This window comes from Papio anubis, chromosome 17, assembly GCF_008728515.1.
Source record: "Papio anubis isolate 15944 chromosome 17, Panubis1.0, whole genome shotgun sequence".
In the NCBI taxonomy this organism is placed as follows: Eukaryota; Metazoa; Chordata; class Mammalia; order Primates; family Cercopithecidae; genus Papio; species Papio anubis.
In genome coordinates, this window is record NC_044992.1 from 51,632,724 (window position 1) to 51,735,797 (window position 103,074).

At 48.5% G+C, this 103,074-nt stretch overlaps 5 protein-coding genes across 12 annotated transcripts; 3 read left to right on the forward strand and 2 right to left on the reverse strand.

Moving 5' to 3' along the window:
• The first annotated feature begins 36,048 nt into the window (after positions 1-36,048).
• Positions 36,049-39,931, forward strand: HIGD1B (HIG1 hypoxia inducible domain family member 1B). 4 transcript variants are annotated; one of them, XM_009190823.4, is made up of 4 exons: positions 36,049-36,153; positions 37,503-37,695; positions 38,692-38,826; positions 39,787-39,931. In XM_009190823.4, the coding sequence occupies exons 2-4, from the start codon at positions 37,596-37,598 to the stop codon at positions 39,849-39,851; spliced, it is 300 nt and encodes a 99-aa protein (XP_009189087.1). In that variant the 5' UTR covers positions 36,049-36,153; positions 37,503-37,595; the 3' UTR covers positions 39,852-39,931. The 4 variants fall into 4 exon arrangements, with proteins under 4 accessions (XP_009189087.1, XP_009189089.1, XP_009189088.1 ...); XM_009190825.4 differs by having other exon boundaries at positions 36,051-36,153; positions 37,545-37,695; XM_009190824.4 differs by lacking the exon at positions 36,049-36,153 and adding an exon at positions 36,878-37,460 and having other exon boundaries at positions 37,545-37,695.
• A 436-nt stretch (positions 39,932-40,367) lies between these two features.
• EFTUD2 (elongation factor Tu GTP binding domain containing 2) lies at positions 40,368-83,961 on the reverse strand. Of its 2 annotated transcripts, none has more exons than XM_009190826.2 (28): positions 83,666-83,961; positions 79,033-79,141; positions 74,335-74,500; positions 72,692-72,770; positions 71,109-71,184; positions 70,570-70,635; positions 69,173-69,208; positions 68,036-68,126; positions 67,058-67,140; positions 63,448-63,614; positions 60,061-60,185; positions 57,559-57,622; positions 57,074-57,164; positions 53,547-53,682; positions 51,811-51,938; positions 50,869-51,062; positions 48,562-48,673; positions 48,035-48,175; positions 47,204-47,305; positions 45,249-45,331; positions 44,369-44,455; positions 44,006-44,132; positions 43,719-43,806; positions 42,980-43,098; positions 42,759-42,853; positions 41,867-42,020; positions 41,172-41,279; positions 40,368-40,831 (listed from the first exon to the last, which is right to left on the reverse strand). In XM_009190826.2, the coding sequence occupies exons 2-28, from the start codon at positions 79,135-79,137 to the stop codon at positions 40,736-40,738; spliced, it is 2,919 nt and encodes a 972-aa protein (XP_009189090.2). In that variant the 5' UTR covers positions 79,138-79,141; positions 83,666-83,961; the 3' UTR covers positions 40,368-40,735. The 2 variants fall into 2 exon arrangements, with proteins under 2 accessions (XP_009189090.2, XP_021784983.1); XM_021929291.1 differs by lacking the exon at positions 83,666-83,961 and adding an exon at positions 83,270-83,665.
• On the forward strand, positions 83,752-87,369 carry CCDC103 (coiled-coil domain containing 103). Of its 3 annotated transcripts, none has more exons than XM_021929292.2 (4): positions 83,752-83,827; positions 85,397-85,542; positions 85,915-86,047; positions 86,762-87,369. In XM_021929292.2, the coding sequence occupies exons 2-4, from the start codon at positions 85,400-85,402 to the stop codon at positions 87,212-87,214; spliced, it is 729 nt and encodes a 242-aa protein (XP_021784984.2). In that variant the 5' UTR covers positions 83,752-83,827; positions 85,397-85,399; the 3' UTR covers positions 87,215-87,369. The 3 variants fall into 3 exon arrangements, with proteins under 3 accessions (XP_021784984.2, XP_003913234.2, XP_009189091.2); XM_003913185.5 differs by lacking the exon at positions 83,752-83,827 and adding an exon at positions 84,018-84,141; XM_009190827.4 differs by lacking the exon at positions 83,752-83,827 and adding an exon at positions 84,019-84,157.
• A 705-nt stretch (positions 87,370-88,074) lies between these two features.
• FAM187A (family with sequence similarity 187 member A) lies at positions 88,075-89,786 on the forward strand. Its single transcript, XM_009190828.3, has one exon. The coding sequence runs from the start codon at positions 88,220-88,222 to the stop codon at positions 89,462-89,464; it is 1,245 nt and encodes a 414-aa protein (XP_009189092.3). The 5' UTR covers positions 88,075-88,219; the 3' UTR covers positions 89,465-89,786.
• A 569-nt stretch (positions 89,787-90,355) lies between these two features.
• On the reverse strand, positions 90,356-101,966 carry GFAP (glial fibrillary acidic protein). 2 transcript variants are annotated; one of them, XM_031657639.1, is made up of 10 exons: positions 100,506-101,966; positions 99,503-99,563; positions 99,203-99,298; positions 98,569-98,730; positions 96,678-96,803; positions 96,243-96,463; positions 95,625-95,668; positions 95,149-95,268; positions 92,795-92,880; positions 90,356-92,119 (listed from the first exon to the last, which is right to left on the reverse strand). In XM_031657639.1, exons 1-10 carry the CDS (start codon positions 101,174-101,176, stop codon positions 92,078-92,080), a joined length of 1,629 nt encoding a protein of 542 aa, XP_031513499.1. In that variant the 5' UTR covers positions 101,177-101,966; the 3' UTR covers positions 90,356-92,077. The 2 variants fall into 2 exon arrangements, with proteins under 2 accessions (XP_031513499.1, XP_003913233.4); XM_003913184.5 differs by lacking the exon at positions 95,149-95,268.
• Between the last annotated feature and the right edge of the window lie 1,108 nt (positions 101,967-103,074).

A 103,074-nucleotide genomic window follows, 5' to 3' on the forward strand; every position in this document is an offset into this window, starting at 1 on the left:
GAGTCTCGCTCTGTCGCCCAGGCTGGAGTGCAGTGGCCAGATCTCAGCTCACTGCAAGCTCCGCCTCCCGGGTTTACGCCATTCTCCTGCCTCAGCCTCCCGAGTAGCTGGGACTACAGGCGCCCGCCACCTCGCCCGGCTAGTTTTTTGTATTTTTAGTAGAGACAGGGTTTCACCATGTTAGCCAGGATGGTCTCGATCTCCTGACCTTGTGATCCGCCCGTCTCGGCCTCCCAAAGTGCTGGGATTACAGGCTTGAGCCACCGCGCCCGGCCTGCCCGGCTGATTTTTGTATTTTTAGCAGAGACGGGGTTTTCACCATGTTGGCCAGGCTGGTCTTGAACTCCTGACCTCAGGTAATCCGCCTGCCTCGGCCTCCCAAAGTGCTGGAATTACAGGCATGAGTCACCGAACCTGGCCTTTTTTTTTTTTTTTTTTTGGAGACAAGGTCTCTTTGTTATCCAGGCTGGAGTGCAGCGACACGATCTCAGCTCACTGCAGCCTCAACCTCCCCAGATTCAGGTGATCCTCTCACCTGAGCTTCCCAAATACCTGAGACCACAGTTGCATGCCACCATGCCTGGCTAATTTTTGTATTTTTTGTAGAGAAGAGGTTTTGCCATGTTACCCAGGCTGGTTCTCAACTCCTGGGCTCAAGTGATCTGCCTGCCTCGGCCTTCCAAAGTACTAGGATTACGAGCATGAGCCACTGTGCCCGGTCTCTTTCTCTTAATATAACTCTGTGGGGAAAAAAATAGGCCGGGCGCGCTGGCTCACGCCTGTAATCCCAGCACCTTGGGAGGCTGAGGTGGGTGGATCACCTGAGGTCGGGAGTTTGAGACTGGCCTGGCTAACATGGTGAAACCCTGTCTCTACTAAAAACACAAAATTAGTCGGGCATGGTGGCGCGTGCCCGTAATCCCAGCTACTCGGGAGAATGAGGCAGGAGAATGGCTTGTACCCGGGAGGCAAATGTTGCAGTGAGCCAAGATCGTGCCATTGCACTCCACCCTGGGAAAGAGCAAAACTCCATCTCAAAAAAAAAGAAAAAATAAAACCCCGGCTGGGTGCGGTGGCTCACGCCTGTAATCCCAGCACTTTGGGAGGCTGAGGCGGATGGATCACCAGGTCAGGATACCGAGACCAGTCTGGCCAACATGGTGAAACTGTGTCTCTACTAAAAACACAGAAAAATTAGCCGGGTGTGGTGGCACACACCTGTAGTCCCAGCTACTCAGGAGGCTGAGGCAGGAGAACGGCTTGAACTAGGGAGGCAGCGGTTGCAGTGAGTCGAGACTGCGCCACTGCACTCCAGCCTGGCAACAGAGCAAGACTCTGTCTCAAAAAACGAAACAAAACAAAACAAAACAAAACGCCCATAACATTAAAACCCATGTATGCCTATTGTTCCATTATTGGAACGCTAAGCATGTGGGAGTTATTTATATCCTACTTCTCAAGATCATTGCCAAGGTCTGATTTTTTCAAATTCAAAAAATTGCAATCTCAGACATAAATGGGTTAAAAGAAACAAACACACAAAAAACCCCATAATCACAGCTACTTACAAATGTTTTGGTTTTCCTTATGTCCTTCTAGTCTTTATCTAAATGAATACTCTTTCCAAAAAACATTAATTTACAAAGGGATCTAGTAGCAAAAATGAACTTTTTTTTTTTGAGACAGAGTCTGGCTCTGTAGCCCAGGCTGGAGTGCAGTGGCATAATCTCGGCTCACTGCAAGCTCCACCTCGCAGGTTCATGCCATTCTCTTGCCTCAGCCTCCCGAGTAGCTGGGACTACAGGCGCCCACCACCACGCCCGGCTAATTTTTTGTATTTTTAGTAGAGACGGGGTTTCACCGTGTTAGCCAGGTTGGTCTCGATCTCCTGACCTTGTGATCTGCCCGCCTTGGCCTTCCAAAGTGCTGGGATTACAGGCGTGAGTCACTATGCCCAGCTTTCTCTTTTTTTTTTTTAAATTGAGACAGAGTCTCACTGTCGCCCAGGCTGGAGTTCTGTGGCACAATTTCAGCTCACTGCACCCTCCACCTCCCAGGTTCACACCATTCTCCTGCCTCAGCCTCCCGAAGAGCTGGGACTATAGGCATGCGCAACCACGCCCGGCTAATTTTTGGTATTTTTAGTAGAGACAGAGTTTCACCATGTTAGCCAGGATGGTCTCCATCTCCTGACCTCATGTTCTGCCCACCTCAGCCTCCCAAAGTGCTGGGATTACAGGCGTGAGCCACCATGCTCAGCCAAACTTCTCTTACACTTGTTTACTATTTGTATTTATTTTTGTGTAAATATGTTTACCAACTTAACTCCAACATCTCACAAAATGGGTGATGAGCAACTAACCTTCCTTCCTTCCTTCTCCTTTCCTCCCTCTCTTTTTTTTTTTTTTTTTTTTGAGACAACAGTCTCTCTCTGTTGCCTAGGCTGGAGCGCAGTACCACGATCTCAGCTGACTGCAGCTCTGTCTCCCAGGTTCAAGCAATTCTCCTGTCTTAGCCTCCCGAGTAGCTGGGACTACAGGCGCACACCACCATGCCCAGCTAATTTTTGTATTTTTAGCAGAGACGGGGTTTCACCCCGTTGGCCAGTCTGGTCTTGAACTCCTGACCTCAGGAGATCCGCCCGCCTCTGCCTCCCAAAGTGCTGGGATTACAGGTGTGTCACTGCACCCAGCCACAACTGTCTTTCTAAAATAAAGAACCATGGGCTTCCTAAAATGAATGGCTGTATCACCACTGTTTTTACCCGTCGAGTCAGTAAGTTTTTCTTTGATACTCTTCCCTTTCCTCTCCTTCCAAGTTACTTTTTTTTTTTTTTTTTTTTGAGACAAGAGTCTCTGTTGCCCAGGCTGCAGCGCAGTACTGTGATCGCTGCAGCCTTCGTCTCCCAGAGTCAAGCAATTCTCCTGCCTTAGCCTCCCGAGTAGCTGGGACTAAAGGTGCACACCACCATGCCCAACCAATTTTTGTTATTTTTAGGAGAGATGAGGTTTCGCCATGTTGGCCAGCCTGGTCTCCAACTCCTGACCTCAGGTGATTCACCCATCTCGGCCTCCCAAAGTGCTGGGATTACAGGCGTGAGCCACCATGCCTGGCCACAAGTTATCCATTCTTACTCTCAGTGAAATGTCAAATAATTCCTGGGGGATGACTGTGGTCTGGGAAACATTTTGAAAACATTAGTCCTCATTTCTGTAATGGGTCACTCATTCTCTAGGCAAGCCCCCTCCCCAGCAGCTATGTATTAACAAAGCATTAAGGATTGGCTTACAATGTTACAGAGTACAATACTCCACCAGAGAAATTAAGATCATTTCAAGAAGTAGAAGGCAGGTTCTGGAATTAACATTTCTAAATAGAATATGTCACTACCAATTGTGGTCTCACTATGAAGAAAAGCCGGTTCTTGCTCCGCTGAAGTTTCCTTTCTCCTGAACCATTATTATTATTATTATTAGAGACAGAGTCTTGCTCTGTCTCCCAGGCTGGAGTGCAGTGGCATGAAATCAGTTCACTGCAAGCTCTGCCTCCCGGGTTCACGCCATTCTCCTGCCTCAGCCTCCCAAGACTATAGGCGCCCGCCACCACGCCCGGCTAATTTTTTTATTTTTAGTGGAGACGTGGCCTCACCATGTTAGCCAGGATGGTCTCAATCTCCTGACCTTGTGATCCACCCACCTCAGCCTCCCAAAGTGCTGGGATTACAGGCATGAGCCACCGCACCCAGCCCTGAACCATTATTTTATCTACTTTTTTCTTGAATGGCTTCTTAAATTATTTTTTTAAAGAATGCTGCAATTCATGGAAGCCCATAATTCAAAAGGATTCACTCACTCACACACAAAAAACCCTGGAGATCTGCAGAGGGGCCCCTCAGTCTTCAGAACTGATCAGTGCACAAGTGAGGAAATAGTCTACACAAGGGACCTGAACAGGTGCCTAAAATTCAGGACATAGGGCCGGGAGCAATGGCTCATGCCTGTAATCCTAGCACTTTGGGAGGCCAAGGCGGGTGGATCACCTAAGGTCAGGAGTTTGAGACCAACCCGGCCAACATGGCGAAACCCTATCTCTACTAAAAATACAAAAATTAGCCGGGTGTGGTGGCATTGTGCCTGTAATCCCAGCTACTTGGAGGCTGAGGCAGGATAATCACTTGAACCCGGGGAGCAGAGGTTGCAGTGAGCCGAGATGGCGCCACTTCACTCAAGCGTGGGTGAAAGAGCAACACTCAGTCTCAGAAAAAAAAAAAAAATTTTTTTTTCAGGACCTGTCTTCTCTGGCTTCCCTGCTTCTGAAAACAAACTCGGTTATAGTGTAAGGGCTGAGAGTCTGAGAGTCAGCTGTGAATGGCTCTTATGAATAAAAAATCATTTCTCCATACTCCATCTACAAATAGAAAATGACATGGAAGCACAAGTCAAGAGGTGGAGATGGGTAGAGGCCAAATATCTCAATGTCTTTTGCTAATTAGTAAAGCCCCAATTTTTCATTATTTTTTTTTGAGACTGGGTCTCGCCATCACCCAGGTTGGAGTGCAGTGGCGTGATCTCAGCTCACTGCAACCTCCACCTCTTGGGTTCAAATGATTCTCCTGCCTCAGCCTCCTAAGTAGCTGGGATCCAACTGATTTATATGTACTTTTATACTTAATATCTTCGTGAATACATCCTAAATGCCTTGTCAACTCAAGTTGAGTTTGTATCTATAAATTCTAGGAGGTGGTATTGTTAGGTCACAGGCAATGTAAATCTGCATGGTTTTTGCTTTGTACTGTCATTTGATTTTCAAAAAAGGCACTAGTAATTTACAGTGCCTGGCAATGAATGTATACTTAAAACAACTTCACCTCCACCTCTTCAGCACTGGCATTATGCTCCTTTACTAAATGCAAAATGGCATTTCAAAATCATGTCAATTGTATGTTTCTAAGGCAGTAGGATACGTTCCCCCTCATATATCCAACCTCTTTGTGGGTTATTTCCATCCTTTTACCTATTTGTCTACAGAAGGTACTCTTGATATAGTATAGGCATTGATTATTTGACATTTAATATAAACATCTCAGTTTATTTTACCGACTTCCTTCAAATTTTATTATTTTTATAGAATCGTATCAATTCTTTAAAAAATTAGAAGGTTTAAAAAGTTGTTTTTTTCTAAAGTGGCTTCTATTTTTTAAAAAGAATACTGCAATTCATGGTAGCCCATAATTCAAAAGGATTCACTCACACAAAGAAAACCTAAATACTGAAGAAAATCATGTTTGCTTATATAACATTTATTAGAAATCAAATGTGCTATTTTTAGTCTATTTTCCTAATAACTTTGACACAAATCTACCTTGTCTTACACTAGAAAACAGAATTTAAAAAATGGGCTGGCATCAACATGGTAATAAATTACGTAATTCTCTCTCAAATTCTTATCTCAAGAGTTTTCTATAGGTTATATCCAAACAGAATCAAATTAACACCGCGTTTTTTTTCCAGCCGGGCGAGGTGGCTCAAGCCTGTAATCCCAGCACTTTGGGAGGCCGAGACGGGCGGATCACGAGGTCGGGAGATCGAGACCATCCTGGCTAACACGGTGAAACCCCGTCTCTACTAAAAAATACAAAAAACTAGCTGGGCGAGGTGGCGGGCGCCTGTAGTCCCAGCTACTCGGGAGGCTGAGGCAGGAGAATGGCGTAAACCCGGGAGGCGGAGCTTGCAGTGAGCTGAGATCCGGCCACTGCACTCCAGCCTGGGCGACAGAGCGAGACTCCGTCTCAAAAAAACAAAAACAAAAACAAAAACACCGCGTTTTTCTGTAAAACAGATTTCATAGTTTTATTTTTTGTTTTCTGAGACAGAGTGTCACTCTGTCACCCAGGCTGGAGTGCAATGGCGAAGTCTCAGCTCACTGCAACCTCTGCCTCCTGGGTTCAAGCAATTCTCCTGCCTCAGCTTCCCAAGTAGCTGGGATTACAGCCTCTTGCCACCACGCCTGGCTAATTTTTCTATTTTTAGTAGACATAGGGTTTTACCATGTTATCCAGGCCGGTCTCGAACTCCTGACCTCAACTCATCCCTCTGCCTCAGCCTCAGCCTCCCAAAGTGCTAGGATTACAGACGAGAGCCACCACGCCCAGCCGAATTCATAGGATTTTTGAAGATCGAATGTAATGAACACTATTTGAATTATTTCAGCAGGTAGATTCTAATATTAAACTCATTTTAAAGATGAGGAAATTAGGTTTAAAATTTTATAATTTGCCGGCCAGGCACAGTGGCTCACGCCTGTAATCCCAGCACTTTGGGAGGCCGAGGCGTGCGGATCACCTGAAGTCAGGAGTTCGAGACCAGCCTGACCAAGACGGAGAAACCCGCCTCTACTAAAAATACAAAATTAGCCAGGCATGGTGGTGTATGCCTGTAATCCCAGCTACTTGAGAGGCTGTGGCAGGAGAATCACTTGAACCAGGAAGTCGGAGGTTGCAGTGAGCTGAGATCTCACCATAGCACTCCAGCCTGATGACAGAGCAAGACTCCATCTCAGAAAGAAAGGAAAAAAAAAACTTTGTAATTTGCCGACCAGGCGCAGTGGTTCACTCCTGCAATCCTAGCACTTTGGGAAGCCGAGGCGGGCGGATCACCTGAAGTCAGGAGTTCAAGACCAGCCTGACCAAGATGGAGAAATCCTATCTACTAAAAATACAAAATTAGGCCGGGCGCAGTGGCTCAAGCCTGTAATCCCAGCACTTTGGGAGGCCGAGACGGGCGGATCACGAGGTCAGGAGATCGAGACCATCCTGGCTAACATGGTGAAACCCCGTCTCTATTAAGAAATACAAAAAACTAGCCGGGCGAGGTGGCGGGCGTCTGTAGTCCCAGCTACTCGGGAGGCTGAGGCCGGAGAATGGCATGAACCCGGGAGGCGGAGCTTGCAGTGAGCTGAGATCCGGCCACCGCACTCCAGCACTCCAGCCCGGGCGACAGAGCGAGACTCCGTCTCAAAAAAAAAAAAAAAACAACAAAATTAGCCAGGTGTGATGGTGCAGGCCTGTAATCCTAGCTACTTGGGAGGCTGAGGCAGGAGAATCACTTGAACTCAGGAGGCAGAGGTTGCAGTGAGCCGAGATCGTGCCATTGCACCCCAGCCTGGGCAACAAGAGCGAAACTCCATCTCAAAAAAAACCAAAAACCAAAAAACTTTATTATTTGCCTAAAATCATCTACTTATTAAGTAATGAAGCCAGAATTAGAAGTCAGGCAGTTTTGCACTAGAGTTTGGGCTCTTTCTTGACCACTCACTAGTAAAGAATTACATTACAGGCCGGGCATGGTGGCTCAAGCCTGTAATCCCAGCACTTTGGGAGGCCGAAACGGGTGGATCACGAGGTCAGGAGATCGAGACCATCCTGGCTAACACGGTGAAACCCTGTCTCTACTAAAAAATACAAAAAACTAGCAGGGCGAGGTGGCGGGTGCCTGTAGTCCCAGCTACTCGGGAGGCTGAGGCAGGAGAATGGCATAAACCTAGGAGGCGGAGCTTGCAGTGAGCTGAGATCCGGCCACTGCACTCCAGCCCGGGCGACAGAGTGAGACTCCATCTCAAAAAAAAAAAAAAAAAAAAAAAAAAAAAAAGAATTACATTACAGATGGAATTATGTACAGGTTCTATGTGACCCTAATCCCAATCTTTAGAATCAGAGCTGTGAAAGAAAAGCACAAGGCTGGGCACAATGGCTCATGCCTGTAATCCCAGTACTTTGGGAGGCCGAGGTGGGTGGATCACCGGAAATCAGGAGTTTGAGACCAGCCTGGCCACCATAGTAAAACCCCCTCTCTACTAAAAATACAAAAATTAGCTGAGCGTGGTGGCAGGCACCTATAATCCCAGCTACTCAGGAGGCTGAGGCTAAGACTGGAGAATCGCTTGAACCCAGGAGGTGGTGGTTGTAGTGAGCCAAGATCACGCCATTGCACTCCAGCCTGTGCAACAAGAGTGAAACTCTGTCTCCAAAAAAAAAAAAAAAATGCACAAACACCAGAAAGAAAATAAATAAATTTCAGAGTTTAAGATCTTAAAATGTAAAATGGAATGAAGGCTTAAAAGCGAAATAAAACAAGCTTTCTTCATAGCTGGGGAGGAAGGAATAAATGGTATCTTTGACAAAAATGATTTAATTAAGAAGGATAATTTATTTGGGCATTGAGAATAGGAAGATCACAAAACCACTATTAATTAAAAAATTCACTTTTAAGTGTATCTTTGGAAAAGTCTCTAATAGTCTCATGTTTAAAAAAAAAAAAGGCCAGGCATGGTGGCTCACATCTGTAATCTCAGCACTTTGGGAGGCTGAGGCAGGCGGATCACGAGGTCAGGAGTTCAAGACCAGCCTGGCCAACATGGTGAAATCCAGTCTCTACTAAAAATACAAAAATTAGCCAGGCCTGGTGGCAGGCGCCTGTAATCCCAGCTACTCAGGAGGCTGAGGCAGGAGAATTGCTTCAACCCGGAAGGCGGAGGTTGCAGTGAGCCAAGATCATACCACTGCACTCCAGCCTGGGCAATACAGCAAAAGAGCAAAACTCCATCTGGGGGTGTGGGGCGGGAAGAAGCTGGCTGGGAGTGATGGCTTACGCCTGTAATACCAGCACTTTGGGAGGCTGAGATGGGCGGAACACTTCAGCTCAGGAGTTCAAGACCAGCCTGGACAAGATGGCGAGACCCCATCTCTATTTAAAAAAAGAAAACAAAAAACAAAACCTCTCAAGTTTTTCAAATCAAGCACTAAAAACCCCCCCCATTAACTTGCGTCCTGTTTTTACTATTTTACTGTGGTAGAATACACATAAAATGTACTATCTTATTAAGTGTACAGTTGAAGTATTAAATACATTCATAGCATTATCAACCATCACCACTACCTCCAGAATTTTTTTCATCTTGTAAAACTGAAACTCTAGACCCAGAAACAGTAACTCCCCATTTCCCCTTCTCCCAGCCCCTGGCAATCACCATTCTACTTTCTCTATGGTTTTGACTACCTAATTATCTCATATAAATGGAATTATGTATTTCTCTTTTTGTGTCTGGCTTATTTCACTCAGCATAATGTGTTCAAGGTTTATCTACGTCATAGCATGTGTCAGAATTTCCTTCCTTCGGCCGGGCGTGGTGGCTCATGCCTGTAATCCCAGCACTCTGGGAGGCTGAGGCAGGCAGATCACAAGGTCAGGAGATCGAGACCATCATGGCTAACACAGTGCAACCCCCTCTCTACTAAAAATACAAAAAATTAGCCGGGTGCGGTGGCGGGCGCCTGTAGTCCCAGCTACTCAGGAGGCAGAGCTTGCAGTGAGCCGAGATCGCGCCACTGCACTCCAACCTGGGTGACAGAGAGAGACTCCGTCTCAAAAAAAAAAATAAATAAAATAAAATAAAATAAAATAAAATAAAAAGAATTTCCTTCCTTTTTAAGGCTGAATAAATATTCCATAGTATGTACATACCACATTTTTTTATCCATTCATCTGTTGACAGACACCTGGGTTGTCTACAACTCTGGCCACTGTGAATAATGCTGTTATGAACATGGGTGAACAAATCATTCAATTCAATTTTTTTTTTTTTTGAGGCAGAATCTCTCCTCGTCACCTAGGCTGTAGTGCAGTGGCATGATCTCGGCTCAGTGTAACCTCTGCCTCCCAGGTTCAAGTGATTCTCCTGCCTCAGCTTCCCAAGTAGCCAGGATTACAGGCATGCACCACCACACCTGACTGATCATTCAGTTCTTTTGTTTTAACATCCAGAAGTGGAATTGCTCCATCATATGGTAATTTTTAATTGGTGGAGGAACATTACACTGTTTTCCACAGTGGCCAATTTTTTTGGTATTTTTAGTAGAAACAGGGTTTCACCATGTTGGCCAGGCTGGTCTCGAACTCCTGACCTCAGGTGATTCGTCTGCTTCAGCCTCCCAAAGTGCTGGGATTACAGGCGTGAGCCACGGTGCCTGGGCGAAAAGTGATTCTTAACCTTGAATTTTGTGAAACTAAGCAAGCAATGGACTAGAAGGCAAGAGATTCTAATCCCAGAATGCAATCCATGCACTTCAGAAATAAGTTCTTTCCATATCCTAATTTCTGTAATAAATGAAAAATATCAAGTTAGATGATTTCTAAAATCTCTTCCATTTACATCTGATGAAAACTATCTCACAGTAAAATTCACCAAACTGATAAATTATGTGGAACTTAAAACTCTAGGGATAGGAAAAAAGCAAAGTATTGGCAGTAAAATTAAACAATATAACAAGATGTTAAAATTTTAAAAAGGCACTTCCCAAACAATCATTTCAGAAAATTTGTGGTTGAACTAAACTAAAAAATTTCAATATTGACTCACTGTAATTCCAAAGTAGGTATTAATAATCTAGGCATCCCAGCTCATGAGCTGAGCAATCCACTAAGAATCGCGCTAGTGACTCATACCCCTGAACGCGACTGCTTTATGTGCAGAGACAAGGAATCAATTAAAGGGTTTACAATGAAGTGTTGTTTAACTGGAACGTTTTAAGTGGAAGTTAATTCCACATGAGTGATAATAGATGTTTAATAACTAGCTAGTGACAATTTCTAAGCAAAAGCATTATGGCAGCTAAACAGCAAATAGTAATCTATGTGCTACAAACATGAAAACAACTTGTTTTCAAAAGAGCTCTTGGCTATGAACAATATTTGAAAAACCTAAAATATAATTTGTGTTGAATCAAATCATAAAACCTCATGGAGAGAGTAGTTTGAGATCTTGGCTGTATCAACCAATGAGGAAACAAAAGGCACCATTGTGGGTTGAAGTGCCAATTTTCGCTGGCAAAAAGCCATTCTATTTGAATGTAAGAACCTTCAGGAACCAGCTGGAGAAGTATGAGGAACCTGGGATAGGGATAATATATTCATTCACAACATATCCTAAGTGGAACTGTCTTCATGCAAAGAGGACAATATTGGAACATATGTCCAAAACAGCCTAAGATTAGGTCAAACCAACTGTTCTGAACAACCCTCAGTCTAGAAAAACGAACATGTCTAAGACAAAAATAAATGTATGATTTTCCAATATGACTACGTTTAAGATACACAATTTCTTTTTAAAAACCCATACCATCGGCCGGGCGCGGTGGCTCATGCCTGTAATCCCAGCACTTTGGGAGGCCGAGGCAGGTGGATCACCTGAGGTCAGGAGTTCGGGACCAGCCCGACCAACATTGGCGAAATCCTGTCTCTACTAAAAATACAAAATTAGTGGGCGTGGTGGTGCGTGCCTGTAATCCCAGCCACTCGGGAAGCTGAGGCAGGAGAACCGTTTGCACCCGGGAGGTGGAGGTTGCAGTGAGCCAAGATCGCACTCCAGCCTGGGCAACAAGAGGGAAACTGTTTCAAAAAAAAAAAAAAAAAAACACCCATGCTATCATACACCAATGGCGTCATCTGGTACAACTTTTCTGGAAGGCATCTTTGCAATAGTTATCAAGAACTTTAAAGTGCTTATATCCTTTAATCAATAATTCCACATTTAGTAATTTACCCTAAACAAATGCAGGGCATTTATTATAAGAAACGTATATAATTCATGGTATAACCTCCATAATGGAATATTGTACAACCATTATGGGGGGAATAGGGAGTAACTGCTAATGGGTATCAGGTTTCTTATTGACAGAATAAAAATATTCTAAAATTAGGCTGTGGTGGCTCACGCCTATAAATAATCCCAGCACTTTGGGAGGCTAAGGCGGGTGAATCACCTGAGGTCAGGAGTTCGAGACCAACCTGACCAACATGGTGAAACTCCATCTCTACTAAAAATATAAAAAATTAGCTGGACGTCGTGGCAGGCACCTGTAATCTCAGCTACTCAGGAGGCTAAGGCAGGAGAATCACCTGAAACCAGGAGGCAGAGGTTGCACGGAACCAAGATCATGCCATTGCACTCCAGCCTGGGCAACAAGAGCGAAATTCCATCTCAAAAAAAAAAAAAAAAAAAAAAAAAAAACAGAGCCCGGCTTCAGTAAATTGTATGATAGAGCCACTTAATAAAAATAGAGTACACTGAAGAAAGTCTAGGTGTGGGGCCAAGATCAAGGGCTCACTTTGGACAACGCAATTCAAATTACCTCCTCTGAGTATCTCCGTGGAGATGTTGAACAGGCAGCCAGGATCAAAAAAGAGGTCTGGTTACAGATAAAAATGTGGCAGTATTCAAAATATATATGGTAACCGAAGCCACAGAATGGATAATTTCAGGAAGGAAAATTTTGAATCCAAATAAACACCTACTCTGGATGGGCAATTAAGAATTCCAAGTCCGGCCGGGCGTGGTGGCTCAAGCCTGTAATCCCAGCACTTTGGGAGGCCGAGACGGGTGGATCACGAGGTCAGGAGATCAAGACCATCCTGGCTAACACGGTGAAACCCCGTCTCTAAAATACAAAGCAGCAGGCCGAGGTGGCGGCGGGCGCCTGTGGTGCTCAAGGGAGGCTGAGTCAGGAGAATGGTGGACAAGCCAGGAGGAATGGAGCTTGCAGTGGCTGAGAGATCAGCCCTGCCTCAGCCTGGGTGACAGAGACTCCGTCTCAAAAAAAAAAAAAAAGAATTCCAAGTCCACGAATGACTCAAGGGGAATTCCTAAAAATAGGGTTCAGCTCTAATTTACTCTGAACATTCCCAAAAGGAATGTTATCACTCGATAGTTAAGTAATAACAATCAAGCCAAAACTGATAAATACTACACAGATGTGGATGAAAATAATCTCTGTAACTATTTGGGAGTTGAACATAGTTTAGAAGTTAGAGGGATAGAGACAGGGTGTTGAAGTTTGTCCATTTATACAGAGGAAAAACGTCAAGAAACTTACATTCTGAAACCCTATATACATTTCTTTCCTTTTTTTTTTTTTTTTTTTTTTGAGGCCAGGTGCTGGCTCTGCTGGGCCTGAAGGTGCAGTGGGATTAATCACTGCAAACTCCGCTCGGGTTCGCGCCATTCTCCTGCCTCACTTCCAGCCTCGAGTAGCTGGGGACTGCAGTATACGCACCTCGCCCGGCTAAGTTTTGTATTTTTGAGATGGGGTTTCACTGTGTTAGCCAGGATGGTCACCGATCTCTGACCTGCGTGATCCGCCCGTCGGCCTCCCAAAGATGCTGGGATTACGAGCAATCCCCAGCACTTCCCAAGATGGAGTCTTGCTCTGTCGCTAGGCAGTGCAGTGGTGTGATCTTGGCTCACTGCAACCTCAGGTTCAAGTGATTCTCCTGCCTCAGTCTATGCAAGGTAGCTGCAGCGACTACAGGGGTGGCCGGTGCCACCGCACCAGCGGCCGGGCGCGTTTGCGGCCGAACCGGCACGGGGACACCATGTTGGCAGGATGGGTCTCTATCTCTTGACCTCATGATTCCCGCTGGAGCCTCCAGAGTTCTGGGATCCGCAGGCGCCAGACTTCACCGTGCCCTGACCTCTTTCCTCTTTTTTTGAAATTTCCTTCTTATTTCTGTAGAACCGGGGGATATCATCATATTGCCAGGTTGGTCTTGAACTCTGGGCTCAATCAATATCCTGCCTTGACCTCGGGGGTGGCTGTGATTGCGGTGTGAGGCACCATGCCTGGCACCAGCACCTTTTTTTTTGAGATGGAGTCGCTTGTACTGTCACCTAGCCTGGGTCGCGAGTGCTTCGCGCGATCTCGGCTCACTGCAACCACCTCCACGCCTCTGGGTTCAAGCGTTCTTCTGCTTCAGCCTCCCAAGTAGCTTCAGGACTATAGGCATCTTCACCACCTGGCTAATTTTTTTTTGGCATTTTTGTGAGGGGTTTCACAGTGTTAGCCAGGATGTCTCGACCCTCTCACCATCTCATGACCTGCCTACCTTGGCCTCCCAAAGGTGATGGGATTTTCAGGTGAGCCACTGTGCGGGCTCTTTCTTCTTTTTCTTGAGACAAAGTCTTGCTCTGTCATGGGGTGGAGATGCAGTGTGGCGATCTCGGCTGCAGCCTCAGCCTCCTGGAGTTCAAGCAGGGAATTCCCCTGCCTCAGCCTCAGGCAGTTGGGATTACAGGCGTGATTCACTACTCCCAACGTATTTTAGTAGAGACAGGTTTCGCTATGTTGTCCAGATGATTCTTGAACTCCTGATCTCGTGATCCGCCTGCCTTGGCCTCCCAAAGTGCTGGGTTTACAGGTATGAGCCGCCATGCCTGGCCTCTTTTCTTTTCCTTTTTTTTTACAGACAGTCAGCTCTATTCGCAGGCTGTAGTGCGGTGGCAATCGGCTCACCCCGCGAAGCTCATACTCCGGGTTGACAACACCAGCCTCTTTCTTTTGCAAATAAGACTGTCCACTCTGTCAACCAGGTGGAGTGCGTAACATGTCATAACTCGCATGGCCTTCAGCTTCTGGGCTCAAAAACCCTCCGCACCAAATCCTCGGTAGCTGAAACCACAGGTGTATGCCACCACATCCAGCTAATTTTCAAATTACTTTTTGCAGAGACAGGGCCCTCACTATGTTGCCCAGGGTGGTCTCAAACTCCTGGGCTCAAGGTATCCTCTAGCCTCAGCCTCTGAAAGTGCTGGGATTACATGTGTGCCACTGAACTCCAGACTGGGTGACAGAGTGAGGCTCTGTCTCAAAAAAAAAAACCAGTCAAATTAGCCAGGCGTGGCAGCGTGTGCCTGTAGTCCCAACTACTTGGGAGGCTGAGGCAGGAGAACTGCTTGAACCCGGGAGGCGGAGGTTGCAGTGAGCTGAGATCGTACCACTGCAACTCCAGCCTGGATGACAGAACAAGACTCTGTCTTAAAAGAAAAAAAAAAAATTAGTCAAGTGCAATAGTGAGAAAGGGGAAAAGAAAGAGTCCAACTATTTTTTTTTTTTGTTTTAATCAAGTGCTTACATGTTTTGGGGGGGAAAAAAAAAGGAGCCAGGTACCTTGGTCTGTAATCCCCATATTTGAGAAGCCAAGAGGACTGCTTGAGCCCAGGAGTTCAAGACCAGCCTGGGCAACACAAGAAGACCCTGTCTCTACAAAAAAAATTTTTTTAATTAACTGGGCGTGATGGCAGTGTGGGCCTGTGGTCCCCGCTACTCGTGATGCTGTGGTGAAAGGATCTCTTGAGAGCACCACTACACTTTAGCTTGGGCAACAGGACAAGACTCTGTCTCAATTATTTAAAAAAAAAAAAAAAGGGGGGCTGGGCGCAGTGGTTCACGCCTATAATCCCAGCACTTCGGGAGACGGAGGCGGGTGGATCACCTGAGGTCAGGAGACCAGCCTGACCAACATGGAGAAACCCCGCCTCTACCAATACAAAATTAGCCGGGCATGGTGGGGCATGCCTGTAATCCCAGCTACTTGGGAGGCTGAGGCAAGAGAATCTTGAACTCAGGGGCCAGAGGTTGTGGTGAGCCGAGATTGCGCCACTGCACTTCAGCCTAGGCAACAAGAGCAAAACTCCGTCTCAAACAAATAAAAGGGCCAGGCACAGTGGTTCACGCCTGTAAACCCAGCATTTTGAGAGGCTGCAGTGACCTGAGGTCAGGAGCTCGAGACCAGCCTAGCCAACATGGTGAAACCCTTTATCTACTAAAAATACAAAAATTAGCCGGGCATGGTGGCACACACCTATAATCCCAGCTTCTCACGAGGCTGAAGCAGGAGAATTGCCTGAACCTAGGAGGCAGAGGTTGCAGTGAGCCAAGATCCTGCCACTGCACTCCAGCCTGGGTGACAGAGTGAGGCTCAGTCTCAAAAAAAAAAAGAAGTTGAATGACTTAATGGGCACCAGAATGCTTTTGTCCAAATTGTGCTGGTGTTACAAGCAATATAGCCTCAGGAACAAAGCTTCAACTGAGAGCTGGAGAAGAATTCATTTCCCAGAATACTTCATTTCTTTCTCTCTCTCTCTCTTTTTTTTTTTTTTTTTTTTGAGATAAGGTCTCCCTCATCACCAAGCTGGAATGCAATTTCCGGAAATCACGATCTTCGTAGCTAACACAACCTCCACCTCAGGTTCAAACCAAAATTTTCCTGCCTCAGCCTCCTGGTGGCTGAAAGGTTACAGATGCCTGCCACCACACCCAGCTAATTTTTTCTATTTTTAGTAGAGATGGGGTTTCACCATGTTGGCCAGGCTGGTCTTGAACTCCTGACCTCAGGTGATCCACCCGCCTCGGCCTCCCAAAGTGCTGGGATTACAAGCATGAGCCACCACTCCTGGCCCCATTTCATTTCTTTAGAAGTAAAATGCTACCTGCAAAGAGATAATCATATTCTTGTTTTAGGAAAACTCTTTGGGCAACATATTCCACAGGTCTGAAAGATAAACCTTTACTGCCAAGGAGTGCTCTCAGCCAACTACAGTACTTGTAAAATTCAAGAATGTATAACAGTATGCCAGCCAGTACTAACAGGTCATTCATTCTTTGGAGTTGTAGAAAATAGCAATGCTCAAACGCCCAGCTAGTTTTTTGTACTTAAAATTTTTTGCATTAAATCTTAAAAATATATATATATTTTTTTTGGAGCAGTCACCATCTCTGTCGCCAGGCTGGAGTACGGTGGCCAGCGATCTGCGGCTCACTGTGGCTCCACCTCCCAGTTCCGCCATTCTCCGCACTTTCCAGCCTCCCGGTAGCTGGGACTACGGGTGCCACGCCACCCGCGCCCGGCTAGTTTTGTATTTTTAGTAGAGACGGGGTTTCACCATGTTAGCCAGGATGGTCTCGATCTCCTGACCTCGTGATCCACCCGCCTCGGCCTCCCAAAGTGCTGGGATTACAGGCTTGAGCCACCGCGCCCGGCCAAATCTTAAAAAATATTTTTAAAAATACATTTTAATAGGTCCTTATTTCAACACAAGCTGAACTCATCAGCTATAGTAGTATGTTTGAAAAACAACTGTTGCCACTCAGCTGATATTAACAGCTCAGAACTGTTTTCTCTGTCTAAATTTCAGGTTAATGATACCAGCCAAAATCTATCTTCTCATACCTATTCTCAAAGGAATGGTCTTACAAAAATAATAATCTGGTCGAGTGTGGTGGCTCATGCCTGTAATCCCAGCACTTTGGGAGGCAGAGGCAGGTGGATCACCCAAGGTCAAGAGTTGGAGACCAGCCTGACCAACATGGTGAAACCCTGTTTCTACTAAAAAATACAAAATTAGCTGGGCGTGGTGGGGCATCCCTGTAAACCCAGCTACTTGGGAGGCTGAGGCACGAAAATCGCTTGAACCTGGGAGGTGGAGGTTGCAGTGAGCCAAGATAGTGCCACTGCACTCCACCCTGGGCAACAAGAGCTAAACTCCATCTCAAAAAAAAAAAAAAAAAAAATCCTACTTTTTCTTTGCCTAATTTTTTATCAAATATTTTGAACAGAAGCCACATGTATTTCTACACTACAATAAAAGCGTAAGTTCAGAAATAAGTAATCATACCCCCTAGTCAAGCTTAACTATAGGAAAGAAGGACAGGACAGGAAAGGAAGGGAAAAAAGAACTTAGCTGGGTATACTCAGGAGGCTGAGGCAGGAGGATGATTTGAGCCCAGGAATTTGAGGCTGCAATGTACTATGACAGCCTGGGCAACATAACAACGTCTTGTCTTAAAAAAAAAAAAAGAAAGAAAGAAAAAGGAAAAAGAAAAAAGGACACACCTCACCAATTTTGAAATGTGAACGAAATGCAAATAAAGCAATAGTTTTTTGGAACTCATCACTTTGCATTGAATTAGGCATGGAACAAACACTACTCATTTGTTAAGATAATGATGCTCTGGATTTAAATTATATATCCTGTATTCTAAGATCCTCGTTACTGAACTGATTGATAGGCAAGCCTGGACCTGGGGGGAAGTGGACTAATCAGAAACAGAACCTTGCATTCCTTCCCTTTGGCTGACTTATACAAATAAAAGAATAAAATTTAATTGACAAAGGATAATAGCTTATAAGTAAGACTGTTATGTTGGAGATGTGTTAACTTAAGTCCTTTGAATTAAAAGCTAAAACTCAGTTTTACCTTCATGAATTGATTAGAGAGAAAATTACCAGGTCCTTTGCTCTTTTTTAAGAGAACTGTGGTGGCTACCTGGTAGAAAACAATTCTTAAGTCACACAACCTCAAAAGTTAAAAGTGCTAACTTTTGAAAAGGATGTTTGAAATGCTTTGGAAAAATGCACAACAGTTGAAGCAGTAAATAATATTAAGCCATTACAAATCAGGACAGGACAAATATTAACAGACCTTGCATATAACTTCTATGTATCTCTTCAATACGCCCTTTGCCTACAGCACTCAGGACACAAAAATCTGGGGAAAACTTAAAACTAAGATCTGTTTATCGGAGCTTTTTACCTTCTACCCAGAAGAGTTCGTGTTTCTTTAATTCTGCCATTACACAGTACTTAAGACATCCAAAGCAACTGCAGTGATACAACTCTATGCTAAGTTTTTAAAAAGATCAGTAAACTTAACCCACAACTCACAGTATTTTAATCAGGAGTTCTGGAAGTAAGGGTATTTTTCTGTTTTTTTCCATACCCTCTGAGGTTGAAATTTTTTTACTCTTTTACTCTGAATAATACCTAAACCCTCCCTAGGGAGAGAAATATTTTACTCCTAAATGACATTATTAACGCATTTTTCTACAGATATTAATGTACTGGAGATATGCTGTTTCCTGCTTATCAGGAAATTAAAATCCCTTTCATTTATGTAGTTTGATTTTTTATAGCGTTTTCATATACTCACTTGAACGTGTACACGACACAAACATACAACAAATTTAGACTTATCAGGCATACCCTCAGCCAGAACTTATTCAAACTTACTCGATTTCACATCGTCTTGATGTTAACAAAATTAAGCATGAGCACAATGAAATCCGTATTACTACCAGTTCTCAATGAACAAAAAGAAAAACCAAATTCGCCCATTTCGCAAGGGAAAAGTACTCCCAATCAGACAATCGCAAAAAAAGAAAAAAAATCTCAACCATACATTCACGTAAATCTTTTCAACTCAGAGCTCCAAACGCAGTCGACAACCACACAACTGCCCACAATCACAGCGGTAGCGCCTACTCTTAATTTTGAAGTAGAGACCTAAGGATACACACACACACACACACACACACACACACACACACACACACACGTACGTTCTCTAAAGTTTGACAAAGTGGGGGAAAAGTCATTTTAAGTAAAGAAAACGAGTTAATCAGGAGGCGATGACCCCAGTCCTTCCGCCCCGCTTTCCCGCTTCCAGCCCTCGAACTAACTCTCCTCTAACCCCCGAGAGGCAGGAGTTCTAGCGGCAAGATGCGGAAAGCGGACGGAGACTCAGGGACCGAAGTCGGGGAGACAAAGAGCAGCCCGCGAAGCGCCCGGGTGGCGAGGGGCGGCCCGGCTCCGCCCTGCGCCCCTAACCGCCCGGGTAGTTGTCGGCACCGCCGGGGCGCCGCCGAGTGCGCGCCGCCTCTGCCCGGGCTCCCCGACAGTCCCCCGACAACTCCGCGGCCCAAGACACCCCCGAGCCGTTTCCCTCCGGATTTGGGAGCCGCGCGCTTGGGGACAAAGAGGGAGGGTGCGCCGGGGGCAGTGGCAGGACGCGGGCCGGCGACGCCCCTCCGGACTCGGCGGGAACCCCTCGGCGGCGCCCCCCTCCTCCGCCCGCTCCGGCCGCGCTCTTCCCAGGACCTCCGGAGGTGCTCCTCGGCCCATCTTCGGGCTCCCCACGAGTTCTCCCGCCTCCCCCTGGGACCCCGCCCCTGGCCCGCTTCTCCTCAGCCGGCCCTGCGGCCGCCCCTCACCCGGCGGCGGGTTCCCCCGGAGCCGCCTCCTCCGCCGGGCCTCGGCCCGTCCCGCCGGCCGCGGCCTCATGTGCCTAGCGTCGCCATCGCCTTCGCCTTCACCCTCGCCTCTCCTCCACCTCCTCCGCCGCTGCCGCCTTCGCCTCAGTCTCCAGCCGAGGCAGAAGCCGCTCCCGCCGCCGCCGCCTCCCGCTCCCGCTCCCGCCGCCGGGACCCGCGGGAAGGCGCCTGCGCACTGCACGCTGCGGTGGGGGCGGGGGCATCCCGCCGCGGCCCGGGAGCGGGGGGCGCGCGGCACGTGGCGCTCGAGTGGGAGGGGGCGCCCCGGAACGCGCGGGAAGCGACGGGAGCGCCAACTTTGCGCGGTCGAGTCCTCGCCGTGCTCTCGGATAGTCCGGGACGCGGGGGAGGCGCGGCGCGCGTGTGAGTCACCCGCGTGGAGTCTGGACCCCGGGTGGGCGCAGACTTTGCTCCGGGCAGTTCATTCCTCCAAGCTGATTTTCGGGCGAGAGTCCCCTGCTAGCCGCGCCTCAGTTTGAGCTGGCCGCTAACGGCGCCGTGGGTTCTCGCCTTACCTGGGTATCCTGGGTTGGTTCAGCGGGCCCAGAGTTGTCTTCTGCGCGCTCCGCCGAGGCCTTGGTCCATTGTAGCACGGGATGCTAATGTCTCCTCCTAGGTTCTGCTCTACAATTCCTCGAGGATCTGGCGGGCCCTGGGTAGATGTAGCTACCCTAGCGTCTTTGAGTCGGGGCTCTTAGAAGTGCTCTAGATACTTTTCAGGTCCTGAACTTCTCGGATTAGCAAGACCCTAATAGGCTATTTCCTCTTAACTCTTTGCATCCCAGCAGGGTCCCATTCAGAGGACTTGGGAAAATTTTTCATGCATAGGAATCCCCAGTTTTAAAATGCCCAGTAGGAAACCGAAAATTCTCCAAATGCATTAAGTAGAGTGAGACTTTGGCTAATAAAGGAAGGCTTAGTAAAGAGATGGGCGACCTCTGGAATTATCTCATCTGAGCATCAGAATGCCGATGGATAGGCTTTTATTATTTTGCCCTTTTGACCAGAGGAAATTAAGCGCTAACAAGTGAGGTTACTTGCTGCAAGTCAAACTCCCCAACCCAAAGCCAAGCCCTAAGGGCTAGCCGCAGAGTGGAAAACTTGAAGGCTAGGCATCTAATGCACTGACCAGTTTTTTGTGGCCAGTATGGTGTTTTCCAAAAATATGAATTAATTACCAAAATATTAAAATCCAGATTTCTGGCCTCCCTAAAAAGTCAAAACGTGCTTACTTTGAGCTGCTCTTTTCACATGGCAGCTCCTCTTGAGTCACCTTGTCCGGGTAGGCAATGTCCCCACTCAGCTACTTAAATCATTTCATGACCTGCTTGGTCTAGGAGCATTTAAGTACTTCTCCCTGTGATTGCTATAGTCTGTCCCCACGTCTTATCACATTGCCTCTCTACAGATGTATTTAAAATGACAAGTGTGGGATGGATGCGGTGGCTCACGCCTGTAATTCCAGCACTTTGGGAGGCCTAGGCAGATGGATTGCTTGAGCCCAGGGGTTCCAGACCAGCCTGGGCAATATGGCAAAACCCCCATCTCTACAAAAAATATAAAAATTAGCCGGGCGTGGTGACACGCACCTGTGATCCTAGCTACTCCAAGCATGAGGTGGGAGGATCGCTCAAGCCCGGCAAGGCTGCAGTAAGCTGAGATCGCACCACTGCACTCCAGCCTGAGCGACTGAGTGAGACCCTGTCTCAAAAAACTAAGTGAAAAAAATAAAATGACCAGGGTGGAAACCCTGAAAATACCTGGAAATAATAATAAATAACATGTAACTAAAATAACACAGTAAACAACATCATTGTACCTGTTGAATAAAATATTAAAATTCTCACAGCCTGCAACTGTAAACTAGTGTAAATCACTTTGTTGTTTTTGTGACAGAGTCTCACTCCGTCGCCCAGGTTGGAGTGCAGTGGGGTGATCTCGGCTCACTGTAATGTCCACTTCCCAGGTTCAAGAGATTCTACTACCTCAGCCTCCGGAGTAGCTGAGAATACAGGCACCCGCCACCATGCCTGGCTAATTTTTGTATTTTTAGTAGAAATGGGGTTTCACCATGTTGGCCAGGCTGGTCTCAAATCCTGACCTCAAGTGATCTCCCCGCCTTGGCCTCCCAAAGAGCTGGGATTACAGACATGAGCCACCGCACCCAGCGGACTATGCAAAACTGGCAATATCTACTGTTGAGGCTCAGAAAATGATATCCCAGGGTGTGGTGGCTGTAGTCCCAGCTACTCAGGAGACTGCAGTGAGCTATGATTATGCCACTACACTCCAGCCTAGAAGACAGAGCGAGACCCCATCTCTTTAAAAAAGAAGGAAAGAAAACAATGTCCCAAAGTATGGAGCTTTGGTGTGCTGAGTGCTTTGAACTAAAGGAGATTGGAAGGCCTCAGAAGCAAAGTCTCTTTCTGACCTTCTCCTGCCCTCGTGTCTCCCGCCCCTTTCTCCCTGAAGCGTGTCATAGAAATAAAATTTCCTCTTCCCCAAGGCAGGTCACAGAAACTAGAACCCCTCTCCCCCAAAGCAAGCCATGAAACCAGAAAGGTCACTTTCCCCCTCTCTCTTCCCCCTTGAAGACCCTCATTCCAGAGGAACCAGGAAGGAATACCCCGGAGGAAGGAATGTTACACTGGGAGGCCAAGAAGAATTTGAACTGACAAGCCTTGTTGGGTTCCCCGCTCAGTCTGTTACATTACATCATACCCCTTTTGTCTGATCACATTTCTACACGGCATGTCCATTCTGCATTGAACCTAAGCATAAAAGCCGACAATTGTCCTTGGGTCTTGAGATTTTTTTTTTTTTTTTTTGAGATGGAATCTCGCTCTGTCGCCCAGGCTGGAGTGCAGTGGCGCAATCTCCACTCACTGCAAGCTCTGCCTCCCAGGTTCACGCCATTCTCCCACCTCAGCCTCCCATGTAGCTGGGACTACAGGCGCCTGCCACCGCGCCCAGCTAATTTTTGTATTTTTAGTAGAGACGGGGTTTCGCCGTGTTAGCCAGGATGGTCTTGATCTCCTGACCTCAGGATCCACCCGTCTCGGCCTCCCAAAGTGCTGGGATTACAGGCGTGAGCCACCGCGCCCGGCCTTGTTTTGTTTTTTTTGGTGAAACAGGGTCTCTCTCCATCGCCCAGGCTGAAGTGCAGTGGCATGATCTCAGCTCACTGCAACTTCCGCCTCCCATATTTAACTGATTCTCATGCCTCACCCTCCCAAGCAGCTGGGACTACAGGAGCACATCACCACGCCTGGATAACTTTTTGTATTTTTTGTAGGGATGGGGTTTCACCATGTTGGCCAGGCTGGTCTCGAACTCCTGATCTGCCTGCCTCAGGTGAGCCGCCTGCCTCAGCCTCCCAAAGTGCTGGGATTACAGGTGTGAGCCACCGCACCCGGCCCTTTGAGGTCTTCTATTTTTATTCTTTTCTGAGACAGAGTCTCACTCTGTCGCCCAGGCTGGAGTGCAGTAGTGCAATCTCAGCTCACTGCAACCTCCGCCTCCCAGGTTCACGTGATTCTCCTGCCTCAGCCTCCCAAGTAGCTGGGACTACAGGTGTCCGCCACCATGTCCAGCTATTTTTTTTTTGTATTTTTAGTAGAGACTGGTTTTCACTATGTTGGCCAGGCTGGTCTTGAACTTCTGACCTCCTGATCCACCCGCCTCGGCCTCCCAAAGTGCTGGGATTACAGGCATGAGCCACCGCACCTGGCCCTTTGAGGTCTTCATTTCTGAAGGCTCTTGTGTTACATAAAACTTTGGTTAAATAACTTGGTTATGCCCTTCTCTTGTTAATCTGGCTTTTGTTATAGGAGTGTCAGCTATGACCCTTATGATGGATGAGGAAAGGTATCACACCTTTCCGCCACTACACTACTAAAGCTGAACCTATGAATATACTATGACTTTGGAATTCTATGGCAATTCCACAAAAATGTGTACAAATGTTCACCAAAATACTTGTCCTAGAGTATTCATAGCAGCACTATTTATAATAAGCCAAAAAACTAGAAACTACCCAAAATGCCTGTCAACCGTAGAATGGCTAGATAAATTGTGTTATGTTCACATAATAGTACATTATGCTGCAATGAATATGAACAATCTACATTTACACACAAGATGGATCTCACAAAAGTTTCCATTTACAAAAAGTTCAAAAACAGGCAAAACAGGCCAGGTGCAGTGACTCATGCCTGTTATCCCAGCACTTAGGGAGGCCAAGGTGGGCGGATCACTTGAGCTCAGTAGTTCAAGACCAGCCTTGGCAATGTGGCAAAACCTTACCTCTACAAAAAATACAAAAATTAGCCAGGCATGGTGGCACATGTCTGGAGTCTCAGCTACTCCAGAGGCTGAGGTGGGAGGATCACTTGAGCCTGGGGAAGTTGAGGCTGCAGTGAGCTGTGATCACGCCACTGCACCACTGCTTCCAGCCTGAGTGACCGAGCAAGACCGTGTTTAAAAACAAAAACAAAAACAAAAAAACAGGCAAAACTAATCCATGCAGTTAGAAGTAAGGACAGTTGGCCGGGTGCGGTGGCTCACACCTATAATCCCAGCACTTTGGGAGGCCAAGACAGGTGGATCATGAGGTCAGGAGATCGAGACCATCCTGGCTAACATAATGAAACCCCATCTGTACTAAAAATACAAAAAAATTTAGCCAGGCATGGTGGCGGGCGCCTGTAGTCCCAGCTACTCCAGAGGCTGAGGCAAGAGAATGGCATGAACTCGGCAGGCAGAGCTTGCAGTGAGCCGAGATTGTGCACTCTAGCCTCGGCAACAGAGTGAGACTCTGTCTCAAAATAAATAAATAAATAAACAAACAAACAAACAAAATAATTTTAAAAAGTCGGGCACGGTGGCTCACGCCTGTAATCCCAGCACTTTGGGAGGCTGAGGTGGGCGGATCACGAGGTCAGGAAATCGAGACCATCCTGGCTAATACGGCAAAACCCCGTCTCTATCAAAAATACAAAAAATTAGCCGGGCATGGTGAGCGGGTGCCTCATAGTCCCAGCTACTCGAAAGACTGAGGCAGGAGAATCACTTGAACCTGGGAGGCAGAGTTTGCAGTGAGTTGAGATTGTGCCACTGCACTCCAGCCTGGGCAACAGAGTGAGACTCCGTCTCAAAACAAAACAAAACAAACAAACAAACAAAAAAAGAAGTCAGGACAGTTGGCCGGACGCGGTGGCTCATGCCTGTAATCCCAGCACTCTGGGAGGCCAAGGTGAGCAGATCACCTGAGGTCAGGAGTTCGAGACCAGCCTGGCTAACATGGTGAAAACCCATTTCTACTTAAAATACAAAAAAATCGGCCGGGCGCGGTGGCTCAAGCCTGTAATCCCAGCACTTTGGGAGGCCGAGGCCAGGTAGTCCACGAGGTCAAGGAGGTCAGAGAGACCATCCTGGCTAACCTGTTGAAACCCGTCTCTAAAAATACAAAAACTAGCCGAGGCCGAGGTGGCGGGGCGCCTGCAGTCCCAGCTACTCGGGAGGCAGGGCAGGAGAATAAAGCGTAAACCGGGGCCGGGCTTGCAGTGAGAGCTGAGATCTGGCCTGCACTCCAGCCAGGTGACAGAGGCGAGACTCCACGTCTCAAAAAAAAAAAAAAAAATCAGCTGGGTGTGGGCACCGCCTATAATCCCAGCTACTCAGGAGGCTGAGGCAGGAGAATTGCTTGAACCCAGTAGGTAGAGGTTGCAGTGAGCTGAGATCGTGCCATTGCACTCCAGCTTGGGGCAACAAGAGTGAAACTAAAAAAAAAAAAAAAAAAAAGAAGCAGCAGCAACAAGGATAGGCCGGATGCAGTGGCTCACACCTGTAATCCCAGCACTAAACCCCATCTCTACTAAAAATACAAAAATTAGCTGGGTGTGGTGGCACATGCCTGTAATTCCAGCTACTCGGGAGGCTGAGCCAGGAAAATTGATTGAACCAGGGAGTCAGAGGTTGCAGTGAGCGGAGATTGTGCCACTGCACTCCAGCTGGGTATAGAGCAAGGCTCCGTCTCAGAAAAAAAAAAAAAAAAAAAGAAGTAGTAGTAAGGACAGTGGGCTGGGCACAGTGGCTCACACCTGTAATCCCAGCACTCTGAGAGGATGAGGCAGGTGGATCACCTGAGGTCAGGAGTTTGAGACCAGCCTGACCAATATGGTGAAACTCTGTCTCTACTAAAAATACAAAAATTAGCCAGGCGTGGTGCATGTGCCTGTGAGAACTGCTTGAACCCAGGAGGCAGGGGTTGCAGTGAGGCAAGATCCCGCCACTGCACTCCAGCCTGAGTGACAGAGCAAGACTCTATCTCAAAAAAGAAGAAGTAAGGATAGTGGTTACCTGGCAGGCAGAATAGTTACTGGAAGGGAGCATGACGGGGTTTTAAGGGGGCTGGCCCTGTTCTGTTGAAATTGCCTTTGCAAAAATCATGACAGTGAGAAAAATCTGACACAGGCTGGGGACAGTAGCTCACGCCTGTAATCCCAAGCATTTTTGGGAGGCCAAGTTGGGTGGATCACCTAAGATCAGGAGTTCAAGACCAGCCTGGCCAACATGGTGAAACCCCGTCTCTACTAAAAATACAAAAAAAGACTGGGTGCGGTGGCTCACGCCTGTAATCCCAGCACTTTGGGAGGCTGAGGCGGGTGGATCACCTGAGGTCAGGAGTTCGAGACCAGCCTGGACAACATGGCGAGACCCTGTCTCTACTAAAAATACAAAAAATTAGCCAGGCGTGGTGGCGGGCATCTATAATCTCAGCTACTCAGGAAGCTGAGGCAGGAGAATTGCTTGAACCCAGGAGGTGGAGGTTGCATGAGCCAAGATTGCGCCATTGCACTCCAGCCTGGGTGACAGAGCAAGACTCTGTCTAAAATAAATATATAAATAAAATAAAATAAAAGTAGCCGGGAGTGGTTGCACATGCCTGTAATCCCAGCTACTTAGCATGAGAATCGCTTGAACCCGGGAGGCAGAGGTTGCAGTGAGCAAAGATCTCGCCACTGTACTCTAGCCTGGGCAAAAAAGAGAGACTGTCTCAAAAAACAACAGAAAGAAAAATCTGACACAGGAAAATTACAACAGTGAAAGAGATCTGATCTAACCGACTCCATCTTACTTTTAAACTCCAAACTGCCTTTGTTCATTCCTGGGAATAGGCTGAGTTCATGGGAGGAATTGACTTTATAGTTTAATTTGGAAACAAAGATAATAACAGTCTCTTCCCAAAATAAATCCCCTCTTTGCCTGGGGAACAGACTGCCTTTGTAAAACTAGCAAATCAGCCACAAGATTAGAAATTAGGGGTCAGCAGTCATGCAGCCAGAGGCCATAAGATTCCTAACATCTCCAATTGCTCCTTTGCTCCTATGGATGACATTACTATTATAAAACACAATATTGCCCAGCATGGTGACTCATGCATGTAATCCCAACGCTTTGAGAGGCCAGGGTGAGTGGAACACATGGGCCCAGGAGTTCGATACCAGCTTGGGCAATATGGTGAAACCCTGTTTTTACAAAAGAAATACAAAAATAGCTGGGCTTGGTGGTATGCATCTGTAGTCCCAGATACTTGGGAGGCAGAGCAGGGAGGATCTCCTAAGCCCAGGGAGGTCGAGGCTGCAGTGAGCCATGATCACACCACTGTACCCCAGCCTGGGCGACAGAGTGACAGCCTGTCTCAAAAAAAAAAAAAAGAAAAGAAAAGAAAAAGAAAAATCCTGAGATTGATATGAGATTTTTTTTTTCAGATCCTGCATTCTGAGGCACCAGCTGGTACCACCCAGATCAGTAAACTGGCTCAACTAGTTCTGGATCCCACCCAGGAATGGAAGACAGCTTCAACCCCCTATGATTTCATCCCCAACCCAACCATCAGCATTCCTCACTCCCTAGCCCCCTGCCCGCCAAATTATCCTTAAAAAACCCTAGTCTCTGAATTTTGGGAGAGACTGATTTCAGTAATAAACTCCAGTCTCTCGTGTAGCCACCTCTACATTCATTAAATTCTTTCTCTATTGGGAAAACCTGCTGTTTGCAGTGCATCAGCTTTTCTGGGTAGTGGGCAAGATGAACTCTTCGGGTGGTTCACTGTTCTTGATCTGGGAGCTGAATACACAGGTGTGTTCAGTTAGTACACTGAACTGCATACTTGGTTGATTTGTTTTATTTTTCTTCTTTTTTTTGAGATGGACTCTCATTCTATCGCCCAGGCTTGAGTGCAATGGCGCAATCTCAGCTCACTGCAACCTCTGCCTCCCGGGTTCAAGCGATTCTCCTGCCTCAGGCTCTTGAGTAGCTGGGGACTACAGGTGCGCACCACCACACCCAGCTAATTTTTGTATTTTTAGTAGAGACGGGGTTTCGCCATGTTGGCCAGGATGGTCTCAAACTCCTGACCTCAGGTGATCCACCTGCCTCGGCCTCCCAAAGTGATAGGATTACACGTGTGAGCCACTGAGCCTGGCCTGTTTGTTTTCTTGAGACAGGGTCTCATGCTATCACCCAGGCTGGAGTGCAGTGGCTCCATCTGGGATCACTGCAACCTCCACCTCCTGAGTTCAACTGATTCTCCTGTCTTAGCCTCCTGAGTAGCTTGATTACAGGTGTGTGCCACCACGCCCAGCTAATTTTTGTAATTTTAGTAAATACAGGGTTTCACCATGTTGGCCAGAGGTGATCTTCCCCCTGCCCCACTGCTGCCCCCCTCCCAAAGTGCTGGGATTACATGCATGAGCCACCACACCCGGCTGAGCTGCACACTTTTGATAGTGTGCTTTTCTGTGGCATATTAAGACAAATGAAAACCTTTAGTCCAGGCGTGAGACTCCGTCTCAAAAAAAAAAAGAAAACCTTTAAGGCCAGGCACAGTGCCTCATGCCTATAATCCCAGCACTTTGGGAGGCCAAGGCGGGTATATCAAGTGAGCTCAGGAGTTCAAGACCAGCCTGGCCAACACAGCAAAACCCCGTCTACTAAAAATACAAAAAAGTTAGCCAGGCATGGTGATGCACGCCTCAGCTACTCAGGAGGCTGAGGCAGGACAATGGCTTGAACCCGGGAGGCAGAGGTTGGTTGCAGTGAGCCAAGATCACACCATTATACTCCAGCTTGGGCAACAGAGGGAGACTCTGTCTCAAAAAAAAAAAACTTGGCCGGGCACGGTGGCTCACGCCTGTAATCCCAGCACTTTGGGAGGCCAAGGCAGGTGAATCATGAGGTCAGAAGTTCGAGACCATCCTGGCCAACATGGTGAAACTCTGTATCTACTAAAAATACAAAAATTAGATGGGCGTGGTGGCACATGCCTGTAATCCCAGCTACTCGGGAGGCTGAGACAGGAGAATCACTTGAACCAGGGAGTTGGAGGTTGCAGTGAGCCAAAATGGTATTAAAACATTTTTTTCTTTTTGTTTTCTTTGAGACAGGGACATGCAGCAGCATGATCACAGCTCACCGCTGCCTCAACCGCCCAGGCTCAAGTGATCCTCCCACTTCAGCCTTCCGAGTAGCTGGAACTACAGGCATGCGCCACCATGCCTGGCTAATTTTTTAATTTTTAATAGAGACAAGGTCTCCCTATGTTGTCCAGGCTGGTCTCGAACTTCTGAGCTCAGTCAATCCTCCTGTCTCCCCCTCCCAAAATGCATTGCCTACTCTTTCTTCCTAGAGATTGGGAACAATACATTTACTTTCTTTTTTCTTTCTTTCTTTCTTTCTTTTTTTTTTTTTTTTTTTTTTTTTTTGAGATGGAATCTGGCTCCGTTGCCCAGGCTAGAGTGCAGTGGCATGATCTTGGCTCACTGCAAGCTCCGCTTCCTGGGTTCACACCATTCTCCTGCCTCAGCCTCCTGAGTAGCTGGGACTACAGGCACCTGCCACCACGCCCAGCTAATTTTTTGTATTTTTAGTAGAAACGGGGTTTCACCGTGTTAGCCAAAATGGTCTCAATCTCCTGACCTTGTGATCCGCCCACCTTGGCCTCCCAAAGTGCTAGGATTGATTACAGGCAGGCTTGAGCCACCGTGCCTGGTGATACATTTACTTTCTAATTTGTTACCTTATTACCAAGCCTGCAGCTCTCTCTCTTCTGGTAGAGCACCTTTTTGTTTGTTTGAGACGAGTTTTGCTCTTGTTGCCCAGGCTGGAGTGGAATAGTGTGATCTCAGCTCACTGCAACCTCCACCTTCTGGGGTCAAGCGATTCTCCTGCCTCAGCCTCCCGAATAGCTGACACTACAGGCATGCGCCACCATGCCAACTAATTTTGTATTTTTAGTAGAGATGGCATTTTGCCACGTTGGCCAGGCTGGTTTCGAACTCCTGACCTCAGGTGATCCACCCACCTCGGCCTCCCAGTGTTGGGATTATAGGCATGAGCCACCATACCTGGCCACCTGTAGATACTTTAAAAAACAAGTAGGCTGGCCATGGTGGCTCATGCTTATAATCTCAGCACTTTGGGAGGCCAAAGTGGGAGGATTGCTTAAGCCCAGGAGTTTGAGACCACCCTGGGCAATGTAGTGAAATCCTGTCTCTACAAAAAATGTAAAAATGAACAGGCGTGGTGGCCTGCACCTGTAGTCCCAGCTACTTGGGAGGATCACTTGAGCCCAGGAAGTTAACCTGCATTCTAGCCTGGGGCTGCACTCTAGCCTAGGCAACAGAGCAGAGCAAGGCCCTGTCTCAAAAACAAACAAACAAAAAACGTAAAAAACCCCAAAACTCCCAAACTGAAAATATAACCTAAGGCTCTTGTCTTCTAGTCAAGACTTCTTTCTCTCCTCTACCACCTTGGCAGCTAGTGATTTCCTTTAATCCCATTACTGATGGAGAAACTGAGGTCAGAATTCCAGGCTAGAGGCTCTTGGGTCCAGGCATTCGCCAGGATATGGAGCAAACCCGGGTGTCTGCTACAATGTGAGCTCCCCAAAGGCAGAGGCACTGTGTCCCAGCTCCTAGAACAGAGGCCAGCAAATTGTAGGTACTTAGGAAGTATATGCTGAGTGAATAAGTGAATGAAGGCTCACCATTCCTAGAACAAGACAGAGCGCTGCTGGAGGGAAGGGGAAAGAAGCTGTAAGTTTCAAACAGGGAAATGGGTCTCATTTCCAGCCTTTGGCAGGGAGTGGTACAGCTGGGTGCTGTGAGAACCACATCACTTTTAATCCACATGGGGCTCAGGCAGGAAAGGATCAAAACCCAATTTGAGAACTTGAGAGTTGCCCTGAGGCTCTGTGGTTTGGGAACAGTAGGGTCAATCTGAAGGCTGCAATGTGTCACTATTTCCATTACACACTTTCCAGGGTCCCCACTTGGCTGGTAAACTCAGAGCAGATTCTTCTGTCTTGGAAGATGGAAACAGGCCCAGAGAGGTAAAAAAAAAATTTTTTTGAGATGGAGTCTCGCTCTGTCACCCAGTCTGGAGTGCAATGGCGGATCTCGGCTCACTGCAACCTCCGCTTCCCGGGTTCAAGCGATTCTCCTGCCTCAGACTCCTGAGTAGCTGGGATTACAGGCGCATGCTGCCATATTTGGCTAATGTTTTTGTATTTTTAGTAGAGATAGGGTTTCACCATGTTCCCCAGGCTGGTCTTGAACTCCTGAGCTCAGGCAATCCACCCACCTCAGCCTCCCAAAGTGCTAGGATAACAGGCGTGAGCCACTGAGCCCGGCCCAGAAAAAGTTTTGAGAATGCTGCTTGTTGGGAACAGGGAGTTCTGCCTGCCCCAGACTGGCTGGATAATAAGAATTGCTAAAGAAGTTATTGATTACTCTTGCCGGGTGCGGTGCCTCACGCCTGTAATCCCAGCACTCTGGGAGGCCGAGGTGGGCGGATAATGAGGTCAGGAGTTCAAGACCAGTCTGTCCAATATAGTGAAACCCCTTCTCTACTAAAAATAGAAGAAAATTAGCCAGGTGTGGTGGTACGCACCTGTAATCCCAGCACTTTGTGAGGCCAAGCCGGGTGGATCACCTGAGATCAGGAGTTCAAGACCACCCTGGCCAACATAGTGACCATCTCTACGCAAAAAGACAAAAATTGGCTAGGTAGTCCCAGCTACTTGGGAGGTTGAGGCAGGAGAATTGCTTGAAGCCGAGAGGCGGAGGTTGCAATGAGCACCACTGCACTCCAGCCTGGGTGACAGAGTGAGACTCTGTCTTGGAAAAAAAAAAAAAAAAAATTAAATTAAAAAATATGTGAAGTCTTCTCAGAAAGATTAGTAGATACCAAAGGTACTTTCTGGCTTCAGGACTGTGGCCCTTGGAGCTGTCCTTGGACAAATGCTAAGCGGTCCTTGGAACTCAATGCCTGTATAAAAGGGTGGGGGGTGGGGGTGGGGGTGTTACAGACTGCCTCCACCAGAAAGTGGCCTCAGCCTAGCCATATTATCTGGAAACTTTCACTGCCTGTTCTTGTTACTCCACTCCTTACCCTTTCAGTGCCCCAGACACAACTCTATCCCCTAATGTTTTCTCCCCTCTGATTCTCCCAGCCTTTCAACCCCATGTCTTCCCATTCCAACTCCAACTGGGAGCATCCTCTGTCCCTAGTCTAGTTCATTCTCCATCATGCCCTCACTCACAGCTCCCATTAGCTCAAGGCAAAAGCTGCATGTCCCTCCCCTCCCTGTCACTCGCTCCCTTGGGCTATAAATAGCATAGCTGTGCCTTAGATCGTGTTGAGAGCTTCAAGACTTAGTCCCCCTTCCCCCCATCCTTTCCTCTTTAACACAACAGGGAGAACAAGCCTGAAGCTTCCAGTTAGGGTGGGCAAGCCCAAGAAGGAGGGGGTCTGGGGGAAGGGAATGAGAAAGGCTGTGCTGAATTCGGAACCACACAGAATATGGTAACTTTGCCATCTGTTGTCAGGGACTCTCTGCTTTTCCCCCAGTCTGCTACCCATTCCCTGACACTTGCTCCTGGAGGAAGAGGAGCAGCAGGAGTTAGCAGAATTCTAACAATTCTCTTTTAACCCTTGCGATCATCCTATGGGCAGGTGCTACCTTGATTTTTACCAACGAAGCCATAGACTCTAATAGATTAAATGGCATAACCCAATATTTAGAGTGGTTGGTCTGTGGGCTAATTGATCCCATGTCTGACTTTGGCCTACACTAAGTCTGTCTGCATCATTGATTTAGGCCCCTCTAAATCAGAATTTCTATCGATGTGACCTGATTTGGAAGAAAAAGAGGTCTACTAAACAAATTACTAATGTAGCAATGCATAAATGGAAAACATTAAAGTCTCGGCATGTTCACAAAAATGATGCTATCATAATTTTATCTTATCTGTTTACTAAAGCAGGACTCTACAAAAATCTGTTCCTTGAAGTTTTTTTTAGTTACTGTATGTTCTCAGAAGTTTTTGAAATACAAAGCAATTTTACTTCTTCTATTTCAAGACTTCCCCTCCACTTTACATTCTCTCAAGTTAGTCCTGAGTAGTGAGTTAGAAATCTGGCCTTTTTTCTATCACTTACTGTTGGGCAAAACGCTTAATGGAGCCCCAGTTTTTTGTCTGTGAAGTGGGGATAATAATAGTACCTACCTCATTCCTATTGTGAGGATTAATCTACACAAAGGAGGCCAGGCATGGTGGCTCACGCCTATAATCCCAGCACTTTGGGAGGCCGAGGTGGGTGGATCACTTTGAGGCCAGGAGTTCGACACCAGCCTAGCCAACAGGGTGAAACTCCATCTTTACTAAAAATACAAAAATTAGCCAGGCATGGTGGCATGCACCTGTAATCCCAGCTACTCAGGAAGCTGAGGCTGGAGGATCCCTTGAGCCCAGGAGTTTGAGGCTGCAGTGTGCTATGATTACCACCGCACTCCAGCCTGGGTGACAGAGTGAGACTGTCTCAAAACAAAACAAAACAAAAACAAAGCAATTAGCACACTGCTTGGCCCAAAGAAGGTGCTCAGTAAATCATAGCAATTATTATTATTTCTCAGCTCTGGGCTGAGATGCTGTAGGAACATCACCATCATTTCAGTAGGGAGAAGCTGAACTTCACTATCCATGGTTTGGTTCCTGTTCTTCAAAGGACTTGGAGTTGATCCTGTTTCCTGCCCTGTCTTATCCGGACATTTTCATCCCCCTTCTTCTGACCTAGACCAGTAAGGGAATATACCGTCCATCTCCTGAGAATTCAAGCCACTTCTAGAACCTGGAGAGGCAGCACAGGAGGGTGTGTGTGAAAGGCTGGGAGGAGAGTTCCCATGGACACTGGGGACATGTGAAGGCCCTGGGGAGTTGCTGTGACCCTGGGTCTCTGCCTAGAGCAGTGAATGCTGGGGAGAAAAAAGGACATCAGCTGCCGAACAAATTTCCAGTGCTGCAAAGCCCCTTTAGGATAAACACACAGGGCTGAGTAATCTAGGGAAGGAACAAAGGCCTGGGATGGAGTGGGATCTCCCTAGCACACCCTATCTTCTTCCATTTGCTTAGCATGTACTTTTTCTTTTCCTAAACAAGGGTGCCAGGATATACTAGCATTCCTAAGCTTCAGTATTCATCTGGAAAGGGTTTCCGTTTAACCAGCCCCCTGGAGGTTAGCACTGCAGTCAGGAGTGTAAACACTGGAGCCAGCCTGACCTGGGTTCAGATGACAAAACTGCCATGTACTAGCTGTGTATCTTCAGGTAAGTTATTAAGCCTCTCTGAAGCTCCATTCCTTTGTGAACAAACTGCTATTTACCATATAGAATAGCTGAGAGTTTTGAAATATGCTGAGTACAGGGCTAGGCACGGTGGGGGTCATGCCTGTAATCCCAGCACTTTGGGAGGCCGAGGTGGGTGGATCAGCTGAGGTCAGGAGTTCGAGACCAGCCTGGCCAAACCCCATCTCTATTAAAAACACAAAAATTAGCCGGGCGTGGTGGCAGGCGCCTGTAATCCCAGCTACTTGGGAGGCTGAAGCAGGAGAATCACTTGAACCCGGGAGGTGGAGATTGCAGTAAGTTGAGATAGTGCTATTTGCACTCCAGCCTAGGCAACAAGAGTGAAACTCTGTCTCAAAAAAAAAAAAAAAGAAAAGAAATATACTGAGTACAGAAGAGCCCCAATCCTGGTCACTGTTATCCCTGCAACCTGAGTGAGCATCACCTCATAGGTAGTATAAAGAGTTCTGGAAGCTGGGCCCCATACCTTCCATCTGTAATCCCAGCACTTTGGGAGGTCAGTTCTGAGACCAGCCAGGGTAACATGGTGAAACTCTGTCTCTACCAAAAATATAAAAATGAGCCAAGTGTGGTGGTATGTGCCTGTGGTCCCAGATAATTAGGAGGCTGAGTTGGGAGGGTTGCTTGAGCCTAGGAGTTTGAGGCTGCAGTGAGCCAAGATCACACAGCCTAGGTGACAGAGGGAGACCCCATCTCAAAAACAAAACAAAACAAAAAACACCAAAAACTGGCTGGGTGTGGTGGCTCATGCTTGTAATCCCAGTACTTTGGGAGGTGAGGCGGGTGGATCATGAGGTCAGGATTTCGAGACCAGCCCGGCCAACACGGTGAAACGCCACCTCTACTAAAAATAAAAAAATTAGCTGGGTATGGTGGTGTGCACCTGTAATCCCAGCTACTCAGGAGGCTGAGGCAGGAGAATCGCTTGAACCCAGGAGGTGGAGGTTGCAGTGAGCTGAGATTGTGCCACTGCACTCCAGCCTGGGTGACAGAGCAAGACTCCGTCTTGGAAAAAAAAAAAAAAATTCCCAAACTAAAAGACAGCCCAGAGAGCCTGTCTCTCACAACTAGGGTATTTTATTCACATCCCACATTGTTCATAAGAGTATCCGAAGGAGTGTAACTTGGGGGACCCAGGCTTTCTGCTCATCCTTGTTCCTGTATCTCCATCTCCATTCTCCACATCAAGCCTCTCTCTGATCCAGACACTTAATTCCATGGGAATTAGAAGACTGAATCCAGTTAGGGGCCCCCCTCCATTTGGTCTTTCCTTACTTTGCAGCGCCTGGAGCTCTGACTTGGGACTTAGCGAACTGGGGGTTAAGACCGATCCCCTGTCCTTTCCCCTCCCCTCTCCATCCCTGACTTCAAAGTCTTCATAAAGCCCAAGTCACTGCTTCCCTGACCCCATAGTGGCAGCTCCATCTCAGCTTTTGGCCGGTTCAAAACAGCAGATGCTGAGCCGTGGCCTGGCTGCTCGCGCTCCTCGTTCTAGCCATCTCCTAGGGTAAGCACCAGCATGCCAATGACCTGGGGGGCCACCAGTCCTTGCTCCTCCAGGAAAGGAGGGATAACTAGGATAGAAGCTGACTCAAGGGCAGGTACAGTGGTTCATGCCTGTAATCCCAGCACTTTGGGAGGCCGTGGTGGGCAGATCATCTGAGCTCAGGAGTTCAAGACTGGCTGGGCGACATGGCAAAACTGTCTCTATAAAAAATACAAAAATTAGTTGGGCATGGTAGCACGCACCTGTAGTTCCAGCTACTTGAGACATTGAGGTGGAAGCACTGCTTGAGTCTGGAGGGTCAAGTTTGCAGTGATTGCCACTGCACACCAGCCTGAGTGACAAAGTGAGACCCTGTCTCAAAAAAAAAGAAAAAAAAAAAAAAGAAAAAAATAAAAGAAAGTTTGTCCTATGGTTAGGCTTAGAAGGCATCCCATTGGACAGGGCATGGTGGCTCATACCTGTAATCCCAGCACTTTGGGAGGCCAAGGTGGGCGGATCAAGAGGTCTGGAGTTCAAGACCAGCCTGGCTAACAGCGTGAGACCCCGTCTCTACTAAAAAAATACACAAAATTACCTGGGCATGGTGCACACCTGTAATCCCAGCTACTTAGGAGGCTGAGGTGGAATTGCTTGAACAGAGAGGTGGAGGTTGCAGTGAGCCGAGATGGCTACTCCAGCTGGGGCTACAGAGCGAGACTCCGTCTCAAAAAAAAAAAAAAAACAACAAAACAACAGAAGGCATCCCATTGGCAGAACCCCTGTTTCCAGCCCAGGGATGAAGGTAGCCAGTTGGTAATTGTGAAGAACCTGTTTGGAAAGAGATGGACCTGGAAAAACGGGAGGAGCTCAGGAACCAGAATGTGTTCCTTTAGTACCACGTGCAAAATATATTCTAAATTACATGCAAATCAATGTCCGATAATTATAATCTCTGGCAATTTGGTAACCAATGCTGTGATACTATCTGGTCTAGGATGGTTCTGGCTCCCTGGGGCCAGATCCTGCTCTGTAGCTCCCACAGGAGCAACCATCACAGACCAAAGGCCAGCGGGGGCCGCAATACTCAAGGACTGTTTCTCCCACCGCCATCTGTGGATTTTTCCAGCTGTTTTCCTTGGCCCAAGGATCACACCCATAGGGATGCAGATGGGGGAAGGGGAAGCTGAGAAAACAGTGAAGTCAGAACGAGCTGGGGAAGAGGCAGATGGTAGGAAATGGAAATGAAGAAATGGCACTAGTGGCCCGACCATCTGAGATGGGATACCTGGGAGGGACATCTTTTCAAGCAGAGGCTGTGTTAGGGCATGGTGAGAGAGGGTCTTAGCAGGTAATCTTCCTTTCCTCTCCAGACTGAGGAATCAGAGTTCTGATTGTGGAGTGCCTCTCTCTAGGACTGGGCTGCAGCCTAGGAGTCCCAGCTGCTTACATCCAGGTCCAGGATTATGTCTGCTAACAGACGCTGGTGGGTACCACCTGACGACAAAGACAGTGTGTCTGAGAAGCTCCTGAGGAAGACTCGGGAATCTCCCCTGGTGCCTATAGGTAAGTGAAGAAAGGAATGGGGTGCAAGTAGGAGGCCTTCTCTGAGCAGTCATGTCTCCTGGTACCCTCCAAAGAGAATGAAGCAGAGGTCAGAAAACTCAAATGGTCCTACTCATGGAACAAGGGAACCAACAGCAAAGGTGCCAAGGGGCAAACCCTTACAATGAAATGAGGACGTCTGGACGGGTGGAGGTGGCGGCCAACCGAGCACATGGGATACAAGGAACCTGGAGCACCAACAACAAAGTGGGAAGGGTCAGAGAAACACCTTGGGGTCCCCCAGGGCTTCCTTCCTGATGGACCTGGTAGAGTAGGAAAACAGCTGTACCAGCAGGTGTGAGCCAGCAGTGTGGCTGGAGAAGGGCCCAGGGCGGAGCAAATTGGTGGGCAGGGGCTGTGTCGTGGTGATCAGCTATTTGTATTTGGGGGAGGGGCGTCACTGGTGGTGATCAGCTATTTGTATTTGGGGGAGGGGCGTCACTGGAGGGAGGCAGCCACTTTGAGAACGCCATTGAAGGGCAACAACTCAATATTATTATTTTTTTTGAGACGGAGTTTCACTCTTGTTGCTCCAGCTGGAGTGCAATGGCACAATCTCAGCTCGCCACAACCTCCGCCTCCTGGGTTCAAGTGATTCTCCTGCATCAGCCTCCTGAGTAGCTGGGATTTACAGGCATGCACCACTACACCCGGCTAATTTTGTATTTTTGGTAGAGACCGGGTTTCTCCATGTTGGTCAGGTTGGTCTCTAACTCCCAACCTCAGGTGATCTGTCTGCCTTGGTCTCAAAAAAGTGCTGGGATTATAGGCATGAGCCACTACACCCTGACAATGACTCAATATTCTAATGATCCCCCTAGGTCCCCCGCAACCCCAACCACCAGATGCTGCATAAAAGCAGCTGTTTATCCAGGTGCCCAGCCTGCCTGGTATGTCTCATCAGGGGAGTGCTGTGCATTGTGGCCATGGCCCAGGGGCTGTGTTCTCTGCCCACAGGCTTAGGAGGCTGCTTGGTGGTAGCAGCATACAGGATTTACCGGCTGAGGTCTCGTGGTTCCACCAAGATGTCCATACACCTGATTCACACCCGAGTGGCAGCACAGGCCTGTGCAGTGGGTGCAATCATGCTAGGTGAGTGGCTTTGTGGGGTCGCAGGAGAATGAGGGCAAAACCAATTACGCAGAGTCTGTAGGTCTTTAAGTCCCAACAGTTAAAGGGACTGTGACTTGGCTGCGTGTGGAGGTTCATGCCTGTAATCCCAACACTTTGGGAGGCTGAGGCGGGCAGATCATGAGGTCTGGAGATCGAGACCATCCTGGCCAACATGGTGAAACCCGGTCTCTACTAAAAATACAATTAGCTGGGCGTGTTAGTGGCAGATGCCTGTAGTCCCAGCTACTTGGGAGGCTGAGACAGGAGAATTGCTTGAACCTGGGAGGTGGAGGCTGCAGTGGGCAGAGATCCACTACTGCACTCCAGCCTGGGTGACAGAGTGAGAGTCTGTCTCAAAAATTAAAAAAATAAATTAAAAAAAAGGACTGTGACTTAGGTTCCTGTTCTGGGATCCACATCACATCCTTGGTGAAGCCCCTATACTGAGCCATTTTCCCTATTTAGGCTCCTGTCCCAGGCCTGTGAGGACAGTGCACAGTGTCTCATGACAGTTTGCCCTAGGGGTGAGAAAAATCACGCAACAGAACATATGTTGAATTTCTCTTCCTCTTGACATTAAAAAGCAGCCAGCTACTTGCTACCTGTGTGACAGTGGACAAATCTTTCCCACTGAGCCTCAGTTTCCTGATGTGTAATATGACAATAACCACCCCTGGCTTGCCTACCTCGCAGACTGCTGTAAGGTTTCTCAGATACACAATACATGTGAAAGTGTTTTGTGAACTGTCAGATGGGTGGTTTCCTCAGGCTGTGTGGTCAGATGCTTGGAGCAGCTGTTGGGACCTGGGGCAGAAAGATGAGCAGGAAGCTGGACTCTCAAGGGAGTAGCTAGAGGTGAACCCCTGGGACACCTGAGAGAGCCAGAGGACGGGTAAAGGGTTTGATGCCAAGGGGCACTATTTCTTTTCCCTCACACAGGTGCTGTGTACACAACGTACAGTGATTACATCAAGAGGATGGCACAGGATACTGGAGAGAAGTAGGACTCCTATAGGAGCCGGGGCCGTCCGACTCCCCTAAATCAATCCCTAGTACATTCCTAATAAAGTAGCTTTGAGGAAAATCAACTGACTCTTTTTCACTGGGGGAGAATAGAGTAAAGGATTGGCAGTGGCTGGGGAGAGGACCTGGAGTGTCTGGAAATCAAAGGGCTCTGGCCCCCTACTCCAGGGCAAGGGAGATTCTTAGGGGAGGCAGTAGTTTCCTGAGGAGGTGGTGGGGTAGACCTCTGATCCCAAGAACCCAACAACTCCCAAGCCATCTTAGGTCCCACCCAGAAGCAGCACGGAGTGGGAGCAAGGGGGGCAATAATGGGGCCTTGGTGCTCATGGGAACACTGAATTAAAAGGCAGGCAGCTTCCCTGGGGACCCAGGCAGGAAGGAAGATGCAGCTGGAAGCAGAGGCAGTGAAGCCTCTTGGGAGATGACATATATTCAGAATGTAAGCACCAGCACCAGAAGGGGCAGGGGAGACGGGGATGAAAGAAGCAGAGCAAGACAGAGGTCAGAATGTTCTGTTCACTTGCAAACCACGGCTAAGGTCAAACTTGTAGAAAATAAAATTCCATGTAAATCCCAAAGATAGGGCCCCTTGGGGTTTCATCCCTTTCTCTTTCTGTGAGCCCAAGCTCCTCTCTTTCCCTTGGAAAAGGAGCCTGGTAGAGGCCACAGAAGGAAGCAGGAGGCCAAATGCTCCTCTCTCACTGGGGCTCTGGGTTGGAGGTTGGTGAGTTGTTCAAGATGGCAGCAGCAGCTTCCAGACACTCTGACAACACCAAGGCCACGTCAACATCATACGAGGTCTCAGCTTCAAGTACAGGAGTTGCAGCCCACTGTAGGGAGCAGGAGCTCCCAGGAGTCCGTGCACTCACATGGGGTAATTGAGCACAACATCCTGTTTGGCAAGCTCCAGCAACATAGGATCATCGAAGAATTTGCTGATGCTCACATCTTCACTGAGGCCCTGCAGGGAATGGGGTAAATACAAGAAAGCCTGAGGTGGTCGCAGACTGAGTGGGGAGACCAACCAAGACCTGTGCTCAGTGGGGAGGCTACTGGTGGCTGGAATGTAGGTGGTGGTGTTTCAGGAGTCCTGCCTTTAGGGTACTATCACATGGGAGGATAAGGCTCTCCCTTCCCAATGAGACTGGGGTCCAGGTTTGGTTGTCTAAGGAGTATACAGATCATATCTCTACACTGGAAAAGTGTCCCTTAGGAAAAGGGGCCAAAAGAAAGAGAGGGAGATCCTGCTTCTGAGAGTCCTAGGAGGTTAAGGGATGGCAACAGGCCCAAGGGAGACATACCTTCCTACGGCGGGTTTTGATCATGAATTCCCGGGCCAGATGAGGAGCCGGCTGTGGCTCCAAGGGGCGGATGACAATGCTCTTGTCCAGAGGATCACCAGGCACAATCTAAAAGGCAAAGGAATTTCAGATGGCCCAGGCAGAATTCCCAGAAGATTCAGGCCCAGAAGCAGGACTCTTCTTATTTATTTTAAAATTTATTACTTATTATTATTATTTTTTTGAGACAGAGTTTCGCTTGTCTCCCAGACTGGAGTACAATGGCATGATCTCGGCTCACTGCAACCTCCACCTCCCGGGTTCAAGTGATTCTCCTGCCTCAGCCTTCCAAGCAGCTGGGATTACAGGCATGCGCCACCACGCCCGGCTAATTTTGTATTTTTAGTAGAGATGGGGTTTCTCCATGTTGGTCAAGCTGGTCTTGAACTCCTGACCTCAGGTGACCTGCCCGCCTCGGCTTCCCAAAGTGCTGGGATTATAGGTGTGAGCCACCACAGACGGCCCTATTATTTCTATTCTTTTTTATTTTAAACTGAGACACACAGATTCAAGTTGCCCTGAATACATGCAACCCAGAAGGACTCTTCTCTAGGATGCTGTACACCTCACTTAAGGCTTAGAGGGGGATCAGGACAGAGGGGATGAGGCTTGCAGAGGTGGGAAGCCAAATCCACCAGCTTGCATTGTTTTCTCACCTGCCAATGGTGGAAGACAGACAGAGAAAAGGCTTGTCCCTGGGTGTGAGTCCGAAGATCAGTCTCAAAGCCAAAAGAGTCGATGGCTGGGATAAAAGCTTTGATGGTGTACAGAGGGGAGCCTGGGATGGGTGCATCCTGAGTCACGTGACCCCTGAGAGAGAAAAACAAAGGCTGAGTCTCTAGCCACACACAGGCCAAAAGCCAAGAAGCAATCCAGCATTTGCTGTTCCCAAATGCATTCCACCCCAGAGTTACCATCAAAAAAAGAGTAACCAAGAATGTTCTACAGAAAGCAGAAAAGGCTCAGGGCTCTCAGTATAATTCCCTGTGGAAGTCAAAGTGGCAGCAACCTCTGAGCAGAGGACAGGAGTGGGACGGCGATGGGACAAGAGCCCAAAGACATTTCCATCACTGACTTGCCTCAGCACTTCCTCCAACAGCTCTGTGAGGAGGGGATCCCAAAGAAATGTCTATTTTTTTTTTTTTGATATGGAGCCTCATACTGTCACCCAGGCTAGAGTGCAGTGGTGCCATCTTGGCTCACTGCAAGCTCCGCCTCCCGGGTTCACGCCATTCTCCTGCCTCAGCCTCCTGAGTAGCTGGGACTACAGGTGCCTGCTACCACGCCCGGCTAATTTTTTGTATTTTTAGTAGAGACGGGGTTTCACCTTGTTAGCCAGGATGGAGAAATGTCCAATTTTAATCTGCAGAAAAGCTGGGGCTTGCCTCCCTCTGTTCCTACTTCTTTCTGGAAAATCAGCTCACAGGGTTTCCAGAGTGAGGAGGGTAGGGGAGGCCAACCTCTCCTCCCTGCAGGAGCCGAGGTGACTCTTGTTCTGCTCTTGCTCTCAGCACTCTTCCTAATATGCCTGGGGCTGGAGCTGCTCACCTGCGCCTGGCCAGGACAGTATAAACTGCAGAGACGCAATCTGCAGGGGCCTGGACCTCTACAAAGTAGTAAGGCTCCATCAGACGAGGAGTAGCCTGCAGCAGAGCAAGAAGAAAGGTCCCTCAGCTTAGGGAAGGCTGAGGGCCTATAGTCCCACTTGCTCCTTCACTTAGTCCACAGTCCAGCGAAGCAGATGGTCTCCTACAGCCCCATTCTCTTACCATGAGGAAGGCAGAGTAGACGACTCGCCTGGCTGTGGGGATGATCTGGCCCCCGCCCCGGTGTAGGGGCTCCTGGGCAACCACTGCATCCAGGATCTTAAACTTGACGTTCCGAATCACTGTAAAGGAGGTGGAGGCAGTGACTGGGGAGAGGTTCTGGGCCTGTCATGGGGCCATGGTGGCGTAGCAGTCTCCTGCAACACTGCAGCTGTCTTGCAGTCATGAAAGACATGATACAAAAATCACATGGGAGGTGGGCGTTCTAACTGAATAAGCAAGGCCCATGGCAGAGGTCAGAAGTTAAGCACAGGTTCTTAGTGTTTGCTTCAGGCCATGCTCAGACACAGAGCTTTCCTAGAAGTTTATTTCTTTCTTCTGCACATATTTACATTTTTGTGGATGTAGAATTCCAGAATTGTACATTTGGTGCACAAAGCCCAATCAAGGTCTATTAACCACTCCAATCTCATCATCCTCTTGGTATCTCTTCTCAAATATGTCCAAGGCCAAACCCTTCTCAGAAATGAGGAGCAAATGACAGTTTAGAAATGACTTAAATTTCCAGGCTATACCACCAGGATAAGGAAGAAGGGAAGAAGCTGGCCCAGGACACGGGATGGTCCTGTGTACCCCAAGCTGCTTCTCCTGCCGGGTCCTAAAGATGGTGAGCCCATCCCACTCATATGCCTGGCTGCAAGGACCCTTGAGGACTGGGGTGGGGGAGTGCTGGTGGACTTACATTCATCACAGAGGGGGCCCTCCCTTGTTCCCCACTGGAAACCTTGAACGATGCTGTCCTTCACTGAGCCAAGAAGAGCCTTGTCCACCTACAGAGAAACATGAGGCCTCCTTAGCAGTCACCCTGGCAACAGCTGAAGCGTTTAGAGGGAGAAGATAGATGTGCCTGTAAGGGGATACTGTCCTTCATCAGAGGACACAAGATACTTTTGGGAAAAGAACACTTTGTAGTTTCTTCCACTCCAGAGGTAAGAGATTGCCACCCGGTTCCCATCAGTTCTGCTGTACCTCAGAGGGCAGAGTATCATCCACCAGAATGTTGGGGCCAGTCGCATCAGGGCCAAAAGCCCAGATGGAACGGGCAGCTAGTAGATCCCAATCGTACTTGGTCTGGAAGAACTCTCCCAGCTTCTTCCTGGGGAAAGGAGGGGGACAATGGAGCTGTCGGCCAGCTCTGTGATAGCTGGTCCTGGAGCCATAGACCCTCCCTTCCTGGAAGACAGTCACCTCATCCTACCCACTGTGCCCAGAACAAGAGCAACGGCAAAGACAGAAATGCTTCCCAGAAAGATGTGTGCTCTTAGAGACCCGGCAGGTAAGCTGCGGCATCCCCGCCTCCTTTCGATCCTGGTGTCAGAGCCCTCTTCTCACCTGTTCCATGTAATCTGGACCACCTCATTCTCTATGTCCTCTGCCAGGCCCTTCTCAAGAGGCTCAGCAATCATGGTGATCTTGTTCCTGGTCAGAATGGAAATGGGTGGTAAGGACGGCTAACAGAACAGCAGAAGAGGCATTCCTAAGAAAAGGGTAACAAGATGGACAGTTGAGGAAGTGATATCAGTGAAAGCCACGGGGGCCAAATGTGGTGGCTCAGACCTATAATCCCAGCACTTTGGGAGGCCAAGGCAGGAGGATCACTTAAACCCAGGAATTTGAGGCTGCAGTGAGCTATGGCTGACACCACAGCACTCCAATCTGGGTGATACAGCAACACACTGCCTCTTAAAAACAAACAGCTGGGCGTAGTGGCTCACGCCTATAATCCCGGCATTTTGGGAGGCCAAGGTGGGGGGAACACTTGGGTCCAAGAGTCCAAGACCAGACTGGACAACAAAAAATAAAAAAATTAACAGATGGCATGGTGTGTACCCACAGTCCTAGCTGCTTGGGAGGACTATTTCAGCCCAGCAAGTTGAGACTGCACTCCAGCCTGTGTCAAAAAAAAAAAAAAACCCAAAAAACAAAAAGCGAGTAAGGTTTGGAGTAAACTTTTAAGGTAGTTATTTTATAGAGGTGAAGTGGCAGTTATGAAACTCCTCTTGGGAATATCCAAGGTGATAATCCCATGGCATTGCGTTCAAAGGCAGAAGGGCTGAGAGGGCTGGAGTGAAACTCAAGTATTGTAAGCACCCCCATTCTGAGATGTAGAGGTCTCTGTGCACAGTGCTCATGGTGGGGGTGGAGGTGGAAGATAAAGGAGAGAGAGTGTCCTGGAGGCTGCAGTCCCGGGGACACTGTGCTCCCAGCTTACTTCTTATTAGGAGTTTCAGCAAAGCACTTGAGGGAGGATGTTTCCACCACCGTCTCACAAAACGTGACAACTGGGTCAGCCACCTGGGAAATAGAAAATAAATTACTGAAGCGAGGTCTAATTTTGTTGGAAGGGCAACCATTTACCTAAGGGAATTCAGAAGCTCCCTTGACACTACTTCTGTGAAAATCCCAACTGCCTTAATCAGCACAAGTGACAAGTACAACAGCAGGTTAAAAGAGCTGTCCAAACCATCACCAAAAAGCCCGAGAAAATTTACTGTAGTAAAGAAATTAGATTCCTGAGCCAAGAATAAGTGGGATATCAAACTAGGGCCTTAATTCTAGTCTTCCAAGATAGCTCTCAGCATCCGTTTGGCCGTCCACCACCATTCACTGAACAACCCCCATGGGTCTGACAGAGCTGGTGCTAGAGACCCACTGGTGTGCACCCGTGCCATTCTCAACCCACAGCGTCTGAGTGAAGCTCTGCCCTGAAGCCCCAACATGGTCTGCTGCCCAGGAAACCTAGTGTTTTCTATGACACCAGTGCTTCCTAGATACATCAGTAGAGGAGTCTAAGAGGAGTACCGAGGGTCTCCACAGGGCCTTGGAGAAAATACGTCTCAACTAGGACAAAGAGGCCAAGCAATATACGGTTTGAGGGGCTACATCAAGGCTTGACAAAGAATCCGGGAGAGACAGTCCCCACTCTCTCCTTGAAACCACCCACTCTGAGACCTAATCACCACCCATGGGTTAATTGTGCAATTACTTCCCTAACAAAGCACCAAGAATAACTTTGGCTTGGGAACTTTTATTTTTGAGACAGAGTCTCGCCCTATCACCCAGACTGGGGTGTAATGGTGCGATCTTGGCTCACTGCAACCTCTGCCACCCGGTTTCAAACAATTCTCCTGTCTCAGCCTCCCGAGTAGCTGGGGTTACAGGTGCCCACCACCACGTTGGGCTGATTTTTGTATTTTTAGTAGAGATGGGGTTTCACCATGTTGGTCAGGCTGGTCTTGAACTCCTGACCTCAAGCAATCCAACCACGTTGGCCTTTCAAAGTGTTGGGGTTACAGGCGTGAGCCACCATGCGTGGCCTGTTTTATTATTTTTCAATGTATTTATTTTTTGAGACAAGGTCTTGCTCTGTCACCCATGCCAGAGTGCAGTGGCATGATCATAGCTTACCGCAGCCTCGAACTGCTGAGCTCAAGCAATCCTCCTGCTTCAGCCTCTGGAGTAGCTGGGATTATAGGTACAAGCCACCACATATAATTTTTATTTTTTAGTTTTTTGAGACAGGGTATGACTCCACCTCAAAAAGGAGAGCAATGGCACAATCATTGCTTATTGCAGCCATGACCTCCTGGGTTCAGGATGGAGAGCAATGGCATAATCATGGTTCATTGCAGACTCGACCTTCTAGGCTCAGGTGATCCTCCCACCTAAGCCCCCGAGTAGCTGGACTACAGGTATATGCCACTGCACTCGTTTGCAGAGACGAGGTTTCATTATGTTGCCCAGATTGGTCTCAAATTGGGCTCAAGTAATCCTCCCACCTCAGTCTCCCAAAGTGTTGCGGTTACAGGCATGGACCACCATGCCCGGCCTGGCTAATTCTTTTATTTTAATTTTTGTAGAGACAAGGTCTCACTTTGTTGCTCAGGTTGGTCTTGAATTCCTGGCTTCAAGCAATCCTCCCACCTCGGCCTCCCAAAGTGCTGGGAGTGAGCCACCAAGCACGGCTGTGCCTTGATTTTAAATGTATGACACAGCAGAAGGGGGCAAATCAGTTCTCAAAAACCCTCCCATATAAGGAGCAACAGATCATGGTTTTCACAAACACATGTACTCTCTCTTCCCTTGGAGCTTCCCAGGAATTCAAGGATTTGGTCACTTGTCAAAGTCTGGACCGTGAACCCAGCTCCCGGCCAGATATTGCTATACCTTGATGTCTATCTCCGAGTACATCTTCCGCAAATCATGCATCACACAGTCCAGGTAGAGCTCCCCAGTGCCCAGGATCACATGCTCGCCAGACTCCTCCACCTGAAACACAACAGTCCTGGCAGTCACAGCCTGGATTCTCTTATGCCAGCAAAAACACATACAAACAAAATCAAGGTCAGAGCCCACAAGAAGGTGCCTATCAGAAACAGCTACTATTTAGCATCTGTTCCAGTCTCTTCAAGAAGGTTCAGTGAGGAGCATCTGCCTATGAGTGGGTCCCCAAGACACCAGGACCACTCGGCACGGTGCTACTAGGTGTGAAGTCAAAGATTTAATTCCCACCTTAATGATTTAGGTCAAACTCTACCGTACATCCATGGACGTAAACTAGCCCTTTAGCCCTCCTGGTCTGCTACCTGGAAAGGTACACTGGCAGGCTCATAGTGTACAAGGATCAGAGTAACAACTCACTTTTCCTTCTCTTCTCGAGAAAATCAATTCAAAGCATACTCATTAATAAATATATTTTTTCCAGCTAAAGACATCTGGGAACACAAATACATACATACACACACACACACACACCCCCCCTTGTCCTACACCCCTCCAATTGCCCCCTCCTGCACAGGTCTTGTTTTATGACACACACACACATACACACAGGTCTTGTCCTGCCTTCACATGACAGCCACAGGCTGGGATTGCTCCTGACATGGGTTGCTGGAAGCAGCAGATCACGAACACCTGACGGATGTGAAGTGGCGTGGAGCTCCGCCCATTCAGCTGGGGACAGTGGGGCTTGAGGGCTGCTGCAGGTCATGGGCATACCTTGGTGGTGAGGGATGGATAGCTCTTGTTGACCTTGCGCAGGCCATCAAGCATCTTGGGCAGCTCTGAGGGGTTGACTGGCTCCACAGCAATCTTGATAACAGATGTGGTATTGAACTTCAAGGGCCGGAAAATCTGAGCCTGAGATCCAAAGCACAAAGGATTGAGGGCAACCGACATGAGCAGGCACAGAAAGTGCAGAGGTATGAGAGGAGAAGAGGACTTGCTTAGGATCAGACTATGTATTCCCCAACCAGGAGCCTCGTGCTGAGTGGGGGTAACCCGAAGGGCCATTTCTTCACAGGTATTCTGGCAGAACAAAGAGAGGAGGAAAAGAATAAAAGGCACCCGTCCTAATTCCTCGCATCTGAGCTGAGTACGGGGAGAATCCAGCAGGCTCATATCTAGAAGGCTAAGCCTGGAACCAGGACATGGCAATGACTCTGGATTAGTCCCATTTGTGCCTATGTGTGTCCCTGGGACCATCTAGCTTAAGCCAACCCAGTTGGTCTTTTCAGAAACTCTACCTCCTCATTGCCTCGGGGTTCGGTTATGGTTGCTGTTTTCACAATTGGTTGATCAACACCTTCAATCAAAACCCAGTTGCCAGCAGGAACGCGGTTCACCTCGATGTGGTACCTGAAGCAATATCCAATAAGCAGCAGTGAAACTTAAGCGGAGCATTCATTCCCTAATTTTTTTTTTTTTTTTTTTTTTGAGACAGGATCTCACTTTGTTACTAGGCTGGAGTGCAGTGGCACCATCTTGGCTCACTGCAGCCTCAAACTTCCAAGGTTCCAGTGATCCTTCTGCGTCACCCCCCAAGTAGCTGGGACTACAGGCACGTGCTACCATGCCCAACTAATTTTTGTATTTTTTGTAGAGATGGGGTTTTGTCATGTTGTCTAGGCTGGTCTTGAACTCCTGAGCTCAAGCGATCCTCCTGCCTCAGCCTTCCAAAGTGCTAGGATTACAAGTGTAAGCCACCACACCCGGCCTATTCCACAAAAATTTACTGAGTACTTGCTGCATGCCAAGAGCAGAGGTGAGCAAAACAGATACATTCTAGCAGGGGAGAGATACAGTAAACAATCATTATCCACACATGTATGTGGTTACAAACTGATGAGTATTACGAAAGAAAAGTACAAGGTATTTCTGTGAGGACATAACAGGAAAATCTTACTCCAACTGCAAGCTCATGGTAAAAAGCTGCTGCCCAAGGTGTCCACTGTAAGGGGCTAGCAAAAGCATCACAGAAGGCCAGGCATGGTGGCTCATGCCTATAATCCCAGTGCTTTGGGAGGCTGAGGCGGGCAGGTGGATCACCTGAGGTCAGGAGTTTGAGACCAGCCTGGCCAACATGGTGAAACCTATCTCAACCAAAAATACAAAAAATTAGGTGGACGTGGTGGTGCAAACCTATAACCCTGGCTACTTGGGAAGCTGAGGCAGGAGAATTGCTTGAACCTGGCAGGCAGAGGTTGCAGGGAGCCAAGATCACGCCATTGCACTTCAGCCTGGGTGACAGAGCAAGAAAAATAAAAAATAAAAAAAGGCCGGGCACGGTGGCTCACGCCTTTAATCCCAGCACTTTGGGAAGCTGAGGCAGGCATCACAAGGCCAGGAGATCGAGACCATCCTGGTGAATATGGTGAAACCAGTCTCTACTAAAAATACAAAAAAATTAGCCGGGTGTGGTGGTGGGTGCCTGTAGTCCCAGTCACATGGGAAGCTGAGCCAGGAGAATGGCGTGAACCCAGGAGGCGGAGCTTGCAGTAAGCTGAGATCGTAGCCACTGCACTCCAGCTTGGGCGACAGAGTGAGACTGTCTCAAAAAAAAAAAAAAAAAAGCATCACAGAAAACTTCCACTTTCCCAGCTCTTCAATATTCTGCCTTTTGGCATTTAGGGTGGATTTGACAAAAGGGGCCATCATTGAGGTAAAGTAGCCACCTTAGGGAACACAAATGTCTTCGTTTAACTTGTCAACTGGGAAGCCAAACTCATAAACTGCCAAGTAGCCCAGAGGCCCAAGCTAAGTTTGACTCTGCAGATTGGGATGCTACAAGGTTTCCAGTGAATCCTTCTCTCTTGGTCAAAGCATAGACAGTGGAGGTTGGGAAACAATTTCTTTTGGGAAGAAACACAAAGATTATGACTTAAGGAACAGAGGAAAGGAAATGGAAAGAGAGTTAAAATGAGTAACAATGGAAATCTTGCTACAAAAGTTCATACAAGCTTCATGCTTTCAAAAGGGCTTTAAGACGGCCTGTGGTGGCTCACACCTGTAATCCCAACACTTTGAGAGGCTGTGGTGGGAGGATCACTTGAGCCCAGGAGTTGGAGACCAGTCTGGGCAATATAGTGAAACGTTGTCTCTACAAAAAAATTAAAAAATTAGCCAGACGTGGTGGTGTGTGCTTGTAGTTCCAGCTACTTGGGAGGCTGAGGTGGAAGGACTGCTTGAGCCCAGGAGGCAGAGGCTATAGTGAGCTGAGATTGTGCCACTGCACTCTGGCCTAGGCAACAGAGTGAGACCCTGTCTCAAAACAAACAAACAAACAAATAGGGCTAAAAAAAAAAGTTCACACAAGCCACCCAAAGTGCAAAGGCAAAGTTTCTGGCACTATTCCAACAGTAGCTGCCTTTGGCCCCAGCAAACCTTGGATAGGAAGAACTAGAAGTCAATAGCCCTGCAGATAGAGAGCCGCTTTACCCCCTCTTGCACAGAGCCTTGCAACTACTTCCAAGGAGGATCACCCCTTCCAGCTCCTTGGGGGCAGTCCCTGGACAGACACCAAGGCATACCCCTGGGGCTCTGGTTGGCAGTACCTGGCCACAGAGATCCAAAGGCGGCCCACAGTGCATATCTGGGAGTCTTCCTCATCCTCCAGGGTGTAGTTCTCCCCCAGTACCTTCACAGGCTGCCCAGCATGAATGGTGCCACTCAGCACCCGGCCAAAGGCATGAAATTGGACTCCATCATCTGTGCTGTACATCTTAGTAGTGTGGCACATCAGGGGGCCCTGGAAGAGGGGACAGGGTGCAGCTTCAACCACATCTACCCTCCGGGGAAGTACTACTCCCCACCATCTTCCTTGACAGCAAGGACATGAGCTCTATGAGGAGCTAGAGAAAGATGAGGTAATCTCATCTCCAAACTAGGTTGTACTCCATCCCTCTAAGGAGGCTGAATAGGAGACATGGCAGAGCAAAAATATTCTCTTCCTTTTTTCTTTTTGGGAAGATAAGAGCATTGAGGAAGAGACGCAGATTTAAGATGGCAGACCGGCACTACTGACAAGATTGCTTACTGTCCCAAATTTCCTCTTAAGATGTAACTCAATTCTCAACTGGCTGTGTATTTATGACGAGAAACTAGACAGCCTAAGAAATGGCTGGCAAAGATGTTTTTAAAAGCCAGGACTGACAAGATTAGCTACCATTTGTTGAATCTTTAGTATCTGCCAGGCAACATGCTGAACACAATCGTAACACTTCCTTAATCTTATTTAAATCTCATAACAACCGCTCACATTTTATTATGCTCGTGTTATAGACCAAGGCCTTGAGGCTCAGGAAATGTGAGTAATGTTCGCAAGGTCATGACACTAGCAGCGGCAACATTAGGCTTTGCATTCAGGCCTGACTGTACCCATGGGGATGGGGAGGCAAGGGTGGCAAAGAGGGCATGACTCCTGTGACCAGAAATCAGTATCCCCACACAGGAAAGGAAAAAAAAAATCAGAGAACCGGGGAGCCACGTGCCCTTACATCAGGGTCACAGTCACTCATAGCCTCGCCGAGGTCGGAGTCCACACCGCCCGTGTAGGTGTGCTCAATCTTCGGCTTGGCGCCCACCTTTGGAGAAGGGATATGCTGCACACACATGTCCACAAAGCCTGTGGATGGAAAAGAGAAAGCCATTACTACATGCCCCCCGGGGAGCACGAGCAGGAGTTACTCAACCATTCACAATGGTCAGAAAGCTCAAAGTGCGGGGACTAAAAGCTCTGGCACTATGATTCTAGGGGCAAAGTTGATAGCCTGCTTTCTGGGAACGTGCTGCTAAAAGATTTGGAGTCACCCTGATGCCGGAAAAGAGCAAGAAGTAGGTATCAGTGGTACATGGTTCCTTGAAACTCCGCTGACAGCAAGTTTAAAGTACATCGATCTATGAACTTTTATTGGCTATACGCATTTACATGGAACAAAATAAGCACCCCATCTAACACCTACTTAAAACAATTCCTGACCTGACTCCCATTGAGAAACACCGCATGCATCTCTATTCAATAAGTTACCCGTTTTCCAAACACATTAATAAACCACACAAGTGGGAACCCCCGTGAGCACACTGGGATAGGCGTGTCTGCCTTCAATGGTATCTAGTGTGTCAGACTGGTGGGCAGACCAATATAAGCTATTAAAACTACACACCAGGCCGGGCGCGGTGGGTCAAGCCTGTAATCCCAGCACTTTGGGAGGCCGAGACGGGCGGATCACAAGGTCAGGAGATCAAGACCATCCTGGCTAACACGGTGAAACCCCGTCTCTACTAAAAATACAAAAAAAAGGCTGGGCGCGGTGGCTCAAGCCTGTAATCCCAGCACTTTGGGAGGCCAAGACGGGCGGATCACGAGGTCAGGAGATCGAGACCATCCTGGCTAACACAGTGAAACCCCGTCTCTACTAAAAATACAAAAACTTAGCCGGGCGAGGTGGCAGGCGCCTGTAGTCCCAGCTACTCGGGAGGCTGAGGCAGGAGAATGGCGTGAACCCAGGAGGCGGAGCTTGTAGTGAGCCTAGATCGCGCCACTGCACTCCAGCCTGGGTGACAGAGCAAAGACTCCATCTCAAAAAAAAACAAAAAAACAAAAAAAAACAAAACAAAAAACTACACACCTTGGGGGCCCAGACACCTCATTCCCACTGGACTTAGAATCAGAGACTGCTGAGAAGACCCTCAGCCATCACCCTTTACACTTCCCTGATTTTACAGATAACAAATGAGAGTCACGATGAATTAGGTGGCTTGCCCAGGGTCATCTCATGGAATGGCCAGGGCAGGATCGAGACAGGCTCAGGTGGTTTTTTTCAACCAGTCCAGTGTCTTTCTGCTGATCACCTGCCTTCTGTGTAACTAACCAAGTCTCCCAAATCCTAGCCTAGCACTTTTTGCACTATTTCATACCACCCAAGCATCCACGTTCCCGGCTGACCCCTGGAAAATACACCAGAACCACAGAGCCTGCCTCCCCATCTCATTTACTTGAACACTCCTCCTGGCAGGAAAATGTAATTCCTTTTGGTTCCCAAGATAGAATGTGTGCCATCATCCACTAAGGAAAGCAGCTAGGAAAAACACCAGTGTTCTGCATCTCCATCTGTAGTTTGTTGAAAAGATCCTCAGACCTCTGACCTCCATTGCAGCATGAGAAAAAGTTGCTGTGATACCTGTGGCAGGGCATGAGGATGACAGAGTTAAGGGGCCATAAGCACGTTACTACCTGTGAACTCGCCAAAGAACTTTTTGCAGACCAGCCTGAGCAGGGGGCGGATGTTCAGCTTCAGCTCCTCCTTTGTCAGGTGGATGCCAAGCTCATCTAGGGTCCGTGGGAGGCTGGTGTCCACGTCACCCACAACCTGTGAGGGTATAAGATACCATGTCAGCTGTAGTGAGAGCCTGAGCATGGTGCTAGAGGGAGACAAGGAAAGGCCAAAGAAATAGCTGAAGAACTCCTGCACAAGGCTCTCTTCTATGGAGACAAAGCTCTTGGCAAGGACAAAAGTTTTGTTTCAGCGGCATCTCTGCTACCTACCCTTCAAACCACAGGCAAAGCCAACTTGGTTACATACCCACCCCAGCTAATAAACCAAGCACTCAGATTGATTACTCCTAGTGCTGCCCCCTGGTGTCTGAAAAGCAGCATCTCATCCCACTCAGGAACTTCCTCACCTATTAAATAGAAGTCTATTTACAGACTTCTCAGATTTAGAGGATCATTGTGCACTGGAAGGAACCAAAAAAGGTCACCTGGCTGTGGATCCTGTCAGGGCAGGGCCAAGCTAAATCATCCTCAGCAGACTCAAGGTCTCTACTGAGGCAGGCTCTATAAATTTTTTTTATTAATCCATTCCAGTCTGACATAAGACACTAAGTATTTTTCAGGACTAATAAATTTTAATCGCTATTTTATCTTGTTGCTAGGTTTTGCTGTTTTGTCCACTGGAATGGCCACACATATTTTGTATATGTGTGCGTCCACTGTGCTTATTAAACACCTGCGTATTTTATTACTATCTTGGGAGAAGGGTCTGTACAAAAATTCCTGTAATTTTTACCCTTTTAGTCCTATCTTTTAGGGAGTACAAATTCATATAAATGTCACGTTATATTCTTTTTTTTACAGACAGGGTCTCACTCTTGTCACGCAGGCTGGAGTGCAATGGTGTGATCATGGCTCACTGCAACCTCCGTCTCCCGGGCTCAAGTGATCCTCCTGCCTCAGCCCCCCAAGTAGTTGGGGCTATAGGCACGCACCACTACAACAGCTAATTCTATTTTGTGTGCAGACAGGGTTTAGCCATGTTGTCCAGGCTGGTCTTGAACTCTTGATCTCAAGCGATCTGCCCACTGGGACCTCCCAAAGTGCTGGGATTATAGGCGTGAGCCACCACATCTGGCCAAGTTATATTCTTTGCTTCTCAGCATTCCACATGCTTAATTAAATCCTTACCATTTCCTGACAAATTATTTCAATCTGACAAGCATCACATTTTTTTTTTTTTTTTTTTGAGACGGAGTCTCGCTCTGTCGCCTAGGCTGGAGTGCGGTGGCCGGATCTCAGCTCACTGCAAGCTCCGCCTCCCGGGTTTATGCCATTCTCCTGCCTCAGCCTCCCGAGTAGCTGGGACTACAGGCGCCCACCACCTCGCCCGGCTAGTTTTTTTGTATTTTTTAGTAGAAACAGGGTTTCACCGTGTTAGCCAGGATGGTCTCGATCTCCTGACCTCATGATCCACCCGCCTCGGCCTCCCAAAGTGCTGGGATTACAGGCTTGAGCCACCCCGCCCGGCCAAGCATCACATATTGTACAAACAGTTATGAGAGCAAAGTTCATATGAACACGCTTTGTTTGTTTTTTTCTGAGACAGGGTCTCATTTCGCCACTTAGGCTGGAATGCAGTGGTGTGATCATAGATCACTGCAGTTTTGACCACCAGGGCTCAAGCAATCCTCTGGCCTCAGCCTCCTGAGTAGCTGGGACCACAGGTACATACCACCACTCCCAGTTGATTTTTTTTTTTTTTTGAGATGGAGTCTTGCTCTGTCACCCAGGCTGGAGTGCAGTGGCACGATCTCAGCTCACTGCAGCCTCAGCCTCAAGAGTAGCTGGGATTGCAGGTATAAGCCACTATGTCTGGGTAATTTTTGTATTTTTAGTAGAGATGGGGTCTTGCCATGTTGCCCAGGCTGGTCTTAAAATCCTGGGCTCAAGTGATCCTCTTGCCTTGGCCTCCCAAAGCATCTGGATTACAGGGCTGAGCCACTATGCCCAGCCTAGACATACTTTTTTTTTTTTTTTTTTTTTTTTTTTGGGACGGAGTCCCGCTCTGTCCCCCAAGCTGGAGTGCAGTGGCGCGATCCTGGCTCACTGCAAGCTCCGCCTCCTGGGTTCACGCCATTCTCCTGCCTCAGCCTCCCGAGTAGCTGGAACTACAGGCGCCCGCCACTGCGCCCGGCTTATTTTTTGTATTTTTAGTAGAGACGGGGTTTCACCATGGTCTCGATCTCCTGACCTTGTGATCCGCCCGCCTCGGCCTCCCAAAGTGCTGGGATTACAGGCGTGAGCCACCGCGCCCGGCCCAGACATACTTTTAGTGGTTGTAAAGTGGTTCATTTTATGGGATGTACCATCATTCATTTAATCAGATTAAGGAGCATAACTGACAAACATTTAACTTACTTCTTGTTTTTTCCCTTTTCCTGCCGTTACAAACAATGCTATAAGCTGAGGTGGTAGACTCCTGCCTGTAATCCCAGCACTTTGGGAGGCCAAGGCAGGAGGATCACTTGAGGCTAGAAGTCTGAGACCGGCTTGGGGATAACAGCGAGACCTTATCTCTACAAAAAAGTTTTAAAAAGTTAGCCAGGCATGGTAGTTTGCGCCTGCAGTCCCAGTTTCTCAGGAGGCTGAGGTGGGAGGATTGCTCAAACCTAGGAGTTTGAAGCTACAGTGAGCTATGATCGTGCTATTGTACTCCATGAGCTATGATCGTGCTATTGTCCTGGGTGACAGAGTGGGACCCTATCTCTAAAAAACAAAAACAAACAACAACCAAAAATGCTATAAACATTTTTATTTATATAAGTAGCCAGGAGGACTTTCATAATTATATCTCTAAGTTAAATTCCCATAACTGAAATGATTAGTTCTAAGTGTCACATTCTTCTCAACAGTCAAGATATGTTCATAAACCTGCTCTAGGAGAAGCCTTTTCTTTCATACCTCCTCCCTTTCCTTTGATTTTTTTTTTTTTTTTGGAGACGGAGTCTTGCTCTGTCGCCCAGGCTGGAGTGCAGTGGCGTGATCTTGGCTCACTGTAACCTCTCCCTCCCGGGTTCAAGCCATTCTCCCGCCTCAGCCTCCCGAGTAGCTGGGACTACAGGCGTCCACCACCACGCCCAGCTAATTTTTTGTATTTTAGCGGAGACAGGGTTTCACCATGTTGCCCAGGCTGGTCTCAAGCTCCTGAGCTCAGGCAATCTGCCCACCTCCACTTCCCAGAGTGCTAGGATTACAGGCATGAGCCACCATGCCCGGGCCCCTTTCCTTTGATTTTAATAGCACTTGGAGTACTGCAGTGTTCTGGATCTAGAAGATTACTTCTTGAACAATTGGTGACCAACAACCACTCTTATACTTAACAGAAAACTGAGCAGGTTTAGGGACAGAGTGAAGTGTGAGTTCACCAGCTCTTTCACACTGTGCTTATAAGAGCAGATCTGCCCAGTGTGGCCTGACACACTCACCTGGGCAAGGATCTTATAAAGGGGCTCCAAGATAAACTCCACGAAACTTCTCTGGGAGCTGCTAGTTGGGGCCTTTTTGGTGAACTTTCGCCTAAAAGGAAAAATAAGAGTTCTGAGTGACCCGGGAGAAAAGGCACTATCGCTGATCCCAAGAGGCATTGTCTAAGTGCTGAATCTGAACAGCAGCCCAGGCGAGGAATGTGTGTGTGACTGTAAAGTTTCCAGAGGCAGATTCCTGGAAGGATACATGGTTATGACCCTCCTGGATGCCTGAGCTGGGCTGTAAAGACTTCAGGAGAAAAAGTCTCTCACCAGATCAGAGCTTAGGAAGCCAACCCATTTAGGGGAGGAAAGACAGTAGTTTACGTTAAAAAAAAAAAAAAGTAGATATTTTAATCTTTGAACTCAGAGAATTTCTCTATCTCTTCTCACTTACTGGGTAAATGATCACCCCTCTGGAAAGTCACGTCCCATACTCTACTTACGTCTTAGGGTTGAAGTAGATGTCACCCCAGAGTCTTTTAGCAAATTCTTGGTAATTAATGTCACCTATGGGAGAAGTCACACAATTATAATCTACCTAGCAAAGTGTTCAAAATTCTGTTTCAGGTGGCACAGGTGGTTCGTAGCTGAGAACTTCTACCACTTTCCTTTCCAGGGTCCACAAATTCCCTTCTAACCAGACAGGAAAACGGGGACACTGAGGCACAAAGTAGGACAAGACTGGTCCAAAGTTGACAAGGCTGTGCTGGAGCCAAAATGAGAACCCAAGCCTCTCCATCTCCACCAAGCACTAGGATTGAATTATGGACAACAGCATGTGTTACATGTTTTCCTTTGATGGAACAGGGTCACCTACTGTGTGGCATCCTCTATCTGCGTCTAAACCCTGTCTCTTCTGGAAGGGGAATTTAATGGTTCTTTCACCCCTTCCTGATGTAGACAAGCTCAACTCTGCTGCCAGTGTGGGCCACCTTCCAACTGCAGTGTCACCATAAGGCTCTGGCTAGCCCCAGGCCTCAAGTAAGCAATTACTGAGCCCTCTCGAGAGAAAACACCAAAGCCAAATTTGGCTCATCTTTTACCAACTAGTATTTTTAGTTCGACTATAACTGCTAATCCTGGTCAGACTATACCAAACAACTATGGCTTTAAAAAGTCAAGACATTGGGTAACACTCAGTTAGACAAGTGATACCACCAACTACCTCCTGGATATTTCTACCCAGATGTCAGACTGTCCCCTCTCCCCTTGTATGGGATAAAGGGAATGCATCAGCTTTTTCCTAAAGCCACATTCCCCTTCAGACTTCTCTGTCTCCATCAGTATCGTTATCACCAAAATTTCATCTAAACTCAAAATCTTTTTCTTCCTTACTCTGTTAATTACCAAATTCTCCCCCTTTCCCACATTGTTAGTTACTGAAGCTTTCCTTCCTCCGAACCACTGAATGTTTATGCCCTCTGTTAATGATCAAATTCTCCCTTTCTTTCGCACATTGTTAGTTACCGAAACTTTCCTTCCTCTGAATCACTGAATGTTTATGCCCTCTGTTAATGCACTTACCATGTAGTATGATCACTGAACTTTTTTTCTTTGAGACAGGGTCTCACTCTGTCATCCACACTGGAGTGCAGTGGCATAACCTCGGCTCCCTGCAGCCTTGACCTTCCTAGCTCATGCAATCCTCCCACCTCTGCCTCCCGAGTAGCTGGGACTACAGGTGTGCGCCATCACGGCCAGCTAATTTTTTTTTTTTTTTTAGACGGAGTCTCGCTCTATCGCCCAGGCTGGAGTGCAGTGGCACAATCTCGGCTCACTGCAAGCTCCGCCTCCCGGGTTCCTGCCATTCTCCTGCCTCAGCCTCCCCGGTAGCTGGGACTACAGGAGCCCGCCACCTCGCCCGGCTAGTTTTTTGTATTTTTTAGTAGAGACGGGGTTTCACTGTGTTAGCCAGGATGGTCTCGATCTCCTGACCTCGTGATCCACCTGTCTCGGCCTCCCAAAGTGCTGGGATTACAGGCTTGAGCCACCGCGCCCGGCCTAATTTTTTGTATTCTTTTGTAGAGATGGGGTTTTGCCATGTTGCCCAGGCTGGTCTCAAACTACTGGGCTCAAGTGATCCGCCTGCCTCAGATTCCCAAAGTCCTGGGATTATAGGTGTGAGCCACTGCACCCAGTCAAAAAAGACTGAATTTTAATCCCCCACTTTTTTTTCACAAGAGCAAAGGGCCCATGCTCAGAGTGCAGCAGGACAACTGACTGGCGAGAATAGAAACGCTGGTGCTCCACTGCCTACTGGTCATGAGACCTCTCATGGAGCCTGTCTGCTCGACCCTAAAAACGGTATAACAGTGACTTCCCTCTAAGGAACTGTAACATTGAACATAGGAAAGACTCTCAGTGCACGATTCCTATTGGAATCTGAGGTCACTGGGGAAGTGCAAAGATGAAGAGCCAGGGAGTCTCTCACAGTGGGAATCTGGTCTTAAAGATTTGGTGTTGAGGCTCCAGGAACCCATGATATTATGTGGCTGGGCATGTCAGCAGAGGCCTGTAGATGCTGGCTGCAAAGTCACCATGAGTTCTCAATTAGACCCATGAAATTGATGTCTGCCTCCATACGGCTAGCTAGAAGCACTAACGGTGAGACATGTTACCTGTGAGGAGGTCTGAAAGTGCCTGTGGGCATGGATGATTCCTGTTTACAAAACCTGTCTCACCCTAGGAGAGCCTTTTATTCCTAAAATGACCTCCTTCTTCTCCCATGTCCTCCTATTCACTTTTATTTTTCTATTATTTAGAAACCACTTAGCCTGAAGAAAGGGTCTCAAGGCCAGAAAGACCCCCAAATGTGATAATAACGGGTGATAAAATGTTCCCCCAACAGGGTGCTCTGATACGAAGCCAATTTCTGAGCCATTCAGCAGGAAAGCCACACAGGACTCGGGGGAAGCTGGTGAGACAGACTGCCAGCCAGCACTTACCAAAGGTGTCGGCGTAGATCTTGGCGAAGGAGCCCAGTGTGAAGCAGATGCTGTACTGGGAGCTGGAGAAGCAGACGTTACCCAGGAGTGGGGAAAGGATCAGGTTCTCATCAGTGGAATACATGCTGAAACAGAGACAGTGGTAAGCACAGTGCCAGGCTGCAGCATCCCAGATGCACTGCCAAGGGGAAGGGCAGGAACTCAGTATCACAGTCACTCTCCAGTCCTCGGAAGGGACTTGTGCAGGACACTTAGTTTTGCCAACAGCCTGGTCCAAGAATGTGACATGATGGAGCTGTTTCCTAATTCTCAATAACAAGCTGATTTCCCAGAGTTGGGAACATTCTGCACAATCTTGGAAAAGTTAACTGCACCAGACAGACAAGGGGAAACCTAGAGGACAGAGACAAAAACCTTAGAACACAGGAAATGAATCTAATGTGATAAGACAGAAATACAGAAATACATTTGAGGAAAAATCTCAATTTCACAAATATAAGCAGACATAAACATCATTTAAAAAAGAGAAAAGTGGCCGGGCGCGGTGGCTCAAGCCTGTAATCCCAACTTACTTTGGGAGGGGCCGAGAGACAAGGTGGATCCACGAGGTCAGGAGATCCAGACCATCCTAGCTAACATGAGTGAAACCAAATCTCTACTAAAAAAATACAAAAAACTATGTAGGCGAGGTGGGGTGCCTGTAGTCCCAGCCTTCCTCCCGGGAGGCTGAAGGCAGGAGAATGGCGCATAAACCGGGGTGAACTGCAGGTGAGCTGAGGATCAGGCACTGCACTCCAGCCTGGGCGACAGGCGAGACTCTGTCTCAAAAAGAGAAAAGGAAAAGAAGAAAAGCAACTCCGCTCTTTACTCTCACTGCCATACTCTTTATTCTTTTGTGTTTGGCTTTTACCATGTTAAAACTTTCAATCTTAAAAGCCATGCAGAAACCACAAGCATCTGAGTTCATTAACATTTATAAGAAAACCAGTTGTACAAGGGGATCAAATCTACAACCTTAGCCTTACTGGCACATTATCTTATGGAATTTCCCAATACCGAAATAAAAGTATGGCTTATAAAGAACAGCCCTAGCCGGGTGCGGTGGCTCAAGCCTGTAATCCCAGCACTTTGGGAGGCTGAGACGGGCGGATCACGAGGTCAGGAGATCGAGACCATCCTGGCTAACACGGTGAAACCCCGTCTCTACTAAAAAATACAAAAAAAAAACTAGCCGGGCGAAGTGGCGGGTGCCTGTAGTCCCAGCTACTCGGGAGGCTGAGGCAGGAGAATGGCGTGAACCCGAGAGGAGGAGCTTGCAGTGAGCTGAGATCCGGCCACTGCGCTCCAGCCTGGGCGACCCAGCGAGACTCAAAAACAAAAAAAAAAAACAAAACAGCCCTCTACCCCCAAGTTATGCTCCCTAGAGGCAACTGCTTTCAACACTTTTAAAGCTGCTTTTAGAGTATTTACCTTCAGATTTCTAAGTAATATGTTTATGTTGCTTTTTCTTGCTTAGAGGTTCTTTTGTTTTTGAGACAGGGTCTTGCCTTGTTGCCCAGGCTGGAGCACAGTGGCAAATCACAATTCATTGTAGCCTCAACTCTCAGGCTCATGCAATCCTCCCTCCTCAGCCTCCCAAGTAGCTGGGACTGCAGGCATGAAGCACCAAGCCTGGCTAATTTTTGTAGAGATGAGATACAAATGCCATGTTGCCCAGGTTTGAACCTTGAACTCCTGGGCTCAAGCAATCTCCTGCCTCGGCCTCCCAAAGTGCTGGGATTCTAGGTATAAGCCACTGTGCCTGAGCTCTTGTTTAGAGGTTTGAAACATGACCTCTTGACTTCCTATTTTAGTAAATCTGGTTAAATTTAGCCCTATCCCACCTCCTGCCTTTTTTTTTTTTTTTTTTTAAAGAGACAGGGTCTCACTCTGTCACCCGCACTGGAGTGCAACAGCACAATCATAGCTCACTATAAGCCTGAACTCCTTGGCTCAAGTGATCCTTTTGCCTCTGCCTCCCAGGTAGCTAGGATTACAAACACAAGCCACCATGCCAAGCTAATTTTAAAATCATTTTTTGTAGACAGAGTCTAGCTATGTTGCCCAGGCTGGTCTTGAACTCCTAGCCTCAAGCGATCCTCCCGCCTTGACCTCTCAAAGTGCTGGGATTACAGGCATAAGCTATCACGTTCAGCCTTTTTATTAAAAGATATTTGTCATTTCATCCTTTGGACTCATGGTGTCACGTTGGGCTCTAGTCATTGTCAGTCCTTGCAGAGATGGGGTGAAGATATTCCTTTTGAAAAGTAGTGCTACACACTGGGAAGGCTCCTGAAGGTAACCGTCTCTAGCCACACAGGTACCATCCCCAATCCTCAAATGGAAAGGCATTCTTTCAGTAGGACGGCCTCCTCACAGGCCCATTTAAGGGGCTGCAGGAAGTCATCTAGCACATCCTTCAGCCTGTAGTAAGACTGTCTTTAAGATATATTTAACCTCTCTTTCAAAGGCTCTTTGATATTATATTCTAAAGTATCATAACCATCACTCATATGTATTAATGCAAGCCCTAAATCTATCTTGTTGAGAAGCAGGTATATCCACAGAAACACAGCAAACAGTTCTTAATTTATTTAGACTGTGTTAACTACAACAGCATCTAACATTATTCAGCGCATCAGCTGCTATATGGCAAGCACTGTGCTAAGTGTGTTCCATCAAATATCTATTTAATTTCTTATAACATCCCTTGTAAGTTGTTATGTTAACTTACACTATACATGCCTAATAATATTTGCCATTATTGCTATCAGGCAAGTAACAACTGGGTGTAGTGGCTCACATCTGTAATGCTAGCACTTTGGAAGGCCAAGGTAGAAGAATTGCTTGAAGTCAGTTTAAGACCAGCTTGGGCAACATAGCAAGACTCTATCTCTACAAAAAATAAATAAATAAAAAAAAATAAAAACAAAAATAAAAAAAATTAGCCAGGTATGGTGGCACATGCCTGTGGTCCCAGCTACTCAGAAGACTGAGGTGGGAGGATTGCTTGAGCCCAGAAGTTCGAGGCTGCAGTGAGCTGTGACTGTGACACTGCACTGTAGCTTGGGTAACAGAGATCCTATCTCTAAAAAGAGAAGACATTAAATACAGTCCAAGTAATGATCATAATACTAAATGGAAGATGTGTTAAGCATCACAAGTGGTTAAGGCACAGAGGTAATAGTATGGAGTTGACCCCTGCAGAGTCCTAGAATGTGCCTCTAGTTTTGCCCAACAAACTCATCAACACATGTCAAGACATAAATCAGAGTTGTTCCCAGAGGTATTCAGGGTTAAAACCCAGAGTCTCTGAGGACAGGAAATCCACTCCCAGGGGTCTTCTACCTTATTAATCCATTGACCTCATCCACAATGTGGCGCAGCTTGTAATATGCATCAGTTGGAGGCAACTTCAGCTCCAGGATCAGTCGGTCAATCTTGTTGATGCACACAGTGACCGCCAGCCTCTCCTGCACCGCATGCTTGATCAGCCGCTCTGTGTTCAGCATCACCTGAGAAACACAAGGCTCAGAAGGTGGTAAGAAGAACAAGGAGGGCAGAAAGTTCAAAGCAGAACCCAAGAAGGCACTATTTCAAGCCATGAAACCTGGGGAGAAAAAAAAGACCTGGGGAAATATTACTGGGTGGAAGCAGAGTGCATCCTGCCTGAAGATAAGACACAGGAACTTTAAGAGGGCACCTTGCAGGATTGAGAAATGAACAAACCCACGAACAATGATGTTGGAGCCAGGTTTCTCAGTGCTAGAGAAGGAACTAAGAAGGCTGAGAAGAGCCAGTGGTGCTGAAATGGAACTGGGGATACTAGGATTAATGCATGATTTTTAATATATGTGTGTAGAAATAGTTATAGATATGTACGAGTGTATATAACCCAGCTGTGCTCAGTGAGAGGGCCTAGAAGCAATGTACCCCAGTAGCATTCAAACCTTTGTTTCTAAATACTAGTCCCCACTGGCCAGGCATGGTGGCTCACGCCTGTAATCCCTGCACTTTGGGAGGCCAAGGTGGGCAGATCACGAGGTCAGGAGAGCGAGACCATCCTGGCTAACATGGTGAAACCCTGTCTCGACTAAAAATACAAAAAAATTAGCCGGGCATGGTGGCAAGTGCCTGCAGTCCCGGCTACTCTGGAGGCTGAGGCAGGAGAATGGTGTACATCCATGAGGCAGAGCTTGCAGTGAGCCGAGATGGCGCCACTGCACTCCAGCCTGGGCGACAGAGTGAGACTCCATCTCAAAAAAAAAAACAAAACAAACAAACAAAAACTAGTCCCCACTATAAGCCAGAGCTGCTAGGCTAGGTGCAGTCACTCACATCTGTAATCCCAGCATTTTGGGAGGCCAAGGCAGGAGGACTGCTTGAAGCCAGAAGTTCGAGACCATCCCAGGCAACAGAGCAAGATCCCGTCTCTTAAAAAAATCTTTAAAAATAAGCTGAGCATGGTGGCACATACCTGTAGTCCCAGCTATTTGGGAGGCTGAAGTGGGAGAATCACTAGAGCCCAGGAGCCTGAGGCTGCTGTGAGGTATAATTGTACCATTGCACTCCAGTCTGGGCCAGAGAGCAAGATCTCATCTCTTTGAAGGAAAAAAAAAGCCAGAGCTCCTTGAAGAAATGGCTGAGTCCAGGATTGTGACAAGGAAAGATACGTCTAGAACATCTTTTTGTGCTTGAAGGTAAGGAAGTGCTCAAGAAACAATGAGATGTGAAAAGGATGATGGAATTACCCTAAAGGAGTTCTCAGTAGCCAAATCTGGGATGAGAGCACTAGAGCACTGGAATGCATAAGGACAGTAACAGATTATAATTATAATTCACTGAATAAAATACAAACCCAAACATCCATAGTGATAATAAGCAACGGGGGAGAAGCAAAAGCACTTCTTCACAACGTAATTCCAACCAATAGGCCAGGCGCAGTCGCTCACGCCTGTAATCCCAGCACTTTGGGAGGCCAAGGCAGGTGGACTGCTTGAGGTCAGGAGTTCAAGACCAGCCTGACTGACATGGTGAAACTCTATTTCTACCAAAAATACAAAAATTAGCTGAGTGTGATGGCGGGCACCTGTAGTCCCAGTTGCCCAGGAGGCTGAGGCAGAGGAATCGCCTGAACCTGGGAGGCAAAGGTTGCAGTGAGCCAAGATTGCGCCACTGCACTCCAGCCTGGGCGAAAGAGCGAGACTCCATCTCAAAAAAGCAAAACAACAACAACAACAACAACAACAACAATAACAAAAGCAATGGCCAGGTGCAGTGGCTCACGCCTGTAATCCCCACACTTTGGGAGGCCTAGGTGGGCGGATCGCCTGAGGTCAAGAGTTCGAGACCAGTCTGGCCAACATGGTAAAACCCTGTCTGTACTAAAAATACCACAATTAGCTGGGCTTGGTGGCATGCACCTGTAATCCCAGCTACTTGGAGGCTGAGACAGGAGAATCGCTTGAACCCAAAAGGCAGAGGTTGCAGTGAACCGAGATCACACCACTTCACTCCAGCCTGGGCGACAGAGCAAGACTCCATCTCAAAAACAAAACAAAACAGAAGGAATAAGAGTTAGAAGACTCACTATTTGCAACTATTGTAGGAATAAGCCAAGAATCATCAATGGATGACAAAACTAGTAAAGTCTGATAAGGAGCGGAATAACCAGATTCTAATAACCAAGCCTAATCATGAGGAAGTATTAGACAAACCCAAATTGAAAGACATTCTACAAAATAAATGCTCTGTACTTTTCAAAAGTGCCAATGTCATAAAAGACCAAGAGAGACTAAAGAACAGCTTCAATTCAGAGACTTGAAAATCATGAAAACTAAATGCTACGCATCACTATGGATTAGGGGAAATATTCTATAATGGAAATTGTTGGTATGATCAGTAAAACTGAATAAGGTCTGCAGAAAAGATCTGTACAACAGGATTGTATCAATTTTAAATTTTCTGATTTTGGCAACTGTACTGTGGTTATGTAGGTGAATGTCGTTATTCTTAGAAAATACATTCTGAAATATTTTACTTTCAAACGGTTCAAGGGGAAAACATACACACCTGTCTCTCTGTGTGTGTCTGAACGTGTAGAGAATTACAAAGTAAATGAGGGTGGGTCCTTTGAATAATTCTTGCAGCTTTTCAGTTTGCTGTTATTCCAAAATGAAAAGTCAGTTAAAAAAAAAAAAAAAAAAAAAAGACAATTCTGGCTCCCTCTGCTGGCTGTCTCACCAATGACAACATGTATGAGGAGAGCCGAAGTGTTCCATCTCTAAATTCAGGAATACAGAAGACACCCTGGTCTTTTAACTCCAATCTCTTGGAAAAACGTAACTAATATTAAAAATCCACTTACAAGAACATACTCTCCTCCCTTCCTTTTATTTACATTTGTCATTTTAGCTTTGTGTTTTCTGAATAGCAGTGAGTCTTATTTTGAGCTTCACTGAGCAGGAAGCAAGGGCACCCACATTGATTATTTTTTTCTTCTTTTTTTGAGAGAATGTCTCACTCTGTTGCCCAGGCTGGAGTGAAGTGGCACAATCTCGGCTCACTGCAACCTCCGACTCCCAGGCTCAAATGATTCTCCTGCTTCAGCCTAATGAGTAGCTGGGATAACAGGCAAGGGTCACCACACCTGGCTAATTTTTGTATTTTTTGGTAGAGACGGGATTTTGCCATGTTGGCCAGGCTGGTCCTGAACTCCTGACCTCAGGTGAACCACCCACCTAAGCCTCCCAAAGTGCTGGGATTACAGGTGCGAGCCACCACACCCGGTGAGAATTAATTTTGAACTTCATTTGCTGCTTTAATTTTAGAGCAAATTTGAGCCTTAATCCCAGAGAGTTTCAAGGTTCTCTGGCTCCCAGCTCACTTAGTGCTCTGGGTATTGCGGGGGGCAAACATAACAGGGTCGATGAGATTCTGGGAGCTGAGTCTGACTCACCCCCTCAGCAGCATCAATGAAAAGAACCACTCCATCTGAGATGCGCAAGCCAGCTGTGACCTCATCAGAGAAATTCACATGTCCTGAAAAGCAAATACTAAGTAAGTCATCACTTGGTGTAGGATAAAGCACAATTAACTGGTACAGTGAACTGAGGGGGCACTTCAAAGCCTGTGAACCTCTAAATACCCCCTTCCCCTCTTCGCCATAACCCGCTGCAGGATAAAAATATCCCCCATTAGAATCATATCCTTGCATTAAGCTTTTCTACAGGAGGCTCCCTACATAAAAACAGGGAAGTGCCCAGGAGAGCATGAGTCCACATCACACACCAGCTTAGCCTAATCAGCAGTGAGCAGAGTTCTGTGGGACTCAAGACAATCTGGTGGCAGGAGAAAAGGCAAAGGAGGGCCTGGAGCACAGTGTGCTGTTGGAGGAAGGCAGTTCCTGCCGAGGTGCTATAGGCGCAGGGGCTGAGAGGTATCAGGACACTGGACATCAGATGGTGCCAAGAAGGCAAATCAGCCAAAACCTAAAACCTTTCAGTTTTTAAAAACTCTGCCCCAGTTGGTCCTTTCAATAGGAGGAAGAGTCAGCCAAGGGGTCCTGTTCCCAAGGTTATCTGTATGTTCACCAGTCTCCTTTGAGAGTACTCGAGGCCAGGAACTGGCTCTGACTCACCTTTAGCTCCCCAGCAGATAGCATGGGGCCTGACGGGCTGAAATGAATAAATGAATACGATTCCCTAACATTTTTACATATTCAAAAGAGTAAAGACATGAATAGGAGGCCTGGAGTATGATGCTTGCTAAATTAACAGTCAGAAACAAAGGAGAGAGTTAAAACTGAAAATGGTGTCAATGAAGGTGAGGGAATGTAAAAACAAAGATGCACTGCTCTGTTCTGCTCTGGAAAGTGAGAGGACACATGCAAAACCAAGACAAGGTTCCAATAATCGAAAGCCAAAGGATGTCCTACCTGGAGTGTCCATGATATTGAAGAGATAAGATTTTCCTTTGGTGTCTGGCAAGACCACTGTCACAGGAGTGCTTTTGATGCCTACACCTCTCTGAAAGAAACAAAGAGTGGTCAAGACCTCTTCCTATGCAAGAGGGGTTCATTTTGCTTTTGGGGCTCCCCAATTGCTAGTAAATTACACTGATGGCTCTCCTTATAGTGGGTGATTTTTATCTAGGCTTCTAGCCAGCATGACCTTGAAAATAAAATATTTTGGTGTTAGATAGCATTTTTGGGGGGCTTGTTTCAAGTATGAAAAGATGAAAATGAATTACTGCAAACAAAACAGTATTAAGCCCTATCAGAGAATCCAGGGTCCTAGAATCTCATCCTCTTTATACATGAGAAACAAAAATAGCTGAGCACCTTGAAAGTAAAAAGAAACAATCTGGGATATTTTAGTTTTTTTTTTTTTTAAAGAAATATAAAAGCTATGACAGGAATAAACATTTGTTTAAAATTCCAGTCAAACAAATATATAAATGCATTATAAAACAATAACAGCTAACACTAACTGCCTATCTATCTTTACTAATTCCAAGTGCCTTTAGTTAACCATACTTATTTATACTTAAAACTTCCATTAGGAAAAAGGGACAGAAATAAGAGGGGGGAAAGAGAAGGGGTCAGAGAGTACAGAGAAAGATCCGGATGGAAAGACAAAAAGAGGAACACAAAGATATAGGGACCCATTTTCAAAGAGAAGCTACTCCTAGAAAGAGGTCATCATATGGATGGAGTCATCCTGCGGATTTTTAAAGGATGACGTCATTTAAAAAAAAATCACGTTGAGCTTCTGCGTAACTTAAAGCACAAATGCAGACATCACCTCTTAGTATTTGCCCTGTATTAGGCCAAATTTAATCTAGTCAAGAACAGGAGGGTCCCCCTCCCAACCTACAGCTTGCCTACCCAGTTCTTTTTTAAGTTATAACCCTGGAGTAACTGGAGGAAGAAGGAGATGGGATGTGAGAAGTGGGGAGAAAGGAGTAGAGTACGAACTAAAATGCTATCATAAAGGCTCCTCTACATTCCCTACAAAACTATTACTGGGGGGTCTGGTGTAGGCAACAATCGGATTCCACAAGGCATGCTTACCTCTTGCTCTGTGAAGAGGATGTCAGTATAGCACAGCTGAAAAAAATTAACTGTTGTTACCACCTGAGTTCAGACTCCTCTCCCACAAACGAACCATCAATCACTTTCCCTCACCACCTCCCAGCTCAAGGGTTTCTTTGAGATTAAAGAGAGACAGAGAGCAGGGTGTCCCCACAGCAATTCCAGACAATGAGACCAGTGCCCTCCCAGCTGGAAATGCTCCTGGGTGCGTGGAGGGATTTTTAAATTTTTTTTTGGAGACAGAGTTTCACTCTTGTTGCCCAGGCTGGAGTACAATGGCGCAATCTTGGCTCACTGAAACCTCCTTTGCCTCCCGGGTTCAAGAGATTCTCCTGCCTCAGCCTCCCAAGTAGCTGGGATTGCAGACGTGCGCCACCACGCCCAGCTAATTTTGTATTTTCAGTAGACACAGGGTTTCATCATGTTGGTCAGGCTGGTCTTGAACTCCTGACCTCATGTGATCCACCCAGCTCGGCCACCCAAAGTGCTGGGATTACAGGTGTGAGCCACCACGCCCGGCCGGGTTTTTCTTTTTGGTTGTGGTTTTGTCTTTTTTTGAGACAGAGTCTCACTCACCCAGGCTAGAGTGTAGTGGCATAATCTTGGGTGACTGCAACCTCTGCCTCCCAGGTTCAAGCGATTCTCCTGCCTCAGCCCCTCGAGTAGCTGGGACTACAGGTGCACATCACTGTGCCCACCCAGCTACATTTTGCATTTTTAGTAGAGATGGGGTTTCGCCATGTTGGCCAGGCTCGTCTCAAACTCCTGACCTCAAGTGATCCTCCTGTCCTGGCCTCCCAAAGTGCTGGGATTACAGGCATGAGCCACCGCTCTTTTTGAGTTGGGGGAGGTCACTAAAGACCAGGTATAGCTGAGAGCTAATTTATATCAAATGCACAGAATTCTTAGCATGGTAAAGGGAGACACATGTCAGCCTTCATGCTAGAGTGTTAAAACAATCAATCTGGCAGGGATTGAACATTTATTGCACTGAGACTTGCAGCCACAGTTGGCCTCATTCACAGGCATTTAAATTTACCATGAAAACCAGGTACAATTGTATCATATTTATAGAGCGGGCTATTAATACTATGACAGCAAAGAAGAGACTATAAAAGTCAGGACATATCATAACAGAGGAGGGATCCCAAGTGCAAAACGGATCATCCAAAAATACTGCAGCTCAATATTCTCTATGCTCCTGAGAAAGTTGAAATTATTTTCTTACAGCCTATTAATAGAGATCACAATTATAAAGCTGCACTTTGGAGGCGTCATTATTTATAGAGAACAGGAAGGGTGAAGGAAGGAGGAGAGAGACATCTCTATCTGTTCTGAATGGTTCATCCTAAACCCTCAACAGAAGTTCTACTTACATCTTGGTCATAGCGCTTTCTGATTTCCGGGTGAGTCTGCTCAATTAAACAATCTACAAAACATGTCTAAAAGGGAAGAAACAGTTAACACCTGCCAACCACAGAGGAAAATTTACTGTGCCCTTCCCCCAGCTCCCAATACACCACATAATTTAGGGATAAGGAGAGAAAAAGGAGAGCAAGGAGGGTTATGGGACAGCAAAGAATTAACACTGAAGCCACAGGATTATTTTCAAATAAAAGATGAAATCTTTCTTAGACAGGCATCCCTCAGGAAATGAAAACTTATAAAAATCAGAGTAAGGCTCAATTTCCCATCTTCTGTCCAGATGTAGACACAAGGCTCAGGAACAGGCTCCACCTGCTGCTTGGGAAAAGCCAGAATTTCACAGTATGGCTTCGTAACAGGCATGCAGTACCCCGAGTCAGTAGGTTGAGCCTTGTGACCTCAAACCTCAACCGCTGTGACTCTAAGGGCTAAAACATGAGCAGGCACAAAAGAGAAATCCTGTTCCAAGTAGCTGAAAGTTCTCTCTTACCTTGCCATGGTGGAGATGTCCACAAAGGGTCACATTTCTGATGAGCTCTGAGTTATCCATCAGATCTGCCAAGAAACTGAAAGGACAAAGGAAAAGAGAAAACAGACATTGGGAAAAGTTTCCAAATGAGGAGTGGAGTTTAAGGTTCAGGCATTTTTGGCCAGGAACAACTTTCAGACCAATTGGAGAGCCCTCAGGCAGATGCGAATGTCTATACTTACGTAGCAAGAAACTTATCCAAGAGGTAACACGATCTGTGAATGGACTATCACAGGGATTTAATAGTAAAATAGCAAGACTAAAAAAGGAAGAGGCTAGCCATGGTGGCTCACACCTGTGATCCCAGCACTTTGGGAGGCTGTGGGTGGATCACCTGAGGTCAGGAGTTCAAGACCAGCCTGGCCAACATGGTGAAACCCCATCTCCACTAAAAATACAAAAAACTTAGGCCGGAAGCAGTGGCTCACGCCTGTAATCCCAACACTTTGGGAGGCCGAGGCCACCACGACCAGCTAATTTTTGCATTTTCAGCAGAGACAGGGTTTCACCACGTTGGTCAGGCTGGTCTCAAACTCCTGACCCCCAGTGATCCACCTGCCCCGACCTCCCAAAGTGCTGCGATTACAAGCATGAGCCACCGCACTCAGCCAGGACTTCCAACATGGTGAAACCCCATCTCTACTAACAATACAAAAATCAGCTGAACAGGGTGGCATGTGCCTGTAATCCCATCTACTCAGGAGGCTGAGGCAGGAGAATCACTTGAACCTGGAAGGTGGAAGTTGTAGAGAGCTGAGACCATGCCACTGCACTCTGGCCTGGGCAACAAAGTGAGACTCCGCATCGGAAAAAGAAAAAAAAAAAAAAAGAGAGAGAGAGCACCTAAATGATCCTACACACATATCTACCTGCTTTTGCTCTCCTTTTCAAAATAAAGAGTTGAGGGCCAGGTATGGTGGCTCACACCTGTAATCTCAGCACTTTGGGAAACTAAGGCAGGAGAATAATTTGAGCCCAGGAGTTTGAGACCAACTTGGGCAACATAGTGAAACCATACAAAAATTAGCCAGGCGTGGTGGTGTGTTCCTGTAGTCCCAGCTACTCAGGAGGCTGAGGCAGACACATCTATTGAGCCCGGGAGGTCAAGGCTGCAATGAGCTGTGATTGTGCCACTGCACTCCAGCCTGAGCAACAAAACGAGACCTTATCTCAAAACAACAGCAACAAAAACAAAATAAAGAGCTAATATGTTCCTAAAATACTCAGCAGTCTTACTAAGTCCAGACAGGCTCTGGTGGACCCAACAGTGATAACTGTAATACCCAGATCTGTCTTAAAGGCTGGCTTTCAACATCAAACTAAAGACCTGGAAGAAGAGGAAACAGCTAACATCTGGATGAACACCAAGAGAAAAGTTAAGATTGAGCCCAAATATCCCAGCAGCCACACAAGCTGAAGGAGAATTTGAGAGCTATGTACGGCCACAATTTACTGGCTATTTCAGCCACAAACCACCTCCTATCTCTACAAAAACATGAACCCAGGGCATTCCTGCAGAGAAGCTGAGAAACCTTGTAACTTACTCCATCTCATACACTGTAACAGGTAATGTCTGCTCCATCAGAGTGAATTTCTTGGTTTTCACTGGCTTAATAATGGGTTCTAGAAGAAAAAAAAAGGTAGTGATGTGTAGGTGGGCATAAAACATAAAAATACGGAGCACTATTCCATTAGACTGACCTTTCGGAATGTACGATGTATGACATCAATTTATTTTACTCTCAAGGTTCACTCATGTTGAGAAAGTTTTGGAAATGCTATTTGGCATGAGACAGTGAAGGACCTTGAATTGTGGAAAGAGGAGTCGGGCATCATTTTGAGCAAGAGTGGGAGGGAGGGAGAGGGAATGGATGTAGGTTGAGGTCAATGTCAGTTCAAGATCTTTCCTCGCATTTATAAGATGCAATTACTTTCCAAAAGATCAATTAAAACTTTTTTTTTTGGGAGACAGGGTTTCACCCTGTTACCCAGGCTGAAGCGTACACATGGCACAATCAAGTGATCCTCCTGCCTCAGTCTCCCGAGATGCTGGGAGGCATCCACCATTGTGCTCGGCTAATTTCTGTACTTTTTTGTAGAGATGGGATTTCACCATGTTGCCCAGGTTGGTCTCAAACTGCTGGGCTCAAGCGATCCTCCCGCTCTGGCCTCCAAAAGTGCTGGGATTACAGGCATGAGCCACCACTTCCAGCCTATGAAAACTATTAAGATGCAGTGGCTCACGCCTGTAATCCCAGCTCTTTGGGAGGACAGGGCAGGCGGATCACTTGAGGTCAGGAGTTCAAGACAAGCCTGGCCAACATGGTGGTACCCCATTTCTACTAAAAATACAAAAATTAGGCCGGGCGCGGTGGCTCAAGCCTGTAATCCCAGCACTTTGGGAGGCCGAGACGGGTGGATCACGAGGTCAGGAGATCGAGACCATCCTGGCTAATACGGTGAAACCCCATCTCTAATAAAAAATACAAAAAACTAGCCGGGTGAGGTGGCAGGCGCCTGTAGTCCCAGCTACTCGGGAGGCTGAGGCAGGAGAATGGCGTAAACCTGGGAGTCGGAGCTTGCAGCGAGCTGAGATCCAGCCACTGTACTCCAGCCTGGGTGACAGAGCGAGACTCGGTCTCAAAAAAACAAAAACAAACAAACAAACAAAAAAAAACAAAAATTAGCCAGGCGTGGTGGCAGACGCCTATAATCCCAGCTACCAGGGAAGGTGAGGCAGGAGAATTGCTTGAACCAGGGAGGGGGAGGTTGCAGTGAGCCAAGACTGTGCCACTGCAATCCAGCATGGGCGACAGAGCAAGACTTCGTCTCAAAAAAAGGAAAATAAATGGACAATGCACATTATGAGAACTGGTTAAAAGGGCTGGAGTTATTTGGATGGAAAAACATATCAGGCCACAGGGTAAATAAACTTAATGAGTCTTCATGCACCTAAACTGATAGCATATAAATAAGAAATAACTCTTATTTACCTAGAAACTAGTTAAGAGCTTTACTGAATATTAAAAGAGGATTAACTGAATCTTAAACCAGAAACAGTACCTGAAGGTAGTAAAGAAAAACCGATCAATTCATTTACTGAACTTTTAAGGTTTGCTGACAGCTATGAAATGAAGTTTCCAGGTTTCAATTTCACCTCCTCACAGCCCAGCCCCTCCTGACGTACCTGTGAGAGGCTGAGTGTCTTCCTCTTGAACTATGGTCTCCACCTCAGGGCCGTACACCTCCTCGGCTGTCGGGTAGTACTTCTTGTCCTCATGCAGCACCACCTCCATCCCGGGGTGGTCATCGTCATGATCTCCTATGTCATCGTCATCGTCATCATCATCCATCTGAAAGCAAGAGGGAGAAGGAGAATCAAAGAGGCACACGCCTTTCCTGTTTGATGTCTGACCACCTCCATGAGTGACAGCACTGACTGTACATGCTGGCCAGCTTCTTATTCTGAGTTCTATGCCAGCGGGGCAGGTTCCACTCCTTTGAGACCATTCATAAAGAGAAGACTCTAAGCCGAGGCCATGGACAGTGCTCCTGGTTCAAACTTGCCCCTTCCTGAATGTGGGCCACTGGTCACAAGTGAGTTGAGACTGGAGAAAACAAGTCACAGCACTGCCCTTTAGGGGGAAAAAAGCAACTTTCTCCAAGGGCAGAAACCAGAAGACAGAGGTAAAAACTGGGGATAAGCCCATACCTTTAACATTTTCACTTATATCCACAGAATTGTTTTTGGAAAATAACTTTGTGATAGATAATAACAGGGGCCGGCAAGGATGTGGAGAAACTGAAACCTCACACACTGCTGATGGGAAAGAGGTGCAGCTGCTTTGGAAAATAGTTTGGCAGTTCCTCAAAATGTTCAACACAGTTACATATGACCCAGCAAGTCCACTCCTAAGTATATACCCAAGACAAATGAAAACTTATGGCCACACAAAAACTTAGAAATCAGTGTTCATAGTGGCATTATTTATAACAGCCAAAAAGTGGGAACAACCAAATGTCGATGAACTGATGACTGGATAAATGAAATGTGGTCCATCCATACAAAAAATTCGGCAACAAAAACAAACAAAATACCTGTACTTGCTATAGGTATACACATGCTACAACATAGATGAGCCTTGAAAACATGATGTGAGTAAAGAGGCCAGACTGAAAAACCTGCATATTATATGATTCCATTTATATGAAAATATTCAGAATAAGCAAATCTATATAGACAGAAAGCAGATTGCCCAGGGCTGGCAGGGTAGGTGTGGGTGGGAGGGCAATGGTTAAGGGGTATAGAGTTTTTTCTGAGATAATGAAAATGTTCTAAAATTGATTGTGATGACAGTTTTAAAAGCCATTAAATTGTACACTTTACAATTAAATAACTTCCATTCTACCTCCTTACAAATTAATCCATAGTCATACGCAACATTAACGAAGTCATTCTCGCTTCTGCTAAAAAGTTTTCCAAATAATCTAAGGTGGCTACCAGATCACCCTTTATGTCCTAAAACACTTACTGAGCATGTAATATGTGCTAAGCTCTGTTCCAAGTGTTAGAACTAAGGCAATGAAGGAAAAAGAGGTACTACTGGAGCAAAAAATCTGCAGACAGAGAATAACTTCTACAGGTATCTGGGGAAGAGGATTCTAGTCGGCTGATGAAACAGAATGCAAAGGCCCAAAGCCAAGAGCATGTGGCAACTTTGAGGTTTAGCAAGAAAGCCAATATGGCGAGAATGGAGCGAAGGATTGGGGAACAGGAAGCTGTGATCGCACGGGAGGCAAATACACAGGATCTTCGAGACCACTCTAAGAAATTGGACTTTACTTTTACTCTAGAGCAAAAGTAGCGGGGCAGGTGCCATTAGTATCCAGTGGGTAGAGGCCATGGATACTGCTAAACATTCTACAACACACAGAATCCTCACAGAAAGAAGTATCTGGCCCCAATGTCAACAGTGCTGAGACGAACAAACTCTGCACCAGGAGTTTGGAGCAGAGAAGTGATATGATCAGATTTCTGTTTTAAAAGAACCACTCCAGCCCCTATGCTGAGAATACACCAGAAACAAGGAGATTAGTTAGGGAGCTACTGCAGTAATTCAGGAAAGAAAGAACAGTGATGGTGGCTTGGACTAGACAGAGTAGGAACTGGGAAGGTGGTGAGGAGAGGCTGAATTCTGGATACATCACAAAGGTAGAGTCAAAACTGTTTTCTACTGAACTGAAAGGAGGTATGAGAAAAAAGAGAAGCAGCAAGGTTTTTGATCTGAGCACTGGAAAACAGCCTTGCCTTTATTGAGATGAGGAAGAAAGACTGTAAGAGCAGGTTAGGGGAGCAGGGCAGGGAAAGCTCAGTACTTAATGTGTGAGATAACGCCAGGTTTGAGATTCCCTGTCAGACATTAAGTAGAGACGCCATGTAGGAAGGTGGACATACAAACGTGACATTCAAGAGGAAAGTCCAGATTGGAGATACAAATCTGAGTCGTCGTGAATACAAGTTATTTGATAGAATGGATGAGATCCCCAGAGGAGTGAGTGTAGACAGAGAAGAGGTCTGAGAAATGGAGCTCTGGGCCTGCTGACATTTGGAGGTCAGGGAGATGATGAGGAAGCAGCAGCAAAGGCTGAGAAGGGATGTCAGTGAGGAGGAAAACCAGGAGTTCTCTGAAAGCCAGAGGAAGAGAGTATTTTAAAGAGGGAATGATCAGCTGGGTCAGATGATGCAGGCAGGTCACGTAGGATGAGGGCTGGGAACTGACCTTGGGATTTAGCAAGGCAGAGGTCACTAGTGATCTTGACAAGAGCAGTCTGTGGAATGGGAGAGGCAAAAGGATGGAAGTGGGTTTGAAGGAAAATGGGAGGAGACGATCTGGAGACAGCAACTATGAACAACTCATTTGAGATGTGCTGCACTGCAAAGCAGGGAAAATCTGGAGGTAAATGAAGAGGGATATGGGGTCAAGAGAGAGTTTTAGGATGAAATGACATTTTTTCTGTGTATGCTGATGGGGATGAACTGGTAGACAGGGAAAACTGATGGCACAGGAGAGAGAGGGCAGAACTGCCAAAGGTCTTGAGAGGTGAGAAGGGATGGGATTAGTTTCTAGTAGACAGAAGCATGAACAAATAATTCATAAGAATGGAAGGGAAGGCATCGTATATGAGTACAGGTGTAGGCAGGTGGGTAGAGGGACTGCTGGGTGCTTGTGTTCCTTCACACAAATTACAGCATGCCAACCTCTTCCTTAAGAACACAAAACCCTCCAGTGGTAAGACTGGCTACCTCCTACCATCTTACACTCTACTTCTACTAAAGTGGCCTAAGATTACATTAGCTCTTTTGGCAGCCACATATATCTTACTGGTGGTGGCTCCAAAATAGCTATCAAGCCAGTTTTCTACTGCCCCATACTGCTGAATATATTATGAATCTAACTGCAGGATTTTATATAATCATTTCTGACTGCCTGTAATTACCTCTACCGAGTCTACAGTAGCTCAACAAGTCTAAAATAAAACTAAACCAATATTCTTTTATCATTGTTTTTTTAAATTTTTAATTTTTTTTATTTTTTTGAGATGGAGTTTCACTGCAATCTCTACCTCCTGGGTTCAAGAGATTCTCCTGCCTTAGGCTCCGGAGTAGCTGGGGCTACAGGTGCATGCCACCATGCCCAGCTAATTTTTGTGGTTTTTTTTTTTGAGACGGAGTCTTGCTCTGTCTCCCAGGCTGGACTGCAGTGGCCGCATCTCAGCTCACTGCAAGCTCCGCCTCCTGGGTTCACGCCATTCTCCTGCCTCAGCCTCCCGAGTAGCTGGGACTACAGGCGCCCGCCACCTCGCTCGGCTGGTTTTTTGTATTTTTTAGTAGAGACGGGGTTTCACCGTGTTAGCCAGGATGGTCTCGATCTCTTGACCTCGTGATCCGCCCGTCTCGGCCTCCCAAAGTGCTGGGATTACAGGCTTGAGCCACCGCGCCCGGCCAATTTTTGTATTTTTAATAGAGATGGGGTTTCATCATGTTGGCCAGACTGGTCTCAAACTCTTGACCTCAGGTCATCCGCCCACCTCAGCCTCCCAAAGTGCTGGGATTACAGACATGAGCCAATGCGCCCAGTCTTAGAATGGACACCTTTCTTTCCTGTCTCCATTACCAAAATCTATGCATCTCTGTTATATACCTCAATATAATTTAAAAAAAATAAATCTGTCCAGGCGCGGTGGCTCACACCTGTAATCTCAACACTTTGGGAGGCCAAGGCATGTGGATTGCTTGAAGTCAGGAGTTCAAGACCAGCCTGGACAACATAGTGAAACCCTGTCTCTACTAAAAATACAAAAAACATTAGCCAGGCATGGTGGCACACACCTGTAATCCCAGCTACTTAGGAGGCGGAGGCATGAGAATCGCTTGGATCTGGGAGGCAGAGGCTGCAGTGAGCCAAGATGGTGCCACTGTGCTCCTGCCTGGGCAACAGGGTGAGGCTGTCTCAAAAAAAAAAAAAAAAAAAAAAAAGAGAGAGAGAAAAAAGAAAAGAGGGGGCTGGGCATGGTGGCTCATGCCTGTAATCCCAGCACTTTGGGAGGCCAAGGCGGGTGGATTCTTGAGCTCAGGAGTTCGAGACCAGCCTGGGCAACATTTTGTCTCTATGAAAAATAAAAAAAATTAGCTGGGCATGGTGATGCATGCCTGTAGTCCCAGTTATTTGGGAGGCCAAGATGGGAGAATCACTTAAGCCTAGGAGGTGGAGGTTGCAGTGAGCTGAGATTGCGCCACTGCACTCAAGCCTGGCAACAGAGTGAGACCTTGTCTTAAATAAAAATAAGTAAGAGCGAGACGAAAAGAGCAATATATTTGCTTTACCTCATCAAGATCTTTGGTCTCTCTACCCAATTCATCGTCATCTTCATCAGAATCAAGCTCTGGTCCAATATAATTCCCAAACTCATCATATAAGTCGGTGTCCATGATGCTAAAATTCAAGGAAAGGAGTTAGATTCTGGCAAAGTAATCACGGCCTCCATGTGGTGGCCCCACCTACCTAGTCTTATGGTTGGCCATACCCCTTTCAGAACATGCCTCCTCCCAGTGACATCAATCTACTGAAGGCTCCTTCCAAAGACCAGTACTTTACCCAAGTCTCTGCCCTACTTGTCTCTATTTATGTAGTCTTCCCTCCACTTTTTTTTTTTTTTTTTGGTTTCAAGCAGAGTTTAATAGGCAAGAAGGAAAGAAGACAGAAGGAAGAAGCTCCCCACTACAGAGATGGGGTGGGGTGCTCCAAAGCCAAAAGAGGAGGTCCCCTTCCTCCACTTCTTTAATACCAAATTTAATTTTAAAATAACTCAATGTCAAAAAGTGGCAAGAATAGTACAAACAACTTACTTTTTCCTAAATTATTTGAAAGTGAGCTGTTGACACAGTGGCTCATCACCTCCTAATACTTTAGTGCAAGGGTGTGCAAACTCTGGCCTGTGGCCAAATCTGGCCTCTCCAGCTGTTTCTGCATGGCCCTCTAGCTAAGAATGCTTTTCAACATTTTTAAATTGTCAAAAGAAAAATATTTCACAATACATGAAAATTAATTATAAGGAATTCAAATGTCTGTGTCTACTTAAAAAATTTCATTGGGAGGCCTGGCGCAGTGGCTCACACCTGTAATCCCAGCACTTTGGGAGGCCAAGGCGGGCAGATCACCTGAGGTCAGGAGTTCGAGACCAGCCTGGTCAACATGGCAAAACCCTGTCTCTACTAAAAATACAAAAATTAGCTGGGTATGGTGGCATATGCCTGTAATCCCAGCTACTCAGGAGGCTGATGTAGGAGAATCCCTTGAACCCAGGGGGTGGACGTTGCAGTGAACTGAGGTGGCACCACTGCACTCCAGCCTGGGAGACAAAACGAGACTCCATCTCAAAAAAAAAAAAAAAAAAAAAAAGGTTCACTGGAAAACAGCCATGCATATTCATTTACATCATCTACAGTTGCCTTTACACTGTAATAACAGAGTTGAGTAGTTGGGACTGAAACCATATGGCTCACAAAGCCTAAAATACTATCCAGTCCTTAACAGAAAAAGTTTGCCAACCTCTCCCTCACCTTGTGTGCTTCCTACAAACAGGAACATTCTTCTACATAACCACAACACAACCATCAAAATCAGAAAATTAATATTCACACATTACTACCACCTAATTTACAGATCCCATTCAAGTTTCACAGATTGTTCCAATATGTTTCACAGATTGTTCCAATAATATCTTACACGCCCAAGGATCCAATCCAGGATCATGTTTGCATTTGGTTGTCATGTCTTTAGTCTCTTTGGATTTACAATCTTCAGTCTTTCCTTCCAAGGACTGTCGTGACATCCTTAAGGATGTCCCTTGATTTGAGGTTGTCTGATGTTACCTTATGATAATATTCAGGTTATGTGTTTTAGGCAGGAATATCATAGAAGTGATGCTGTGAGAACATGTGAGACCTGTGGTTCTCAAAGCATTTCCTATCAGGTGATACATGATTTCAATTTGCCTCATTGGTGGTAACATTAACTTTGATCACTTCATTAAGGTGATGTTTGCCAGGCCTCTCTATTGTAAAGTTACTCATTTTCCCTTTGTAAGTAAGTAGTGTTTTGTGGGTTTTTTCCACTTCAATTATTGAAATTCTATTCAAAGAAACAGTTCAAATGCCACCACCTCCTTCAAGCTTTCCTAGCTCCTCAATTTCTCATTCCCCTATCCTACTAGAGCTTTTTGCACCTTTATCAGTGTTTAATTTTGTCTTAAATAGTAGTTAACTGGCTGGGTGCAGTGGCTCACACCTGTAATTCCAGCACTTTGGGAGGGCAAGGTGGGCAGATCACGAGGTCAGGAGATCGACACCATCCTGGCTAACACAGTGAAACCCCATCTCTACTAAAAATACAAAAAATTAGCCAGGTGTGGTGGCACGCACCTGTAGTCCCAGCTACTCAGGAGGCTGAGGCAGGAGAATCACCTGAACCCAGGAGGCAGAGGTTGCAGTGAGCTGAGATTGCACCACTGCACTTTAGCCTGGGCGACGGAGCAAAACTCTGTCTCAAAATAAATAAATAAATAAATAAACAAATAGTAGTTAACTGTACTAATTACCATCACCAACTATAGTTTATAAGCAATAAAGAACAGACTAGAGCATCAGGGCTCTGGAGTTGGAAGACTTAGATTCAAATTCTAACTTTGCCACTAACAACTATGTAACTTCAGGTAAGTTGCTTCATCTCTCCAAACCTGATTCTTATTCCTCAACTGGAAAATGGAATGAATAATCCTCACTGAATAAATGTTTATGAGGATTACAAAAAACACCCTGTGTAAAGAATTTACCAGAGTCCCAGGCTCAATAAACAGCTAGCATTATTTTTTGCCATCCTTGATCATGAGAACCCTGTGTTCCATGCATCTGCTTCTTCCCTTCACTTCTTTTATGACACTAAATTTAATTTTAAAATAATACCAAAAAGTGGCAAGAACAGTACAAATAACTTTCTTTTCCCCAAATATTTGACAGTAAGCTGCTGACACAATGCCTCTTCAGCTCCTAATACTTTAGGGCAAGAATTCACAAACTCTGACCTGTGGCCAAATCTGGCCCCTCCACCTGTTTTTGCATGGTCCTCCAGCTAAGAATGCATTTTACTTTTTTATTTTTTTGAGACAGAGTCCCACTCTGTTGCCCAGGCTGGAGTGCAGTGGCACCATCTTGACTCACTGCAACCTCCACCTCACAGGTTCAAGCGATTCTCCTGCCTCAACCTCCCAAGTAGCTGGGATTACAGGCACCCACCACCTCAGTTGGCTAATTTTTGTATTTTTAGTAGAGACAGGGTTTCACCACATTGGCCAGGCTAGTTTCGAATTCCTGACCTCAGGTGATTCGCCCGCCTCGGCCTCCCAAAGTGCTGAGATTACAGCTGTGAGCCACCGCACCCAGCTGCATTTTACATTTTTAAATAGTTGAGAAAAAAGTACCAACGCTAACACAGTCAACAGCCAAGACAGCACCTTGCATAAGTAGAAACTGGATAAATGTTAACTGAATGGAATGTTTAATTTTAAGATGCTGATATTTCTTGGATTAGACTGATACCTCCACCTCCCTCAATGCCATCTGCTGGGTGCTGAATGTAGAGAGAGAATCGGAGCTCCAAGGACCAATAACTAAATGTAAATTATTATGGAAACTTTCACATGCATACAGATTCTTTTTACTTCCAAAAAGCTATTATCGCATTTATGCTTATCTCATTCTCCCAAGACCCCAGTCAAGTGCTTGAATAAATTATTTATCTATTTATTTTATATATATTTTTTGAGACAGAGTTTTGCTCTTGTTGCCCAGGCTGGAGTACAACGGGACGATCTTGGTTCACTGCAACCTCCGCCTCCTGGGTTCAAGAGATTCTTCTGCCTCAGACTCCCGAGTAGCTGGGACTACAGGCGTGCACCACTACGCCCGGCTAATTTTTTTGTATTTTTAGTAGAGAGGGGGTTTCACCATTTTGGCCAGGCTGGTCTCGAACTCCTGACCTCGGGTGATCCGCCCGAGTCTGCCTCCCAAAGTGCTAGGATTACAGGCGTGAGCCACCGCGCCCGGCCGATTGAAAAAATTTTTATATAAAGCTGTTCATGGAACAAGCCAAGTTCAGTTCTGCCTCAGGGCCACTGCACTTGCCATTCTCTTTGTCCAAAACGCTCTTCCCTTTGATATTTTCACCTTGTCCCTTTATTTCAATCAAGTCTCCACTAAAATGTCACCTTCTCTGTCACTCTAAAAAGTCCCCCATACATACTCTCCAACTTCCCACTTTCACTGTTTTATTGTTATTCACAAATGTTATACATTTATCACTAGCTGACTTATATCTAGTTGTTTACTGTTCATTTCCCCAACTACAGTTTAAGCAAGGGCTTGTTTTGTTGACTTAGAACAGTGCCTAGCGTAGACTAAGCCCTCAATAAGTATTTATCGAACTAATGAGTGACTCTAACATGGTACAGAGAATATAGCTGATTTGCCCACAGTTACACAAAACTAGCGACTCATGGTAACAAACCTCACTGCTGCTTCCCGCTACAATGCAGGCGCTCAAAGGGAACGTCGGAGGGAACGTGGCAGAGAACGGCTGAAGGCGGCACAGATGGAAAAGGGAATGAGCGACGGGACTGGACAGTTAGAGCAACACTCCTTCCTAGGGATACGATTTTACGGACTGAGGCTATAGAGGCAGCCCCGAAATCGAGGTGTGTGCGTGCGTGCGCGCTTCGAAAGCTTTGGTGAGGCACGCGGAGGAGAGGATCTTCCATTATTTTTTCCGCTCCAGGCCTCAATTCACCCATCCGTAAAGCAAAAGGGGCAGATAGCATATAAAGCCTCTTCCAGATCTGACGCTCTTTAATTTCCTATCCCACCTGGAGCAACCATTCCTTGCCGCTAACCCGCTTCAACTTACCTCCCGCCTGCTCAGCTAAGAGTGCTGAGGCCGCCGCCGGAGAACGCGCTTCCGCCCCACGTCAAAGAAACGTCTGCGCCCGCCGCCAGGAAGGACCCCGCAGACGCCGCTGTCGCCTTTCTGCCCGGGAGGACAACCCTCCGCCTGAGGACCAGTTCCAAGGTATGCCCTCGCGGAGACAGGAACTGGCAAGGCGGAGTAGCCGGTCCCCAAGACAAGTAGCCCAAGACGTGGGCTGCTCCAAAGAGGGTGAGACCTGAGGATGAACGAATCTGATCAGGCGCCTCGGGACTACCCTGAAATGGGGGGGGCCTTCCGGCAGATCACGTGGCCAGGCTGTTAGCGCAGTTGCTGGGCAACCACAGCTGCAGGAGTGGTCTGCGCGGGTCTGCCCTCCTGTTGGCTTATCAGGGAATCTCCAAAGAAAACAAGGGGACCAAGGACGGGGCTGCTGGGGTGAAGGTCCAGGAGGCTGAGTAAGGGGACAGAAGGGTTAGTAAATGCCTGAGGAGGGCTGAGAACTGGACACTTGAGTTCGGTTACTGGCCAGCCCAGCCCCTTCTTGGCGTTCAGATTCCCCACGTTGGGGTAGGGTGGCTGTGGGATTGGTTGGGGACCTCCTGCTTCCTTGCGCTAGGGCTGTTGGTGATGACCCCGCCACAAAATCTAACTCAACTCACTAGGAGTTTGCAGTTCAGAGAGGTCCCACAACAAGTAAATGCCAGAGCCACGACTAGAACCCACGTAGAGAATCTCTCTGCAGGTGGCTCACGCCTGTAATCCCAGCACTTTGGGAGGCCGAGGCGCGCGGATCACTTGAGGTCGGGAGTTCGAGACCAGCCTGGCCAACATGATGAAACCCCGTCTCTCCTAAAAATACAAAAATTAGGCGGGCGTGGTGGTGCACGCCTGTAGTCCCAGCTCCTCGGGAGGCTGAGGCACGAAAATTGCTTGAACCCCGGAGGCAGAGGTTGCAATGAGCCGAGATCATGCCACTGCACTCCAGCCTGGGTAACAGAGCAAGACCCTGTCTAAAAAAAAGAAAAGAATATCTCTGTAGAAATCAGTCAGCCTCAGATACGCAGAAGCTACAGAAGTACAGTGGTAGAACTAAAGACATTGCCCAGGTACCTAGGGACCTCTGTTCCAGCCCTGGGCTGGACAGAGGGATTTGGGATCGGGTCATTGAGCTCCTTCCTCTGCCCCTTCTGCTTGATTTCCTGCTCAGTCATTGCGTGTGGTTTGGGTGAAAGTCTCCTTCTTCACTAAAGACATTCAATGAAGAATGAAACTTTATCCCTGAGCTCAAAGGTACCTAACAAGAGTTCTGCTTTTGTGTGAGGTCTCCTGTTGAAACGACTTGCTGTAGAACAGTCCTATGGGGGAAGAGTGAAGGAACTGAATTCTGAGATCCAAATGCCTCCTCGACTGAAGCACCAAAATTAAAAGTATTTTTGGAGGCACAGAGCAAAATTAAGACAGAACTCCAAATTGAAAGTCAGGACTCTGTATTCTATTTTCAGCGACAAGTCTTGTGTAAGTCCTCACTGTGAAATTCAACTTGTCTGTATAAAATAGAAAACCAGATTTTTGTAACACCTCCCAGTGTGAGTGACATAATGTCCAGGGTGCTTTGGGGTCATTTGTGTTCTGGTGCATAATCCAATAACCCTCTTTCCCCTGATATTGACCGTCCACTGACGTGTATTCCCTTTGCCTTCCCGGGCACAGGCCATGGAAAGGAATGACATTATCGACTTCAACGCTTTGGAGAAAGAGCTGCAGGCTGCACTCACTGCTGACGAGAAGTACAAACGGGAGAATGCTGCCAAGTTACGGGCAGTGGAACAGAGGGTGGCTTCCTATGAGGAGTTCAGGTTGGCTCACTGCCATTTTTCTCAGGCCCTCCCGTTATGGTGGACTATAGTAGTTAACCCTGAAAGCAAACCATTCTGGGCCCCACCCTCTACTATTTGATCTTATGCAATTTCCTTAACTTCTCTGAGTCTCAATTATTTATCTGTAAAACAGTAACTGTTATAATTAAATGAGTTCTTGCACATAAGACTGAGCAAGTGTCTGATACATGTGAAGTGCTTGAAAGCAGTCAGCTATCGCTGTGGTTATTGTTATTATTATGGCCGTATTGGTCTGTAACAGGTTCATCCTATACCATGCAAAGTCTAGCTGCCTCACGCCCACAGACACAGCATTGAGTCCATTGCTTAGTTTCTGTCCTTTGCCCACAGGGGTATTGTCCTTGCATCACATCTGAAGCCACTGGAGCGGAAGGATAAGATGGGAGGAAAGAGAACTGTGCCCTGGAACTGTCACACTATTCAGGGAAGGACCTTCCAGGATGTGGCCACTGAAATCTCCCCGGTAGGTGAGGCCCTGCCTCTTTAGTCCAGCAGGATTCTCTGCCCTAAAGCTTCAATCCTGTTTTTTCGTTTTGTTTTGTTTTGTTTTGTTTTGTTTTAACCACACATACATTGTCTTTATTTGTCATGTTAAACCTACAGATAGGTTTCTGCCTCCAATCCCAGAAAGAAAAACAAACAGCAGATGACGAAGCTGAGTTGAACTGGGCAGAACGAGTCAGAAAGTTGGGCTAGGAAGCTCCACTTCCCTTAGACCTTTGACTTTCATTCTCAGATCAGATTTCGGTTGCTCTGCCTCTGGGTTGTATGGTGTCTAGTGTAATGATCCTATGGCAGTGTTGAGAGAGAGACCCCGACGTTCAGATCCTTGAGTTCCTTTCTCTCTTCCTGAGATTTCCAATCAACCCATCCACACGACTTACAGTTAACCTCAACTTACTCTTGAAGCTCCAGAACTATGTCTCCATTCTTGAATAGGAAAAGTGCAGTATAAATGAGAATCTCAAATCATGGCGTGGATTCCTTGGGGGCCCTCCCTGTCTCATCCCCAGCTTCCTCATCTGAAAATGAGGCCCCCAAGGACCATAGCCTTCCCAGTGCTCAGAGAGTAGTAAGATGAAGAGAGTAAGATGAAGACCGACAGGTTCTCCTCACTGTCACTGTCGCAGAGCAGCTGGAAGAGCTCCTGACTCCCTTTCCTTCCTTTGTGATTCAGGAGAAAACCCCCCTCCAGCCCGAGACCTCTGCTGACTTCTACCGTAATTGGCGACAACACTTGCTAAGTGGGCCAGAGCGCTACCAGACTCTACTGCAGCTTGGGGGTCCAAAGCTGGGCCGCCTCTTCCAGACAGATGTGGGGTTTGGACTTCTCGGGGAGCTCCTGGTGGCACTGGCTGATCACGTGGGGCCGGCTGACCGGGCAGGGGTGCTGGGGATCCTACGCAGCCTGGCGAGCACTGGGCGCTTCACACTGAACCTGAGCCTGCTGAGCCAGGCAGAGAGAGAGAGCTGCAAGGGCTTGTTTCAGAAGCTGCAAGCCATGGGCGTCCCCAGATCCATGAAGGAGGGGCTCAGCTGGGAGGAGCAGGGTCTGGAGGAACAGTCTGGTGGGCTCCAGGAGGAGGAGAGGCTCCTGCAGGAGCTGCTGGAGCTGTACCAGGTTGACTGATGGGACAAGCTACTCTCAGAGGTCCCGGTGGTCACTGGAGGCAGTTTTTTGGTTGTTGTCTTGGGGGTTCTGCAGGACCATAATAAGAAATCCACACTTAGTTCCCTTCTCAACTTGGAATTTTCAGAGCAAAAATAGGAATCAAGTCTTCCCCACTTCTCCAGTCCCTCAGTGTCTCGCTATTTTGAACTGTGTGTATCCACGGGACAGTCAAGAACTCAGGAAGTTGAAAGCAGTTTTTCCCCACCCTTACAGTCTGCCAAGCCTCTAGCCCACTGGCCTTGAGAGATGAGAGTGTGCCCAACCAAATGCTGGCTATACCAGTTACAGCCTCCACTCAGAAAAAGAAAAAAGCAAAATCTTTATGGTAAACAAACACTGATCTCCACAGCTCTTAACAAGAATGTTTATAGCCCCAAACCAATGAATGGACATGTAATCAACAAATGATCAAATGCTACCTCATTTGAGGTGTTGAATTTTCCCCTAGAGACTCAATTCTTGTGCAGGTTGGGCCTGGGAAAGTCCCAAGCCATCAGCTCAGGTCCAGCCAGCCTCCTGAATGGCCAGATATGCAGGAGAGCGGGTTTCCTCCATTTCCCGGATTGGTGAAAGGGAAGACTTTTCCACCAGGCTGGCAGGGCAGGGCCTGGAGCACTGAGGCAGAGATTTCCCTGCCTGAGCACCTTGGCCCCTTCTCATTCCGGTTTCCTTTGACCCATTCTTGGGTGAGTGCCAATGTTCTAGAAAGGGGAGTGAAGGCCAGGTTCTAGAATGGCTTTCGCCCAAGATCGGGTCTGGAATGTTAGAAGGGCATCTTGTACATCCACTGGGCATAAATTGCCTTGCATTTGGCAACTTCCTCTGCAGGTTGTTGCTGCTTTTCCTGGCTGCATAATCCTTTCCTCATCCAGAGGCCTCAGCTCATCAGTGCTTTCTGGGAGCCCCATGAGCCTTTAATGCCTTGGTTTTGCCCTGCCCCTCTGACCCCTCACTCCTTCAGGCATGCACCTGGCCCTCACCACTGTGCTCCTGTGGGCATGGGGGGGTCTCCAGGCCTTTGAAATTGTAGAGAAGGAAAACATTTTTCAGAAGACCCCCTGCCCTGCTTTCCTGATGTTTGAAAATGCAGCCTACCTGGCCGACATGAGCTTTGAGCTTCCCTGTCACTGCAAACCCGAAGAGGTGCCAGCTGTAGTCTGGTTCTACCAAAAGCACCTAGGTAGCAGCCACACCAAAGTGCTGACGGACTTCGATGGGCGGGTGCTGACGGAGGCAGCCCAGGTACGTGTGGGCAGCGACATGCTGGCCCGCTTCAGCATCCGCATGTTCAGCCTGTTGGTTTTCAGGGCTCAGCCTGAGGACTCGGGCCTGTACTTCTGCGGCACCCGCAAGGGGGACTACTTTTACGCCTATGATGTGGACATCCAGAACAGTGAGGGAATGGTGGCCACTTTCCAGGACGAGGGCCAGGAGCCCTTTGCAGATGAATACTATGGGCACCTCCATGTCTTCACCACCTTCTGGGAATGGACCCCCTGTGACCGCTGCGGGGTGCGTGGGGAGCAGTGGCGCATCGGCCTCTGCTACCTGCAGAGCCCAGACCTCTCCCCACGCTACCTCAAGGCGGTGCCTGATGTGGTGTCCTGTGGCTCAAGGGCTGTGCCAAGGAAGCTGCAGACCAAGGCCAGGGACCACACCCCTGAGCTGCTGGTTCGGAGCTGCATAGTACCCTGTGAGAAGACGAAGACCATCCGGGAGGGTGTGCTGGCCATCGTTAACTATGTGTCCAAAGTGGGCAGCCGGCCCTGGGTGCCCCAGGTGCCCATTCAGTTCCACCAGCAGAGACTGGGCCATGGACTCATCATGTCCTGTCCCGGGGCCCGGCCAGAGCATGCCGTGGCCTGGGACAAAGACCGCCAGCACCTCTACCGCACACAGTACCTGAAGGGTGTCAACAGGTCCATGAGGGTGTTCATTGACCACGGCAACCAGCTCCATATCCGCTTCACCCAGCTGGATGACCGGGGCATCTACTATTGCTGGAGGCAGGGTGTGCGAGTTGCTGGCTTCCGGCTGGGTGTGACATCTCGTGGGCGCTACCCAGCCTCATTGTCGGATCCCGAGACTCGCTCGGCTGTGGAGCTCACCCTGATAGGCTACCTGTTCATCACAGCAGTCTTCGTCACCATTCACCTCTGTCGTTGCTGCTGTTACTTATTTCAGTGTTGTCCCAACTTCTCCCCTTAGGTTCTCTCTTTCCCCAGCTCTGAAGACCAGTTGTCCTTCAATGTGTTTGTTAAATGATACCAGATGTCTCTGGGTGGGCACCCTGGGGTGGGACGTGTGGTAGGAACGTGTGGACAAATCTGTTAGTTATAGCCTGCTCCCCATTTTCATGGGCAGGTCTGGGGCCTGATCTGAGAAGTGGAGGGGCTTGAGGCTGGTGGGAGATTGGGGACTGAGGTCAGGATGGAAGTAGTTAGGGTACACGTGTTTCCTGACTTCACACTTAGGTCAGAGAAGGAAGGCGTGAACTCAGATTTATCCAGTGGTAAACACTGAGCAGTGTGTTTTTTTTTTTTTTTTTTTTTTTTGAGACGGAGTCTCGCTCTGTCGCCCAGGCTGGAGTGCAGTGGCCCGATCTCGGCTCACTGCAAGCTCCGCCTCCCGGGTTTACGGCATTCTCCTGCCTCAGCCTCCCGAGTAGCTGGGACTACAGGCGCCCGCCACTGCGCCCGGCTAGTTTTTTGTATCTTTTTTAGTAGAGACGGGGTTTCATCGTGTTAGCCAGGATGGTCTCGATCGCCTGACCTCGTGATCCGCCCGTCTCGGCCTCCCAAAGTGCTGGGATTACAGGCTTGAGCCACCGCGCCCGGCCTAACACTGAGCAGTGTTGAATCGTGTTTGAGCTGCTTTACTTTCTTGCCTCTGAGGATTGTACTGGTTGAGTTGCAGGTAGCAGGGAAAGGAAGGAGGAAGAGAGTGGAGGGAGCTGCTGTATGTCCTCTTTGGCTGCGGGTGGGATTTGGTGAGGGCATGGGCTCCAGAGATGATCAGTAATAGGAAGTGAGTTGGTCTTGTCAAAGGTTACATCTTGGCCCCAGTCCCACCCTCTCATAAACAGATCCGAGTCCACTCTGGGGAAGGGCGCAGCATGTGTCTTTATTTTTCCTCAGCGACTAAAGGCAGCAGCAGTGCCCTGAAGATTAGCAGCAGCAGCAGCAGCAGGTGGCAGGAAGGAGTGGAGGGAAAGGACACCAAGTCTTGGGGAGGGGGAAGGACCCTTCTTCAGCCTTAGAGGGGAGAGGAGAACCCTGAAGTGGGCCCTCCCAGTCCCATTTCTGGGCACAGATCCCACCAGTCTGCTTACCAGTCTGCCCAGTTAAAAAGCAGAGTGGGTACACTGGGGTGGACATGTCAGCCCTGAGCACCCGGCCTCCAGGCTGCAGGAATATGAGCCAGTGTCTTCGTTTTGCTCGTGCTTGTTTTACAAATTGTAAAATATGGTGCTACCTAAAATACTGGGTACATTTTGTGTGTGAGTAAGAAGGGACCGCAAGAGGCCCTTGGCTTAGGGAAAAGCAGCCGCTCACTATGGGGTGGAGAGGGTCAGACGTGTGGCAGTGGCTTACTGGGGTCAAGAAGCAGCAGTCCCAGGGGCTCAGAGGCTGGGGTGGCCTGGGATGACACAGCAAGGAAGAGGCCTTTAGAACTGGAACAAAGTCATGCCCTGCCCCCATGGATACATCCCCTTTCTCTCCTTTTTCAGCATCTTCAAGAGGATAAGTCACTTCCTTAATTCCCACAACCCAGAGGCCAAGTGCAACTGGTCACCCACAACCCCTACTTGGATGCCTAGCGCCATCCCAATTGCCTCCTCCACCATCTCTACCAGCATCCCTTCCAGTCTGCACGGGGCAGTCCTCCTGGGCTTGACCTCTCTGTACCCACCACTGGGGACCAGGCAGCCCCCCTGTATCCCTCCCAGCACCCCATCCCTCTCCACGTACACGACAGATCCCCCAAGTGCTGAGAATCAAGCTCCCACCTGCCCACAGCACGCCCACAGACAGGGTCCCTGGATGGCAGCTCAGGTGGACTGAGACACTTGAGTCATCGCTCAGGAGGTCCCTCTGGGATCTGGGCAGGTGACTGCCCCATGTGGCAGGACATCCCCACCCATCTTAGACTGATCAGGGTCAGTCTAGAAGAGCAACCCTCTGAGCTGGGCATGGTGGCTCGAGCCTGTAATCCCAGCTACACAGGAGGCTGAGGTGGGAAGACTGCTTGAGCCCAGGAGTTCAAGGTCAGCCTGGGCAGCATAGGAGACCTCGCCTCATAAAAACCAAAAAACAAAACAAGCCTCTGGCCAAAGATACCTTGTCTGTGGGGCATTCCCTTTCCTGTCTGAGTCTCAGTTTTCCTCCAGCAGCCTGAGGAAACTCAAAGGCACAGTTCCCAGATACCCTGAGAGAACCTCCAGCTCTGGCAACAGTTTCCATAACAACAGGTATCAGGGATGTGGAGGGCGATGTAGTAGGTCCCCCCCCACCCTCCTCCCCTTCTCTCCTTCCTCCTCATTCTAACCCAAGCTGCTGGCTATGCCCCTCTAGACTGCCCCTTGGGGGTGAGTTTCTTGTTAGTTGGAGTTGCTGGGTGCTGGGTGGGTGCCGTCTGGCAGGCCTAATACTGACGGAGCCTAGGGCAGCAAGCTGGCCTAGGGATAGAGGAGGGAGGGGAGCAGCTGGGGTGGCGGGGAGCTCAGGTCTGGGGAAATGCACCAGCAGAGGTGGAGCAACTATCCTGCTTCTGCTCGGGCTCCTCATGAGATGGGGCAGAGGCCACCAGGTGGGTCCTGCCTCACATCACATCCTTGTGCTCCTGCTTGGACTCCTTAATGACCTGCAGGGGACAGGGAACATGCACAGTGCAACAGTTAGGAGTTCACGCAGACCCCAGGTCCACCACCATGAAGCTGTGTAACCTTGGGCAAGTCCCCCGCTTCCCAGGTCTTTCTTTTCTTGACAGTAACCACAGCTGCCTTGCGTGGTGGTCAGAGCGGGTGGTGAGATAACACTGGGAAAGCATTTAGCATCGTGCCTGGCATGTAGTAAGCTGCTGCAGTAAGATGAGCTCCCACTGTGGTTGAAGTGGCCTGGGGGATACGCCAAATCCCCTCTTCCCATTCCCCTGGTAGTTTCCTTTTACTAAGCTGGAAATGGAAAGCCGTCCCCATCTCCAACTGTCTCCGCTAGAGTTGGGAGTGAAAGCTGCTAACTTTAATTCTCTTTTTATTGCTGGCAAGCCAGGCCCCCGAGTTTGAGGGTGAGAAAGAGACAGCGTGTGTTGGGACCCAATCTAGCGGCTTTGGTACCAAGGCTCCCCTTAGAACAGCCTATGGAGGGACTGAGGAAACGGAATTACATTCAGGTTCCTTGCTCTCCTCCAGAATTCCTTGGGGGCTCCTGGGAGTTACTGGGGACCTTCTATGTGCCAGTCCCAGGCTTTCCTCCACGGCCTGGCCTTGAAAATCCCTGGGGCCAGCCAGAGCCTGACTGGGCCTGAATCCCTCCGTACCTCTCCATCCCGCATCTCCACGGTCTTCACCACGATGTTCCTCTTGAGGTGGCCTTCTGACACAGACTTGGTGTCCAGGCTGGTTTCTGCAGATGTGAGGAGAGGAGGCCTCTCATGGACTTTCAGGGCGTGAGTCATCCTCTCCCACGCCCGGCTTCCCCATCGCACCCCCCCATCATGAGTATGAGAACCTATGTAACTGGGCAGAGAGAGCCTAGGCTCTTCCAAACGGGCTGGAGAGCCCCCAAATCCCAATAGTGCTGCTGCCCAAGTCCTGGCTGCTCTGTCCAGTTAGAGTCCTGGCTGCTCTGTCTTCTGGCCTGGCTTCATTTCAGCCCCTTTGCAAGCCCTGGCCTGGCACCTGGGTTTCTGAAAATCCAGCACGGCATCGAGGAAGGACATACAGGCTTTGAAATCAGGAGACCAGGTGGGGCGTGGTGGCTCACGCCAGTAATGCCAGCACTTTGGGAGGCCAAGACGGATGGATCACCTGAGGCCAGGAGTCCGAGACCACCCTGGCCAACATGGTGAAACCTCTACTAAAAATACAAAAAATAGGCCAGGCATGGTAGCTCACACCTGTAATCCCAGCACTTTGGGAAACCTAGGCAGGTGGATCGCCTGAGGTCAGGAGTTCGAGACCAGCCTGACCAATGTGGTGAAACCCTGTCTCTACTAAAAATACAAAAATTAGCCGGGTATAGTGATGGGTGCCTGTAGTTCCAGCTACTCAGGAGGCTGACACAGGAGAATCACTTGAACCTGGGAGGCGGAGGTTGCAGTGAGCTGAGATCACACCACTGCACTCCAGTCTGAGCAACAGAGTAAGACTCTGTTTCAAAAAAAAAGAAGAAAAGAAAAAAGAAAGAAAGAAAAATTAGCCAGGTGTGGTGGCTCACACCTGTAATCCCCACTACTCAGGCGATTGAGGCCCAAGAATTGCTTGAACCTGGGAGGTGGAGGTTGCAGTGAGCCAAGATTGCACCACTGTACTCCAGCCTGGGTGACAGAGGGATGCTCTGTGGAAGGAAGGAAGGGGAGGGGAGGGGAGGGAAGGAATTAGGAGACCAGAGCTCAAGAAGTCCCAACTTGGTCAGGCGCGGTGGCTCAAGCCTGTAATCCCAGCACTTTGGGAGGCTGAGACGGGTGGATCACGAGGTCAGGAGATCGAGACCATCCTGGCTAACACAGTGAAACCCCGTCTCTACTAAAAAATACAAAAAAAAAAAACTAGCCAGGCGAGGTGGCAGGCGCCTATAGTCCCAGCTACTCGGGAGGCTGAGGCAGGAGAATGGCGTAAACCCGGGAGGCAGAGCTTGCAGTGAGCTGAGATCCAGCCACTGCACTCCAGCCTGGGCGACAGAGTGAGACTTCATCTCAAAAAAAAAAAAAAAAAAAGAAGTCCCAACTTAGCCACCAACCAGCCACATGACTCTGGGCAAGTTAATTGACCTCTCCCAGCCTCAGGTTCCTCATCTGTAAAATAAGGATGATGGGGCCTACTTCTGTAGGTGGGAGAGAGGAGACAATTAACTAAAATAAAGGCTGTTAAACATATGGCACATATTAGTGCTCAATACACATAGGTCCCTTTCCTGTCCCCTTTCCTCTTTCCTACTTCTCTCTGCCACTTATCTGTACCTTAGTGACCTGTGACTATCTAGGATTTGGCAGTATTACCTCTACTAGTCAGCCTGGTTAACTTTTCCGATGCTGAATTAAGCCCTGGGACATGGATATCTAGTGGTCCTAAATATTCTAGCCCAGAAGAAGAGGAATTTTGTTCTTTAGCTAAGAATCATTTGAGGGCCACATGCAAGTAAAAAGTAATTTAGCTCTTCCCGCCACCTCAGAGGGAAAAATATAACATGTCACATTCACTAATATTTAACATTAAGAGCAGGGAACATAAAACTGTATTCACTGCAAGAGCAGCGGTCCTGAGGGAAAAATCCTGTGGACTGAGTCAGCACTGAGCTGAGCCATGGAGCCTCAGGGATGAAAGAATAAAGCAGAGAGCCTGGCCCTCAGGCACAGCGAGACCCAAGGGGCCCTCCCAGTGACGGGAAGAGGTGAGACAGAGGCTGCTGCTTGCTCAGAGGCCCCAGAGCAGCTCAGCTGTGCACCCAAGGACTCACCACCTTTACCACTAACCAGCTCTGCCGGTTTAATGTAAATTACTCTGTACCACGTCCTGGCCTGGGCACTGCGGTTCCTGGGAAAATGTTGCAGTCCAGGCCCTTTAGGGGAACCCTGGGAGGAGGGAGCTCAGTAGGATTAGGAGGATGAGGTGCGTTAGGCTCACTCCCTGTCAAGCTGGGCAAAGCGCCATGTCTGAGAGGCAGGCAGCTAACCGCGAGCTGGCGGTGCTCCATTTACAATCTGGTGAGCCTGTATTGGTATAACTCGTATTGTGAGGCTTTTGAGATGTCTTGTGACCTTGTGATTTTCCCCGTCTTTGGTGCTTTTGCCCCCTGTAGTGACAAGCAGTTAAAAAAACAAAAACAGAAAACACTCAGAAGGGCAGTGCTTGCTCAGGGATCTGCAGACAGGGCAGATGTCGAAATCTCACCCAGTTCTGCTGTGGAATGGGATGCAGGGAGGGGAAGAGGGACCCAGGGCCTAGCAGGACAGGGGCAGCGGCAAGCCTCGCCTAGAAGTACCCTGGGATGATAGGCTCTGGCTAGGAGTGCTGCGGTGTCACGAAGGCCCCCAGGGAGAGCGTGGATCCCTTTGCCCTGGTCCTCAGTCCCAGTCCGGAGCAACCTACAGGCCCTGGAGGAGGGGGCAGGACTCCAGTGCCCTTCCCACGAGACCCTGCTCTACTGACCTCGGATCTGCAGGTTGGAGAAGGTCTGCACAGGAATGGTGATCCTGAAAGAAAGCAGAGGGAAAGGGCTGCCCAGGCTGCCTGGGACACCCCTAGGCTGGGTCTTGGTCCAGGGCCATCATGACAACTTAAACACCCTTTTCGTTGCCAGGAAAGTCTAACTCCATCTCCTAGCTTTCCCCAGCAGCCAACATGATATCTGGAATTCCAAAAGCCTGCAAGGGGCTTGAGTGTTATCTGGGAGGGGCGCACGTCTATCTGAAGGAAGATGGAAGAGGGAGGAGAAAGTGGTGAAAAACGTTCCAAGGAGGCAGAAGAAATGGGTGAGGTGCTGAGTCCAATCTTGGCTGGGAGGATGGGGAGTAAGCCTCTTAGTTTGGAGGGTGACCCAAGTCCTTGGCCTTGAGGCCTATTCAATATTGGTTGAATCCATCCATCCATTCATTCATCAAACATCTAGTGACTGCCTGCTGTGTGTGAGGCAGGCACTGTGCTGGGCATTGAGGTGGGAAGGGATCTGGACACAAGGCTGAAAAAGACTCAGTCCCTGAAGGGGGCAAGGGGAGCTCTACGGAGAGGCCACAGGGAGACGTCCCCAGGGCTGTGATCAGGGCTCACCGGTTCTCCTCGCCCTCCAGCAGCTTCCTGTAGGTGGCGATCTCGATGTCCAGGGCCAGCTTGACGTTGAGCAGCTCCTGGTACTCCTGCAAGTGGCGGGCCATCTCGTCCTTGAGGCTCTGCCCCTCTTCCTCCAGCCGCGCCAGCGCCTCTTGGTAACTGGCCGCCTCCCGCGCGTGGCGCTCCTCCTGCTCGCGCATCTGCCTCTCCAGGGACTCGTTCTGTGGGATGGAGCAGGCCAGTCCCGCGGAGCCCCGACCCGACTTGGCGAGGCTTCCAGGCCCCGCCCCCGGCCCCAGGCCCCTCCTCTAGCCCGGGAGTAACGTTCGGGCCCCGCCCTCGACCCAGGTCCTCGGCCCGGTCCTTCTCCCCTGGCATCTCCTGGGGTGGCCGTCCCCGCTCCGCCTGTCCCCGTCCTGCCCTGACCGCGCTCACCGTGCCTCGCAGAGACTCCAGGTCGCAGGTCAAGGACTGCAACTGGCGCCGGTAGTCGTTGGCCTCGTGCTTGGCCTGGCGGAGCAGCTCCGCGTTGCGGGCAGCAGCGTCTGTCAGGTCTGCAAACTAGATGGGGAGAGGGGCCATAGTCTGAGGGCGGCCTGGGGCCGCGGGGCTGCGGGTGGAGGACACATATAGGGGACTGTGTGGGCCCATGGGCAGGCACAGGCTCTGGAAAATCAGGGAGGTGACCAGCACCCCAGTCAACCCCAGGACGTTGGCCCTGGCTGGGACTTTTCCCAACAACTGTGACCCATGGATGCGGGCAAGGTAGCGGCTGCCAGACCTCAGCACTTAGCACAACACTTGGTCAGCAAGCGAATGAATGAATAGTGCCACAGAATCCAGAACCTTCCACACTGACAGCTGTATCTGTGGGACCGAACGCTGTCGTCTGCCACAGTGGACAGTGGGTTTCGGTGAGCGAAGCCCTGGGTGTTGGTTTTGTTTTGTTTTGTTTTGTTTTGTTTTGTTTTGTTTGAGACGGAGTCTCGCTCTTGTAGTCCAGGTTGGAGTGCAGTGGCACAATTTCGGGTCACTGCAACCTCTGTCTCCCAGGTTCAAGCAATTCTTCTGCCCCAGCCTCCCAAGTAGCTCGGATTACACAGGTGTGTGCCTCCGCGCCCGGCTAATTTTGTTTTGTTTTGTTTTTTCTTTTTTTTCTTTTTTTTTTTTTTTGAGACCGAGTCTTGCTCTGTCTCCCAGGCTGGAGTGCGGTGGCGCGATCTCCACTCCACTCTCTCCACTCCACTCACTCCACTCACAGCTCCGCCTCCCGAGTTCACGCCATTCTCCTGCCTCAGCCTCCCGTGTGGCTGGGACTACAGGCGCCCGCCATCGCGCCCGGCTAATTTTTGTATTTTTAGTAGAGACAGGGTTTCGCCATATCAGCCAGGCTAGTCTTGAACTGCTGACCTCAGGTGATCCGCCTGCCTCGGCCTCCCAAAGTGCTGGGATTACAGGTGTGAGCCACCATGCCTGGCCTCACCCTGGGTTCTAATAGCCCTTTCTCCCCCCCCTGCAGGGAGGTCCTCCCAGCTCCATTGGGCCTTCACCCTGCTCAGACGCCAGTGGCTTCTACTACTTACACTCCTCAGCTAGGTGCGCTGGCTAGGCCAGCATCTTCGGGCTCTGCCTCTCTGTGCTTTTCTGACTCCAGGCTCTGTCCTCCACCAGAAATGGCCCTCCCTTCTTCTCTTCCTGTCCACAGCCTGCCTGTCCTGCCTAGCCCAAATGCCCCACCTACAGCGTCTTACCTGGCTCCCACACTACATATAAGCTCCGAGCTGTGGTGTTCTCTACGGGCACTATGTTTGGGTGCACATCAACATCACACCTTCCAGCTCAGACACCTCTCTGTGTCCTGAGGGGGTGCCTGGCATACGGTAGAGGCTCAGTAACCCAAAACAGACTGGCAGAGTCATGGAATGCAGGCTCCCAAGTGAGATGGGCTAGAGTTGGAAATCCAACTCTACCACTCAGGAGCTGTGTGACTTTGAGCAAATTAGTTAACCTCTCTGGACTTCAGCTCTCTCATCTGTCAAAGAACAGCACCTACTTCATAGTGGGGTAATGCATGAAAAGCACAGAGCTTAGCACAGAACAGTATCAGCTACTACTAATAATAGCAATAGTAGCGGTAATAATAACGGGCATTTTTGAAAGCAGTAGTGCCTGTGTGGCCCTGGGCAAGTCATCTCACTTCTCTGGTGAAGGTCAGTCACCTGGAGAGGATATTCTCCCAGCTTCTTCCACCCTCCTTCCCCCATTCTCTTGTATGGAGCAAGAAGGGCTGCCTAGAGGAGGCAGGCTGGCCCACAGGCAGGGCTACCTTGGAACGGTACCACTCCTCAGCTTCATGCATGTTGCTGGACGCCATTGCCTCATACTGCGTGCGGATCTCTTTCAGGGCTGCGGTGAGGTCTGGCTTGGCCACGTCCAGCTCCACATGGACCTGCTGTCGGGCCAGCTGCTCCTGGAGTTCCCGAACCTCCTGGCCAGGGTGAGAGAAGGGGTACCAGGCCTCAGGGTACAGGCCACAGCTGCAGTTCCTCACAGCATCATGTCCCCTTCTTCCTGCCCTTCGGCCAGGGGTTAGAACGTTCTCTCATCTCTTTCTGTCTCCCTTACTGCCTTTCTCTCTGTCTTTCATTTCCTGTCTCTACCTGCCAATCTCTGTTTCTCTCCTCTCTCTGAGTGTGTCTCTCAGAGACTGCAAGGGGCTTGAGTGTTATCTGGGAGGGGCGCGTGTCTATCTGAAGGCAGATGGAAGAGGGAGGGCAAAGTGGTGACAAAAGTTCCAAGGAGGCAGAAGAGATGGGGAAGGTGAGGAGTCCAATCTTGACTGGGAGGATGGGGAGTAAGCCTGTTAAGCCTTGGACACAGGACAGCCTCTCTGTCTCTGTCTCTCCCTCTCTCAGTTGCAGTCTCTGTGTTGAGCTTTTCTTCCTCTGCCCTGGCCTCACCTCCTCGTGGATCTTCCTCAAGAACCGGATCTCCTCCTCCAGTGACTCAATCTTCCTCTCCAGATCCAGACGGGCCAGGGTGGCTTCATCTGCTTCCTGGAGTGGCGGGAGGGGTGAGGAGTAGAGGGCCACTCGGGCCCCAGGCTCCTCCTCCCCATTGCTCAGCCTTGCCTTACCCCTCCTTCTGGGTCAGTGGGGAGCAGCACATTGCTCTGGAGGGCTGAGCTTGGGGGCTGTGTTTGGGTGAGTGGCCATGAACCCTTGCCTCCCTCCCCTGCCCCTCCCCTCCACCTCCCTGACCTGTCTATAGGCAGCCAGGTTGTTCTCGGCTTCCAGCCTCAGGTTGGTTTCATCCTGGAGCCTGGAGTGGGGGGACACATTCCTGGGTCCAGGCTCTTCTGAGGACACTTGGCTACTGCCTCAATCTCCCTGGAGGCAGCTGTCACAGAGACCACCCCCACCCAGGACCAGTAGAGCAGCAGGAGGAGTAAGGGTTGGGGGGCCTTAGACAGAGGTCTTGTCTGGAGGATGAGCAGATGTGGGCTTTTGCCTTAACTCATTACTAAGGTGCCTTATCAGGGTTGGCGCACCTGCTTCTCCTCACACAGGCGCATCCACCAGCGTACACACACTGCTGCACACACACACACACACGTCCTCCTGCACTTGAAGGCACACACGCATGTCCTGCCAGCTCAGCGAAGCGCCATGCCCTGGGGATTCCTCTGATCCCAGGTAACCACCTTTTGAAATGAATTTTATTATGAGCTCCGCTTCACAGCTGTGCAAGTCAAAGTGACTTGACGGGGGTCACAAGCTGGTGGCAGGCAGTCACCTGTGCGCTGCACCCAGGCTTGCCTGCTCTTTCCCTCACTTCCTTTACCCCAGAATCCAATCTCCCTCATGGACACCAACCTTCTCTGCTTCCAACTCCTCCTTTATATGGACCCAGGCTCACAATAGGTGAGCTCGCTGCCCACAGTCACAAAGCCCAGCCATGAATGAAACGCAAGGGCCCAGCTGCTGGGGGCCCAGCCGCTCCTGCACTGCTTTCCCCAGTGGGGAGGTGCTGAGGGGACCCTGGCTCCCTGGCAGAAGGCATGTGGGAATCAGATCCCTGGGGTCCTGGGCCTGTTTCTGGTCCCCGCCATCATGTTGGGGTGCAAGGATAGTGCCCCATCAAGAGGTAGGGAGACCCAGGGAGCAGGGAGGCTCAGCCCTTGCCTGAGACTTCTCGGGCACTCTCTCTCGGGGGTTCAGCCCCCTTTGCTCACAAGGCCCCCTTCCCCCATCCCCTCCTCACTTCTGCCTCACGGTGCCCAGGTCCTGTGCCAGATTGTCCCTCTCGACCTCCAGCCGGGCACTGTTGGCGGTGAGTTGATCGAGCCGCAGTCGCAGCTCTCGCAGCTCAGCCTGGTAGACGTCGGCCAGCTTGGTGGGCTCCTTGGCCCGCAGCTGGTTCAGCTCAGCAGCCAGCGCCTTGTTTTGCTGTTCCAGGAAGCGAACCTTCTCGATGTAGCTGGCAAAGCGGTCATTGAGCTCCATCATCTCTGCCCGCTCACTGGCCCGGGTCTCCTTGAAGCCAGCATTGAGTGCTCCGGCCAGGGAGAAGTCCACCCGGGTCGGGAGTGGAGGGGGCATTCGAGCCAGGGAGAGGCGGGTGCCAGGACCCAGACGGCGGCCAGGAGCCAGGCCCCCCACCATCATCTCCCCCGAAGAGACGTAGGAGCGGCGAGCAGCGGAGGTGATGCGTCTCCTCTCCATCCTACCCTGGCTCTGCTCGCTCCTGGGATGCGAGGGCTTTATGAAGGAGTGGGCTGGACTGGCGATGCCCGGCTGCCCCTGGCAACGCCCCCTGGCATAGCCTGAGGGGGTGGGGTTGGGCCGTAGCCCAGCTATGGGGAGAGCTTCCCTCACCCCACTGAGGTAACTGTGCCCAGAGGCAGAGCTTCCTGGGCACGCCAGCTCCTGCATGAGGCAGGTGGTGCCTGGAGCCAGACCATGGGTCTGGGGCCGTGACCACTGAAGCAAGAGGACCCTCTCTCTAGGAAGGTGGGTCAAGAAGGGGTTGGTTGGACCATGATGAATACTTACAATCGTTATGCATCCGTTAAAAAGGAAGAAAAGGGCTGGGTGAGGTGGCTCATGCTTGTAATCCAAGCACTTTGGGAGGCTGAGGCTGGAGGATTGCTTGAGCCCAGTAGGTTGAGGCTGCAGTGAGCTGTGTTTGCGCCACTCCAGCCTGGGCAACAGAGAGAGACCCTGTCTCAAGAGGAAAAAAGAAAAAAAAGGAAGGAAGGGCTGTACCAGATGACCTCTGACCTGCTTTCCAACTTTTTGATTTCATAACCCAGGCCTTCTCTCACTCAGCTGTAAGTACCTGCAAGGTGCTGGGAATTTGGCAAAGAACGAACCTGTTCAGTACCCTCAAGGGGTGCCTATATCATCATTTCCTACTAGGCCCCATTCCCAGGACTCCTGGAGTCCTCCCCTCGAACACAGATGTCCCATATTTCTGCTCTCTGCCCATTCATTCCCTGGAGTTCTGGGCCTGGGGGCTGGGATTGGACACCAGCCCTTTGTCTAAGCATCAATCATGGCCTGTATGTGGCAGTGGAGGTCCTTATAGGGCAAGAGGGGGCTGGCACTCTCTTGCCCTATCAGGACTTTAGCCCCTGGGTCTGTCCCTCTGGGTCACTCCTTCCTTGCCTGGCCTCCCTGTGCCTCTTTCCCAGAGCCCAGGCCTTGACAGCTCCACAAAGCAGTTACGCATGAGCTGGCTGTGCTGGCTTGAGTCTTTATCCCTCCGTCTCCCACTGGAGATTTATTTCCTCGAGTTCCCACACATCAGCCTGGGGAGATGGGAAGGACCTCTGGGGATGGATAGGTTTGGAAACGCAGGAGCCACTGGGCCCAACTGGGAGCCTGAGACCTGGGCCCTGTTGTCCCTGGAGACTTCAGGTCCATCTACGCCCTCCACTCTGGTCCCACAGGGTCAGAACCCTGCCCAGTCCCCTCACCCATTTGTGTACTTGGACTTCTGGGAAGCAGACAGCCCTCCTCTTCCCGCCTGCCACCCACTGTCCATGCCTGGGCCTCCCCAGATCCCCTTTCCCGGGCACTTGCTGAATAGAGCCTTGTTCTCCACCGCCAGTGGCGCCACACAGCAAGGGCAGCCCCTAGGGGGCTGTGCTGCTTTTATCCCAAGATGCCAGGCTGTCAGGCTGGGGTGCAATGCAAGCCCCCTGCTCAATGGGCTTCTCGGAAGGCATTTGAGGGGGACTGGGGTGCGGCGGGAAGCAGGCAGTGTGCCCACCCCGATCATTGTGTCTGTGCCAAGGTGAGTCATTCACTGGGCATGAAGAGGAGGCCCTGGGGGGCGGCCAGCCCAGCACTGCCAGGTTTGCTTGCAGACAAGGCCTGGCTGTCTGCCTCCTCCCCAGCTTACAGAGCCAGCTCAGGCTCCCAAGCCTGTGAGAGCAATGTCCCCTACTCCATACCAGGATATTACCAGGATATGTTCTTTTTTTTTTTTTTGTCTTTTGAGACAGGGTCTCACTGTCACCCTGGCTGGAGTGCAGTGGTACAACCATGACTCACTGCAGCCTCAACCTCCCAGCCTCAAGCGATCCTCCCACCTCAGCCTCCTGAATAGCTGGGACTACAGATGTGCATCACCATACCTGGCTAATTTTTTAACTTTTTTTGTAGAGATAGGGTCGTGCCATGTCACCCAGGCTGGTTTAGAACTTTTGGGCTTAAGCGATCCTCCCACATCAGCCTCCCAAAGTGCTGGGATTACAGTTGTGCGCCACTGTGCCTAGCCCAGGGTATGCTCCTTATCTGGGCATGTGATGGACAGACTGCCTGCT

What these genes read in the sequence shown, in the direction of transcription:
- HIGD1B (XM_009190823.4), top strand. Translation starts at nt 37,596, where the DNA reads ATGTCTGCTAACAGACGCTGGTGGGTACCACCTGACGACAAAGACAGT. An exon ending in ATCTCCCCTGGTGCCTATAG is followed by an intron (nt 37,696 to 38,691) that starts GTAAGTGAAGAA and finishes CTCTGCCCACAG; the next exon opens with GCTTAGGAGGCTGCTTGGTG. An exon ending in AGTGGGTGCAATCATGCTAG is followed by an intron (nt 38,827 to 39,786) that starts GTGAGTGGCTTT and finishes TCCCTCACACAG; the next exon opens with GTGCTGTGTACACAACGTAC.
- EFTUD2 (XM_009190826.2), bottom strand. Translation starts at nt 79,137, where the DNA reads ATGGACACCGACTTATATGATGAGTTTGGGAATTATATTGGACCAGAG. An exon ending in GCTGAAACTCCTAATAAGAA is followed by an intron (nt 44,456 to 45,248) that starts GTAAGCTGGGAG and finishes CATTCTGACCAG; the next exon opens with GAACAAGATCACCATGATTG. An exon ending in GTCCAGATTACATGGAACAG is followed by an intron (nt 44,133 to 44,368) that starts GTGAGAAGAGGG and finishes TCCTTTCCCCAG; the next exon opens with GAAGAAGCTGGGAGAGTTCT.
- CCDC103 (XM_021929292.2), top strand. Translation starts at nt 85,400, where the DNA reads ATGGAAAGGAATGACATTATCGACTTCAACGCTTTGGAGAAAGAGCTG. An exon ending in GCTTCCTATGAGGAGTTCAG is followed by an intron (nt 85,543 to 85,914) that starts GTTGGCTCACTG and finishes CTTTGCCCACAG; the next exon opens with GGGTATTGTCCTTGCATCAC. An exon ending in TGGCCACTGAAATCTCCCCG is followed by an intron (nt 86,048 to 86,761) that starts GTAGGTGAGGCC and finishes TTTGTGATTCAG; the next exon opens with GAGAAAACCCCCCTCCAGCC.
- FAM187A (XM_009190828.3), top strand. Translation starts at nt 88,220, where the DNA reads ATGCACCTGGCCCTCACCACTGTGCTCCTGTGGGCATGGGGGGGTCTC.
- GFAP (XM_031657639.1), bottom strand. Translation starts at nt 101,176, where the DNA reads ATGCAGGAGCTGGCGTGCCCAGGAAGCTCTGCCTCTGGGCACAGTTAC. An exon ending in TGGAGTCTCTGCGAGGCACG is followed by an intron (nt 96,464 to 96,677) that starts GTGAGCGCGGTC and finishes TCCATCCCACAG; the next exon opens with AACGAGTCCCTGGAGAGGCA. An exon ending in CTGGAGGGCGAGGAGAACCG is followed by an intron (nt 95,669 to 96,242) that starts GTGAGCCCTGAT and finishes GCTTTCTTTCAG; the next exon opens with GATCACCATTCCTGTGCAGA.